The sequence below is a fragment of the Mangifera indica genome, chromosome 12 (assembly GCF_011075055.1).
Source record: "Mangifera indica cultivar Alphonso chromosome 12, CATAS_Mindica_2.1, whole genome shotgun sequence".
Taxonomy (NCBI): Eukaryota; Viridiplantae; Streptophyta; class Magnoliopsida; order Sapindales; family Anacardiaceae; genus Mangifera; species Mangifera indica.
This window is the reverse complement of record NC_058148.1, coordinates 4,299,124-4,443,302: the sequence shown is the minus strand read 5'-3', so window position 1 is coordinate 4,443,302 and position 144,179 is coordinate 4,299,124. Positions and strand designations below refer to the sequence as shown.

At 31.5% G+C, this 144,179-nt stretch overlaps 4 protein-coding genes and 1 long non-coding RNA gene across 17 annotated transcripts; 3 read left to right on the top strand and 2 right to left on the bottom strand.

Moving 5' to 3' along the window:
- Positions 1-12,882: 12,882 nt before the first annotated feature.
- On the bottom strand, positions 12,883-14,647 carry LOC123193641. The gene is made up of 2 exons (XR_006497114.1): positions 14,486-14,647; positions 12,883-13,584 (listed from the first exon to the last, which is right to left on the bottom strand). It is a non-coding gene; the product is annotated as an uncharacterized LOC123193641 (long non-coding RNA).
- A 32,013-nt stretch (positions 14,648-46,660) lies between these two features.
- LOC123193659 (non-specific lipid transfer protein GPI-anchored 31-like) lies at positions 46,661-48,507 on the top strand. The gene is made up of 3 exons (XM_044606721.1): positions 46,661-47,124; positions 47,540-47,566; positions 48,240-48,507. The coding sequence occupies exons 1-3, from the start codon at positions 46,785-46,787 to the stop codon at positions 48,398-48,400; spliced, it is 528 nt and encodes a 175-aa protein (XP_044462656.1). The 5' UTR covers positions 46,661-46,784; the 3' UTR covers positions 48,401-48,507.
- Positions 48,508-72,815: 24,308 nt separating this feature from the next.
- On the top strand, positions 72,816-81,632 carry LOC123193214. 8 transcript variants are annotated; one of them, XR_006497032.1, is made up of 3 exons: positions 72,816-74,294; positions 80,514-80,585; positions 81,320-81,632. XR_006497032.1 is itself a non-coding variant. In XM_044606050.1 (2 exons), the coding sequence occupies exon 1, from the start codon at positions 72,925-72,927 to the stop codon at positions 74,284-74,286; it is 1,362 nt and encodes a 453-aa protein (XP_044461985.1). In that variant the 5' UTR covers positions 72,816-72,924; the 3' UTR covers positions 74,287-74,294; positions 81,320-81,632. The 8 variants fall into 8 exon arrangements, 3 of the variants coding, with proteins under 3 accessions (XP_044461985.1, XP_044461984.1, XP_044461983.1); XR_006497031.1 differs by having other exon boundaries at positions 81,311-81,632; XR_006497030.1 differs by having other exon boundaries at positions 72,817-74,294; positions 80,514-80,952.
- An 11,097-nt stretch (positions 81,633-92,729) lies between these two features.
- On the bottom strand, positions 92,730-96,572 carry LOC123192487. The gene is made up of 2 exons (XM_044605066.1): positions 95,778-96,572; positions 92,730-93,169 (listed from the first exon to the last, which is right to left on the bottom strand). Exons 1-2 carry the CDS (start codon positions 96,396-96,398, stop codon positions 93,083-93,085), a joined length of 708 nt encoding a protein of 235 aa, XP_044461001.1. The 5' UTR covers positions 96,399-96,572; the 3' UTR covers positions 92,730-93,082.
- Positions 96,573-119,296: 22,724 nt separating this feature from the next.
- On the top strand, positions 119,297-130,906 carry LOC123193200 (ribonuclease P protein subunit p25-like). 6 transcript variants are annotated; one of them, XM_044606022.1, is made up of 10 exons: positions 119,297-119,464; positions 119,651-119,783; positions 119,869-119,949; positions 120,087-120,175; positions 120,248-120,322; positions 122,654-122,709; positions 122,779-122,832; positions 123,218-123,412; positions 129,598-129,706; positions 130,669-130,906. In XM_044606022.1, the coding sequence occupies exons 2-9, from the start codon at positions 119,661-119,663 to the stop codon at positions 129,690-129,692; spliced, it is 768 nt and encodes a 255-aa protein (XP_044461957.1). In that variant the 5' UTR covers positions 119,297-119,464; positions 119,651-119,660; the 3' UTR covers positions 129,693-129,706; positions 130,669-130,906. The 6 variants fall into 6 exon arrangements, with proteins under 6 accessions (XP_044461957.1, XP_044461953.1, XP_044461955.1 ...); XM_044606018.1 differs by having other exon boundaries at positions 122,773-122,832; XM_044606020.1 differs by having other exon boundaries at positions 122,773-122,832; positions 130,655-130,906.
- The last annotated feature ends 13,273 nt before the right edge of the window (positions 130,907-144,179 follow it).

Here is a 144,179-nt window from a genome sequence, read left to right as displayed (position 1 = left end):
TTTATGGCTCGTTTTCTTGAGCTACCAATTTTTTTAGGGCTTGCTAGAGAACTTGCAATGGGATGCCTATTGGCTCTCATTTAACCAAGCTTTCATGGTAGGCTTGATGGGCATTTAGGTGGTCATATATGTCATGTCTTTGGGGCTTTTAGCCAAGGTAGATTAGTTTTCCAAAGACATTTTTTGAGCCATCTCTTGGTGGTGTTAATGCTTATTTCCTTTTGACATGAGTTACCTACTATACCTTAAGGGTTGGTGTCTTTGTAGTGTGAATGATTGTTTTAGTGTTGTTAGATGACACCCTGGAAAAGTTTATCATGCTCCACATATTGTTGGTTAGTTCTATCGTGCTATCAACTTGTATGTCGCTTATCTAGGTCACCTCGACATAAGTTTTTTAAACAAGTTGGTGGTTATTATTACACAAATGTACAACATGTTCAACATAATGATAGTTATCCTTGTCAAGATCTTAGGTCATTGTCACATGAGTTTAATTTTACACGTGAAATATCAGTTTCAAGATGAGGCACAACAAGCCTATTAAATGAGTTATCCTCTGCACGTTGTATAAGGGAAAAACCCTTTGATTCACAACCTTCCTATTATAATACACTTAGGTACATTTTAGGAGCATTTATGTCTTTTGGCCTTACTTTGATACATTTCTAGTCTTAAATGTATATGTTCAAGTGTGTGTGTGTGTGTATAAAAGATAAGCAAAAAATGTATACATATATAAAAGGATAAAAGACAAAAAAAAAAAAAAGATTTTATGCAATTTTCATTTCCTTCTCCTGTCCCTTCCAAAAAGTTGGTGAGAAAGGCATGCTTCTTCTTTGTTTTTGAAGGAAAGTGAAAGATTTGAAGGGGTCTTGGAAGAAAAATTAAAGACAGAAAAAGAGAGAAAACAATTTAAAGGTCTTGATAATCAAAAGATCTCTTTCTTTTTCCTTTACTTATGTTTATATATTGGAGTATGTTATATGAACATGTTAGTGTGTTTTGGTAGTGATTTAAGGTGGTTCTTAGTGAGAAAATAAGTAAGGAAAAGAGGAAGGAGCAAGTTTCCAAGTGTTGGCTTTAAGCAAGATAAGTGGAATCATTCTTGGTCTCCCCTAAATTTGTTAAATAAACTCTATGTTTCATGTTTTATGCTTTTGGTTCCTTTGCTCTATATTATAAATGATGATTTTGTGTTATATGGATGCATTCATCATGGTTGGAAGCAAAAGAGAAAAGGTTATATATATAAATGATAAGGTCATGACAAGGGACATAATGATACATATATAGTTATGAATAGGCATATATACTTGATTGAGTTGTGTTAAATGACATGGTTAAGGAGTTTTAAAGTTGAGAGATGTTGTTTTGCCATTTGGGGTATCTATGTGTGTGATTTTGATTCATCGCAAAGAATTTAAAAATATTTATAGTTTTACCATTAATTGCATCCTACACTTCAACTGTTTTATTTGATGAATCATGAGTACTGTTATAACTCATTGGAAAGCTTTTTAAATCCTCATTTCAATGATATATAGTTTATATGATTTGGAGACCGTTTTACTGTTAAATTGCTTGAACAAAAAGACTGTTCTACCAAATAAACAGTAATTACATTTTTTGGAAAAAATGAGAGAAAGAAAACTCATTTTAACTATTTTATCTGATAAATCATGAGTGCTGCTATAGCTCATTGGAAAGCTCTTTAAATCCTCTTTCAGTGATATATGGTTTGTATGATTTGAAGACTGTTTGGACTGTTAAATTGCTTGAACAAAAAACTATCCTACTAAATGAAACAGTAATTACAGTTTCTAGAAAGAAAAAAAAGAAAGGGAAAAGAGAAAGAAAAGGAAGAAAATAAAGGAAAGAAAGAAAGGAAAGAAAATAAAAGAGGGAAAAAGAAAAGAAAGAAAGGAAATTTGGGTCTCAGGATTCATGGGTCATCTTAAACGTATAGTCTGGTAGATTATGGATACTCAATAGTATCTCACATGCCTAAAGAGAAAAAAATAGCCTGTGCACGAGTTTCAGTTTTAGATGGAAGCAAAATTAGTAAGAGATAATATAGGATTTTGACAAGAAAATTAGAATTTTTAGATCATGTTCACATCATATGTAACAATGGTAATATAAAACTTACATGTTGTTTCAAGAAATAAAACATAGAAACATGTAAACTACTTTGTACCTTGTAATTTAATTTGAAGTTATGAAGCTTGAATCATTAAAATAAGTGATCTCTTGACTTGCACCCTTCAAGGAAGAGAAATGGAACCTTTTCTCAGCAAAAGGAAGAAGAAGAAGAAAAAGCTATACTTTTCTATGTTTTTTCTCCCATTTATTACTTTTTAACTTGATATTTATCAAGTCAAATCATGTGTTTAATTCTCATTGATTGATAATTAAGAGTAAATCATAATTTGACACATATTGAATAATTTCTACCTAAAATTATTCATGCAACTTTCAAAACAATTTAAAAGGTGCAAAATGACAATTTCGCCCCTTTTTCCGAATCTTATTTGAAAAGTATAATTTTTATCCTCGAAACGTGCTAGCCAACCATGGATAAATATTTTCAGCTTCATAACACCATTTTCTTCCTTGAAATATGGGTGTGACCTTCAAGTTTTATAGTGACATAATCGTGTGTCCCATATCGGATGATACGTTTCATTATATCATTGTATAACCCAAAACTATCGTTAACCGATATACTTCATTTTCTACTATAAAACGAAGCTCCCACTGATCATGTGGTGTCATCTAGCAATGTCACATTACCCCTACATCACAATGAAGTACAAGCTTCACATAATGCCAAATGAAACTTTCTTGCTCACACTTACCATATAGTTTAATCCCTCCATCGTTATATCCCGATTAAACTTGGATTCATGAAATGTCAAAATCCAATATTTAATCTTTTCAAACATCAAATCATACCTCAGAAAGTGTCACATCGAAACTCTTTTTATGTGGACTTTTATCTACACTGGCTAGTGTCTTAAATTTTCATGTTTCTCGGTATTTGTATGGAAACTCGGGAGTGGTCGAGCTGACAGATCTCTGTATGATTATCACTTATCCTCTCATTTAAGCAACATATGATCAAAGCAACTTCTAAATGAGACACGATTAGCCTTGTGGCATACATCATATGAACCATACATTCCAGAATGAAACACAACCGTGATATCTCAAGTCAAAGGATCTATACACTAGTATGATTTACAATGTATCATTGACTACATATTAATGCCCATGTGATCATTGTTCAATGGTCACGTTTGATAAACAATATAATATAATAACTTTATATTAGTTCTTTAACCATCAAACGGTTCTATTATTTACCTATGTGTATATCTACCATATCTAATATCATCCACTAATATACTGTGATGATATAGCACACACCCACTATATAATACTATTGCCCAAACAGATCGCCTATGCAGGAAACAATTTGATGAGGTTTATTAAAACTCATTAGGCCCTTTCATATGTCATAAGCATGTAGCTAATATAGATGTAATATACAATTATAACATAGATATAAAAGTGATGCAAAAAACATGTGAAGTATGATAGAACTATTCTTTTATTAATAATATATATGCAAGATATATAACCCTTAAAACCAACAAAAAAATTGGTTTTTAAGGCATATTCTAATAGATAACACATGCATGCTACGAACTATGGAGAACACTTTACGCTACACCGTCCGTAGTAAGGCACATCTGCAATAAAATACGTCTGTAGGAGGACATAGACTCGCAGTAAGGTCTGCTCGCAGTAGAGCATGCTCATAGTAGAATATAGTTCAGATTTCGAGATGGTGTAGTGAGAAAAAGAAAGAGAGGTCGAGCCTAGGAAAGTGTCAAATCCTTGTAGTTAGCTTCTAAAAAATATCAGATAGACACCAAATGGGATAAAGTGTGACCCAAATAGTAAAAAATGAGCCAGATTATTCCCTCAATTCTCTAAGAAGGGTATTACGTGAGATTGAGTCCTGTGAGTGATTAAAAATAGGAAAAGGAGATAATTTACTTATTTCTTTCGCTTTTACTAAGTGTTTTTGTCCCTCACTTCTTTTCCTTTCACGATTACAAGTACAGGTGATTGGAGTCATTGCGAGTTAGGGTCGGGTTAGCGAGGATAGATTCAGGCTGGAGCAATGTATCTATATTTTATGTTACTTGCGTATGGTCGTATAATATTGTTAACTTTTGGCCTTTTTCAGATATAGTTTTTAGATAGTTGTACAGTTATATCTAGGGATATGTACATGATTACTTTATGTGCTCAAATGCTTTCAGATGAGTTTTTATATGTGATATATATATCTTTTGTTCACTTCCAGATTATCAATTTTCACAAAACAATTTTCAAACTCTTTTAGTGACGAGTTTATTTTAAATTTTTTTTTTATGCTCTTAGGTATTAATTAATAACATTTTTCCTTCAGAGGCCAGTACTTATAGAAAGAGATGTTACATCTATCATTATTTTTCAAGGAGAAATTACATAGACATACAAGAGGTACAAAGCTTGCACCAATTATTGGTACACAAGTTTAGCCCCATAATGCGTGGTGTCAAGACAACATCATTGAAAGAATTAATAATTAGATTATAAACTGAATAAAATTATTAACAAAATATTGTATAATTTATAGTATTAAAATGTAATTTGAAAAGGAATTCTAATCCTAAAAAATGGATAAAATAATATACATTAAATCAAAATAATATCGAATCATAATTAAATTAAATCAGAATTTCAATCAAAATTTGATCGAAAAGGAAAATAAATATTATTTAACAATCAAAAAGTAATTGAATAAATTAAAATAATATTAAATCAGAATCTTAATCAGAATCTGATCAAAAGGGAAAATAAATATTATTTAACACTTATAAAGTAATTGGATGAGTGCTCGAATTGTCATTGGATGAGCACTTGAATTGTGGCTGCCAATCTAGCAAATCTTGTTGCCACCTGTAGGCCATGGGTGGTTGCTACTTGCCTGAAATCTTTAGATTTATATATATATATATTTGTATGTATATATATATTATGCATGTGCTGGCTTTGGGTCAAAAATTGTTGGCTGGTAGGCTAATTATATAAAGATAGTGAAACCAGTAAGGCCAAATATTGTTGGCCAGTATGCTAATTATATAAAGTTTCTTCCTGTTGGCCAAATATTGTTGGCTAGTATGTTGATTTCTTAAGTTATTTTTTATTAATTTTAAAAATTTTATTCACCCATCTTCAGAGGATTAAACTTAATAATTTTAAAGATAAAATTATTATTTTATTTATAATTTTAAAAATAAATTTAAATTTGATTTAATATTCTCTTAAACCTTAAAAATTAACAATTTTTTTCAACTCAAATTTTTAAAATTAGCATTTTACCCCTAGGTTTTTAAATTTTTAGATTGAATTTTTTGACGACGATCGACAATCTTCAGGTAACGCCTTTTTCTCTTTGACATCTCCTCTTTTCGGTCATGCGGTGTCTCCTCCTCCTCGATGTCGTCTTTGACGAAGATGACTCGTATTTGTCAAGACGAAGACAAACTATCTTCGTCAACAGATGAAGATGACATCTTTGTTGACGACGAAAACTTTTCTTTGACAAAGACTCTTCGTTATCGATGGCAACATTGAGGAGGAAGAGATGTTACACAGTCAAAAGAAGAAGACATCAGAGAGGAAAAGATATCGCTTGGAGATAGTCGGTCGTTATTAAAAAATTTAATCTGAAAATTTACAAATCTTAAGAGAAAAATACTATTTTTTAAAAATTTAAATTAAAAAATTATTAATTTTTAGAGTCTATAATAAAAATAATATAACTAATAGACTCAATTAATTTTAATCACCTATTCATGGATAAATGAAAATTTTAAATTTTGCAGAAGAAAACTTAGAAAATCAGCGGACCTTTTTGGGGAATAAGCCCCTTGGCCAACCAATAACTCGCGAAGAATCGTGGCAATTGGTTCTTGTTTAATAGGTATGTTAATTGTCTTTGACGCTAAGAAAATCTTTTACGAAGGATCGGTTGTCGAGAATTGAAAGCTGTACAGCAATTATTTTTTGTAGCACGTTTATCAAGGGCCAAATGAACTTAATTATTTATTTATATATTTATTTTTCTGATAATCGAATACCCGCCTGTATTGATTTAAGTCCATTACTTTGACGATATGCATGATCTCGATCAATTATTTAAATTACCGAAAATTAAGAGGGTCCATTTGGGATCTTAGATGGCCCTAATTCCACATTTGGTAAAACGTTTAACTATTACTTTGCTGATGGTTCTTAATTGTTCGTTTAGTAATACGTTTTTCAGAGTCTTGGAATGTATTTGTTCAATAGATATTATGTATTAGAGATTATTGAAAATAGAGTAATATTTTATATATTTATTTTTAATATATAAATATATACATATATAAATATATTATTATATGATTAAATATTATTTTGTTATTAATTTAAAATTATTTAATTACATCATAATTATTTATAAGTATATATATTTATATACTAAAAATATATAAATATAGTTTTATTCATAATAATATTATAAAATAAAGATGGGTTTATTTAAAGCATTAGGACACCACGTTTAAAAGAACTTTATCATATATTACTCATTTAATTTCAATTGAATTTGCAAATGCCAATGTGCTATTACTTTTCTCCAGCCAGAGTATGTGAAAGGGTCCAAGTCCAACGCTCGTATTACTTTTTGAGTAATCTATATTAATTTGAAATGGTGTTATTCTTAGACTAATATAATAATAAGGCTATTATTATTATTATTATTATTGTTTGGTAAAACCTCTTCTTCATCAAACATACAAAAACCAATATTTGAGAAACAACTACATAATGATAAGCTACAAGGATGACCATATATGTTATTTACCCACAGTTCAAACCAAAATTTGGAGAGAAGTTTTATTATTTATAGTGAAAAGTATTACACTTGGTAGTTAATCTCATCATCATCTATGAGATTATCTTCCTATTTCTTTTTGTAACTACATGAAAAAGTGAATGCCTCTCATCAAATTGAAATTATATATCATGTTAGCCCTATACAATTAGAATATAAATAAATATCTAAGAATCATGTATGTATTAGAAATCCTCTATTACAAAATCTAATCTTCATTGTATAAATATAAATGACCAATACAAAGATAAAGGTGAGAAAAATAAAATAAAAAAGCAGTTCAAGAAAAATGTTAAAAACTAACTAGAGATCATAAACACACAATACATCTTCTATAATCATTATGAATGTTTTTTCAAAATACTTTCTTAGAGATAAATAATAAACATTAACATAAACTCTGAATAAGAAGTTAAACCATGTAAAAAAATTTTCTTGTATTTATTGTTTATTCATACAAAACCCTTACATAAATATCTCAAATATAATTAATCTCTCTATATATAGTGGATAACAAGATTATTTCACAATTCCGATTGTCATTAACATAGACTCTATTGTGCAAAGCTTGTATATTGCGTACTTCTAGTTGTTGATGAAAAATTGCATTAACAGTTTGACACTAGAAAAAGAGTCTTATTTCAAAATGTTCTTCTCCATTACACAACATAACACTCTTTAGTAAAATAACTTCCCAAATAGCCTACGAAAGATGATATTGAAGAGGCCTTAGTAATAGAAGTTCCGATGACTCTAGTTTTGGTCATATTGTCACTCTTCTAAGACTTTCCATAGTTAGTAACTCATGTCAAGCGTTACTAGCTTCTTTAATGGCCCAACTAGTTGCCATTGATACCTACAAAAGGGTTAATAAAGTCTGCAGATTATAGAAACTATGCAATAATGGAAATACATATAATTGGTGTTAGCGACTCACTTCAAAATAGTTGCAAGTAACTCATCAGTAATAAAGTTTCGAAATAAGAATTAACTCAACAAACAAATTGTGTTAAGACTTCTCAAATTGCAATGAGTGTTGAAAGTTTTAGAAAAGCCTAAGACCAAAAAGCAACCATCATCATAATTTTATAGGCAAATCAATACTAGGCAAGAATCAATTATAGCCATCCAAGTTAAACGTATGGTACGTGTCATCAATTCAATAATGCACATGAAACATGCTCATCATGATACTTTAGTGACAATGTTGGTGATTAGCACATAATGTGCGCATACAACGCATTAAATGTTAGGTACAAATGTTACCATTAGAAAACATTGCAAGCCTATCCCCAACTCTCCATTATGAATAGTTTATGTAAAAATGCAAAGAGCTTCTAAGGCCTATTTACACTCTAGAAACTAACAGACAATTATTATAGAGTAAAACTTCTCAACTAAACTTACAAGGATCAACACTTGAGATGCGGCTATCAAATGACAAGCCACAAGCACAATGGCTAGATGTGTCATTTATCCGTAGGATAAGTTAGAATTGGAGGTAGCAAAAGGCACTTCACTTGATAGAATCCATATCGAATATGGCGCAGTCAGTACATGTGAAAGATGAATAGACAAGGAAATCAATAAGCTTTAATAACAGAGAAATACACCTTGATTAAGAGCATGTGCTAGCACGATATGAAATTCCTCAATTTTATAAAAATAAATAAATACAAATACATATTCTATATACTGATCTACAAGTTTCTCAAAGGGCACTTGGACTTATTACTACCTAATCGATTTCCCAATTCCCGTAAGTTTTTCTATTCGTTTAAAGCGCGTTTCATTTAACTTTCTTGTTTGATATTTCTAACCAATTACGTCTCAGCTCTCACCTCCCTGTCAATCTTGGTCTTCGGTTTGGATCTTAATTTATTGTGATTAACATTAATCTAGCCAGTCTGTTCATATATCAAGTTGCTCTATTTAATCTTCCAATGCAATTATCGTTGACATGAAAAGTGATATGCATTCCACAACTTTTTTTGAGCCAAACTTCAAAATAGTTATTCTTGGGGAAGTCAATTGCGTAAGAGTTTTCCCTACAATCTCAGAGCCTCTAAATACGCAATTTCGTGAAAATTTACAAAAAGATTTCACCCATTTTGAAGAGCTTCAAACGCTTTCCGCTCAACGCTGTGTTTTATATTTATATTAAATGACGTGTTCATCTTGTGTGAATTCAGATTCGATTGTGTTTATTACAAGAAATGAAACCATTTTTTATTAGTTTATTTTACTTTATATTTAGTAATTTTTTCTTTTTACTTATACAATGCACCATTTCTATACTTAAGAATTGTTTAAGGTGTGCTTGTTTCTGTTCAACAACTTTATTAGTTTTCATTTCCTTTGTATAAGATATAGCCAAATATCTATACGTGGATGATTTCATTGTATTTGAAAGAGAGAAACATTAAATGGGAGAATGATAAAAAGTAAAATTAAGAATTAAAAAAAAAAGTGTAAACCCACCTAAATTATGTTGGAGATATTATGATTTCTCGTACTTGAGATAATGAGATCTAATCAGATCACATATGATATGATATGACTCGATCAAACTCATAACTAAATGGTGTGATTGAACCCAACCTATATTATCAAAACACAATTCCTACTAAATCATATCATTCTAAGTATAATTTCAATTAGATTATACCATCCCAAATGAGTTGATGCAATTCATTGCATGTTATATTTGAAACCTTAAATCTATATTTTAAGCTTTCTCCTCTTTCTCTTTGTTTTTTTTTTTTCTTTTCCCTCATTTCAATAGTGTATCAAGTACATAAAAAAACAGTAACTATATTTTACAATTGAAATATTATTTTTTTGTCAACTCTTCATAACTTGATTGGAGTAGCTCATGGGCAATTAAAAAAACAAGTCCAACATATTAGGGTCAAGCACATTCCCCATCTCTACACCAATGAGCCTAATATTTATATTTAAGCCCAAACAACAAGTTAAGTCCAATTCAAAAAGTATCTCTCGTCGCCCCTTATTGGCTTGACACCAAGTAGCTCATGGGTAATTCAAATAAAAAGGGTGTACACGATCTGATTGGATAAAATTTGAGAGATTTTTTAAATCAAACTAAAAGGACAGGTTGAAAAATTTTTAAACCAAAACAAATCAAATTGAAAAAATATGGTTTGGTTTAGTTTAGATTATGATTTAACTCATAATTATTAATATTTTATGATATGATACGATACAGATAGAAAATTATATATATTATAAAGTGTATTGAATTAATATGATATAGTAAACGTATCATATGATATAATATATATTATGCGATATGATACATATTTCTCATAGAATTGACACACTTTTTTAAAGAAAATGAATGCATTAGAAGTGTACATGAAAAATTTTAAAATATAAAAGGTGTTTGTGATTTTTTTGAATGATAACATCTTAATTATAATATTTTATCAGTAATTTATTATTCTAATTTTTAAAATGTGTATTATATAATATAATACATGATATGGTAAATTGAGTTTTTGATATATCATATGATACACAATTCAATTATTATGGTTTGAATATTTTAAAATTATATATATATATATATATATATATATATATATATATATTTTATAGTTTAATTTGATTTTATAATTTGAATTGAATTATATATACTCTTAGGTTAAATCCAACATATTTGCCTCAAGCACGTACCCCATCCTTATGGCAATGAGCCTAACATTTATACTTAGGCCCAAACAACATGTTAGGTTCAATTAAAAAATTATTTTTATCATCCCTTTCCGACTTGATATGGAGTAGCTCATGGGCAGTTCAAATAACAAATCCAGTCCAACAAATTGGGCTCAAGCCCATACACCATCCTTTGACCAATGAGCCTAACATATTCACTTAGGCCCAAACAATGTTGTAACATCCTCAATTGGGTTGAAGATTACCTAAATTAAGTAAATGAATCAAGCCCAATAAAATTCATATCATTTTATGTTTTAAGTTTATTTACATTTTGTCATTTTTTTAATGCAGATTATCTCATTTTGGGCAATGGAAAATCAACTTAAAAAAACCATTAATGGAAGAGACAAAACAAAGCGGCTTAGGAGAATTAATGGAGAAGACAAGAAGACAACTCAAGTGATCGCATTTTTTGCATAAATAAGGTTTCCATTTTGGTTGACTTTTTGTCTTTTCCCTTTTTTGGGAAGTTTATAATTCTATATTATGTTTTATCTTTATTTTGAATTTATAATTTGTAATATTTTATTGTTAATTGAGACTTATGTAAAGGATCATATTTTCATTTTAACACTTTAGACTTTACAAATGATGTTATATGTATTGTTTTCTTCTAAGAATTGATTCTCTCTTTGTCCTTTCTCTCTAAAGTCTTTACGTTTTTGGTCACATTACATTTTTCTAAGTATAGTTTATCTATTTTTACCGTATCAAAATTAATCACAAACACTTTATCCTTGCATTTATAAAATCCCAACTTACCTTAAATTGATTTCATTCCAACAGGGTTTCACATAACATTTTCATTTTAGTCAAAATTAAGGTATTAATCTATGCTTCGTGTTTTCATTTATATGGAAAATTTTTTATATTTTTAATATTCATTTTTTTTGTATGCGCCAACTAAAACAAATTTTTGCCTCCATTACAGTAGAGTACCATATGAGATTTGGCAAAGGAAAATGAGCAACATGGCTTATTTCTGTAACATAGAACAAGTTTATAATTAAAAAGTTCAATGCACCCAAAACTAGCACTCACTTCTCTTGAGTTACTATAAAAATGTTTGCATTGACAGGCCTAAAAAAAGTGGCAGAGAGCAAACAACAACACTTACAAAAGGGTTGCCCTTGTAGCCCAAACTATGCAAGTAAGGAAAAACTATGGCACAATTGTTGGAAACTAGGGTTGGATTCAATCCAAATTGAGTCAAGCTCAACTGAGCTTAAACTTGGCTTGGTTACTGTTGAAATGAGTCCGAGCCCGATCTTAACAAACCAAAAGATTCAATACTCGAACTTAGCTCGCTTACGAGTCGAGCTGCTCACGAGCTTAGCTCGAGTAGGCTTAACGAGTCGAGCTTAGTGAGCTTAAACGAGTTTGTTCAAAGCCTATATGCTTTTACTTTTTTTTTCAATAATCTAAAACTAAATTGAACTATAATAACTCATCTAACAGAATCGAATTACACAAATATTTTTTTTCAATCAAAATTTATTAAACAACAAAAAAAAAGGAACAACAAAAAATATGAAATTTCTCATCATTCAAAATATGAAATATATATTATTAAGTGCAAAAATACTTAATTCTATTATGAAAAGAATTCTTAGGAATTAAAAAATCAATATGTAACAAATTAACAACAACACTATATAAAGAACAAACTTTAATTCTATTAAATACAACAAACAAGGATGAATAATATTCTTTAAAAAGTACACAAATAACACTATATAAAAAGACAATACCTTCAATCCAAAGATTTAAAAATATTAATATATGTCTAATTTATCAAAATAAAAAAATAATTTTTTTTATACATTGTGATTGAATATTAATGTCCGTTCTTTGATCGATGCAATTGTAATTTTATCCTCTTTATAAATGGAGATGAATTTAGAGTTTTATAAAATATTAACTATTATAATAAATTTAATTATTTGACGAGAGTTTTGATTTGTCTATACTGTTAACCCACAACAAAGGTTATTAAAAAAAATTGTCCCACGACAAAGTTATTTGAAAAAAAATAGTACACTTTCTTCTGCTGACCTTATGTATTACTAAATTAATACGAAGTGACCTGTGTACTATCACCAAACTAAGCCGAGCACTAACGTCAAGCCACATAAACCCAATTTGAAATAAATTAACAGCTGAATAAATGATAAATATAAAGTCTCTAGAAACTCGTTTGCACACCAATCGTATTGAGTCCGGTTGGACTGAGAGTCCAACATAATGCTCTAGTCTGTGCTATATGTACTATAGACAGATTAAATTCACAAGTGGGACACAGAAACAAAGTCTCCAGTATAGTTTTCAGTTTTGGTTGAACACACTTGGCAGCAGGCCATCACAAATCACAATGGCAGGCATGGTATTGTGACAGCAAAATCCCCTAGCAGATGGAAAGTAACAACTAAAAGGAAGAGCGAAGAATCGCAACTTTTAAAATAATTCTGGGTATATACAAGAACGCAACTGTCAGATGTTTGTAACTGTTGACGTGAATCCGAAAATCCTCAAAATTCAGTCCCCCATGGGCAACCAGTCTTCTTTCAAAATGTCTAAGAACCTTGCTTCCATACTAGTAGAACGAAAAAAGGAAGATGAATCCAATGATAGACAACCTTGGCCAATTGCCCAGCAGAATTAGAGATTCAAAGTTTCCTAGAAGCCCTAAGATTGTATTCAAACTTCAGAAGATTTGCCCTCAGCAACATTGCCTTAGTATCTTGATCAAATTCATTGCCAGTCTGCAAAACCCGCTGGAAATTTGCATATCTTTGATCTGAATGTCTTGCAAACAGAATCTTGTTGTGTGAATCAATGTGAACCTGCAGAGATGTGATAGGCTTGATCAAGAAAAATAATACCAAACAATGAAACTCAAATTCTCCCAGAAGAACTTGATTCTAAGCTAGTATTCTCAAAAATTTGAGATTTATCTCTTTAACATGCAATTCATTGATATCGGAATCCACAACATATTGAAATTCTAAGAGAATTGCAAGAGTTGTTTGTCTCAGTATGATCCCCTGAAAGATAGCAAATCCACAACAGCAGCACTACTGTCTATTGGGTTACTGAAATTTTTCCACTACCGTCTACTGCCATAGATAATTAACAAAACTCATAAAGATGGTAACTTAGTTTACCATCTCTGCCCTCCTGCTTCTTTTAAGAGACTATTTAGCTCATATGGGATTTTCAATCTTCCAATCAGATTTTTGAATGCCCTTTTCTGTTTATAGTACCAAAACTCCCCTAACCTAAATCCCATCTCTGCCCTCCTGCTTCTTCTTTTAAAAAACTAGAAGGATAGCATCTCACCCAGCTTAAGAAATGAGAATTCGCGAGATGAGCCAAGTCGCTCGTCTCAAGGTTCAAGGTCGGGCTTGAACTCCTTTTTTTAAATATATAAAGCTCAAACTTGGGCTCAGGTTTGTTTATGTGTAACTCGTTTATGTGTGACTCGTTTTAAATTTGAATCAAATTTAATTCAAATTCAACCCTAATGAAAACAATAAAAAAAACAGTGAAGCCCATGTCGCGCACCATGCTTCCGAAAAGATGAATGAACAATAGAGGGCCACAAGCAGGAAGCTGAAGCCACGGAAACAGTCATCGGGCCCTCAAAATCAGAAGCTCAAAGGACACAAAGCAACAGGGAGAGACCAGAAAACAAAGGAAAGGAAAAACCAAAAAAGATGCAAATGAATATGAAGACTAAAGTACCAGATTTCTTGAGACTTTGAGCCGCCGGAGAGGAGAGGAGTTGAGACGTCGAAGTCGTAGACGGAGAGGAGTCAAGACGCTGGGACGGTGAGGAGTATGCTCAGGTAACTGAAAATCATTTTATTGCAGAGTAGAAAAAACATTTGATAACTCATCCAAATCTTATACACATGAAACGCGTTTCTGGAAAGAAATGCATTTCATAATTCTTTAAAATAATTAAAACTGCCCCAAAACTTTTTGTACCGGTTTCGGGCCGTTTTGGAACCCGAAACGTTTCAGCAATGCAAAAACGCACTCTTTAGTGCATTCTGTGCTTCCTTTGTCTTTTGGCGCAAAACTCGTGAACCAATTCTCTCTTCTTCTCTCAATTGCAATTCTCTGTAGTTCTTCTATTTTCTTCTAGAATTCTCTAGTTTGAAAAGCTACCACGTGCATCAATGGTATCAGAGCCTTGACCTGGCCATGGATGACGAAACTCGCACTCAAGAATTGCGACGTGAACTCACACAGATGATCACACAACTGGTGTAATCAGAGCATCGACAACAAGATCGTTTGCAGGAATCACAAACTCGACTGCAACAATCAATGGAGGTTCTGCAAAATTTGATACGTGGCCTGAGCCTCGAACAAATATAAGTAATTTCACAATCGGCGTGCATTAAGATGAAGGTACCTCCAAATCAGTTCAGGACTCTCGACATCCATGGGCAAGGGCAACATGGATAGATTTCCCTCACTTCAATGGTGATGAATTTCATAGTTGGATCTTCAGAGTGTAGTACTACTTTGAGGTAGATGAAATTCTCATCAATGATCGCATTAAAATAACTGCTCTACACTTGGAAGGTCGAGGAACGTAATAGCATCAAGGATTCATGTGAGCTAGGAATAAAGTTGTTCTGTCTCGGGAGGATATACGACAGCTATGAGAGCTAGATGTGGTAACTGTGTATACAACAATCCCTTGGCGGATTTGAAAAACCGTAAGCAGGTAAATTCATTGCAGCAGTACCTTGATAGATTTGGTGAATTATATCCACAGGTTGGTATTCAAGAGGACCAAGCCTTAAATTTTTTCTTGACTGGATTGGTGGATAAGCTGCAAATGCTGGTGAGGATGTTTAAGTCTCAAACACTCTCCGAAGCTTGTTCATTGGCCAAACTGCATGAGATTACAGTGGCAGCTCTTAAGGAGCAACCTAAGCCTATAACTAGAACACCACAAGTCACTTCTGCTAGCAAGTCTGTGTGCCAATGCCTGACTGCAAATATTCCTAGATTGCACCCACCAGCTCCTAAGAAGACAACCACTAGTAAGATGTTTGAGTAAAAAATGGCCAAAGGAATATGTTTCCGGTGTGATGAGGAGTTTGTTCCTAGTCACAAGTGTAGAAGGAAACAAGCTTTTATCATTCAACTATATGTTGAACCTGATGACGAGGAAGGAGGAGAAGTGGTGGAGCAAGAAGTCAGAGTGGAGGAACTTGGTTTGATGCAGCTTTCTCTCCAAGCTTGACATGGTTTAGTAGGCTTCCGAACGATGAGACTCATTAGCATGCATGGTCGACGAAGGCTCTTTATCCTCGTTGATTCAGGAAGCACTAATAACTTCTTGAGTAGGCATACTGCTCGGAGGTTGGGCTGTTTGATTAAGGAGGTGAAGGGAGTTCAGATGATAGTGGCCAATGGCTAAGAACTCCAATGTAAAGGCTTGTGTGAAGGTTTAGAAGTCAGGGTGCAGGGACAAATCTTTACATAGATTCCTATACTCTTCCCCTAGATAGTTAAGATTTGATTCTTGGGGCACAATGGCTGGTTGGACTTGGTGACATAGTTAGGAAATTTGAGGCATTGACAATGAACTTTTCAATTGGAGGACATCAATGTTTCTTGCAGGGTTATACAGAGAGGAAGGTTGTATTATACAGATAACCACTAACATTCATGTTTCACTTGTGGTAACTCAAACATGTCTTGTACAAAGTACGACAAGAATTACTGGCATGTGGTTATATAGTGGTGACATACCTAAGGTCCTTGATATTTTGAGACCACCTTCAGTGGCTTTAGGTGCCATGTCGAACAGTCAAGATAGTGATATTTCCCCCATATTTGATTTTCATTAAAAAACTAGAGATAACATATATATTAAGTTGTCTGGCCATGTGACAGAATTTTGAGTACAAAGTGTCTTGCTATTGCTCTCCCAATGGTCGATATGAAGTTGTACATGCAAATGGTGGATTCATGCAATGATGATTGTCCCAATCATCTATTAGAAATTTAAAAAAAAAAAAAATCATTCGAGGACACACTTGTGGTAGAGATCAACTGTTTTCAACTCATTGCCAATGCTTTTGGTATACTAATTATCTCACATATACTATCTTAGATTCAACAAGTTCATAGGAACTATGGTATGATTTAGAGATAAATAGTTTCAAATACTTGTGAAAATTAAGAGAATTGAAACCGATCGATTTTTAAAATTAAAAATTGAAACTTAGAACCTACAAAATAGATTCTAGATAAGAATCGATCTTACAGGTTTCAAATAAGTTCTGATTCTGACTAAACCCTGTACTATACTCTAAGTGGTGTAAAATACTTTAGTTCCTTTTGTATAGTTAAACACAATAACAACTTTTTGAAATTTAATCTCTTATTAAATATATGCAACATTAACCATGAAAGTCATTATGTACAAATTAATAGCAGTAAAAGCAAATTGATGTCCACAACAATATGTACAAAGGCGGAATAGTTTGAAAGAAAGAAAATTAATTACAACGATATATCCACAACAATTTCAGCTGAAGCTTGACTAAAAACTAGTCATCAAATCCGTCAATTGGATATACATTAGAAGACTTTTTCTGCATTATGTTTCCTTGTTAATAATTTAGAATTGAGAATATTTGTTCTCTATGATTATTTGTTAGTGATTCATAATTCATGCCTACATTCATGTTAAAGAGCAAGCATACAAACTAATAATATTACTAATTTAGAAGTCTTTTTTCGGATGATGTTCACTGAAATTAAGATAAAACTATTTGTAATAATTTACTATTTAAAAGGTTTCTTTTACATAATGTTTAAGTGTAAGTTTCGGTTTTGGTTTCGGTTCCGATTCTTTACAAGGTGGAATCAAAACTGGAATTGATCTGTTCCAAAAAAAGAGAATCGAAATCTATTAAAGTAAACCAGTTCTAGGTAGGAACCAAAACTGAAAGCTTTTGGAATCCACAGTTCTGATTTCAATTTAGTTTTTTTCTCACCTCTATTTATACCAGTTCTAGGGAGGAACCAAAATATTTAAGTGAAATAATATTTTAGTATTTTTTTATTACATTTAACTAAAAATAATATCTATTTATACCTATCAGTATTTGCTAAATATAATAATAATTTATGTCTAATAATTTTCAAAGTAATCTACTTTAATAAAAGATTCCCTGAACCAAACATATCCTGGAGGGAAATAATGTCAAATTATTTTGTGATAAATTTTTCAAAATGTGACTCTAAATTCCATTTAAGTTATTATTGGCAATGCGTATAAAATTCATGGTAGTCAAATCATGTATCCAAAATCTAATTTTATGTATTATGTATTGAGTATCATATCATATCATATAATACAGCTTTTAAGAAATAAAATAATAAAAAATATAATTGATACGATATCATTTTAAAAAATATTACAAGCACCTTTAAAAATTTAAAAATTTTCAAATACACCTCATTACATCATCATTTTCTCTAGAAAATATATCGATCCATATTGATAATATGTATCGTATTGTATGATATATTCATTGTATCATATTAATTGTGATATACTTCATAAAATGTATCATTTTTCATCTATATCATAGCGTATTATAAAATATATACCGTGTATCGTAGAATACTGATAATTATGATAAAATTTAAATCTAATTTACGATTTAAAATCTTTGTGGCGAAAATTTTAATCTCATTTGCAATTCAAGATCCTTATGGCGAAAATCTAAATCCTATTTGATTTAAGATCCCAGCAAGGAAAAGGTCTAAAATTTAAATCTCATTTGCAAATTAAAATTCTTATTGAGAATGGGTAGACCATTCAAGTAAATGTTAGATTAAATAAATCTCATTTTTAATTTAAATTCCTTATAAGAAATGGGTGCATTATTTAAATCTAATATAAATTTCAAAATTCCAATAGAATATGGGCAGAAGAATTAAATCACTTTTTCTTTAATAATCAAAGACTTGCCCGTATTGATTGAATGAATAAACTCAAAACTCGGTGATCAAACCCACAACCATTGCATCAGATAAGTCAAGGTTTTAACACAGACTTTTTCCTTGAACGTTCTACCAGAAGGTCAATTAAATAACATTTATTTTAAAATCCATACAAGGAATGGATAGAACATTCAAGCGAAATTAAAGTAATCAGCCTAAACATTAGGGGCCTAAGTGAAATTGCCCCTAAAGTTGAAGATTAAGAAAATAATGCCCTATTTATCTAAAATGACTAAAATACCCTTGAGATAAACCAAAAATTTTGCATATCCCTAACCATTTTTTTCCCCAAATTCACTATTAGAATTCAAAGAAAAACCCCAGGCTCTCATATTTTATTTAATTTCAAAATACCCGTACATTTATCTAACATTTCATTTAACACCCTTAAATATGTTGTCGAAATGCCCCTATATTTTATCAAAACGTCCCTATGTATTACTAACATTTCATTTAAAATATTCTTACATATCAAAGTACCTTACACACTTTTCTAACATTTTTTAACCCCTTATATCTATCTAACATTTCATTTAAAACCTTCATAAACTATTTAATATCAAAATACCTCCATTATTTTTCTAATATTTTTTTAACCTTCTGTAGTTATCTAATATTTTATTTAACTGTAACATCCATGGTCTAATAACTCGGCCCACTGTCAAGATATTGTCTACTTTAAACACAAAGTCCATCATGGTTTTGCTTTTGGGCTTTACAACCCAAAACGCGTTTTAACAGTTTAAGGAGCTTATAGATTATTTAACCAGTCAAATTCTCCCACCACTAATCGATGTGGGATATATAGACAGAGTACAGACAGACCCAGCATCTCTCCCGTGCTTTATAGATGTGGGATTTGTCTAAGGGTATCACATACACCCCCCCTTACAGGACTTAGTGTCCTCACTGAGATTTGCCCCACCATCATTTAAGAGGACATGCAGAGCCATTTTGATACCATTTGTAACATTTCTGGTCTAATAACCCAGTTCACTGTCAAGATATTGTCCACTTTGAACACACAGTCCATCATGGTTTTACTTTTTAGGCTTTGCAACCCAAAACGCGTCTTAACAGTTTAAAGAGCTCACAGACTATTTAACTAGTCAAATTCTCCCACCATTAACCGATGTGGGATACATAGACAAACCCAGTATCTCTTTCGTACTTTCTCGATGTGGGATTTGTCTGAAGGTATCACATTAACACCCTCATATATTATCTTGTATCGAAATATCGCTATATTTTTCTAACATTTCCTTTAAAACCTTCATATATTTTTTAATATTAAAATGTCTCCATATTTTTCTAATATTTCATTAAAACCTTTATACATTATTTAATAAGAAAATACCTCCATATTTTTTTAATATTTCATTTAACCTCCTATATTTATTTAACATTTCATTTAACACTTTCATATGTTGTTTTTTTATCAAAATGTTCCTATATTTTTCTAACATTTTATTTAAAACTTTTATATGTTGTTTAACATCAGAATGCTCTCATATTTTTTAATATTTTATTTAACTTCTAGATTTATCTAAAATTTCATTTAACACCTTCATATGTTGTCTTGTATCAAAATGTTCCTATATTTTTCTTACATTTCTTTTAAAACCTTTTTACTTTTTTTAATATCAAAATGCCTCTATATTTTTTAACATTTTATTTAACCCTATATTTATCTAATATTTCATTTAACACCCTCATATATTGTCTTGTATTGAAATGTTTCTATATTTTTCTAACATTTTATTTGACCCCCTAATATATCATCAAATATCTAATGCCCCCTTTGTATAACATACAAATTTAATTTAATAAATAAAATTAAGTTTTGAGTTAAAATTCATATAAATAACGAATTAATTTGTTTCGATTTGAATTCAAAAATACGAATTTTTTCTTTCGAACAAACCCATAATATCAAATATTTAGTAAAAATGAGAGTGAGAGTGAGAATTTGAATGATATGAGAAATGTATGAGAGTGAGGGTTTATATAGAAGTAGTGAAGAGTAGTTTTATTATTTTCAAAAGTTTTTGGGGCATTTTTGCTTGAGACTTTGAAAAATGTAACATTTTTGCTTAGAAAATGGAAAATGAGGCATTTACTTTAATTTCCCAACATTTAAATGTCATTTTAAATTCAATCCACTTTACGATATGGGTAGGAAAATTAAATCCCATAATCTAGATCTCTTAGATAATGGGATTCGAGGGGCTAATGTTAGATAAGATAGAAGATCTTTTGAATTAACAGGTCATGAACCTATAAGTGCAACACATAAAAGCCCAAAATGTAGCAGTCCAAGTAAAAAAACAAAGGAGCCAAGAGGGGAATTGTCTTTGCTCCTAGTTTGGAGTTTAGGCACTGTAAGCTAAATATCTTGCTCAAACAGTTGACGCTGGGAGGGCCTTAATTATTTACAAAGATAATTCATTCAAAAGTTCTCACTTTTATATAATTCACGACGAAGCAAAGCTTGAAATCGTGTGTAATACAAATTCAAGCTTAGTCTTCAAATCCATAAGGACAAGAGTCTATGGCAATGTTGAGAATTTGAGACAATGTTGAAGTTCCAACGAAATAGAAGAATCAAAGGGAATAAACGATGAATGATATTTTTCAACATAACAAGAAGCAGAGAGGAAATCAATCAGTCATCAAACAAAGTTAAGCTAAAAGAAGTTTGAAATGACCAGAATCATTGAGCGTTGCATATGCAAGAAGGTACAAATTTAAAAATCGCAAATTGCACAGAGAGCATGGCTATGATATTGTTGATTGTTGGGACTTAAAAGAACAAATAGAGGAATTGATCAAGAAGGACCAGTTTCCTAAGGATGCATATTCTGCCCATGAAGAAACAGGGTAAACAATTTCCCTCATAATATGGGATTAGTAATTTCTCCTTAATTGATAATCATGAAGTTGCATAGAATATTGATAAATAATGGTAGCTCAATAGATATAATTCCTATTAGTGTTTGAATGAACATGTTTAGATATGATTAAATGAACTCCAACTCAAACACCACTAATCCATTCATGGTAGTCAAATTATGTATCAAAAACTTAATTTTATTTATCGTATATCTAATATCATATCGTATCGTATGATACAACTTTTAAGAAATAAAATAATAAAAAATTAAAAAAATAATTAACATATCATTATTTTGGAAAATATCAAGAAAACTTTTGAAAATTTAAAATTTCTCATATATTCCCTCACTACATCATTATTTTCTTTAAAAAGTGTATCGATCCGTATTGGTAATATGTATTATATCGTATGATACATATCATATTATACGATACGTCCATTGTATCGTATTAATTATAATACTCTTCATGATACATATCATTTTTCATCTGTATTGCATCGTATCGTAAGATATTAATAATTATAAATCCATTTACTAGAAACATTTTTTAGAGTAGGCACTCTAATATCATGATTTTAACAATAAAGAAACGGCAATTATTCATATATTTCTATATGTCTGTATATGTGTCTATATATATATATGTGTGTGTGTGTGCATGATGAATACCTTTAATAGGTAAAACTGTGAAAAGAGAATCACCGTATAGCTTGATCATGAGAACCTTATGAGTACATAAGGTGGTCAATCTAGAAATGTTTATAGCCTTAGCATTATACTAAAAAAGTAATAGATCTCGTGTGTCAAGGTTGTTTGTGACAATCTGATGTAACACATGGCTGTAAATTAACTGCATGTTCACTACATTGATCTACCAAAAACTTTCGTATAAAGGGTAACTCTAGTGTTTGTACAACATATTTCTTAATAGATGATAGAGCATATGATCCATAGACTTGAGATCACCAGAGCATCTTGTACACTAATCAACATAATTTGACACTAGTCTAACATCACCTACCTTCTTGTTAAGGCTATCAATACAATAATCATTGGTTATATCGAGAAGTGTATCAAGGTTATGGTAGATCAACATAAAATTCATCATTTTTAGGTATAAAAGTAGATATCTCATACTGTTATTTGACAGATAATTACAAACAAATAAATTTGTGGCTACAATAGGATTGGGTTATTGCCCAAATCCAATATTATTTGATCGTTACTTTGAAAGTGAAAAATGAAAGTCTATGGAAGCTAAGGTAGATGTTATTTTGTGCCTTAAACTCGATGAGATATCAATATGATGAAAGAATTTGATTGCAGGGTTACCATACCATTGAAAGGTAAAGTCAATTTAACACTAAGTCTCTATTAATGAGATGATCATGATGTTTTATTAGAGGCAACTCATTGACAATTGCTTGTTAAACTTGTAGCAACCACAAATGCATATGGATTTATTCAGTATCACCGTGGGTATCTATGTTATTGTAAAAAATAATCAATATGTTTCTATCAAGAGTCACGACAAAAACACAATTGCAAAACCCACAAGTATGTCTCAAGGGCAAAATAGTCTTCATGCATGAGTTAATTGATGTATGAATGATTTGATGTGGATTTGAAAGTCAAAGTATGAAGTTTGGGTGACACACAACCATTTATGATGAGACCATGCTCATTTATCATTGTTACGTCAATCAAATAAGATGGATTCTGTGTAAAATTTAAATTGCATGACACACAGTCATGTTTAGGAGTTATACACTCGTGTGTGACGTTTCACAAAATTAGTTTTAAAAGGGCATGTTTGCTACATTTTATGGATTTTTATTCATATCCCTAAGCACATGAACTTTCCAAAAAGAAAGAGAGATTTCAAGGCTGATCATTCAACTTTCATGTGATAGCTTTAGTGGCATTCTTTGACAATCCAAGATGTGACAATCTTAGAGAGAAGAAAACCCATCCACTAAGTTAGTAGGATGACTTTCTATGCATGTTTAATTTTTGTATAACTTGGATTGAAGGTTTTGTCTTCTGATGGTGTTAGGTTAAACTGTGATGGGATTATGTATAGGTTGCATGATCGTCCATGTATAGATGTATTTGAGCGGAATTAATGTTAATTGGATTTGATGATTATAAGTTGGTAGATATTTTCATGAATTGTTTGTGGTGAAGCGATGTAGTTGTTGATCACTTTTATTTAATAATTTTATTGAATGTGAATAGGTATTAAAGGTGCCAATTGGGTATTGTTTCTGTGATTGAAAAATGGATGAAGTTGTAGTTAAGATAGTGGAAATGCATAGAAACTAGATTAAGGTGCAAAGCTAGATCTGATTCCTAGGTTCACCATACAATCATGTGATATGGGATATACATTCGTGTGTGTGACACCTAGAAATTTGGTTGAATTCTCTGACACTCTAATGACTATTGGACGCTATTGACTAATGAACAGTCAACTAGGACATATGGACTAGCCATGGATAGTTTTAGCACGATTGTGTGTATAGATAAAATGACTAAAATACCCTTACAAAGTGGTGCAATTGAGATGAGTCTTAGAAAGGAAATTATATTAAAAATTTGAAGGGGCACATGCCTGTGCGTATAAGGCATGCCTCCGTATGTATAGGAAAAATGCCACATGGGAAGAGGCCATAAGGAGGTTGGTTGTGTGTGAGTGATAGAAGGACATACCCTCATATGTCAAAAAGCACACACTCATGTGTTTAAGGTAAAACAAAGGAAAAAGAAGGGGAATTAGGCTAAGGATTCATGGGTCATCCCAAGACCTAATAAAGAAATCCCGCTACATACTAGTACTCAATATGCCTAAGAGATAAGATTTTAGCAATGCATGAGTTATGTGTAAGGTGAAAGCAAAAATGAGCCCAATTGACATCGTAGGATCATTACAAGGGGGCACTATAAGTACACAACCTTATACCTTCTGCAATAAGACACCATACCCATAATAGGGTTATCGCCTGCAATAGAGCCTAATTGAAAATGAGTTTAAGTGTAGTGGAACAGAAAGAGAACTCACATGGTGAAGGTATCAAATCCCTGTATTCGATCAAATCCAATTAGCCTAGTATACAGTTTAGTTATAGCTTCTAGATAATGATGCTTTCACCAAGTAAATTATGGTCATTCCAAATAGGAATTTGGGGAGTGGTTCTTCAGTGATCGAATGGGACATAGTTTAACCTAAAAGTTAAGATATATAGTTTAGACATTTCTTATAGTATCATTTTGGGGTTTAATGCTAAACTTAGATGGTAGAGATAGTTTGGCTTGAGACAAAGGTATTTTAGGAATTATGTAAAATTTAAAAATAAAGTCTCCTATTTAGTGAGTGTTTTATCACTCACTTATCTACTTTCATGTATGTAGATATAAGTGATCATGATGGTTGTAGAACAAGCAATGGTTAATAGGTGTAGAGCTATGAAGGTATTCTTGTCATTTCATTTTTTAGCATTTTTATTGTATCATCGTTTTTATTTATGTATTTAACTACACATTATGGTCTTCCACTTTATGTTCGAGGTTAAGACATCTTTTGTACACTTTAGACGTATATTTTTTTAATAAGGGTATTTTAATAATTTTTAGAAATTAATAAATAAAGTTTCATTCAAAGATTTTTATGAAATTTATTATATGTTTTAAAATAAATGCAAGCTCAAATAGTCAATCTAGTGACATTTTTCTTCAAAGGACAATTCTTTCGAAAAAAGGTGTTACAATAGTTCTCGCGCAATCATGACTTACCTTACCATACCTATGTCATTCTTGTGTACTAAGGTGGTCCACTTCTTTCCTAAGTGACCTTTTTACCATGATAAACCATCTCATGACATTGTCCGTTTAATGTATGCAGTACCTAGACTTTAAATGAAATAAAACTCTTGTCTCTCGAGGGTATATCACTAGCACACGGTGGGTAAATCAACTCCCACCACACTTCAAGTATTCATTTGAAATTCATAATTAAGCATTCATCTCTTTAGGTTAACCTAAATGATCGAATACTTTTACTATTTAATTTTGTATTTCATTTTTAAATTTCTTGAATTTCATCAAAGGATTCATATTTGTACATCTAGAGATTTACAAACCATATTCTTTGATATTATCAATGAACCAAATGAAAAATGAATAGTTAACTTTGGTAATAACTGTTATCAATTTTGACAATTCAAATGACCTAAAGAACAACTCTTGGTATTAGTAGAGCAGATATCACATATCACCAATGCATTGAGAAATGCATATAACTCTACTCTTGCCTCTAAACTCAATTTACATTCCCTATGGCAAACAAGTGTCATGGTTTGGTTAAAAAATTTACAATGTTTTTTTTTTTTGGTGAACAAAAATTTATAATGTTTCTATCATCAAGTTTGATAACTTTTTTCTTAAATACTTATAATGCGTTTGGTTCAGGTAATATTTTATTATAAAAAATAAAAAATTACCTTGAAAATGGATAAGCTAAAAGATTATTGAGTATAAATTATTACTATATTCAATAAAATTTAGAAAAATTTTGTAAGTATAAATAATTATTGTGTTTAATTAGAAGTAATAAAATAATATTAAGATATTATTATTTTTAAATATTTTTCTTGTTATGTGTTATATTAATTGAAAATCAAGTTATTTTTATCCTAAAAAATAAACAAGTAAATATATAATTATAATAAAATTAAGATTATTTGAGTAATTTTTTAATATCTAAGTTAGAGATAGTAGTAAGATTACTTTTTATATTATATATCGTATCACCATTAGTAATAGAAGAATACCGAAATTTTTTATTACTTACAAACCAAATAAGGCCAAAAGACTTATTCCCATCCAAGGTTTAGTCTATTTCCAAATACCTATCATAGGGTTTCAAAAACCTAAATGTCTTTGTTTGTAACGAGGGAGAGATGGAATGGAGTTCTTCACGAAGTTTGAGACAAAAAAATCAAAAAAAGTTTCTCTATGGCCTCCTCGTTTTGAGACATTATGGCTTTGAGGCTATCACCTAACTTCTATTAAATTTTTCAGTTAGATATAAAAATAAAACTATCATTTTATCGTTATTATCAAAATAAATAAAACTATATCTCATTCTCTTTTTTAGTTTAAAAAACTAACAATTTTCCCAATCCAAAAGTTTAAAAAGTTGCATTTTCCCCCTTGTCAGGGTTCACTTTCTTTCCTTTCCTTCTCCAACGATCGGACTCCAATCAAGACCATCTTCATCTCATCCTTCTCCCTTTATCATCGATGACAAACCTGATAACAGGCAAAGAAGCCCTGATTGATGATAAATCAAAGACAAAAAAGTTAATCGATGAAGCTTCCCAAATTTGTTGGTGTTTTGTATTGAATCAACTCCAAATGAAACTTCCATCATGTGATTCATCTCCGTTCAAGGCAGAATCAAACCCTAAACGAAGCTAATTTGCATTGTCTAGAGTTGATTCAAAAAGGACTCTTTGTTTTCGTGATTTGTCAATCTTTGCCGCATCAGGGCTTCATCGGGCATCATTGTTGGTGGCAGAGGAAGAAGGATGGGATGAAGACCAATCTCAACCAAAGTCCAACTGCTAGAGAAGGAAGGAGAAGAAAGTAAACCCTAATAGGGGAAAAAAAATAACTTTTCAAACTTTTGGGTGGGAAAAAATTGTAAGTTTTTTAAACTAAGAGAAAAAATGAGATATAATTTTATTTATTTTAATATTAATAATAAAATAATGGTTTTACCTTTACAATTAATTAGGAAATTTAAGCTAAGTTTGGTGATGGGTAGATATTTGAGTTTTTAAAATCTCGTCAGTGGATATTTGGAAACAGACAAAATCGTGGGCCAGATTAAGACTTTTACTCACTAAACAAAGTAATATGAGTAATAAAAGATAGATTACCAAGCTCATATTTCAATGTCTTCAACCAAACAACCCCCTTAAAAAGAAAATTCCAGCCCTCTCAAACAAAATTGTCTTAGATTGCACTACAGTACAAGACCATTATGTGAGTATCAAGTTACTGAATTTCTACTCAACAAATATTTAGAAATAATATCACACACACACACACACACACACACACACACATATATATATATATCACTTAAAAATTAAGGAGAAAAATAATACGAGCTTAGCCTAAGAGAGGGGCAGACGAACATGCATCCTAAAGCCAAAGTGTCCTACCCTTCTTGCGACTATTAACAGTAACGGTTTTCAAAGATTTTATACTCCAACATTCTAAAATGGTTTCTTTATATTTTATTTCTTTTAGGACAAAAATGCATGTTCCTTTTCCTTGTGTCTCGATGGTGGGCAATGATGTATATGCTTAGCATTCTTAAATTAATAATAAAAAAAGAGAAGATCTTAGTTGTGTGTTTAGATTGGCATGGTCCCTCCCCAATTGATGCTCCGCCATCACCATCATTTCAAAATAGAATCATGGTTTTATGATGGTGTGCCACATAACACAAACGAGCTGCTGCATCTTATTCTAAAGTAATTCACGTCTTTTTCAAAGAAGAGAAGAGAGAGAGAGAGAGAGAGAGAGAGAGAGAGAATTCAAAGTCCAATTAGAAGGTGACATAATAATGAGATTGATTTAGAGGCTTAAAACGATATTCCAGCGCCCAAAGGGGAGGACTTTTCAATTTGGAACAGAAAAGATCTACATTAATAACCGAAGGGTCCACATATTAGAAAGTAGAAACAGATTCACAAGCCTAAATCAATATGCCTTCCTTTCTTTACTACAAGCAATAATAGCAATACTCCATGCTTACAAAGAAGAAAGAAATTAATAATAAAGAACATAAGAGACGTGATGAATGAACATGACTTTGAGAGAATATTGCAAAGTCCAATAAAGGCTGGCATGCGCGGCTGCATGCAAAGATGGATTCCCCTTTAGCCACCGGAAACTATTTCCATTTCTAACCAACAGTTTTGTCGACCCTACTCACAAAAAATTAAATTATAAAGAGTTTTGGGTTAGATAAGCTTCATCCAATGAGAGTCTCATATAATCCAACAATTCTCTCAAGGATTCTCACTCTGAATTGAGTCCTTAGGACACTTATTTGTAATTTCTATACATGTACTCTATTTGAGCAATCTCTAAGAATTATTAATGTAATAATCATCTATGTAAGCTCCCAGGAAAGGCTAAACTATGTTAAGAACCACTTTGTCTCCAATTCTTTGTACGTATAATTATTTTACATCACAGTAGATATCAAGGATTAGTGACAAGTTCTCCATGCCACAATCATAGTTTATTTTATGTAAGACTCTAAATTGCATACATGAATTAATGACAAAAAATCTCATCAACAGTTTGACACTAAAAAGAGGGCATCTGCCAAACACACTAACATACTGTCAAACTCCAGCGTACAGCTCCTCCAAACACTTGCGAGAAGCTGAACAAGTTCCCCTACCCTGCCGACCTTAGGTACAATATCCCTTCTGAAATATTCCATAGAAGGACACCAAGGTGAACTTCATACAGCCACATTCTTGCACATATGCGCAAGTAGCCTTCAAAAGACATGCACTTTGAAGAAGCCAAAATTCATAACATGGGTGTCTCCCAAGGCTTGGATTTTAACCTGCCCGGTTTAAACAACATGCGCCACCGAAAGCATGTCGCTCTCTTCTCTTGTGCATCATTTACCAACATGAGCATACTCACATTGTAATGTTAACCAAGAATGGATAGCTCATGCCAAGAGTTGAGAATTATTAATATTAATTCTTAAATGCAGTTCACAGCACATTGCCAAAATGCCAAAAATGTCTTCCCGAAGGTGAGATTAGGAACCTCAATCCATCTAATTGTGTCAAAACATCGAGGTCTAGTTCTTTAAAAAAAAAAAAAAGCAATCATTTCTACCAGTGCAAGTAGTATGTCCTTGGGTCTCATTTGTAATATGATCATGAACACATTATTAGTCATCATGATCAATAACGGGTAATTGGATGTTATATCTCTCTTGCGTTTGAACAATATTATTTGTTCAATGCCCCCAGATAGGCAAATTAGGGTTGCCAAACACGTGGACCATAGTGGTGATTCACGGATGCCATCTCTAATGTAAAGAGGTAATCTCTTCCAGGATGACCTTGTCTACTCAAGCACCTATAACTAATAATTGAAGTAACTCTAGCTTGCAAACATCAAGGATCAGGTCTTATCACTTCAAAATGGTTTAATCTTCAACTATAATAGGCAAGGTGACTTAAGTTTTCAAGTCCAAAGTACAAAATAATAATCAATGGATAATGCATCTCGATGTATGGAGTAAGACTCTAATTGAAAGATAGCGTTTGCTCAATGCTCCAGGCATTGCTACTATAACTAGCTTTGAAAAGTAAGATGGCATTGGTTATCGAATTTGTAAGTTAGAGTTGCACAATCACCTACATGCCTATGAAACCTCTTTGAAGAAAATAGTTGAATGCAAACCTTTAGAACTTATATTAGGCATGTAGAGTACTACATGCATCAATGGAGGTCACGTCGTCTAGTGTAAAATGCATATTCCGCTCACAAGCAACATCTAAATAATATGCACTTCGCATCTAGTACATCAAGTCACCAAATTTCTTCGTTCAAGAGATAATCGACATTAATTAAATGTTGTATTTTGGCATGGCAAAAGTATAACTCATGATAGGAGTTAAGAATTAGCATTCAATGTACAAAAGGATGATCTCCCCCACAAGGATATCAACCTCTGACATTTAGACGTTGAGGGGGTGATACGACCCACTTACGAATCTGGAAATATAGGCTGGTCGTAAATTAAGCCACTCTTCGAGCGAGTGTCAGCTCCAATTAATAAGACTAAGAAGGAAAGAATTGAAGAGAAAAATTATTCTTTATTATTTTTTCCAAAATACAAAAACCAGATATATATATGTATAACTCCACTCATATGATAACTACTATGACAATCAGTCCTGATAAATATAAAAACAAGATATATATGACTTCACTAAACATGATAATATCAAACTAAATTAGATAAAACCTACTAATTCTATTTGCTCTCATCTATCCTAGATAAGTTTATTTCATCTAATAAAATCATTAAGCCACATGAGTGGCTTCCTAGTCCTTTTTGGATAATTGTTGGGTGGCACCCCTTCATGGACTTCACTATTGGGTTGTTCCTCATTATTTAGCTTTTGTTGTTCTTCCACCTGCCATTCATCTTCTGTATTCTACTGCTTCTATTCAACTTGCCTCAAGTGTATAAATTTGGTTGTATCAGGGGGTTACTCTATCATACATGACAATATAGTGTAAACTAACTCCAAGGATGATTCAATTTATATGTGTCAAGCATGTTTCACACAAAACTGGGGGTGGTCTAAACTTGTGATGTCTAACTCATGAAAATGGTATTCCAACCGTCACGTGTAGAACATTTTGAAGAAATATAACTCACATTAACCAAGAGTAGACTAATGTGCACTATCAACTTGGTGTGCTAGCCCTAACTCACACCACTCATTACCATCATAAAAAGAACTGATGTTAAAGTGATGGGCATTCAATGGAAGCGAGAAAAACTTTAATCTATTATGTAACTCGTAATAGCAATTAAGCTCCACTAGTTGCTCATACAAATCTAAACGCAAGTAACTTTACAAACACACTACCTAAATTGGGAAAATTATTAGCCTTGTTACCATCTCGATAGCCGTAGGATTTTTTTAAAACCTATCATCACCTCAATTATCTTATACTTCTATCAAGCCATATCACTACCCTAGCGACCACAAGCATTGTGACATATAATGAGAAGATTTCTATCTCAAAGAAATTAATAAATCTAAATAAAATGCATTGTAATCTAATGTTTAATTAGTCGAAGGCACCATAACCTTACTAAACTCATTGTATTGTCTTCTTGGACACTTAAGTCCCACATTTTGAATCACTTATTCACTTTTATCTTTGTCCGCTAGTTACAAAAAAATCTGTACGTTAAGATCCTTTTACAAATGTGGTGACAATAAATAAAGATTTAATTAGAAGTACTTAAAATAATGATTTCATTATTTTTATCAATTTACAATTATAAGATACAACACTCATACAAGAGTGGAATATGGCTGCAACTACACACGGTCAACCTACTATTAGAACTACAAATGAGTAGCTAGCTTCCTTGTGAAGATCTTGAATTCGAGCCTTAGCAAGTCTCAATTTGAGACTTGACGTAGTGGATAGCTTTTCAGTTATCAACCTTGCTTTTCTCGATATGGAGTTGGCTTTCTACTACAGTCTCATATGCACTACTTCTTCCTATGAGTAATCTTCTAGTCCAAGAATCAAAGCTCAGCAAGAAACAGATCAAGGATCTTGACTCTGATCTCCCTCATGCCTGTATGAACCATGAACAACTTGTCCTTGGGTTCCATATCCTCTTTTAGGAATCCCTTGAGGTGTGATTCCTAAATTTTCCTTACATTCCTTTGAGACTCGGGGTATCATTTCTCTCCAATAAACCATTTTATACACTGAATCCAAATTTTGACCTTAGAGTAGAAATCTTCATCATATAGTTCTACTCCTGGAAGAAAACTTCATCATTATAACCATCCTTGCTTCTCATTCAGTCTAGCGCTCCCTTGATTTCCTCATAGAAGAGTTGGATCCATTTTAAGGAGGAAATGGAGACATGCCTGAAAGTTGTAAAGTGAACAAACAAATTAGTCAGAGCTTTCGAAATATCATCAAACAGGTAACTACAAAGGTATAAACCTTTACCTCTATGTCATAGTCATCAAAGACCTCGGGCTTCACCAATGCGTCAAGACCTTGAGAAGCTATTGAAAGTCTCTTGTGAGTAACTCCACCTCGTCAAAGTTACCCTTGGTGCAAGGATCAAGATCATCCCTAACGCATGGTTATTCAATGAAAACTTGAGACAAGAAAAGATGAAGAACATGAACACGTGAACTCCCTACAATCAAATAAGCCCATGCGAGGTTACATGCGCATCTACATTAAAGAAGTCATTGCGGCATATGATACCTTCATGAACCCACACAAAGCATGTACTTTTATCCACCATAATGATAAAGGAACATACATTCCCTACCAACTGTCTTGGAAAACTGATAGGATGCCTATTCACTGTGTCATCTTCCTATGAATAGGAGCAAAACTCTGAAGTTCTCTCTTTCACATGGATAAACAAACGATATGCTAAATAAATTTTCAACTACAATAATAGGAAAATTAAGTTCACAAACAACTTAATGAAAGATTTTTGAAGTTGAGTAACTCGCTGTTTCACAAACCATTAAAAACAATCCGCCTATCAACTGATGAAAGTAAGCTGTCAAAAATATCAAAAGACTCAAAAACTCATAACATGTGATACTGAGGTAAGTCATTATCCTTATATAGCCAAATCAGGGCAAAGCAAAAACCGATCGTAATCATTCAAGTCATCCCTAAGATATGTGGTTTCCATCCAGTAATACAAATAAGGTATATCTAATCAGATTTTATAAAGCAGTAGAATGATTTGATCAGTGCATGGTGCAAAGAGTATAGAATAATAATTTTGCTAGCTAAAGAGTCCTTATCCCAAAGATCTTGCAAATTTGTGTGTGGCACTCATTTCAATTGATAGCCAAGGAAGTTTGCGAAGTCCTCCCCACACTTCACATACTGGGGGGCAATTGTTGTGACCATATATAGAAGTGACAACTCATGTCTTGACAACTAAATAGACATGCCTTGTCCAAAGAAAATAATTCATCAATTGACATTACTTTTGTGTCTTTTACCCATGATGGAAAGCAAATATTTCTTATCTTATCAACTTTGATTGTTATCTTATCCAATATAGATATTTACCAAGTTATTTTTGAATGGGACTTTAAATAAATACGATTACTACAAGTAAAAGGGGGAAAGAATCACACATTAGTATAAGAACACATACACTCAATGCTTAGAATTAGATAAGCTTCATTATAAGGTGAGAAGACTAATAAAATTAAGCAATTTTCTCTGACTCTCATCCTAAATCGTGTCATTGTCAGGAAACTTCTTTGTAATTTCTATATACATGTTTTGTTAGAACATTCTCTTAAAGTCATTAATATCATAACCGTAGATATAAGTTTACAAGTAAAATGTTTAAAAACCACTTATGTCCAATTTCTTTTATGCATTTACTCTAAACCGTAGTGGATATTAGTCTTTAGTTATAATTTGTTAACATCGTTATGAGAATCTATCTTATACAAAACTCTATATCATGTACACCAATTGGTGACGAAAAATTTCATTAACACCTTTATTTAGTATAATCCTAAAAAACTATTTATATGCCTCTTTCTATTAGGGATTTTGGTAAAATATATAGGCATACAATATGGAACTTGTCAGATCTAGCAATTCATGTCCTCAATCATGTTTGTATTGTCTTAGTTTAGGTTTCGGGTTAGAGATATTTAACTTTAACATGATTTGAATTAAAATTATATCAAAATTTTCAATCCTAACCCAACTCAATGTTTAGGTTGACCCGATAGAACCGATATTGACTCAAAATTTTCTATTATCTTCAGTCTTCTAAATGTTTTTAACATTTTAACTTTTTCATCAAATTATTCCAATATTTTTGCTGGTAAATGTCAAATTACCCCAACTTATTATTAACAAAATACACCATATAACATTTTGTCTTACTTACAAATTGTTAAAAATTATATATTAAAACTTTTAAAATATGTCAATAATCTTATTAATCAAATTGCATTCTCACTATCGAATACTAAAATAAATATTTAAATAAAAATCAAGAATAATATGAATAATTACAACTATATAATGATACAACTATATCCAATATATAAGAATTTCATCTATGGTATTTTTTTTTCCTAAATGATTTTAGCCATTATTTATATTGTCCTTCAACATTTCTATAATTTATCTCTAACAAATTCTACTAAAATAATATTTCTCTTTTTGTCAATTCTAACATTATTAAATTTAATTTCAAGCCCTGTCAAGTTGATTTGAAATGAATTTCATATAAAAAAATCAATCTTAACCCAATTTTTTCATGTTATGTTATCTCGGATTAATAAAACATGTTGAAAATTATTAGTTCCAGAATTAACAATAGAATTCAAGAATTTTTTAAATCATTTTATTACCTAACCCCAGAGATATCCCAAATTTTTCATTTGAAATGTTACTTGAAAAGCGTAATACTGCTAAATATAAATCTCCCAAATGTGAGGCAAGACTTTCTTCAAAAAGTTTGATGGAAATCAATTAAATATAAATGACTTGCAAAACATGATTTAACCTAATAACTGAAGGAACTAAATCCAAGATTATTATAGGAATTTGGTAATTTCATTGTGAAACTAATTACTATCAACGTTAATTAACATTTAAATTTAATCCAAAATCTTAAAAATACTAAATAAAGAAACTATAATATTAAAAAGTTTCGGACTTTGTATAGAAGAAAATATACAAATCGTTCATGATGCTGATTTGTCGCTAAGTAAAACGAAAAATGGTAATTTTAATTTATTTTTAAAAAAAGAATTACTTTAAATTTATGTAACTACTGTTTTGCACTTATACAAAGATAAATCTTGTTAACTGTTTATTATGGCTTAAGCCTTGATTGATGTATCCAAATCAAGAATATATTGTATTCTCTAAATTTAAGGAGGTTTCCTAATAAATTTGATGTCACAGTTGTGCAGTAATGATGTGTAAATAGGAAGTTGTCATAATAACAAAAATTAGGTAAAGAATTCTAGCGTGTACATGTTATTTTGAGGGTGTAGAATAAAGACAAAAAGATAAACTTGGTGGATGACACTGGTGGTCCTGTCCATTCTCTAGAATGCCCACTTCACAAATGGCTATTGTAACCGTGACATCACCACTACTCAAACATTTTCTAAACTTAGTCATGGTATGTCATCAATGAAAGGGAATAAGGTCATGTTATCACGGGGAATTGACAAACCATTTAAAGGGAATAAGGTCATGCTATGTCATCAATGGAAAGAATTCTTCTTCAAGCAATTTGGGTGATGCCAGAGAAAATGTTGTTGATAGAGGATATTTATTTGTGATACAACTTTTTAAAAGTCAATTCTTTTAAGCCATATATAGAGGCTTTTAGAGTTGAAGCAAAGAACGTTGGTCCTGGAGATCAATTACCGCAGGTTCAGGGGAGATTACGTGACGCAATTTTCGTTCCGATTTCAGGAAGAGATAATTTCCTTTATTGGAGGATTTTTCAGAAAGAGACGGTATCTGATTTTCAAATGATTAATTCCATTTATATATATTTATGTGTATGCATGTAAAGATGGGACAAATAGAAACAGTACTAAAAAAAACGCTATCTCCAAGCTAAGTCAGCCTTTATCTCAGGTTTGTCATTGAAAATACTAAAAAGAAAAAAGCAAAAACAGTGAAAAAAAAAAAAAAAAACAAACACACACACACACAAAGTAAGCTGTGAAATGGAGTTGTAAAATGTTCGTGAAATTTTCTCTTGATTGCATGTGTGTTGAGCCATACACTTGCGTGCCTTTATATACATTGTCCCTAGGAAAACTTTGTTGCAAAAATCTAAATAACAGTACTGTACATAAAAATGTCACCCAACCATAACTGTCCTGGAGGCTTTCTTTTAACTATCTCCTCTCTTTAGATGCCATTGGCTAGAATTCTGTAAATTCTGTAAACTGAAAAGTAAACCCAGATTTCTAATTCTGTACACGTTGTTGATTCAAATACACTCCGAGGGTCTGACGTGAGTCAATTTCCACAACCTTATCTATCCGAGTATTTCACTTCAATTAGGAGTCTTTGGTTTCCTGTGCTATGGTTTCTATGAGGAGAAGAAGAAAATCTTCTTTGTTAAAATGCATTATATTATTTATTTTGGAGTTACAGTTTTGGACATTTAAATAGGTATTCAACTGTTAATAACTTCCCCACCAACTGTCGTTTGGTAGTTAAGTAAACCGGATCGATCGACCTATCATGAGTGGACTCAAACCAAATATCTTTCACTCACATATGATGGAAGACCCAAACCAATACTTAGCTACAGAAATCTCATATAGCAATATATTTCATACTTGCAAATGTGAAGTGTAATCTCGCAAGCAACGTGTACTTGGGAGTTAAATACCATGCATCTATTAAGAATAACATAACCGTTTCAACCTAAATAAAATATAATAAAACGTTAGGCTCGCAATGCCCTAGACTTACTCAATAATACTAGCTCTCTTTAATCCTTTATTTATCATTGTGTTATTTTCCTATATATCTATAATCAAGTCCATTTTCACATATAAGTGACAAGATCGATCGACTAATAGACACACCAATATATAAGTCTTCCTATTCTACTTGAAATTCTCAATTTAAATTTAGTTGTTTTTCTAGTTATGTTTCATAAATCTAATAATATGTGGTCATAGGTGTCAAGCTAAGATAACTACACTAAGAGTAAACATCGAATAATAATAAAGAGTCCAAAGATACCAATATGAGGTAAACCTTATAAAGTCTCACAAAGTGAGGAAACAAAGATTCATCCTCTAACTACTTTAAATGGTCGTCTTACTTATACACACATTATATGAATCATATGCTACAGTGTGTATTCTCCATTAATGTCATTACTTCAACACTGTACAAATCTTAGTTTAATCATTACACCCAACGCCTAACTTGAGTTCTTAATCATCTTCACACTTGCAAGTATTTATTCGTATTAAGAACTCACATCTGACATTTACAAATTATTTAGATATGGGGAATCCAAATTTGTCATTTTCACATGTATATACTTATGACTTCATCTTGATTGATCATCAAGGTGACATTTTAACTTTGATAAATCTTTTCTCTAGAAATTTGTCTCACATTAGCATACTCTCTTAGTGCCATTTTTCTCAAGAATAGTGTTTTATCTTTGTTCTTTCTCTTAACGCCAAAGTTGACTATTCGTGTGAGTGAGTCAATCTCTAACTTGTATGATATTGTAATCTTTTTGAACAAAAAAAAAAACAATGTGTATACAATAAAAACCCATGAATTTCGAGATACAAGTTCAAAACAAAATGAACTTAAATTTACGGTTTTCAACGTTGTATCACCAGTACAATATATAAGCTCAACTAATTATCAATCACAGTTTACACAATCAAGAGATTTAACATGTGCAAGATATGCATTTCTGGGAATAATCTTGGTCAAAAGATCAGTGACCATTCGATGCATAGAAGTATATTTTACGTTCATTTCTTTCTTATAAATGATGTCTCTTTAAACATTGTGTTTAGTGTCTATATGTTTGGTTATATTATAAAACTCATAATCTATTGTGAAAGTTATCCCATCTTGATTATATCAACAGACAACTATTGTTCTAATAATATTGTTCTGTTTATCCAAATTCACAAAAAATCTTCTTAACCAAACAGTTTTTTGCATAATCATTGAATAGGCTATATGTTCGACCTCTACTATGAATAAAGCTATGCATGTTTGTTACAATCTTTCCAAGGTATGGGCTCATTTGAAGTAAGAAAATATAGCCATAAATTGATTTGCGTTGATCTAAATTACCTCCCCAACTTGTATCTAAAAAGCCAATGAAACGTAAATTCAATCCTTAATCACATAAACAATAATTCATCATGTTTTTTAGATATATCAATATCTTCTTGATAGAATTTTAGTGCTCTTTTCCAAGATTTGACCAATATCAACTAACTAGCCTGACAACAAAAACAAATGTTCGAACATATATGCATCATAGCATACATAATACATTTGATGGCATTTGAATATGTAACTGTTAACATTTCTCTGTTTTTAATCTTGAGTTTTGGGACATATCTCTTAGCTTAATAATTGACCATTCAACACAGAAGTATCAACAGGTTTACAGTTTATCATATTGAATCGTTATAGAATCTTTTGAATATAATACTATTGTGACAAATTAAAAGTTTCTTTGAACAATCTCTGTAGATTTGAATTCTCAATACTTAATCTGTCTCGCCCACATGCTTCAAGTCAAAAACATGAACGACCATCCTTTGATGATCATTATTTACTTTAAATCATTTTCAACTATCTATACATCGTCAGATACAAAGATAGAATTGCACATTCATCATCAAACTTCATCACATAGACATAGTGATCTTGTTTAATCATCATAAAGTCATAAGGCTTGGTAAGATAAGACTATGATTCAAATTTCTCATATGACTTGGGTATCAATATTAGTAGCTTGAAGCTTGACCAATATTATGTTATGTGCATTATTAGTAGTTGACATATGGGATGTTGTATGCTTTTCACATAACATCTAGGATACCAAGATAAGCTTAGACTTAGCCATCTAGGATGACACCACTTATGGATACAAGGTATAAACATATCATAGTTGTTGGGCATTTAGGATATTGGACAACATCTGTGAGTTAACCATATTTATGATATGTAGTTTAGTATCAAAAAACTAATTTAGTCTATTGAGTGCAAGGTGTTGAAAGGTCATCTACTTACTAAGTGTTATAATATTCATGTTATTTTTTGGTGGTTTTGCATGTAGGCGAAGTGAATAGTGAAGCATACAAAGGAGCCAATAATCCAACTCTTAGAGTTGCATAAGAGTAGAGGTATTTCTATCATTATTATATTTATATATTATCTATTTGTTATCAATGTAGTTTTTATGTATACAGATAAGTTATTGGGATTTGTTTGTATTCAAACATTATAAGATGGATGAGTTCAATTTGATTTTATGAGATTACAGTTGTTTGATGTTCATGATTATATACCTTTTCATATGCTTGAAAGGCTAAGTTATTTATCAGGCTTTAAATTCTATTATGATTAAATAGAAGTTTAAGAAAACACATCTCTTCAGGTCTATATTTCGTCTAGGCATATGTATTTGGAAAAGGATGTTATGCATTCGACTTTTTCTTCTTATTTGCTAAGAAAGCTTTGTACTATCATGTCCAATAGTCGGACTTGCCATAATAAAAGCAAAATACCTTCCCATCCTTCTTTCTAGTGCCACCAATAAGTTGAAGACCAAGTTGAATTTGTGCCTAAGGCTTGGACTTGAAATTGGACTTGGACTTAATCTTAGCCTGTCTTTGCCTTTGCCCTTGCCCTTACCCACTCTAATATCAACTAAAGTAGAAACACATATTTCTTAATATTATGTTCTATAGTCTTTAACATATTCAGAAGCTCAACCAAAGATTTTTTAGTCCTATTAATATTGAAATTCATAATGAATTAGAAGAAAGAATCAAGTAAGGATTACAAGACCAAGTCAATGGCAAGTTCATGGTTCATGTAAAAGCCTAAGGCTGCAAGCCTTTCAATCTACCCTTATTGGACACTTACCTTATCCACAATGGTATCAAGGGAACGTTTTTCCCCTACCAACTATTCCAAAGAATAGGTAAGATGAATGTCCAATGAACTGTCTCATTTGATAAAAGAATCTAACTCAAAACTTTCTTCTTCTACCATGGATAAATGAACAATGTGGAATGTCAAGTTTCCTTATATCAACACAAATTAAAAGACAATATATATTAGCAAATAGATTACAAGAATTCTATGTGTTGCCATCCAAAATAAGAGATGACAGAGATACATCAAGGCTAAATATCACACTATCTTTATAGTCAGTGTAGATTATACTCGATTGAAGGTTTGAAGAAGACTCTAGAGTTCAAAGACCGTCAAAGACTCACAAAGACTTTAAAGACTCAAGAACTTCTAAGATGTTAAAAATGGAAACTTAATGTTCTCATTTATAGTCGAAATGAGATAGAAAAAGAACTGATTATTTTCATGATCACCTAATTTAGCCTTAGGACACATGTCACCAATTATGTTATGCAAACAAAACATGTGCAGTTAGTTTTAAAGTGACATGGAACAATATGACAGGTGCACAACATGAAGTGTATGGGACATTAACTATACTAGCCAAAGCATTGTTATCACAAACTATCATTAAAGATCTTGAATTGCCAAAAGTCATCCATTCATATGAAAAGACAAAGAGTTTCTAAAATCTTGCAACCACTCTAAAAATTGTGGTGTATTTGTTATATAACAAAACTTCTCCTTGACCAAATTCATAGAGCAACATTTAGAAAAGTGACTAGTAGTCTATTATACTTATTTATGTCCCTCACACATAGGAAGCGACATGTCAATTTATATGTTATCCTTATCTTCAATCAATTTGGGAAAGCAATACCCAACCAAATCAAGATTAAATCATTGTCATACCTCCAATCGTTGTCATTCGAATATTAACTTGAGTGAAGGCAATATGACATAAAATGTCAAAGTATTCATTTTCTTTAATCCTTTTCATGCATTTATTATCATTATATTATAAACATCTTTTAGAGTTATAAAAATTATGAGAAATATAATCCACGTTTGTTTTAAATGACATGAATGGTTATGTATTATAATTTTTTTAAAGTTAAGATTTATTTTATAGCACTGGATCTAAAGTGGGGGAATAAATCAAAATGTAAATATAAAATACTATTGTACACCCCATGTGAAATCATTCCACATTCCATATTTGGGAGACAATACAATGTTGAAGGAAGAGAATTTTAAGTTTAATTTTTACATTTTCTCAAATTAATTTTATACGAGTTTTGACAAACTTTCGGGATAATTTTAGAAGGATTTATAAAATAAGTACAATTATATATTAATTTGTATATTGATAATAATATTATATGATTGGGTATCTTTTTATCCCAATTCAAAATTATATAATTAAATAATAATATATTATTATTATTAAAAAAATAAGTACTTATTATAATATTTATATAAATTTTATAATTTTTTTACATAGTTTTATGGTCATAATTTTTTTTTACAAAATTATGATAAAAATAATATTAAGTAATTATTTATTGAGCAATGCTATGTGTACCCATTTTTTGTACATAATTCATATACATAGTGATATGTCATCATATAATTAGATGATTTTAAAATATGTGTCATCATATGATAAAGAAACATTCAATCACATGATAACACCTTATCTGTGTACATAAATTGTGTATCAAAAATAGGTAAACATAATTTTATTGTAAATGAAATCATCCATAAATAACTATGATAAAAATAATTTTGTAAATTTTTTTACAAATTTATGATAAAATTATTTATTTATTTAGTTGGGGGTAATCTTTTAAAACTAAAGATAAATATTACTTCAAAAAAAAAATATGAAAGATTATGAGTATAAATTCTTTATATATTTGATAAATTTAGTATGTATAAATAATTATTATAGTCAATTTTAATAATAAAATACACTAAGATATTATTTTACTTAAATACCTTTGAAATATTATTGATATAAATTAATATTGTATTTCGATAAACTAACATTTCTTCTGTTAAAGTATTTTCTTTGCGTATTTTCTAAAATAATTTTTATATTAATAATATATTATGATTTTTTTATGTTGTGAAATTATGAAATTAATTAACTAAATTATTTTTTTCAACTTAGTATGTTATTAACAATATATTTATTTTAAAAATATTTCACTTGTTGTTTTTGTCATAAAAATTATTAAATTAGGTAAAAATTGTAATAAAATTAAGATTACATCGATAGTTTTTAATTTCCAAGGTAATGAGATTATAATAAAATTATATGCACATAGTTTTGAGTACATAATTTGGTATACAAATAATATATTATTATGTGATCAAGATACATAATTTATGTATTCAATTATATACTTAAAACTATATATTACTAACATTGCTAATCAGATTAACCCTATAGATTAAGGAAGTAGTTAATTATCCGAATAACAAAAGAAGAGAATTTAAAGTGTAATTATTAGATATCCTCAAATTAAATTTATATTAGTTTTGATAAACTTTGGGATAGTTTTAGAAAGGTTTATAAAATAAGTATAATTATATATTTCTTTGTGTATTATGATAATATTATATGAATGGATATTATTTTATATTAATTAAAAACTATCTAATTACATAATATTATATTATCATTAATACATAAATCAATATTTATGGTTTAATATATATATAGTTTTTGTTAGAATATGTCCTAAAAAACAATCGTTTTGTTGGTTTTAAGAGTTGTATATCTTGCATATACATTATTAATAAAAGAAGAGTTCTATCATACTTCACATGTTTTCTGCGTCATTTTTATATCTATGTTGTAGTTGTATATTACATCCATATTAGCTATATGTATATGACATGTGAAAGGTTCCGATGAGTTTTAATAAATATCATCAAATTGTTCCTTGCATAGACAATCTGTTTGGGCAATAGTATTGCATAGTGGGTGTGTGCTATATCACTATAGTATATCGGAGGATGATATTAGACATGGTGGATATACACATGGGTAAACAATAGAACCGTTTGATGGTTAGAAAACTGATCAAAGATTATTATATTATATTGTTTATCGAACGTGACCGTTGAACGATAATCATATGGGCATTAATATGTAGTCAATGATACATCGTAAATCATACTAGTGTATAGATCCTTTGACTTGAGATATCACAGTTGTGCTTTATTCCGGAACGTATGGTTCATACGGTGTATACCACGAGGCTAATCATGTCTCATTCAGAAGCCATTTTGATTATATGTTGCTTGAGCGAGATGACAAGTGATGATCATACAGGGATCCATCAGCTCGATTGCTCCCGAGTTTTCATACAAATATCGAGAAACATGAAAATCTAAAACACTGGTCAGTGTAGATAAAAGACCACATGAAGAGAGTTTCGATGTAGCACGTTATGATGTATTACTTGATATTCGAAAAGATTAAATATTGGATTTTGACATTCTATGAATCCAAGTTTAATCAAGATGTAACGACGAAATGATTAAACTATATGGTAAGTGTGAGTAAGAAAAGTTCATTTGACATTATGTGAAGCTTGTATTTCATTGTGATGTAGAGGTCATGAGACATTGCTAGATGATACCACATGATTAGTGGGAGCTTCGTTTTGTAGCGAAAAATGAAGTATATCGGTTAACGACAATTTTAGGTTATATAGTGATATAATTAAACGTATTGTCTGATATGGGACCCACGACTACGTCACTATGAACCTTGAAAGTCACACCCATATTTCAAGAAAGAAAATAGTGTTATGAAGCTGAAAATATTTATTCATGGTTAGCTAGCACTTTCCGAGGATAAAAATTGTGCTTTTCAAATAAGATTCGGAAAAAGGGCAAAATTATTATTTTGCACCTTTTAAATTGTTTAGAAAGTTGTATGAATAATTTTAGACACAAAAATATTCAACATGTGTCAAATTATGAGTTACTCTTAATTATCAACCAATGAGAATTAGACACATGATTTAACTTGATAAATATCAAGTTTTAATGTAATAAATGTGAGAAAAAATAAAGAAAAATATAGATTTTCTCTTCTTCTTCTTCTTTTGCCGGGAAAAGTACTATTTTTCTTCCATTTTTCTTTCTTGAAAGGTGTAAGTCAAGAGATCACTTATTTTAGTGATTTAAGCTTTCAAACTTCAAATCAACTTACAAGGTATAAGGTAGTTTATATGTTTTTATGTTTTATTTCTTAACACCACATGTAAATTTTATATTATCATTGTTACATATAATGTGAATATGATCTAAAAATTCTAATTTTCTTATCAAAATCCTTTAGTTTTATTGTTATAACTTTTTACAAAACTATGATAAAAATGATATTAAGTAAATATCTTTTGGTTGAGAAATTGTTGATGAATAAATTTTCTCAACCACTTTTATTTTAAAATTTTTAGCACTTTTTTAAAACAAAACACTCATAGGGTGCTAGTGGTTAGGGATAATATTTGATCACTAAAAATAAAAATTAGTCAAAATTTTATTTAAAATTATTTTAATAAATAATTACAATGTTTAATAAAAATTACATATGTAAATAATTATTGAATGTAATTTTAATAATTAAAATCTGCTTAAATATTATTTTACTTAAATCTGTTTAAAAGACTATTGGTTATAAATTAGCATTGAGTTTAGCTTAACTAAAATATATTATGTTAAAATGTTTGCTTTGTATATTTTTTAATATATTATAATTTTTTAATGTTGTGAAATGATGGAATTAATTAATTAATTAATTAATTAAATTATTTTTCAACTTATTAGTTGAGTGATTAATAATAATATAGCCAGTTTTTTGTTTCAAAAAAAGGAAAAATTGGTGATTTGTTTTTAGAAAAAATTCTGTTTCAAATAATTTTAGTTGACCTTGCAGTCAGAATTATAAAGAGTAATTCTATGTAAACAGTTGTTCAGTCTTATATGTTAGCTTAGCAGTAAGATATTACAAATTAATGACGTTTCACTTTGGTATAATTCTTAATTTATATTTTACAGAACAGCAGGAAAAAACAGACAACCGGTCAACTTGTTCTGAAAAAAGATTTGGAAGCTTTTGTGCTCTTGGAAAGACCAGAGGTCAAAGAGGCGATAGCAAATCCACAAGGGTCAGGGAAGAATGGAAGACGGTACTAGGAAATGGCCGTTGGAGTATTTATTTGCTTCTCAAGTTTTAGTTTATTTTCAAAAATATATTTATAAGATTTTACAAATCCAAACCCCCATTGTTCTATAAATTTATCTTAAATTTTTGGTTAAATTTAAAAATAAAATTATCATTTTATCTATAAACTCTAAACTTTATATTATTTTTTTCCTTAGTTTTGAAAACTAATAATTTTTTTCTAACTTAATTACTTTCCAAGTTTAAAAACAGACTTTTTTTATTCTCACAAATTTATTTCAACCTCAAATATTTTTTCAATTGCAACCACTCTCCAACCTTCAAAAAAATTCCAATTAAACTCGGCGTTTAGCTCAGCTTCTAAATCACCATCGGCGACCTTCTCCCTTAATTTTGACATCTTAGACTGAGTTATCGTGACATCTCCTTCATCTTATTCCCATTTCTCTCCAGTTTGAAAAAAAATCTGGTTGAAATAGCTATATCCTTCCCTTAGACATGGAAGACCGAAGAACAAACCAGGGAAGATTTACAACGTCCTTCTCCCTCCCGTTAACACAAATCTAATCAAAATCAAATAAAATCTCTCGCTTGATTTTGATAAGATTTTGTGTTAAACTGAAGAGAAATAGGAAGAAGATGAAAGGGATGTCACGATAGTTCGGTCTTAAATGCCCAAGGCAGAGGAAGAAGGTTGTCGGTGGCAATCTAGAAGTTGAGTTGAACCTTAGGTTTAACTAAAGTTTTTTAGAAAATTAGAGGATGACTATAAATAAGAAAAATATGAGAGGCTAAAACCCTAGATTTAGAGAAAAAAATCAGTTTTAAAATTTGAAAAATAATTAAGTTATAAAAAAAATTATTAGTTTTCAAAATTAAATGAGGAAAATAATATAAATTTTTAGAATTTTAAAGTTTATAAATAAAATAATAATTTTATTTTTAAATTTAATTAAAAATTTATAATATATTTTTGAAAATAAATTAAAATTTGGGTAGGAAAGAATCCTTTGACCGTAAGTAATAGAATGACAACAGTTGAAAATGTTAAAGAATGTTTCTGTATGGAAAGTATCATAAGCGCTGCTCATGTGCTGTCATATATATGTAACGTATTTAATATTAATTACTGGAAATCAAAATAACCGTAATTCGAAAAATCTAAAGCTGCTTTCTCTACCGTCCAAAATCAAGATGAAACTTAGCACACATGATGAAACACGTACCAGAAGCATCTTCATTGCACCGACTAGTGTGCCCACACGGCAACTTTTCTCTCTTTTTCTTTTTGAAAGGAGCAATCTCTCTCTCATTTATTTATTTCAGCTCTGGCAGTCACACCCATCCACATTCTCTCTCAAGTCAACAACAGCAGCAGAGCATGGCATCCAAACTTGCTTTCTTGTTGATTCTCTCAATCTACGCCGTTCATCTTGGTGATTGCGCCAATAACGCGGCTGCCCCAGCGCCGGCCGTCGACTGTTCGAGTCTGATAGTGAACATGGTGGATTGTCTCTCATTTGTTTCGGCGGGAAGTACGGAGACGAAACCGGCAGCGACATGCTGTTCGGGGCTTAAAAAAGTGTTAAAAACTGATGCTGAGTGCCTTTGTGAAGCCTTTAAGAGCAGTGCCTCTTTGGGTGTTACTTTGAATGTCACAAAGGCCCTCACTCTCCCTGATGCCTGCAAAGTCTCTACCCCCCCTGCCAGCAAGTGTAATCGTGAGTGCTCTTTCATCTTCTATTTTTTATAGTTACAATAATAGCCCCCATTAGTTAACTCTTAAACTACACAAATTCTGGGATTCATCCTTCTTCCTTATCGTTTTATCTTGGTGCTGTTACAGGTGAGTGGGGGCAATTGCCCCAACTGAACTTCTTAAAAAAGAAAACTTTATACTCTATGTTTTAACATCAACGCCCCCCTCTATTTTATTTTATCAAAATAGCCTGTCACGAAGCGTTGTCAGTATTGTCGTTTTACTTGTTCTTTTGAAATATCATATATTTTTTGTCTTTTTTCATAAAACTGTATACAAAATATCATAATTTATACTGACTTTGTATAGATATTTTTGTCATCTTTGTGAAGAATGCCCATCCTCTGACTCGAGAACTTTTTGTTTTTGTTTTGTAGTGTCTCTTTCTCCTGCTGGTGCACCTGGTATGTCCTGCGCTGTATTTTTTCTTATGATATTTATTTTTAATTTTAAGATAAGGCAGTGGATATATATTGGAGACAAGTCTATTCAGTGTTTTGTCTGATTTTGTTTGTTAATTTTGTAAATCATACCCTGGACATGAAAAAATTATTCTATTATTTTAAAATGGGTGAAGTTTGCGTTCATATGTGAGATTTGGGTGTTATTTTAATTATAATTGTTTTAATTATTGAGTAGGAATCTATATGTATACATATGGATATAGTTCTAGCTAATATATTTGTTTTTAATTAATTAATCAATCATATTCTAGGATTTGTTAGCACTAAGATATGTAACTTATGATGGTGATGAAATTTGGTTTCAAGTTGATTACTTGAGAGAAACTTGCCTAACATGAAACTTGGGACATTAAAAGTATGATGGGCTTCTCTTTCACTTATGTTTAGTGGTCCTAATATACCAAATCAGTCAAACTGTGCTACCCATTTGAGCACGCAAATGGGACTTGATGTATATTATGAAGTGATTCAATGATTTTGAATTAATGATAAAGAAACACCAAATCATATGATAACGCATTATTTGTTTACTCAAAAGTAAGTATGTATAGCATTGCATGGGAAAGTGTGTGATTTATGTGACATATTGTTGTTAATAATAATAATGTTGCAGGTGTGTCTCCAAGTGGTGCAGCAGCTCCTTCACCCACGAGTGGAGGAGAAAATGAGCAAGCCCAAGCACCAGCTCCAGCGTCCTCAGCTTCCTCAATGCTTTCCATTTCAGTTGGATCCTTGATCATAGCCTTAGCTTTTGCATTGTTTTGTAGTTTCTGAGGCTGAGGGAAGAGGGAGACATCCATCATGAGTATTGCTATTATCATTTTCATGTGACTGGACTGCACTATTATTATGACATGTAGTTGTGTTTCTATTGTCCTTAATTTCTTTGCTGTTATTTTTCTACTTTCTTTTTTCTTTTGTTGTGTGGCAAAAGTAGATATGAATCATTTTGTCATGCTCACCACTAAAATCGTGCTTATTGTATTTGAAAATGAACTAGCGAGTTTCAGTTTACACTAATCAATATCATAAACACTAATGGCGGTTCAAGAAGTACTTTAATAATTAGGCCATTAATTATGGAGACAAAAAAACTTAGCTGCCTACGTGCCAATGATACTTGCTTTTTGGCGCACCACTGGTGGGAACTAGGAATGGCAACATATAGTTTATGCGGTAGGTGTACTCAACCCATTGACTTTGGTTTGAGATGTGTAGGATATGTTTGGTGGTAGATTACCCATTGATTCATGAAGGCAAAGAAACGTGATTGAGTGAGAACACTAGGTTTACTCTCAGACGGATGAATAATGACATGAAATGTGTGCCAAGGTAGTTTGTGTTGAGTGTGGGCTGGTTGCCCATAGTGTGAGCTCTAGGTGTGGGCTGATGTTAGCGGTTTGTCAATGAGCTGACAAGTGAGAAGGAACAAAAAAAATGGGAAGCGCTTGGGTGGCTGGGTGTGGTGTCTATGACTTTGACAATTCGAGTATGTGTTTGCAGGGGTAAAGTTATGCTGCCTGTGCACGACAGTTGGCTTTGTCTTAGTTATAGGAATTATGCAGATAAAGATCCTAATTTTATGCATGAGCGATTATGGGTGTCAAATGCCGGGTTTTAATTTCAAACATTTTCGACTGTCAAACTATTTTGTGCATTTGCCTTGTCTCCTTTTATAGGTTGGTTGTTTGATATTGTAACATGCAAGAGTGCATGATTCCTTTGTAATAGTTGGAGTAAAGATTAATAAAAGATTAGGATTGCTCTTGTAATTTGATATACTAATATTTGTTTGATGTTTACGAGAACTACACAGAGTTTACTACATGATTGTGTTCTCTTAACCGTCACAAGAATCAGTAGAGTGTTGAATCAAGTCAAGGGATTTGAATGCATCTCAGGGTGTTGTTTTCATAAATTTTGGCTAGAAATATTTCTCTTGTGACAATTGGTAAAAGAGCCTTGTGAAAGGGTGAAGGTTGGTGGCAACAACAAACTAAACAAGCAGGTTTCAAAGTTGGAGTTTTTGTTGGGCTATCCAACCAAATTTTGGTGAGGGGGAGGAACCTCACAATGTGCTAGGACAAATTTCTCAATTAGAGGTTGATGTTGCCAAGATTCAGAATTCTCTCACGGAAAAGATGGACAAGATACCATGGGAGAATTGTGACTTCCACGAGGAGTTAGCAGTGTTGCAAAACGATGTTGATAGCATGAGAGGTGATCTAAGGGATGTCACTCTTTAAAAGTGCCAAACTTTAACTTTTACAATGGGATTAGGAGTGCCAAAGAGCTTAAGAATTTTGTTTGGGACATGGAGCAGTATTTCTTAGTCACGCGAATTCCAAATACGAAAAAAGGTGTCTATAGTATATATCTATTTAGAGGCATTAAGTTATGGTGGCGGACTCAAATGAGAGAAGATGATATTGTTAGGAGATTGAAGATTGATACTTAGGACATACTAAATAAGGAAATGAAAGATCAATTCATACCTTGTAATTTCTCTCATTATGTAAGGGATGTTGTACAAAGATCCAAGGATACGAGGACGATACATGACTATGTGAAAGACTTCAACTTGTTAATTTTGGATGTCTAAATCATGTCTCAAGAAGATAGACTATTCAACCTTATGTCAACATTTTAGAGTTAGACTTAGATAGAGTTAAGATGGTATGATGTGAAAGACTTGTTAAGTATGATCTATCAAATGGGCTAGTTGAATTCAAGGTGAGTAATGATAATGTTGTTGTGAAATCTAAAGGAAGCAAAGGAAGAGAAAAATATATTGAAGAAGGACAAATTTAAGAAGGGATACACAAGTGAAAATGAGAAAGGAAAGCAGAAATAGGATTGGATTCAAAGAGTAATTAAGGGTGCTTTTTATGCAATAGTCCTCAAAAGGTCATATATTGTACGAAGAAGGAAACGTTAGATGTTTTTTTGATTGACGAGTCCTCTAGTCACTTAACACCAAATATTGCTACATTGGTAAACCTTATGCAATTGCTAAATCACATGGCTTGGCTAATATGATAGACATTTTTGTTTCCATTCTTCATCGATGCATTTACTTATAAAGGTGAATGGATGACATCATGGCAATGGTAGACATGGTTGTTACTCATACCTTCATAGATTAACAAGTTATGAAAAAGTTTAATTAAAAAGTAAGTTAATGCTTCAACTTCTTTAAAATAGTGAAAGTTAAGGCATAGACGATTGTTAGAATGACGTATAATATGTGTGTTATTGTAAAAAGTTGGTCTACTAAAGTAATATTTTGGTGATTCCCTTGGATGACTTTGATATCATCCTTAGGATGGATTTCTATAGGAAAGGAAAATTGGCTCTCATGCCACACTTTAGAGGAGTGATGGTAATGCAAGATGCATATTCATCCTTTATCCATGTTGTCCTCACATGCAAAGGAATAAAATAGGAGCAATATTGGTCAGGTGTTTACTATGGTTATTGAAAAAGGTTTGAACACACATAAGATGGTGGAGTTACCAAATTTAGTGGCTGAAGTGTTGTGAAAGTTTTCAAATGTGAAGCTACTAAAGTTACCTAAGACACATATTTGGTTGTTGTGATTGAGTTGAAGGCACATAAGATGGTGGAGTTGCCAAATTTAGTGGCTGAAGTATTGTGAAAGTTTTCAAATATGATGCTACTAAAGTTACCTAAGACACTGCCACCAAGGAAAGCTATTAACCATGGACTCAAGTTGATGTCACAATCAACTTCTCTTACTCGTTTACCCTATCGAATGACTCCCTTCGAGTTGGTGGAATTAACAAAGTAGTTGAATAAACTACTTGAGCCAAGTTACATTCAACATTGAAAGGCTTCTTATACTACTTTGGACTTATTCCAAAAGAAGTTGAATAGTTTGTTGAGAATATCTATGAATTATCATGCATTGAACAAGATTATTGTGAAGAAAATGTATCTTTTTGGTTAATAAAGTTGAATTTGAGGAACGAATATTGACAAGTTAGGATTGTCAAAAGGGATGAGCTAAAGACTACATGTCTTATAAGATATGGCTTGTATGGGTTCCTTGCCATGCCATTCAACTTAACAAATGCCTTTACCATATTTTGTAATTTGATGAACAATATATCATTGTATTGTGTGAGTTCTTGGATGGTTTAGTGGTTGTAGCCATGTTCTTTGATGACATTGTCATTTACAATTGGTCATTGGATGACACTCAATGCATCTGAGGAAAGTGTTATTAAGGCTGTGGAAATTTCAACAATATGTGGAAATAGAGAAGGGAGATTTTGACAAAAAAAAGATTATTTTCCTTGGCCATTTAATTAGAAATCGACATGTGAGCATGGACTCTAAAAAAGTGCAAATAATTATAGATTGGTCAGTTCCAACTAAAAAGTATGAATTACAATCTTTTCTTGTACTAGCTAACTTCTATATTTATTGTTAAATACTACATAGGGCAACCTCATTAGCTGATTTATTGAAAAGAATAAGAAGTGGCTATAATATGGTGTTGTTTGATTAATGACTATGACCAATGAAATATATGGTTATAGTATGGATTAAGGTTGAAGTTCATATCCAATTAAACCCTGTCGTCATCTCGAAAGTCAAGTTGAGAAGTCAAGATAACTAAGGTGGACACTATTTTTACCCTCAATCTTGGTGAGATATCAATATGATGAATGATTCGATTGCATGAGAATCATACCATTGAAATGTTACATCAATTAACGTGACTTCTAGTATATTAAGTGGTTATAATGTCTTGTTATAGGTCACTCATGGTTTGTGAATAAAATATATAATTAATTGTAGATTAATTGTGAATTTTATTCATTGTCAGTATATTAGGGAACTTATGAATCCTACACATAAAGGGTTGTTCGTTATGACTTGAAATATTATTGTGTAAGGCACAAAGAGTAAATCACCTCGGGTTGGTGGATTTAGATTTATGAAATTATGTATGCAAATATTTAGAAATAAATATTTAAATCATGATTGAAAGTCTAATTAGTATGATTAAAGGTAGGCTGGACTCGAGGTGAGCCAGCTCGAGCTTGAGCTCGGTTTGAGCCCGAAACGAGCCAAGCTCGAGCTGGCTCGGATTGGCTCGGTAGATTTTTTTTTAAATTTTTTTATACAAAACGACGTCGTTTTGATCCATATATATACACAAAACGATGTCGTTTTGATATGAAAAATGAGCCGAGCCGAGCCATAAATGAGCCAAGCCGAACTCGAGCCGGCCATAAATAGACCGAGCCGAGCCCGAGCTGGCTGCGAGCCGAGCTGAGCTTGGCTCGGCTCGAATCCAGCCCTAATTAAAGGGCTAAGACTAATTACGCAAATAACCAATGACTTTGGGTAGAGTAAGTAAAGCAGTCATCAGGGTTATGGTATAAATTCATAACATTCCATAACCCTAGCCATCTTGTTGGTTCTTATATTTTTCATAAAATTTCTCTCTTTACCGTTACTCTCTCTCTCCTTAAGAAAATTTTCTTCGAAATTTATTCTCTAATCCTTCAATATACTCAACTAGTTTTCATAAGCTAGTACTCATGCATCCCTCTATTGTTGTACAACCCTTGTATGGACAAGTAGGGTCTTGTAGAGATTATTAAGGAAGCATTTTAAATCTAGGATAACTTCAAAGAGAAAGAACTATCAAACGTAAGTATGAAGGTTTTTATTCTTCTTTTTTATGTATAATTTGAGCCTTAATCCTAGGGATCATACTTTTCATGTGATTTTTTTATGTTTATTCCATTTTAATCTCTTTTTTTTTTTTATAATGCATGAAAAATTCCTTACAGTGGTTTCAGAGCTTAAAGGTATCTAATCATACATATAAATTCATTGTTTGATTGAATATGTATCAAATTTGTTTTATATTTTGATTTGATGCATTGCATGATCGCTACAACATGTATTTCATGTTATATTAATTTGATTTGACTGAAATTTTGTGTATATTTAATTGTTTAAAATTGTTGAATTCATATTGCTTGTTGGTAAAAGTCTATTCTTTAGATCTGGTGTTATCATAAGATTTTTCGCATAATAATTGATTGAGTGTATCTCTAAAGACATCCAAGATTCATGGGAAGATGTTTCATGCTTTTATGAATCCATTAAATCAAAATAGCCTAGCCAAATTATCAAAATACTAGTTTGCCAGAAATGTGGAAAGCAGCATAGAGGAGAGTGTTTGATAGGGTTTAGGTCCTCTCTGTTTCTTTCCACTTTTCCAATTCTTTTTCATGTCTTTGAACTAGAGAGGTCGTTTACCTTTCCTATCTCATTCTGGAGAAGGGTTTCTCTGTGTTGAAACTGAACCATTGCTCATCGAGGGAACTGGCATGGCAGCAAGAGGTGTAACTTTTTGCCTTGTGGTCTAATCGAACCTCCTCATAACAAAAATCTCTACCTTCAAAGCTCTATCGAAGGTCTCTGCATAAGTCTTAGGTGGTTGCACTCTCGTCATAACATCTCAGGCTATCTCCAAATCTAGCCCATACACGAACTTCTATATACACCATATTTCTGTACTAGTTATCTCAAAAGCATACTGTAATAACTGATTAAACTTTATAGAATATTCCTTTATTGAATTTGTCCCCTACACTAGATTAATAAACTCTTGGGCCCTAATACAAGTAATATCGACGTCTGAACTCTGACCAAGTCATCTTTGAGACATTGATCGTCTCTCTGACTAAGTTTCACCATATTCTAACCACTGACTTGAAAAGATAGGTGACATATCTCACTCTCCTGGTCAGTTATATCAAATAGGGTCATTGCACTCTCTACTGATTCCAGCCACTCTTCAGCTGCTATTGGGTCCTTTGCACTATCAAAATTTTGAGGTTGGTGTATACTAGGGAGGTTAAAAATAGGATGTAACTGAGTCCTCACTGGGGCTGCTGTAAATACTAAAGTAACCTCCATCATATCATGTCCCCAGGTCGACGGTGTATGTGTAGTCTCACTTCCCTGCATAGGAGCTCTTTTATGCTTTCTCATCATCTCCTCTGAAAATCTCTTGCACATCGTGTGCACTGAGTGCCCCCTAGGGTACCTAAGGGGCTGCTCCTTCACTCTGGCTCCTCTGAGAGGGATCTACTAGTGTTCGACTCATAGGTCTTAAAAATGAACACATCAGTCTCATAAAACTTAGCAGGTATAAGTGAAAACTTAACTTACAATAATCGGTTGTGAGGGTGGTCAACGTGGCTGAAAGGTATTTCATCTCTATGTTACTTGGATTACTCCATTTTGTTTTAGAAAACATCTTTTGGGTTCCCAAAATCATGCACTGATACCAACTTGTAACATCCCTCCCCAAAAATACGATCCACTGAAGGAGAAATGTTACAAATTAATATCCGAAGTGTCTATTTTAAAAAAAAAAAACTTTAAAATAAATGCATCACTAAAAGTATTTAGAAATTATTCTAAGAAAACTGAAAATCAGGAAGCGAACAAAAGATATATATATCACATATGAAAACTCATATGAAATATCTAAGATCATAGAGTAATCATATACATGCCCCTAGGTACAACTATACAACTATCTGAATAGGGCCAAAAATCAACAGTATCATATGTATGTAACAAAAACCATAGGTAACCAGCCCTAGCCTGGTCTATCTTCACTGACTTGACCTTGTCTCGCAGCTACCTCGGTCACCCGTACTTGTAATCATGAAAGAAAAGGAAGTGAAAGATAAGAACACTCAGTAAGGGGAAATAATTAAGTAAACCATCTCCTTTCCTGTTATAACTCATTCTCGGGACTCAACCTCACATCATAACCTCTATAAGAAATCGAGGGGATAATCTAGTTCATTCTTTATTATTTGGGTCATACTTTGTCCTATCTGATATCTATTTGATACTTTATGGATGCTAACTATAAGGATTTGACACTTTTCTAAGCTCGAACTCTTTTCATTTCTCTCATTACATCATTTTTTAATTTGAATTGTGCTCTACTACGAGCGGACCCTACTGTGGGTCTATGTCCTACTACGGATATGCCCTACTGCGGGTGGTGTAGCATAAAGTGCTCCATCATAGTTCATAGCATACATGCGTGTCTTATATCTTACTAATCTTGCTTCCATATAAAACTATTCATAACTAACTAGATCATACTCTTAAGACGACCCCTGAATCTTAAGCCCCAAATTCCTTTTCTTGCCCCAAATTCCTTTTCTTGTTTTCCTTTCTTTTCTTTTTTCTCTTCTTTCCTTCCTTTCCTTTCTTTCTTTCTTCCTTTCCTTTTTCTCCTCCTTTTCTTTCTTTCTTTCCAAAAACTGTAAACTACTATTCACGGGACTATTTATTTGGTAGGACAGTTTTTTTGTTCATACAATTTAACAATCCAAACGGTCTCTAATTAATATAATTTATATATCGTTGAAAAGAGAATTCAAAGAGCTTTCCAACAAGCTATAATAGCCCTCATGATTCATCCGATAAGACAGTCAAAACGTGGGATGAATTCAGTGGCAAAAACCTATATTTCCTGTTTATTTAGGTAAAACAGTTTTTTTTTGTTCATACAATATTTAATAGTCCAAAAAGTCTCTAATTCATACAAGCTATATATCGTTGAAAATAGGATTTAAATAGCTTTCTAACAAGCTATAATAGTACTCATGATTCATCAGATAAGATAGCCAAAACGTGGGACGAAATCAGTAGCAAAAACTGCATTTACTGTTTATTTGGTAAGGCAGTCTTTTTGTTCATACAATTTAACAATCCAAATGGTATCTAATTCATACAAGCTATATATCTTTGAAACTAGGATTCAAAGAGCTTTCGAAAAAGTTATAATAGTATTCATGATTCATCCGATAAGGTAGTCAAAACATAAGACGAAGTTAGTGGCAAAACGGTAAATATCACCCAATTCTCTGCCATGAACAAATTAACACACAGAGATACTTCAAATGGCAAAACAACATTTCTCAACTTCAAAATCATCATTTATAACATAGAGCCAATGAACTAAAAGCCTAAAACATGTAACATATCAAGGATAATACCCCTTACCTTATTTCAAGTCAATCTTTGTAAGTTGACTTTCTCCTCTTTGTCTTGCTTCCCTTATCACCAAAACCACCTTAAATCAACACTAAAACACACTAACATATTCATATAACATGCATCTAATATATATATAAACACAGGAAAAGGGAAAGGAATGAGATCTTTTGGTTACCAAGACTTCCAAAGTACTTCTTTGTTTTCTTTTCTTATTTTGTCTTCCAAAACCCTTTCATTTTCTTCACAAAACAAAAGAAAATAGCATGAAGAAGGCTGGCTGCTGGAATGGACGAGAGAAGATGATGGAAAAAGGATTGAAGTTTCCTTTTTTGTCTTTTTCTCTCTTTATATATATTTATACCTTTTAAGATATTTCTTTATCTTTTTGTCTCATTATTAATTATTTAGTTTTATTTATATATATATATATATATATATATATATAAACACACACACATGTAAACATATTTATTTAAAACTGAAAATATCTCAAAATAGGATCAAAAGACACAAATGCCCCTGAAACGTATCTGAGGGTATTACACCGCATGTCCAAGGAAGTGTCAATCTATTGCCGCCACATATTCAAGTCACATGCACTAAAATGGTCTTAGTTGAGACACTTGAAAAATGTCCCAGCCATGACATCTCTCTTCACAAATCGTTGTCAAACGTCACCTCCAAGCAATGCCTCATCACCATGTGTCCAAAGAAGCTATCAATCTATAGCTCATTGCCACATGTCCAATTTTTGGGACATTTGAAAAATGTCCAGCCATGACACTCTTTCTTCCTAGATTATTGCCACGTGTCATCTCCAAGCTATGTCTAATGCGTCCCTACCACGTGTCTAAGTAATTTGTGTCACTACCATGGTCCAAAGACTTATTGTCCTAGCCATGACACCTTGAAAATTATCCCAATCGTGACATAGAATTTAGTACAGGTGTGACGTGTAAAATTTGTCCCTCTAATGCAGTTTTTGAAAACCTCCCAATTGTGACACAAAATTCAATCAAATTGTGACACACATAAAATCTTCCTAGTGGTACAGTTTTTCAAAACTTCCCAGTCGTGTCTCTTTTAAAATCAAACCCGTACTTCAATTGTGTGCAAGTCAACATATACTTGTTCAAGCTTCTGGATTTTTTTTCTAAACATAAAAATAAAACAAGTTGCCAGTGACACGGATCTGCTACCTATGCTGAGTATATTTAAAACTATCTATTAAAGCTTTTAAAGCTATCCATTGTAACTCTAATCACAGTTCATTTTCTTTGTTGATTTTTTCAATTGATTCTCGATGACAAGTCAATCTAATGAAACACAACTAGCATTATAAATTGGTTTCAGATTGAAGAGCAAAAGGTTAGAAAATCTAAAAAGCCAAAAATAAAAAAATAAAAACAAAAATTACTCTAATTTCTCTCTATCACTCTTACTAAGCTTCCATTTTTATTAATTGAGAGTTCTATGCACTCAACTTGCATTTTACAGCCTTATAGAGGTATTAATACTTTCATCTTTTTTGTAATTAAATATTGTAAACACAATCTCATATCAACTAGTGTAATGAGCACAATCCCAAATATACTATGTATAGAAAATTCTTCAAGAGATAATGAAACTCCAAGACGGTTTTCTTGGAAAAGTTGACTTAAGAGGCTCGCAAGAGAAAACTCCAAACCACTCTAATTGAACATTTCTACAACTCAAACTTGTTAAATTTTGTCTGTTGTTGTTATTTATTACTGTTGTTATTTATTTCTATTGTAAATTTTATTACTGTTATACTTCTGTAAAATCGTAATCTGTTTGTTAATTTATTATTGTTGTTATTGTATGTTTAGTAAAGTTTGCTTTGGAATTTATTAAAGTGTATACTTTAATTTTTTTTATTAACAACCTATTCAACCACCCCCTCTCTAGGTTTATATTAGTCATTGCAAGAGTATTTAACAATTGGTATTAAAGTATGGACTCTAGTTTTATTAAAATTAAAGAAATGATCTTTTTTCTTAATGGCTAATACACTTACTTCTATTTTTGTTGAAGAGGAATCCACCACTAGGCCTCCCTTGTTTTGTGAAATGAATTATACCTAATGGAAAATTAGAATGAGGCTTCATGTTAGGTTTATTGACTTTAAATTATGGATAATTATTAAACACAGTGATTTAGTGCTAATAAACCCTAAGACTAATGAACTAAAAAATAAAATGAATTTTAATGATGAGCTTAAATGCTATAACTATTAAAATCTTGTTTTGTGCTCTTGATGATATAGAATTTAATAGGGTATTGGCTTGTGAATCTACTAAAGAAGTTTGGATCATACTCCAAACCACATATGAAACAACAAGCCAAGTTAAAAAATCAAAGATCGAGCTTCTCTTTTGGGAACACGAGTTATTCTAAATGAAGTCGGGAGAAAACATAACCAACATGTACAAGCGGTTCTCAAACTTAATGAATGATCTTAAAGGGCTCGGAAAAAGATTTGATACAATCGAATTGGTAAAGAAGATTTTAAGATTATTACCAGATTTGTGGACCATGAAGGTAACGGCTATTAAGGAGTTTAATGATCTTAGCAAGCTAGGAATGGATGAGCTTATGAGAAGTCGTCTTACCTATAAAATGAAGAATAAAACCAAAAGAAAGAAAAAGTTTAGGCTAAAAGAGATATAACATTGAAGGTTATGGTTAAAAAGGAAGAGGAAGTAAATTCTTCCACAGATATAGATGATGTGAATCTCTTAGCTAGAAAGTTTAGCAAATTTCTATCAAGATCAAAGAGGAACAAAGGCAAGGGGTTTATTAGAAAAAGAGGAACAAAGAAAAATGGCAAAAAAAGCAATAATGAGATAATATGTTATGAACGTAAAAAACCAGGCCATATTTGCCAAGATTATGCTTTGAGAAAGAAGAAGGATAAGGAAAAGAGATTCAAGAAGAAAGTGTTTGCTAAGCGATGGAAGTGAGTCAGAGTAAGAAAAGGCCAACCTATGTTTCATGGTCAAGAGTGTTTTTGGAGGATGAGGTAAATGATTCAAACTCATACACTTTGTATAAATTACAAGATACATTTGAAAACTTGATAAATGAGTATGAAAACATAGAAGCAAAATATAAATCATTAAAGAAACAATTAATTTGTATTAAAAAGGAACATGATATACTTTTACATGATCATGATGAGTTAACTAAGAAGTATGATGTTAATAGAAATAAAATGGATTCATACCTAAATGAATTAACATGCATGAAAGAGGAACATGAAAAATTAAATAAAAAGGTATCTGGTTTGAATGAATTATTTGAAAAATGTAAAATAGGCACTAAAAGGTTGGATGTGATGTTTGCATGAAAGGCAAACAAACAAGAATTTGCTTTAAGTCTAAAAATTGTGTTTCAACTTCAAGAGCCTTTCAACTTTTACATATAGATTTGTGTGGACCATTTAGAACTACAAGCCTAGGTGGAAAACATTATTGTTTTGTAATTGTTGATGATTTTTCAAGATTTACTTAGGTCTTGTTTTTTGCAAATAAAAGTGATGCATTTCATACATTTGTACCATTTGTTAGGTAATTGTAAAACCAAGTAGGTTATGCAATTGCATGTCTTAGAAGTGATCATGAAAAAAGTTTGAAGATTCAGATTTTGAAATAATTGTAATGAACATGGCATTGAACATAATTTTTGGCACCTATGACCCCTCAACAAAACGAAGTTGTTGAGAGAAGAAATAAAATATTTGTAGAAATGACTAGGACCATGTTGTGTGAAACTGATTTGTCTAAGTAATTTTAGGGTGAAGCCATTAATACTTCATCTTACATCATAAATAGGGCTATGATTAAGTCAATTCTCAAGAAAACTCTTTAAAAGGTATTTAAATGAAAAAAGCCTAATATCGCATATTTTCATCCTTTTGGGTGCAAATATTTTGTGTTAAATAATGGTAAAGATAACTTAGGAAAATTTGATGTCAAGTCGGATGAAGCAATCTTCCTAAGTTACTTTTCCTCATCCAAAACATATAGAGTCTTCAACAAAAGAACTTTCTTAGTTGAAAAATCTATTCATATGATATTTGAGGAATCTCTTAAGTGTATAGATAATAAAAATGAAGATAAAGTCATTAAACTCATAGATGATCTATAAATCAATGACTCATCTCAACCAAAAGAAGAGCAAGAAGATCATCAAGTTGAGGTTGAAGACCAAAATGATGAATTCATGTAACCTCAAGAATCACAAAGAGAAATCTCATATCTAATAGTGAAGGGTGAAATGAAAGAAGGAATGATTATTGGAGACCCTACCCAAGGAGTAAAAACTAGAGCTTCATTAAGGAACACATGCCAATTTGTGACACTTTTGTCACAAATGGAACTCAAGAAGATAGAGGAAACTCCTAAAGAAGAATGTTAAGTGCTTGCAATGCAAGAAGCATTGGACTAATTTAAAAGAAGCAATGTTTAGGAACTAGTTCCAAGGCCAATAGATTATCCCACCATTGACACAAAATGGTTATATCGAAACAAGGTAGATGAGTCTAACGTTATTATTCGAAACAAGGCAAGACTAGTTGCTCAAAGGTACTTTAGAGAGAAAGGTATTGATTTCGATGAAACTTATGCACTCATAGCTAGACTAGAAGCAATTATGATGTTACTTGCATATGCATGTCATTTTGATTTTCAAACTATTTCATATGAATGTTAAAAGTGGCTATTTAAATAGTTTTATTCAATAAGAGGTCTATGTTAAACAACCCTCAATTTTGAAAATCATGAACTTTCAAATCATGTGTTTAGATTAAAAAAAAGCTTTATATGGTTTAAAGTAAGCTCTTATAGCTTAGTATGAAAGATTAAGTCTTTTTTTAATTGAAAATGGTTTTTCAAAAGGAAAGACGGATACCACCTTATTTACAAAAAGATGTATGTAAGACATTTTGATTGTTCAAATTTATGTTGATAACATCATCTTCAATGTTACTAATAAGTCTCATTGTAGAGAGTTTTCTATGATGATGTAAGGTGAGTTTGAAGTGAACATGATGGGATAGTTTAATTACTTCCTAGGACTTCAAATCAAATGAACAAAGGAAAGGATTTTACTCAACGAAGCTAAATATGTCAAAGAACTTCTCAAAAGGTTTAACATGCAACATGCCAAAGAGCAACCCACTCTTATAAGCACTTCTCTAAAATTAGATATGGATAAGGGAGGTAAAAGTGTTGGAATCAAAGCATATAAAAGCATGATAGGTGCACTATTATATTTAACCATATCTAGGCCCGATATCATGTTTAGTATATGCATGTGTGCACGTTTTCAAGCAAATCCTAAGAAATCACATCTAAATGTTATGAAACGAATCTTAAGATACCTTAAGGAAACCTAAAATGTTAGTTTATGATACTCTAAGAGATCCTTATTCAAATTACAAGTATTTTTGGATGTCGATTTCAGAGGATGTCAAATAGATAGAAAAAGCACAAACGACACTTGTCATTTTTCAGGTAACATGTTTGTCTTTTGGTTTTAAAAGAAACAAAATTCAGTGGTAACATTTACTACAGAAGCCAAGTACATTTTCGTAGCTAGTTGTTGTGCGCAACTCTTATGGATGAAACAACAACTTATGGATTTTGGTTTTGAAATGAAAAACATTCCAATATTTTGTGACAATACAAGTGTAATTCAATTTTGTAAAAATCTTATCTTGCATTCTAAGATGAAGCACATAAACATTAGACATCACTTTTTGCATGATCATGTTAGGAAGGGTAATATTTAGATTAAATTTATTGATACTAACAATCAACTTGTTAAAAATTTTATAAGCCTCTTAAAAAGGGTCATTTTTGCTTTATTCAAAGAGAGCTTGGTATAATTAACACAAATCAAATAAGTGTTTAATGCTCTCATTGATATAAATTTTTTATTGTGTTAACTCTATTATAGTATTTTGTTTGATAACGATATTGATTATGTGATGTTTGTGCTTGATAAGATTAATGTGGATGATTTGTGATCATTTGAAAATGTATTTCTATTCATATAGCATAAATGCATAATGTGAATTCAAATCGAATCAATTCAAACCTGTATTCAAAGTTGATCGAATCTCGAAATCTCAAATTATATCAAATGTCCTTGATTCGATCAAAATATACAAATTTCATATTTTTTGAGATATTTTGATCAATACATCTTTCTACTGAATACAATCTATATTTTATTGTTTCTGTTGTGATTGTCTAGAAAACCTTAATCTAATTTTTTTTTTTTTGTTACTATTGTTTCTACTATGAGTGTCTGAAAATCTTGATCTAATTTTTTTTTTGTTTTTATTGTGTCGTTGTGACTATTTGAAAAACATATATTTAAATTTTTTTATTGTTTTTGATGTGATTGTCTGAAAAGGCTTTAAAATTTTTTTCTGCACTAACAAAAATCACTTATACTCATTTTTGGAAAATGCATCTAATAAAAGGGATTTTCAACACAACAAGCTAAATGTGATTTGGATACTCACAATATTACATGTATTCATTTTTACATATTTTATATTTTTTTAAATTTTGTTTGGGGTCACATGTGTCATAGTATGCATGCAAATCATGCCACCCATGACAATGTGTTCTTATAATAAAAAAAATTATATATATAATTTTTGTCATTTAGTGTTACATTTTTTTAATATTATTATTATTTTTTTAAACTTTTTTTTCTATTTATTTTCTTTGTCGACATATATTTTCTTCTTCTTTGTTTTTTTTTTTTTTGCCTCACTTTGCTCCAGTTTGCTCCATTTTCTTTCTTTCAAAATTTTCACAAGGACAACACTCATCACATACTCACATCATATTGCATTTCCTTACAGAAGATTCTTGTTGATAAGTTTTCACGGTTTGCTCTCAAATTTATCTTGATTCTCACAAATTTGTGTCTTCGGCAAATTCAAGTCCTTAATATTGTGATTCATCTTTATGTTTCCAAGAACTAAACAACCTAGGTTCGAGGATTCAGATAATTTTCAATTATATTATAATATCCTTGTTGGAAGAGATGAACAGAAGGTTTGTTTGACTGAAATTAGAAATAGAAAAGTTTTTGTGGGAAAGACTGTGTTCTTGTCTATTTTAGAGGAAACTGAAATTGTTGATCAGTTTATGGAGATAGTTATTGGATGAAAAAGGGGAATTTACTTTTTTATGAGACTTGATATATATAATAATCTGGTTTACTAGTTTTACAGTTCTTTGAAAGTAGGAATAGATGTCGAACATCACATTGTAAATTATACTATGAAATTCAAGTTGCATGAAAATGATTTGGCTGTTACTCTAGAAATGCTTATTGAATGATTAGAATGTGCCTAGATTGGAATAATAGGTTCTCCAAAAAACTCTAACCATTCTGTAGCTTAGATAAGTTAGAAGGTTGAGATGTTTATGATTTACATCTAAGTCTAGAAAGTTGGATAATCCAGTCTATACGGTACTTCATAAGTTAATTACCTATACTCTAAATGCCTAAAAAGACTCGAATGAATATGTTTCAATTCGTGACTTACAATTGATGTTTGCTAATCAGCATGGAATTTAAGTTGATACTATTTGCTGGTTGATCCATCAATTATGCCTTATTAAAACTGATAATCATGCAATTCAATTTAGTATAATCGTATCCTTCATTGCAATAAAACTTGGATTAAACCTAACAGCAAAAGATCCAGATTACCTCATAAAATTTAGAGATTCGAACCTTCTTTCAGCTCAATCCTTGATAAATATGGAATTGATTGAATGAACTGACCAAAGAGGCTACTAATTCAGAGCTTACTATCCAAGGCATCAAAGAATTATTAACAGTGAAGAATAACAAATTCCTCTTGAGTATCAAGTTCCTCCATACCTCGCAATATTCCAAGATCAAACTCTCGGACTAAAAAAAAACCTAGAATGGAAGGTCAAGAAATGATAAACACGTTCCAAATTCAATATGCTATTATAAAAAGTTTCATGAGCAAAGGGTTTTGGGTTCTACATCTGTGTCTGGATGGAATTCATGAAAGGCAAGATCACATCATACTTGAACAACAACGCTTAAGAGATGATTATAAGAGCTTTCAATAAGAAGTTCGTGAATGGATGCATTATTATCTATGATCATCCATTTCATCTTTTGCATTTCATAATCTTGGTTTCTTATTTTATTTTTGCTATGTTTTGATGTTAGCTCTCTTTTATCATATATTGATATTGAATGCGGAATTCTCTGCTAGATTTTTATTCTATACTAATTTTGTGTAACATTATTTGATATTAATGTTTGATTGCTGACAAAAAGGGAGAGAAATTAGTAAAAGAAATATTGTTTATTTTTTTAGGGTAAAAGTGAAGGGGAGTAAGTGTGATTCATATTTAAATTTCATATTTTGTATTATATTTTCTTTCTAAACTAAATTTGTCATCAATAAAAAAAGAAGAGGTTGTTGAATCTTAATGATTTGATGATAATAGAAATATAAGTTTAATATATTAATATGTCCAAAGAATGCATGAATGCATTAAAAGATAGACAATCTATGAAATATGTAGATAAATCTGAAGCAAGGAAATATTTTTCATACCTCTCCAATGACAAAACCATTTGTTAACCATTCAGTCTCTTAGAAACAAAATTATTTGAAAAGAGAAAAGTTCTAACCATAATGATTTAATTGTTCTAACCATGAGTTTCATGCCACATGTGAAGTATTCAATGTCTTGTTGGCACGTGTTCAAGGAAGTACCAATCCATTGTCGTCATGTGTTCAAGTCAAATGCACTAGAATGGTCCTAGCTAGGACACTTGAAAAATGTCCCAACCATGACATCTCTCTTCGCAAATTGCTGCCATGTTCACCTCTAAGCAATGGCTCGTCGCCATGTGTCCAATTGCATTGAATATCCTAACTAGGACACTTGAAGAATGTCCCAGTCATGACACTCTTTCTTCCTAGATTGCTATCACATCTCATTATTGCTACCATGTGTCCAAAGACTTATTGTCCCAACTATAACACTCTGAAAATTATCCCAACTGACACAAAATCTAGTTTAGGTATGACACAAGTAAAATTCATCCCTCTTAGGTAGCTTCTGAAAACCTCTTAATTATGACACAAAATTCAATCAAGTTGTGACACTTGTGAAATCTTCTCAATGGTGTAGTTTTCAAAACTTCTCAGTCGTACCCCTCTTAAAATCAAGCTTCTGGTTTTTTTTTCTAAAAATATAAATAAAGCAAGTCGCCTGTGACATAGATCTGTCACCCGTACTAAGTATATTTAAAACTATTTGTTAAAGAATTTAAAGCTATCCATTGCAACTCTAATCGAGGTATGTCTTCTTTGCTAAATTTTTTAGTTGATTCTTGATGAAAACTTAATCCAACAGAACACAACTAGTTCTATAAATTGGTTTTGGATTAAAGAGCAAAAGGTTAGAAAATCTAAAAAGCGAAAAAAAAAAAAACAAAAATTACTCTAATTTCTCTCTATCACTCTCACTAAGCTTCCATTTTTATTCATTGAGAGTTTTGTGCACTCAACTTGTATTTACAGCCTTATAGAGGCATTATCACTTTCATCTGTTTGTAATTAAACATTATGGGCACAATCCCGTATCAACTAGTGTAGTTGGACAATCCTGGATATACTATATGTAGAAACTTTTTTAAGAAATAATAAAACTTTAAGGCGGTTTGCTTTGAGAAAAAGACATAGGAGGCTTATAAAAGAAAGCTCTGAACCACTATAATTGAGCATTTCTACAACTTAAACTCTTTAAATTTTGTCTATTATTGTTGTTATTTATTATTGTTGTTGTTGATATTGTTATTTATTATTGCTACTGTTATTTATTTTTGTTGCAAAATTTATTACTGTTGTGCTTCTGTAAAAATCGTAATCTATTTATTAATTTATTATTGTTGTTGTTGTTGTGTGTTCAACAAAGTTTACTCTAGAATTTATTAAAATGTATACTTTAATTTTTTGTTAAGAATCTATTCACCCCCTCTCTGTAGGTTCATATTAGTCATTGCAAAAGTGTTTAACAAGAAATATAAGGTTATTTGGCGATAATCCAAAGACATTTGAATAGAGATGAAACTATGATTGGATTGAGCTTGTTCAATAGGATTAAATTAACTTAATTTGACTTTTTTCTTAATCATGAACGCCCATTCATGGTGGCATGGATTAGGATAAAATTTTGTCCAAGTATCATCCAAATTTGCATCTAAAATCTAAATAAATCACGAATCATATGGAAAAAGGATCAAGGATGAATAACTGTTCATTGTGTTTTATAAATATAGAACGGTTTTCATAGTTTCAAAACTTTTGCCCAAACACAAGGACAAACACCTATTTGACCGAGTGTCACTCTCCCCCCTCCACTCCCTCCCCTTCACCCCCCATGTTCATAGAGTCTTAACAACCTCAAGTGACTGGTTTTGACCTTCGTTTCATTTGTGCTTTGTATGAATACCAAGGTGTCACCTCGTAGTAGGTTGGATAACAATTTAATTGCCATGTAAAGACCAAAAGAGCATCCAAATGCAGGTATCGTGTTCTTAAAACACCTTATGGTTTGTTAATGTCATGTTTCATGAAAACATATTCCTGAAAGGTGGTCCAAGGGGATATTCAGGCTGATTGTTTAAATTTTAAATATTTATATGTATATATTCCACCACTACAAGCTCAGTTAAGCTTTAGTTTGTTTGAAAAGCATGTGGGTTAACATAGTAAAAGCCCTTGAAGGTAGGCCTTGGTATTCAATGGGCTAACATGACATGTAAGACCTGCATTTTAAGGGGTCTTGCCCTAACATGACCTGTAAGTTTGGTGGGTTGTATTAAACAAAGCACGACACGCCCCGACTAGACTTGTGGACACTTCTACACCAATTATTATCCAACTAATGTATTATAACACTTACGAAATTTGTTTTTTATTTGACAAACTAGATATCAAAAGTAAGCACCAGAGATATATTTTTGAAAAATTTCAAATTCTTTTTAAGTTTCAAACTTAATTTATTGAAAAGTTTCAAAATATCTTTTCTAGCTAAATTTCTAATAACATGCCTATATTATGGACAATAAAGGTATTAACCATTACAATGAAAAAAAATTTGATTAAAAAAATGGAAGAATATGTAGCAACAATGAATTTTGTTGTTTTATCTCATGCAAATTATGCATTATAATGTCATGTTGATGGAGTAGAAGCTTGCAGATTAAAATTAAGTACAATTTGAGTTTCCATACCTCTTGAACCCTGTTCGATGGATCTGACATATTTTTTTCTCTATGTCATCTTATCATAGACATCTCGTTCTCGACAACAATAAAGATACTATAAATTTTGCATATCTCATAAGTTTCGTCACTCTATCTAGTCTTTGAAGGTCATTTTGATTTAATCAAATGTCATCATACGTAAGAAATTTGTCTTTTTTTTCCCTTCCCACTCTTGTAAACTTGCTCTGCATTTGTGTACGGTTGGACGCAGTTCCAATCATGCTTCAAATTGTAGCGATTAGATTGTTAGGGTGAGAGAATGAAAATGGATCAAACATGTCCATTTCTTAGGTCGTTGTAGACCAGTAATCAGTACCAAATTAGAAAAAGGATGATCAACTATAAAAATTTTTTGATTCAAGTACCAATTTTTCTACTTTTGAAAATCGGTTAAGCAAACTTAAACGATTTAAAAAAATATAGAAATTGAATAAAACCCAGTTGACACTTTATCATATCTATTTATATGTTTATCCAACAAAAAGTACAATATCATGCCTAATATTCCCATGGAAACTAGGTCGGAAGAATATGACTTTAATGCAAACTTTTTTATCAACCAGGCTGAAAGAACATGACATTAATGCAAACTTCTCTTTGAACTAGGCTAGAAGAACATGACATTAATGCATACCTCTTTCACAACACACATGCACATGACTAAGTCATTGTCAGGGAACTTCTTTTTAATTTCTATATACATGTTTTGTTAGAGCATTATCTTAAAGTCATTAATGTCATAACCGTAGATGTAAGTTTAAAAGTAAAATGTTTAAAAACCACTTATGTCCAATTTTTTTTATGCATTTACTCTAAACCGTAGTGGATATTAGTCTTTAGTTTTAGTTTGTTAACATTGCTATGAGAATCTATCTTATACAAAACTCTACATCATGTACATCAATTGGTGACAAAAAATTTCATTAACACCTATATTTAGTATAATCCTAAAAAACTATTTATATGCCTCTTTCTATTAGGGATTTTGGTAAAATATATAGGCATACATTATGGAACTTGCTAGATCTAGCAATTCATGTCATCGATCATGTTTGTATTGTCTTAGCTTTGGTTTTGGGTTAGAGATCTTTAACTCTAACATGATTTGAATTAATATTATGTCAAAATTTTCAGTCCTAACCCAACTCAATGTTTAGGTTGACTCGACAGAACCTGTTGACTCAAAATTTTTTATTGTCTTCAGTCTTCTAAATGTTTTTAGCATTTTAACTTTTTCACCAAATTATTCCAACATTTTTGCTGGTAAATGTCAAATTACCCCAACTTATTATTAATAAAACACACCATATAATATTTTGTCTTACTTACAAATTATTAAAAATTATATATTAAAACCTTTAAAATACGTCAATAGTCTTATTAACCAAATCGCGTTCTCACTATCGAATACTATAATAAATATTTAAATAAAAATCAAGAATAATATGAATAATTATAACTATATAATGATACAACTATATACAATATATAATAATTTCATCTATGGTATTTTTTTTCCTAAGTGATTTTAACTATTATTGATATTGTCCTTTAACATTTCTATAATTTATCTCTAATAAATTCTATTAAAGTAACATTTATCTAAATATTCAAATTAGTTCATATTATTTTTTTGTCAATTCTAACATTATCCAATTTAATTTCAAGTCCTGTCAAGTTGATCTGAAATGAATTTCATAAAAAAAATCAATCCTAACCCAATTTTTTTCATGTTATGTTATCTCGGATTAATAAAACGTGTTGAAAATTATTAGTTCCAAAATTAACAATAGAATTCAAGAATTTTTTAAATCACAATATTACCTAACCCTAGAGATATCCCAAAATTTTCATTTGAAATATTACTTGAAAAGTGTAATACTACTTAATATAAATCTCCCAAATCTGAGGCAAGACTTTCTTCAAAAAGTTTGATGAAAATCAATTAAATATAAATAACATGCAAAACATGATTTAACCTAATAACTGAAGGAAGTAAATCCAAGAGTATTATAGGAATTTGGTAATTTCATTGTGAAACTAATTACTATCAACGTTAATTAACATTTAAATTTAATCCAAAATATTAAAAATACTAAATAAATAAAGAAGCACACGCATGCATGCATACACACACAAATTTAGTAACAATACAATAAGGAAGAAATGAAAAAATTATGAAGAGGAGAAGTCCACACACACACACTTAGTAAGAATACAATCAGAAAGAGAAGCAAAAATTATGAAGAAGAGGAGCCCACAATAAGGAAGAAAAGAAAAAATTATGAAGAAGAGTGCACACCCATACACATATGGTAACAATACAATAAGGAAGAGAAGCAAAAATTATGAAGAAGAGTGCACACGCACACACACACACAAATTTAGTAACAATATAATAAGGAAGAAAAGCAAAAATTATGAAGAAAGTGAGTCCACACACACCAAAATTATGAAGAAGAGAAGTCCAAACACACATACACACAAAGTAACAATGCAATATGCAAGAAAAGCAAAAATTATGAAGAAGAGTGCACATGCAAACACACACATTTAATAACAATATAATAAAGAAGAAAAGCAAAAATTATGAAGAAAAGGAGTCCACACACGTGCGCATGCACACACACAAAAAAATTATGAAGAAGAGAAGTTCAAACACACGCAAAAAATATGAAGGAGAGGAGTCCAAACATACACACACAAAAATTATGAAGGAGAGGAGTCCAAACACACACATACACAAAAAAGAATTATGAAGAAGAGGAGTCCAAACATATACACACTCACACATAGACATTTAGTAACAATATAATAAGGAAAAAAAGTAAAAATTATGAAGAAGAGGAGACCAAACACATGCACACACATTTAGTAACAATACAATAAGGAAAAAAAGTAAAAAAGACAAAGAGGAGGAGTCTAAAAATAAACAAAAAGAAAAGAAATCAATGCCTATACCAAAAACACATCTTGATTAGACACAAGCGCTCACACATTTAGTAACAACACAATAAGGAAAAAAACTAAAAATAACGAAAAGGAGGAGTCTAAAAATAAACAAAAAGAAAAGAAATCAATGCCTATACCAAAAACACATCTTGATCATAATGGTTTGAAAAAATAATACTATAAACTCAATCCAATTTCATATGTTATCTGACAACTGAAAGTTTTGTGAATAGAGTTGGATCCAAACCAAGTTTGCTCGGTTTGAAAGCCAACTCTGTTTAGTTTGGGTTGACTTGAAATTGTTTTGTTTAAATTTGGGTTAAAAAATTTAGTTTTTTTTTTTTTTAATTCAGTCAAACTTGAATTAAGAGGTATTTGGTTTGATCTGATTTGAATTCATAGTTCAAATTCATGATTTGAATTAGTAATTCAAATTCATGATTTGAATTAGTAATTCAAATTTGTGACTTATTTACAAAAGGTTTGGATAAAATGATATCATTTGTCAATGAGTCACGAGCTCAAACCATAATTTCAAACCATTAATTTAAGTCAAATTTGAATCAAATTGAGTCAAATATTTTTTTATTTGAATCAAACTTGAATCACTCTTAATTTGTTTTGATAAACTCAAATTAAATTATTTTTTATTTGAATCAAACTCAAAGCAAGAGATGTTTGAGCTTGATTTAATTTGTAACACAAAATCGGATGAGAGTTGCTTTGAATGAAGATGGCAATTCGCTATTGTTGATGCCTTGCCATAAAGAGAAATTAACATTCTATGAAACATTCTTCTTCATCGACATGTCTTTGAGAGTGCATTCTTTCTCAAGCTTCTTTGCAACATTGTCATGTGCGATGACACACCCTTGGTTCTATCCCTTTGGAACGTTAGTCACCATAACGCTTTCATATTAGAGTCATTATCACATTTGTGTCTTGATATCTATGCCTTTTTCTCAAAACTTTTGTTTAAGAAATTACAAACGATTCAAATATTTCATCTATAAATTAAATAACCAAAATTTGATTTGATTAATCAATATTTTCTATTTAATTTAATATTAATTAATCACTAAACTGATTTGGTTTTTGTTTACAATTTTTAAAACAATGTCCGGTAATTAGTTTGAACATTTCTAATTTTGGAATATTTATAATTGTAGAGTGTGAGGTGGATCCAACCAATGGTCAAGATAGCAATCAATTGTCTGTTATCCAATGGTCACCGACCCTTTTTAACCGCTGAAATAAGGCATTAATTTTAACAGTTGGGGAGCATTATAATAATAATAATAATAATAATTTATAATTACTTTTTTATAGTTGATTTAATCCCTATAACCAGACCCTATACTATTGTCCTCTAAGAGTAGGCCCTAGACTTGATCTTAAGGCCCATGCTCTCCTCCCTTGGCCTGACCAATTTTCCCCAGCTCTAGACTCAAGGCCCCTTTACGTAGAAATAATTGTTCCTTCGTAATAAAAACTCTTATTTAAGTTAAACTGTGATTTTAATACTGAATTAATTATGTTTAATAATAGAAATTACAAATCCAATAATCAATGCTATTATTATATTAAACAAATCAAAAATTTAATTTTAAAATATTATGAAAAAAATTAAATTTTTATTTTTATAATTAAAATCACTTTTTATTTATCATTCAAGCTATCAATTTGGAGTGACAACCAGAAATATTCAGCCAATTTTTATTTTTATTTGTTTTTATATATTTTTTTAAAAGTAATGTAAAATCATGTCCCACGCGGCAAGTTCCATGCGAAAATTCCCTTAAATAAAAAACAGCATTTCATCAATAAACATTGAAGATGCTTATAAAAAGGCAAAACCCTGAAATCTGCAAAGTCAATCGTAGAGAATGAAGAAGGGCTTTGAACAACATCAAGAATCCACCAACAAGAAGCCCAAGCCAAACTTGTCATCATCATTGCCAATATGTGAGAATAAGAAAACCAGAGACTTACCCAATTTGTCAGAATGCCAAGCCTGTGGATTTCGAATCGATGCTTGTTCCGGTAAGAACAAAATTCAAATTTTATACAGTGAATGGCGAATTGTTCTTCTATGCAAGAGGTGTCTTTCTCGCATCGAATCCTCCCAAATTTGCGCTTATTGCTTTAATGAAAATGCAAATGATTTTCTTTCTTGTTCTCAGTGTAAGCGTTGTGTTCATAGAACTTGTTTTGTAAAGTACAGAACTGTTTCTCCTTGGTCGTATTCTTGTTCTTCTTCCATGGAGTTTTCAGTTTGTGTTGACTGTTGGGTCCCTAAATCAATGATGAAGAGTAGAGGATTTGTTATTGATAGCAAACGTAATAGCCATTCTAGGGTTTTCAATGATGCCCAATCTTTGAAGGACCCCAATTTCACGTCAAAGAGGACAGTTGTGTTGGCTCTGATGGCTCCTCTTATGGCGGCTAAGAAGCCGACAGTGGTGACAACGAAGCTAATGGAGGTGGTGGCAAAGAAGCCAATGGAGGTGGTAAAGATGCCGATGGAATCAGAAAGTAATGCACTGACTTTGGAGGTGAAGAGGGAAGGTGAAGATTGTAATGATAAGAAAGTTGTTGATGATGCTGAGTTTGCGTTTAAGTTGCACAGGGAAATTAATAGCTCCCGTAGGATTTCAAAGAATTTATGTGTGAAATCAGGTTCTTCCAGTGTTCCCAAGGTACAAGAGTGTAATGATCATTTGGTTCTTAGAGGCTTTGATTCAGGGAATCCTAGTGTTTCTTGTGAGCTTGAGGTTTGTGCTGATGCTGATAAGAAGATGAGTGAGAATCTGGATAAAAGTGTTTTAAATCCTTTTCTATGTGTTAAAGATGAGGATGTTGGAGTGCAATTGAAGGAGGGAGAGGGGAGCTGTTCAAACAGATTGGTAAAGTCAAGTGGAGATGAAAATAGTACAAACTTTGAGTCTAGATCTTGTCATAATAATCAATATGAATCTACTGAATGTAAGGTTGAAACATCTGATGGAAAGCCTGATCGTTATTTGTTAAAGTATATAAAGAGGAAATCAAGCTCCAAAAGAGTTCCAAATGGTAGACCTAAGATTTTGTATGAAAGAACTTCCCATCAATGCGAGCGTCATGATGTTGGATTATCTGTAAATTGTTCAAGGGAATCGAGAACTTTCTCAGATGGTTCACTTCAGTCATGTGCTTTTCCTCTACAAGCATCTACATGTGCTAGTGGTTTGTCTCCAGATGATTCTTAGGGGAACAGGTACTGAGTTATTTATACTTCCTCTAGATAGTTTCTTTTGTTTGTAGTTCTGATTTTTGTTCCCTTGCCTCATGATTGATATACTTTTCTTAGTTTTGATAGATTATGTAGTCATATATCCTGGGATCAATGCGCTGCCGAGTTTAGTTCAAAATGTAGCTAACAGTTTTAAGGGATCAACGGATATTCATCAATACTTTCAGTTTATTCATTGCAAATCACCTGGATTTTTGCAACTCCAGTTTCCTTGTATGGGTTGCTTTCTTTTTTCATTGTGTATATTGCTATAGTGTGATGAAAATATATTAATTTCTTGCCAGTTCTAAGCCAACTTTTATATTTAAACTCATAGTTTTGGTAAAATGAATGAAAGTAGCCTTTATATACGAATCATCATATGGTGCACAGCTTACTTTAAAATGGTCAAAACGAGATGTGGGGCATGTTCCACTACAAACTTTTCTCCATAACTGTGAAGCCATTAGACAATGAAAAAACAATTGGTCAGAGCATTCTACATTATTTTTTCACCAAACACACAAATAGGGGGGTATGCCCATTTTTCCTGCCAATCTCCTTTTTATTCATGAAGGACCAATTAGAAGATAGGCATACCTGTTATGTACCTCTTTGACTTCCTTTGTAAAACAACCAATCAACCTCCACTGTAAACCAACACACCTTACTTGCAGAACCACACTCAACACATTTGCAAACCAACACAGTGTAAAAGCAAATCTGGAAAAGAAAGAGTTTGTGATAATATATATAGATATATTCGAAGATTTGCTGCCTCCCACAACCTCATTATAGAAAACCCTCCTGCTTTTATTTCATTACTTAACTCCTATACACATCCTCTTATTCCTTCTTTTTCCTTCCTCCACTGTTTTGTTGCCATGTTAATTCAAAACTGTTATCATCTTCAACCACTTCATCCTTGCCACATGCGAGTCCCTTTCCCGTCCTTCTCCTCATATATACCTTAAGTGGCCTAACATTACTTCCCCAGTTAGCTTCATCTCGTCCACAAATTGAAATTCTTAAAATCGCTCTTGGATGATGGTAAAATATTGCCAAAAGTTTCCAAATTTAGGAAGCCCCTCCCATTGGATTAAACTTGCATATTTGCTCTAGGTCTTCGGATAGACAAGGGGGCAATGGTTGAATGAAAAATTGCTTTACTTTTTTAGTTGGGAGATGTGAAAGATAGGGTGAATACGGGCATCCGTCTGGAGTGCCAACTTGTAAGCAACCTTGCCCACTCGTTCAAGCACTAAATAGGAGCAATAAAATTGGGGACTTAGTTTGTCATTGGGACATTTTGCTATGGATTGTAACTGATATGGTTGAAGTTTGATGAAAAGCCAATCACCAATAGTGAATTGAATTTCTCTTCACTTGGTGTCAACCAACTTCTTCATTCAATCTTGCGCTTTCAACAAATTATTTTTCAATTCATCTAAGATTGCATTATGATCCTCTATCTGGATATTGACAGCTTCATTCAAAGAGGGCTCATCAATGAGATGTAAAAGCGTAGGTGGATCATGACCATATAGTGCTTTAACGGGTGTCATGTTGTTGCCCTTTGGAAAGAGGTATTGAATCAACATTCAGCCCACACAAGCCATTTAAATCACTGTTTAGGTTGAGAACTGGTAAAGCACTGCAAATAAGTCTCCAGGTTTCGGTTAACGAAATTTATTTGCCTATATGTTTGTAGGTGGTAAGTGGAGGTATGCTTCAAAAGAGTTTGGGTAACCCAAAATAATTCAGACCATAACTGACTTAAGAAACCTCTGTCTTGATCTAAAACAATGGAATTTAGATAACCAGGTAGCCTACAATATGTTTTGCAAATAGTTTAGCAACTTCCTTAGCTATAAATGCGTGGCGTAAAGGAAGGAAATCCACGTATTTGGCCAGTTTGTCTACAGTAACCAGAACCATATCAAATCCATGTGATCATGGTAATTCCTTTACAAAATCCACTGAGACATTTGTCCAGTCCTACGACAAAATCAACAATGTTTGTAGTAACCCAATGGCTTGTAGCTTGATATTTATTTCGTTGGCAAACATTACAAGCAACAAGAAAGTCTTGTACTACCCTTTTTAGCCCTTCCTAGTACAATACTATAGGAATTCTCTAGTAGGTATGGAGAAATCTCGAATGTCTCCTAAAAGGTGAGAGATGGAATTTCAATAGTAATTGAGGAATTAAAGCTGAATTTTTTTTTCAATAACTAATTGTCCTTTGTAGAAAAGAAGTACCATTCCTCAATGTAAAACCAAGATGACCGTTCAGATCAAGCAACAATTCTCAGATAATACTCTGTAACTTCTTATTTTTTGATACGTTAACTTCAATGACTTCAATGCAAATTGGTTGTACGAAGGACAAGGCTAGTAACTCACCTGTTTCGTTGGTCTGTTGAGGTAAAACATTGGTAGCCTTGTTTTTGAATCCTGGGTGATATGCTAATCCAGAGTCAAATTCTAATAACTTAACCACCCATATTTATTTATCAACCCTTAAGACTTTCTAGCCCATTAGAAACCTTAAACTCCTCTGGTCTGTATGGATGATGAAATGGTGTCCCAACAAATAGCGACAACATTTTTGGATTGCAAGTAAGATGCTTGTGCTCATAAATTGATTTTAGGCGAGCTCACTTTGATCAAACCTTATTGAAATAGGCAATTTGCGTACCCTCTTGCATCAAAACTACCCCTAAACTGGCCCTTGAAGCATTTGTCTCAATAACAAAGATTTTGTTAAAATATGGAATTGTTATAACTGATGTTGATTATAGGCTTGCTTAAGAGCCTTGAAGGCCTTTTGTGCTTCCCCTATCCACTCGAAAGCATATTTTTTCAACAATCCTGTTATAGGCTTAGCAATTTTTTCATATCCCTTAACAAACCATATGTAGTAGCTTGTTAATCCCAAAAACCCTTAAAACTCTTAATATCCCTTGGACTAGGCCAATCTACCAAGCTTGCAAACTTGGTAGGATTTGCTACGACTCCTTGAGTTGAAATAATGTGCCCTAAATATTCAAGTTTTGATTGACCAAATATACATTTCTTTTTGTTGACAAAGGGACGAAGATCCCTTAACGCACTCAATGTGACTCTTATGTGTCCCATATGTGTCCAATTTTTGCTATACACTAAGATATCATTGAAGAATACAAAAATGAACATTTGATGGTGAGACAAAAAAATTATATTCATAAACAATTGGAATGTTTCTAGAGTGTTGATAGACCGAATGACATTACCAAAAACTCAAATTGTCCATTGTGAGTTTAAAAGGTTTTCTTCTCCATTTCCTCATCCCTCACCCAAATTTAATAGTAGTTCGACTTGAGGTCTAATTTGGAGAAAATTGTTGCTCCATCTAACTCATCTAACAATTCATCAATGGCAGGTATTGAAAATTTGTTTGGGATGGTAACTTATTTAAGGCCTTGTAGTTGACGCAAAACCTTCATCCTCCATCTTTCTTTCTAACCAACAGAATTGAACTCTTAAATGGGCTGCCACTAGGCTTGATAATCTTGGCTACCAACATCTCCTTTACAATCTTCTCTATTTCTGCCTTTTAAAAATGAGGGTATCAATATGACCTTAAGTTCGGTGGTTGAGCCCCATCAACTAACTGAATAATGTGGTCTTGCATTTTTTAGGTGGCAATTGAGTAAGGGCTTCAAATTATTCTAAAAATTCATTGAGTAGCTCAGTTAACTCCTTAGCTTCAGTGACTGGTTCGCCAGTTGATGATACTAAGGCAGTGGAGAGTTTGAGCCAGTGTTATTGGTCTGAATTTCAAGCTGCTCTCAGCAGACTCTTTGTTGAAATCTCCAATTTTGTCAATGCTAGGTCACCTTATAATGATATATGTAAATTGTTCATCATGAATTTGCCATAACTCATGTATGTCTCCCTATACTCTCCTTAGTCATGTATGTCTAACGTCTTCCATAAACGATCGTAGCCCCTCAATTGAATCCCTTACCTCGCCTAAATCTTTCTCTACCTTCTCCATTCTTGTATCCATCCTAGTATTTACCATAATTCTAGAACTTGCTCCTCATTCTGATATTACTGTTACATACCTTAGTGGCTTCCTCTGTAAAACAACCAATCAACCTCCACTGTAAACCAGCCAACACACCTTACCTGCAGAAACGCACTTCACACATACACAAGCCAACATAGTATAAAAGCAAATCTGAAAAGGAAAGAGTGTAATAATATATATTGATTGTGTTGATATAGGTGAACTTCTTACAAATCACCTAATTCTCCACTAAGTCAGTCTAAAGACAGCAACAGTAAAAATAACAATATCCCGACGTTTCTTGGAGTCGGTACCTCCCACCACTTCATTATAGGAAACCTTCTTGCCCTTCTTGCATTTCTTTACTCTTACATGCATCCTCTTATTCCTTCTTTTTCCTTTCTTCACATTCTTGCTGCCATGTTGATTCAAAAATGTTTCTGCCACTTCATCCCTGTCACATGTGAGTCCCTTTCCCTTCCTTCTCTTCGTATATACCTTGAGTGGCCTAACACTTGGGTCTTACTAATTTGAAGTAAGTCACTGATGTTATTTCCAAGCCAAAATCTTCACTTGGTAAGGGACGTCTATATACCAAATAAGCCTTGAGAGGAGTCAAAAAAAGTGTTAAAGTAGGATTTGCTTGAGAACAAACAAGAATTTTTTGTGGATCCAAGATCCCTTATCCTATTGCTCATTGGTGAGGGAACCTCTATCAAAAAATCCTAGGAGGCAAGCACATTATATAAAAAGTTTTTGAAATTTTGATGCTGCCTCTTAATTTGAGATCCCACCACCAATGGAAGAGAAGCAATTGTTGTATTAACATTAGAAGCATTATACCTTGCTATGGAAGATTTTTGTGAAATTATGAATTGAGGTTTTTTATGTTTTTGGTTTTGATGATCTAGATAGGAGATGTATTTTCATTGTTTCTAGTTTTTTAAGACTTGGGGTTCTTGGGACAACTATCCAATTTTTAAAAATTTTGAATAGAGGTTTATGATTTTTGGAATAGATGTGTTATCATCATGTTTTTTTTTTTGTGCCTTTGGCTTCTTGGGACAGCTTGTCCATTCCTTTTTTCTTTTTTTCATTCTAATGTAGTAGATTTGTTTCCTAGCACCTAAAAAGATAGAAGCATTATGCCTAGTTAAAAGTCAGTAAGCTCAAGGAAAAAGATCACAAAAGCTTTCTTTCCTTTATAGGCCCAAGGACGTCAAGAAGAACCTCTAATAACTTTTTTGAAACCTGAGCCATTCAAGTCCGTGTTTACTTTTGTTAACAAAGTGCTCAATGGGATTTGTCTCAAGATGAAATCTTTATTACCATTTTTCAGGCAAATTTTAATTTCTTTTGAAAAAAAGAATTAGATGATATAGAATCCAAATATAATCCCTTGTTTTTAAAAACTAGGAATAAAAAGAATCTTTAAAAAATGCATCTGGCTGAAATATTTTTGAACATTGTTTTCAGATACAACTCTAGAGTTCAATTTTAGAAAACTATAAAAATACGTTTTCTTAGTATAGTATCCAGATTGCATTCAAGAACTTAAAATCCTTGTAAATATATTGATATTCTTGGTCATTCTGGTATCAATGTGGACATGTTTAGCAAGTTTTGGATATACATTGTGGAATATTATATAAGTTTTCATATTTGTAAAAGTATGGCTCCCTTGTAAATATATTGATATCTTTTGTCATTCTGGTATCGATGCTACATGAATAGATTGGAAAATTAATTGAATTTTTAAGTTTGGTTATTCATTATCAATTGGTAGAGTGGTTGGTATTTTGTGGATTTTCATTATTATGTACATCTTGATAATTAAAGATTGAATCTAACTTGCATTATATAAATGTAATGGTTATTCATTATCATATACATTGTAAATTCGGCTTTATGTGTTACCTCTCAGGTTTTCATGACGCTGATTTTTTATTTGATGCATTTTCATTCATATGGTATACCTCCTTTGACTATTTACATATTGTGTTAATTGAATTATAATCTGTTTATTGAAAATTTTGTACACTTAATTGTATTCCAAGCGTTTTGGGCTAAATCTTTATGATATTTTAAGGGTACTTGACTAATGTTGTGTTGAGACTGATTATTTATGATTTCTTTTGAAATGGCAGATTATAATGATCATTTCACGGATGATCTTGGAAAGTAGGCTTTCTTTAGTTTCCGTAAACTTGAAGCTTCTGGTGAGTTCTGAGGGGGTATTCAAGCGTTTGGAGGATTGTGGGTGGGGAGATATGTTAGATGTATATTCTCTTTTTATTTTTCTTGAGGGCAACTTGGATTCTTCCCCCTAGTAGAGTTTTAAATTTTAGAGTTTCTTAGAAATTTGAATGACCAGGAAGCAGCTGATTTTTCTGTACTTTTGGTTGTATTATAGTGTATTTATTAATTGTATTTTAAGTGTTGGCCAATGGTTTAACCTATCCCATATTCTTCAAGCGAAGATGATTTGAAAAGCCAAACTTCCAAGCAAGATTTAAATTTCATCATGGGCTGTGGCTTGAGGAATAATAACACGTCTAAATAAAGGTTGACAAAGGTCTTTGTATGGTATGTGTACAATTGAAGAGGAGATCATCAATCATGGTCTTGACTATTCAATAGTTTTGAATTTGTGGCTTCTCATCTTTAAGGCAGCAGTGTTGATGTGGGTCATTTTAGAGTCTCCTTGTGCCTAGGAGGATGTTTTGGGTTTTGGGGGAATTATCAATTCCTAGCAAAATAAATGCATTTTATGTGGTGAGAACGAGGGAAGCTCATCTGGCATTCGACTATTTTCGTAGATTTGAAAATTTTGTGGTCTATCTTGATTTTAGCCTAGTATAATTGTTATGGTCATTGGCATGTTCTGATTTTCATGTTTTAAAATTTTGGAGGGGGGATTATGTTGACTGATTTCAACTTGTAGGAATTGCAGCTTGCTACAAGTGGGAGTGGGCACACTTCTAATTCGAAGCGGTGGTTTTTAATGGGAGTTTTCGTTGACTCAATTACTGTCGGTGGAAGCAGGTCTCTGTTGTGATTTACAGCAGGAAATTGAAAGTTGCGGTCCTTTTGTATTTTGGTTTAAAACACAGTTGTGTGAGCGGAAAGGGATTTACTTTCTCTCTTTTTTAACGGTTTCCCACTTGTTAGTCTCCCATCGTAGCTCTATTCTTAACACTGTAGTTTCTTATGCTGGTTGGCAACATTCTGAATGAGATCCTCTCAAATGCAACATCTATTTGTCCTTTTTTTTTTTTCCCCCATTTTTTTGTGTGCTGTTGAAGATGCTCATCAAAATGCAAGCAGAAAAGGGAAGAGTCCTTGTAGGCTAGACATGGAGAGTGATAATAAAGATCACATGAGATTAGATTATGGTAATAACATACATAATATTCTGAGAAGTATTAAATAGAAACCATCTAACATTGAGAGGCTTGAATGATTTGAGATAGTAAATGTCATGTGTCCTTTTTCTGCTATGATGCAAGACTAGATCAATGCCATCAACTCTATAAAATTTATTGCTTTATTGAATTTTGCCGTTATCATATTCCAATAATTATCAAGTTCAAGCTTATCGTTTGATAGAACACTTCTTTAAAGCCACAAACAACATTTATAGTAGAGAAATTGGCTGCAGCAAGCATTAATCAAGCTGAAGAACAAAGAATAATACTTAATACCAAAATTCATTTTTGATGTTGCTTGAAGGTCATGATGTGAAGTCTTTAAAAAGGCTGTCCTCTGCACTTTCATTTTTCTTTTTACTGTGCATAAGTCTTTAAAAATTTTTGTATAAGATGGTAACTGTTTTAAGCATATAACAAAGAAATATTGATCTTTACGTGTTTACAATTTCAGAAGTCTCATAATTAAGGTTTGTTTTCCTAGGAGTTAATGCTTGAGGGATTGGGGTGCAATTATGGGTTCGATCTTTTCTTTGCTAGGTGTAGGTTAAGCCCCTTCTTTACCCTTGTGAAATGGCTCATTATCCTTTTCACAAGATCCAGGGATGGGTTTTTCGACAACCTCATCATTACAAGGAGTGATGATTGATTTTACTTTATCTATCGGCTTCTTAGAGTATCTGCCTGTAAATAGTATTGGGCCTTAGGATTAAGTTGTTGTTTGAGAAGGAAATTTTCCTTTCTTGTTGATGTTGAGTATACATTAAATTTTTGCGGGAGTTTCTTTCAAAGCTTCCATGGTTTGGGTTGTTTGAGTATTGATGAACCTTTTCTTTTGGATGAATGAATGCAATATTTCCTCAACACCACTAGGAGGAATATATTCAAATAAAACTATATATTTATATTTTTTAATAAATAATTAAATATATAAATTATATATCATTCTGTAATTAAGAGATTTTAAATTAAAAGTAAAAGTAACTCTTAATCACATTTTGACACACTATATGTGATTTCAATTATGTCCTTAAAAGTTTGTATATATAAAATTGCTCGAATATAATACACATACCTTGAAATTTTTTGTGCTTAAAAAAAATAGTTGTGAAGATTGTGCCAAGATTATCATTTTTCCAACAAAAATTTGGATGATTTCTCCAACCAAAATTGTAAGTTTTTGTATATGGATTTGCCCTTTTGGAAGCGATAAAAAACATTGGCTTGTTTACAGAGATTGTACTTAAAGGAAAGTAAGGTTAGGAAATCTTTGATAGAATGATAATTGGCTTCAGAGATGTGAACCACAATTTCTTGAGCAAATTTTAATTTACCACTTATCCAAATCATATCTAAATGAGTATGAGATTCGAAAAAAATAATGAGAACTACTATGATTAGTTTATTAAAGGTTTAAATTAATAAGACATTAGCAAATTTAATTTTCTCAATAGTTTCTTGTTTAATTTGAGGTAATAAAAAATGGTCAACAACATTTTGTTACGCATTCTAAATAATAAAATTTTAACATGACCGAACTTTAAGGATTGACTTGTAAATTTGAGAATCACTTTCAATTTCAAAAAAACTGAATACATATTAGAAGTGCCCCTTCCTATTGACTTGGCTTTAGATGTCGCTATTCATGAGAAAGAAGTTCTCAAAACTAAGCAAAAGGATAATTTGAAAGCTTAAAGCTATATGTTAGCTTCAATAAATAAAGAGCTTTAAAGAAAACATAAGAATATGGAGAGCATGTATGATATCCTAAAAAAGTTGTATAGCGAGAATTCACGAGTTGTCGAGTATAAATTGTGTTCAACACTTTGTGAAATGAGATTAAGGAAAGGATTGTCAACAGATGATAATATCATAAAAATGATTAACATCCTAGGGCAATTAGATGTATATAAAGTGATTGTGTTTGAAAAACTCAAAATGAATTTGATTTTATAATCCCTTCCATGCAGTTATAAAATTGCAATAGTTAATATGATAACACATAGGTGACCCACTTACTAAGGTAATAACACATAAGCGGTTGGACTATCATCTTGAGAAGATGGATATTAGATTGTTAAGGTTGTGACTTAAAGTCAATCAGTTTGTACTTGTGTATAATGTAATTTATTTTTTTATTAATAAAAATATATTTATTATTTATTCATCTTAATGTGTACATAATATGTTCACAAGAATAATATACCCTTAAAATGGTAAAATTGTGATAAAAGATTAGGTAACTGATTGTGAAAACCCTATAAACACATTAGATGGTCATTCTAGAAACATCTATAATCTCGATATTACTCTAATTAAAGGCAGAAGTAATGGAGATGAGATTATCATAGTATTGAGCGACTCTATTGAAAAGTGGTGATAATTCTCACATGTCAAAGTTATTGATGGACAACTTGGTGAAACATATAGGTGTATATTGTAGACGTGCTCATCAAATTGACCCAACTTAAGGATTTAAATGTAGATGATTGTCTTAGTGTCTATGAAACAATCCTCTAACTCACGAGCACATGTGATCCTTAGATTTGAGGTCATCAGACTATCTCATATAAGAATCGATGTAGTTTGATACCACATAACGTGCTATTATAATTAGGGTACTTATAAAGATAGTGATTGACTATATCAAAATCTGTATAGAGGTTATAGTAGATCAATGGAGGATTCATCACTCCCAAGCATGGGAGAAGATATCTTAAATGAGAATACTAAAAGAAATCAATAACCATTCGAAACTATGACCATAATGGGATTGGGTTGAAGCCCAGTTTGGATCATAAAATTATTGATATGTCTTAATTTATATCAAGAAGTCACTGAGATAGATATATATCTATATGTCAACTTTAAGAGATATCGATTAACAAAGAGATCTTTTTATACGTAACCATAAAGTTGAGAAAGCTTTGAGTTGTTCACAGATGTTTTGTTTCACTAGGTGGTCATGATACTTTACTAGAAGCCAATTTTAGTTTGTATATAGATTTGATCCAAATATGAACATTATAGGTTCAATAGAGAGTTTATAGGTCACACACATATAAAAATTGATTTAGATTCTAGATGTATAGGGTTTTTTTGGTGATAATCCTAAGATGTTTGAGTGGAGATAAAATTATGAATGGACTAAACTTGCCTAATATGATTGATTTATCCTAGCGTGACTTTTTCTTTGACCATGAACACTTACTCATGAACAATGAACGCTTATTCATGAACCATGAATGGTTGTTCATGGTGAGTTAGATTAAAATAAAACTTTATCTAAATGCGTGTTTAAGGTTCGAATAAATCACAAATCATATGAGATAAGGATAAAAAATGAACAGTCATTCATGCCTCATAAATAGTCATACACGACACTCTATAAATAAGAATGAAATTTCATGATGGCCAAAGGACTATTTCCCACCCAAGGTATGATGATTTCCCAAAGTTTCCCCTATTAATTTTGAAAATCTCATTTATCTACTCATGACCAGTTAAAATTAACGGAACCCTATCCCCCTAAAAAATTTATCTCATTTTTCCCTCTAAAAGTTTAAAAACTAACATTTTCTTTCCTAAGCCAAGTTTGAAAAAATCACATTTCTCCTTTAGGGTTTAGTTGCAAAATTCGGTCACCTTCTCTGCTGCCATTGTCGGTCATCTCTCCCTCTTAACAGTTTCCCTTCCTCCGATGGCCTACCTTAACTCTACCTTAACCCCTCCGACATTCAGAGATGTCGTCTAGGAAGAGGAATCATTTTTTCAAATGACAAAGACGAAATCGATCGATCTCATTTTCATCGTCTGGGAAGACGATCATCTTCCTAGAAGAAGATGAGTTGTCTCGTCTATGTCTGGAAAGATGATGTCTTCTCAGACGATAAAAACAAGATCAATCGACAGAGGAAGAGAAACCGTCAAAGGGAAAGACGGTCAACGATGACATCGAAAAAGGTGATCAGATTTGAAAATAAACCCTAAAAGGGAAATGTTATTTTTTTCAAACTTGATTTAGGGAAGAAAAGTTATTTTTTAAATTTAGGGGGGAAATGAAATCATATTTAAGTTTATTTTTAATATTAAATATAAAATAATGATTTTGCCCTTAAAATTAATAGATTTAAACGTCTATCGATGGTTAAATAGGATTTTCAAAGTTAACAGGGGGAACTTGGGGAAATCAGCATACCTTGAGTGGGAAATAGTCCTTTGGCCTTTCATAATTTCAGAACCTTTTACAAAAATTCAAAAATGTACACCTATTCATCTAAACACTTTCCCTATTCACAAAGTCCTAGCAACCTCTTATAAGCATTTTTTAGCCTTTATCCATCCATGATTTATGTGGATACCAAGGCAAAACTTTATAATGGGTTGGATCATAACTTTCATTGCCACGTAAAGACTAAACGTGTCATCAATATAAGTATGGTGTTTCGAAAAACTATCTATGGTTGTTTTGTCATCGTTTATGAATAACTAATCCTAAAACATAATCTAGGGGGAATTTTGGGTTGTTTGTAAAAATTTTTTGTTTTTTCATTGCCTTCATCAAACTCTAATGACCCAAAATTTCCTTACATGCCACAACTATTAACCTTAGTGCAAGTGAGAGTGTTGTTAGTTTATATTCTAGAAACCAATCGAGTTGTCAGTTTTAAGGTATTTAATCTTGTAATAATACTTAATCATTGCATGCATGCAATTTGTTTTTGCTTTGTGCCCTTTAATTTTGTCATTTTGGTTTGTACAGCCTATTCGATTTAGCTTGTGCTTTTATTTTCTCTTGGTGGAGGTTTTCTCCTACCTATTTTTGGTGCTTCTTTTTTGCCTGTGTGCAGTGGTTTTGGAGATTTGGTAACACTTTATGCTAATTATTTATAAGGTTACTGCGTGTAACTTTTTAGCTATGGATAGCTTTGCTAGTGTAGGAAAGTTTACCTTGGTGTCTTTCTTGTCTTAGGGTGTTTTGGAATGTGATGCTAAAGAAAAGTCTTCATTTGAAGTGAAAGCCAAATCTAGTTTGGAAATCTCTCATCTATGGTTCTAGGGTTGAGAGCCATTTGAGGTTTTTCACTCATAGGAAAGGTTGCAATGGTGGTTGTGTCTTTATTGCCTCGTCGAAGGAGTTGGCAATGTTTGGTGCTAATCGTTGGAAGGGTTAGCTTGCAGGTTATTTTGTGGAGTCAAAATTGTCATTCTACTATGAGAAAAAATTTTGAGAAGCCAATTCGAAGAGGCTTGGTAAAGTTAAACTATTTATAAATGGAATTGGTTGTTTTCTTCTTAAGTTTGACAATGATTATATTTATGTAATAACTAAACAATGCATTGAGATATATGTTCTTATATCTGAAAGTGATGAATCATTTATTTATCTACCAAAACCTCATTATACTTCTCAACATAACCAACCACTATTATTTAGAGATAGTATTCCAAGAAAGACTATTAGGCTAAATTGGTGCACGAGATATTTTGGTGATGTCAAGCTTAAGGATCATATGCATTACTATCTATTAGAGGATTTGTTCCATAGACACTAAAATTAACATCTATATGGAATCATTTTGGTGATCAGTCCAATAAACATGTTATTGACATACACCTATATATTACACCAAATTAACACTAACAACCTCGACATATAAGATTTATTACTACCTTTTAGTGTAGTCATTTAACACTAATAATTTTATCGTATTATTTGTGCTCTTAGTTAGTATAATACTGAGATTACAAATGTTTTTAAATTAGTCACCATATATATTTATAGGGTCCTCATGATCAAGCTACTCATTGATCCCCTTATCATGGTTTTACCAACCTAAAGACACTTATCTAAGCATATATGTAAGTATATGCACTTACAGATAAATATTGTGTAAGACCCACAAGTATGTCTTAAGGGTAATTCAATCGTGTTATATTCAACAATGTGTTTGATTTGTTTATGGATATGTTGGGATGAAATTATATTAAGTTTATGAATTTGAAAAGAATGATGGTCATGCATAGGTATGAATGCATATGCATCACTTACCACATCAATCAAAATAGAGAAGTGTCATGTCAGAATAATTTAACTAATAAATGGTTGTGCATACGAAGATTGCATGTTGGTGCATGGTGTTATGTATAATCAATTTTAAAAGGCATGATTTCAACCGTTTTAGGATTATTATCCCAAAACCTAAATTGTTTTTATCTTAAGCACTTACAAAGAAACTAAGCAAGTTCTTTGGGTGTGTGCATAGTAGCTAATGGAATGATTCTCTTATATAGTTTCAATGAGTGTGTAGAGAAGAAAAGGAAGGAAAAGACACAGAAGTGAATTCTTCTAGCTTTTGGATTCTAGCAAGTAGGGATTGCTATGTTATATTTGATTACAATTACTGCAATTTGTATCTTAGATTAATAACATAGGATCGTTGCATGATATTATGAAGACTTCCATGTAAGTTTATTGTCATGATCATGTTTAATTTGTAGTGATTATTGAATTCTGGAGGTAGAATTTGATTGATTGCAATGATATGTATGAGATTAGAATGGTTGGATAATGATTTGATGCATAAATTATAAGAATGTGTAATTGTATATAATTGAGTTAAGATTTTATTAAGGTTGATATGTTGATAGTCACATATTTATGACATAAAGATGATCTACAGTGTAAACTTTATTTCTATGCACTCTATGATGTTAAAATATGTTGCAATAAAAGTGGAATTGTGAACTTTGAGTAGAGACTAAGTAGGGTGCAAAAAAAGACCATTTTAAGCCTTCAAGACGTCATGCACAACCATCCCTAGTGTAAAGACAATCTACCATGCCTAAAACATTTTAATTATTGATCATAAACAATTGTGCAACATAGGATGCATATATGTTCATATGAAACATAGTTTTCAGTAATAGATTTTCTAGCGATTTAGCAATGGTTGGATACTACCAACTAGTTATAGGGTAACTAAGGCACAAAGTTTGTCATCCATTACTTAAGAGCGATTGTTCATGAGGGAAAATGGCAAAAATACCCCTAAAAGGCATGAAGGTCAAAAAGTGACTAAGTGTTAAAGAGTTTAATTCTAAAATAGGGCATATACATGTTCACTTGATCGTGCATGCTCATGCATGCAAGCATGTATGTATGAAAGGGCACAATAAGTATAAATAAGGGAAGTGATTATGTGTAGAGAAAATGAGAAAGGATGCTCATAAGGACTAGTCGTGCATAGTGAAATAGAATACAAATGTTCATGCACCTGATAAAGGATATACATTCATAAGGATAAAAGTATAGAAAATCAAAATGAACCAAACAAGATGTTTATGAAGTTGTCATGAGAAATAATAGAAACTTCTCGAGCATGCAATAGTACCCAATGTGCCTAAGAGATGAGTTAATATTAAGGTACAAGTTATTTATAGAGTGAAAAACTAAGATGAGTTTGAGATGTTTATATCGCTCAAGATGCATGCATGCTAAACATATCTTAGGATTATAACGAAGGGGCATTGCAAGTATATACTTCCTACACTGTTTATAATAGGGCAAATCTGTAGTAGGACATTATACACGTAGTAGGGTATTTGTTCATAATAAAGCTCAATTATAGTTACAATTCGGTAGTTCATAGTGGTGTAGGTAAGTAAACTGCACAATGAATGCTCATATGACTAAGGTGTCAAATCATTGTATGGATCTAGTTCGATCGACCTAGCATATAATTACAGTTTATAATTATGATAGTGTTTTCATTGATAGATGATTTGGTTACACCAATTGAAGATCCACAGTTATTCATTAGTGACTGAGTGAGACACAATTACCTTTGAGAGTTACCTAGAGGTTTTCGTGTTTGTGGATGTAAGTTATAAGAACCATGTCATTCTAATGGGGTTTTAGAGATAGAGTCCAGATGAGTAAGTTATGATGGGTCGATCAAATGGTATTATAGGGATAATGTAAATATTAGTCAAGTCTCCTACTTACTAAGTAACTTATAACTCACTCTCTTTCTTTTCATGTGTTTAGGTATAAATGATCATGATGGTTATGAGACGAGCAATGATCAGCGAGCATGGTCAATATAAGGGCATACATGTTATTTCCCAGTTTATGTTGTTGTGGTGATATTATGGACTTGATAAGGTTATGTATATGTTATAAACATATATTTAGGTTTTGATGGATGATGTTTATGTTTGATGTTATGGACATTTTTTGATATGTTTTTGTTGCGTTTCATTAAAGGGTTAGTTTCATAATTTATTATATTTGATGAATGAATGAACTCAGATGGTGTAAGTTAGAGACATCTTCCTTTGAAGAGCAATACTTTTGAAGGGAGTGTTACAGAATGCCACTTGAATATTCAAAGATGAATTTTCATAAATTTATATCATCAAGAAGATTGGTTGTAGAGCACTTACTTCAACAGATAGTTTGGTCTACTAATGTATGGATTTTTATAAAAATCAACCACAATATATTCTTATCCATTTCATTCTTATATTTTCGCAAGAATAGAACAACACAAATATGTCATAATTGAGTCCTCTTAATCATACACCATTCAACTATCATTTGTGATTATCTTTCACATATAAATTCTTAAGACTAACATTATTTTATTCATTTTTGAAGACCTCATATCATATTGAATACTTAATACTTATTTTTCATATTCATTTAAACTCAACCTATAAATTAAATCAACTTACTTGGTATCCAATAAGAAGGGTTTGATGCTAATACCTCCCTTTCTCCTCATGGAAAAATGCTTTAACTAGTTGAAATCGTCTTTTATTAGGCATGATTATTAAATAGTTTATAAGTGCAATATTTCACTGGTGCTTAAGTATAGATGTTGTGTGGATAACCACCACTTATATAGAAATTCAAATTGTAGTCATTGAAATAGTTGTTCACTCAAAGTGAACAATCATTTATTTTTTTAAATATTTTTGTTATGACACATTGTCCATTTTATTCACCTAGCATGACATGAACAAGCATGCACCTTTCATGATGACTATTTAAAAGCTTAAATTCATAATTTCTAAGACTTAACCATTTTTCAATTTATCAAACATTAACACAAACTAAAATTAACATGAAAGGACAATAATGCCCTTGTTATGCACCTACGGGAAATACAAATCTATCGCCACCTTTTGATAGGTTCATTCAACACTATGATTGTTCTAATCATATTATCTATGCCCTTAGTCGAGATAATAGCATGACTATAGATGTTTCTAGAATAACCACCATATGTGAACATAAGGTTCTAATAATTAATTATCACATACTGATTCTCTCGTTAGGGTTATATCATCCTAAGGGGCATTTATCTTGATATACATATACACTTACAAATAAAGAGTGTCACTCAAAGTTGAATAAATATGACTAAATATGAATTTGTATTGTCATGAAGATTGGCTCTAAAGCACCAACTCCAATTATTTTTTATATAGAAAACCCTAGATACTACATTTTAAAATGCAATGACTTAAACACAAACCATCAAAGCAAAAAAAAAAAAAAAAAAACTTACCTTTAGAATAATTGGTGTGGAAAACTCTTCGGTATTATGTTTAGAAAGAATTAACGAATAAATCATACTAAGTTTTTAGAGATTTTAAAGGATGGCAAAAACTTTAGAGAGAACCAGATAAAGAAGCCTAAATGCACTTATTCAAATATTTTTATAGACAAATAGAGTGGTGAGAATCAATCTTAACCATTTGAGTTAAACCTAAAACATATGTTATCCATTTGATGATTCATATGAAACATGCTCATTAACATCTTGGTGACATGAATTACCATAATTGGCATATGGTGCAAGCATATGACATGTTAAATAGAGGATGCAAGCATCATCACAACACATTACAAGCCTACTTGGAGTCTTTGTGTGTCATTCCTCGATGTAGAAACGGAAAGAGTTTCCAAAGTTCTACTCATACTCTATAAATTAGGGGGTAATTGTTACATGATAAAACTCCTTTTTGACCAAACTCATTGACATAACACTCAAGAGGTAACTAGACAATAATAAGACATGCCATCTATCTTCAACTCAAAATGCAAGTAGAAATTTTGTAACTCAAAGACAACGAAAAGAACTTCACTTTGTAGTTAAACTCCATATTAGGATATATAAGATTGTCTTCATATTTCATCTTGTGCCTACAAAAGAAAACTATTATCTTATACGAAATCAATATCATATAATTTTCCTTTTTTTTTTTTTAAATTATAGTAGGAATAAATCTCTAGATTCATAATTGTATTAAGGACACTTCAAACCTAGGTGAGAAAGGACTCATATTACAATAATTATTATTGTAATAGGTTTTATGATAGAAAAATGACATAAATACTTTCAATGATCGAAATTAAAAAAGATAGGGAATAGATTAATTTGACATATTTTTTAAGGGTGATTTAGGTACACAATTATGTCTACACTCATATACATCATCTAATAATTAGATATTATTTTATTATTAATTTAAGATCATCTAATTATATAATAATATATATAAATATATATATTTATATATCTAAATTAAGTATACATAATTTTATTAATTTTTCAAAAGTTGAGTTATATTTTACACTAAGAGCGAAATTTCTAAGTTGTATGAAAAATCAGACCAAAGGAATAAAAAGTAAACAATTTTCAAATTGCGTGATTATTATTTATTAGACTGAGTGACGCGTGAAAACAATGCCAAATAAGGTTTTATGCGTGAACAATTATTTTCACAACGTGTCGGGGTTTTAGTCTATCATTGCTTTTCCCAATTACTGTTTCACTTTAATCTACTTTATTGCAACAACAACATATATACCTAACAAATATATATATATATATATCACTTCTGAAAGCTGACACAAGAAGATGAAGAGAGAGAGAGAGAGAGGACTGGGAAATAGTCAGACAAAATGAGATTCAGTTCACATGGGACTTTGCAGGTAGTTAGCATATTTTCCTTCCAACATAAGAAACCAATATAAAAAAAACGAGTTGGAAAATTCAATCGATGAGATTAGGTATCAAGAATCTTCTGAATCATCATCTTCACGACCTTTACTTTACTAATACTCCATGTGAGAAGAGCCCTTTTTGCTTTTTTTTTTTTTTTTTTATAACTTCTCACTCTCACTTTCGGAGAAACTTGGAAAATAATTTCTTTTTTTTTGAAATTATCAATTGTAAAAATAATAATAACAATAAAATGTCACTTCCCATCAACTACACTCTCAAACCATCAAACCCACACTGCTTGTAGGTGAGAGACTGCTTCCTCGGACTTATCACAATTGCACAATCCACGGATACCTGTTCATTCCCATTTGTTAATTCCAACATTCAACTTAAATAAATAAACACCCAAAGAGCAAATATTCAATTCTACTAATAATATTATACGCCAAATAACTATTTTTCACTCAAATTTTAATCTAATCTCAAAAGCACACTTATATTAATTAAAAAACTTAAACATCCATTTATAAACTAATTTATGTTAAAAAATTTTGTTGAAAAAATCATTATTTTTTCCTTAAAGTTTAAAACACTAAAAATTTATAACATTTCATTCCCCTCCATGTTTTAAAAAATTAACATTTCTCTCTTACAATTAAGTTTCGAAAAATAATATTTTTCCTCTTTTTAATTTTCAAGCAATTTTCCAATGAACGAAAGTGTTGTTCAAACGAAATCCAACCAGAGGGATAGGGCTTCAAATGAGGAGAAGACATCAAAGGGAGAGCCATCAGTGAGATGGAGAGAGCAATTCGCCAAGAAATTTAAAAGAAAAAAATGTCAATTCTCAAAACTTAATCCTAAAAATAAAAACGTTTATTTTTCAAACTAAGAAAAGAAAATTATATAAATTTATAAGATTTTAAGATTTAAAAAAATGATAATTTTATTCCTCTTTCTAATAAAAATTTTTATTAATTTATAAATAGATATTTAAATTTTTTATCTGTCATAAATATATTTTTAGGATTACTTCGAAACTTGGGGTGGAAAATAGTCCTTTGGCATAATATTATAACGTAATATAATTTAAATTATCATTGGGAACACACCATGACTTATTCTGTCTTTTTAGGAATTCAATAATGCTAAATAATTGTCCCCTCCATTTTCTTTTCTTTCCTACTAGAATGATGCATCTCATTCTCACTATCCACAAATTAGTAAAAGGTTGGGACTTTACAACCATGATATATATATATATATATATATACATTTATAACAATAAAATCACTTATCATATTATCCTACAAGTAATCTTAAAGGGTTAGAACCCAAAATTTAATGTCATCTAATATTGGTGTTGTTAAGATTTTGTATATTAATATTAATTATTCAATTGAATTTGGACCTCTTTTTACCCACTATTCCTTAAAATTTGAATAGGGATTTCACAAATCATTAAAAAATTCATTTCATAATATAAATATGTTATAAAAATTAATTTAGTCAGTAAGTTAATAAAATTTGTCATATATCTTACAAAATGAAAAATGACTACCACATCAAATGAAAATGAAGCTTATCTAAATAAATCAATACATAGAGTCAACACTAACGCTAAAGGAAATGACTAGAATTTCAACAAAACATGTTAAAGGCTCTTGAAAGGATTGAGAAATTGCTTCCACTATTTTAAATTATAAGGACCCACTAGTCACCCAAAATTGACATTGGTTGAAAAACCCAAATAGTTTTTTCCTCCAATTTTGTTTTTTTCCACTTTGAACCTATCACAAAAACTAATTCCTATAAATACTTTCATAATGCCTAACAATCCAATGCTACACCATCATTTTTCTAAATTTCTATATATTTCTGGGTAAATCAAGCAAAATTCAAGAAGATTGCTTATAAAAGAAAAAACAGAAAATAAAATTCTAATGCCATTCCTTGAAAATGCTAGTTTCAAAAGCAAAAAGAAAACAAACGCATTAAAAATGCCTTACATGGGTAGCATGAGTTTGGAAATATATTCCACATTTTAAAATGAGTCTTTAAACAGGATGTATAAATGACCATCAAATTTGTCACAAAAAAATACTACGATTAATTTGAAGGGTATTTGATAATATAAATGAATAGAAATAATTAATTAATTAATTAAAAATATCTTGCTCAACTTAAGATTAAGGCCATTGGTACTGGTGTGGTATAAAAACTGCGTGAAAATAAACCAATTACCAGCATCGTTATTGAAGTAACGAAAACCTTTAATTTGCCTTCTTTTCACTTGATGCTTTTTAGTTAAGACTAAAATGTCGGCATTAATGAGCATTACCAAAACCAAAATAATGCCAATACTAATGCCACCAAAATTTGTATAAAAACCCAAAGAAAACTACCCAAAGCTACCACTTTCTGGTGAGGAAACTTCTAAAAACCACCGCTCATCCCCATTAAGCAATTGCCATAGAATTGAGAGCAAATGAATGGCAACAAGTGAATATATTCATGCTTTGAATTTCATTGATAAGTTTTAAGCTAAATGGATTTAGTCGTGCAAAATAAGAAAGAGTGGCCATAGAAAGAACAAAGAAGAGGGCAGTGGGGCTGATGAAATAAAATAAAACTGGTGATAATGTTTGGAATTAGAATATTTTTATTAGTTTTGTTTTAAATAAGCGGTGTTAATGTTCCAAGGTAGAATGAGTTCAGTGGGGGCATGAACCCAAAGTATCCAAAGAAGAAAAAATGACCTTCTTCACTAAGTTTACCAAAACGCATTCTGAGAATGGGAACAATACTTAGTGGGTTCCTCTGCAAACTTTCAACTAAACCCAAAACACAAACAAAAATTAAAATTGAAATGGTAAAATAATAAATAAATAAAGCAACATAATCTTAATATAAACCACAAATTCTATCTTTCAAAAACTCCAGATTTGAAGCAACAAGTTACCTGAACGCCGGGAGAATCGAAGTTCATGACGCGGATCTTAGCGCCAACATCACCCAAAACCCTCAACTCAACGCGGTCATACAAAGAGGCGTCTCTGATTAAATTAGCACCATCTGCCTGCAACAAATTCGCTCGGTCAACGGCGATGGTGGCCTCTACGTTTCTCACACTGTGAGCCTCCTGGTAGAACCCCGGTACCGAAGCTTTACCCAAGGGAATCCCCTGGTACATTACCGTGAACTTGGACTCCCCGTACTTGATGCCCACTTTGTTTGGGTTAACGGCGGTAAAGAGCATGTGAATTGTGAGGGAAAGCGACGCCGTTTCAGTGGAGATAGAGTTGGCAGTGGTGGTGGTGGTGGTAGGGTCCAGGGAGGTGGGATTGGGTGCGGAGATGCCCATGTACTGCACGCCAACTTGCTGGAGATCAAACTGGGGCTTCTTCGGTTTGACGGCGAGGATTACTATAAGGACAATGGCTAGGATGAGGAGAGCAATAAAGGAGAAGAGGAGGAAGAGGCAGCAGCAACAGCCTTTTAAGGAGGCGGAAGAAGAGGAGGAAGAAGACGACGTTGTAGGGTAGTAAGAATGATGGCGGATTTGTTGTGGTTGTGTTGGCATTTTGAGAATGGGAGCTGAAGTTGAAGCAAGAACTCTCTCTCTTTGCTCTTTCGGCGAGCAGAATTTTCCTAGCAGATGAAAAAAAAAAAAGAAACAGATGTGTGAGGGAGAGAGACTTAGAGAAAGAGAGAGAGAGTGAGGTTGACAGAGTAGACTTTAAAAATTAAATAAAAATTAAATAAAAATAAGGCTTCTCGTTGCTCGCCTCCGTCTTTAATAAAAGCGGATTCCGACGGGGTTAAGCTTAAATATAATTTGATTTGAATTTAGTTTAAATAAGAAATAATTTAATTTAAATTTATTAAATCAAAATTAGGTTTAATTTATGTTTAATTTGAATAAAAAATAACTTAATTCGATTCAGTTTGAGTTTAATTTAATTTTATATTTCAAATCAATAATTTGAATTTGTAATTCGATTCAATTTAGATTAATTATTTAAATTAATTGTTCAAATATATGGCTCGAATTCATGGATCGAGTTCATAATTTATTGATAAAACAATATTGTTTTATCTAAATAATATTCAAAATTTTTCCGCGTATAAAAATTGTTTCAGTTCAATTTTTGGATTAAAATTAATGTTTATTTGTTGAATCTATGTTGTATGCATAATTTACACACATTTAGTTTCTAGTTTTTAGGTTTTTAGGTTGTACTTTAGTTAGAATATTATTAGTTTTATTTAAATTTAAGTTTATTTCATGGTATTTCTGTATTTTAGTTAGATTTTGTTAATTTTAAGGTTTTTTTGTGATATTTTCTTATTTTATATTTATTTTTATGATTTTAAGATATTTAGTAAAGTTAGGAGCAATCGAAACGAATATAGAACAAAATTGACAGCCTACACTTAATCAGCCAAGATTTCCTAAAATAGACCAGACTTTCCTAATACATGGAGCCAAAACAGGAAACTAATATGACTAAAACAAAAAACTAATATGAGCGTATTTAACAAAATCTCTAGAATTTTAGTATACACAAAATTCTTAGATACACACTAGTTGTCAACCTTAGGCTATTTACAGACATATTATCTCAACACAAGTTATTTTGAGCATATTTTGGATTATTATCGCATAGATGTGTAACATATCCTACATGCTAAAAGTTATCCCTATTATGATGTGACTTATTATAATTGGCACGTCATGGGTGAACACGTTGTCCTATGATTTCATGTATGGACATAGAACATTGGTGTCTTAGTAGGGTAAAACAAAATCGTTACGTGAATTTTCTGTTACACATCAAATAGAGGACTAACCCATCACCTTTGGGGTTATTTATCATTATGCCTCAAAGGGATTTAGATAACTCATATGTAAGGCATAGAACATCACATTGACTATTGGTAGGGCCTAACGCCCTTTTAGGCTTTGTCAAGGCAGCATTGTTGCTCCTCAATAATGGGATTATCTATTAGAGGTAAAGAGATGTGATTAGGATTACCTTCACTTGTGCAATTGGTAGCAGTCCCAAACTTGATAACTCTTAATTCATGGGATGTCATCAGAGAAGGGTTCAATTGGATTTGAGAAAAAAACATTGCTAATGGAAAATAAAAGAGCTTGTGATGGGTAATCTTTCTAATGCCAAATTGTTGGTGTAAAAATTTGTACTAATGAGAAGTATATAAAGTCCAAAGGCATTTGAATTCAAGAATATGAAAAGACATAGTAAATAAAGTACAAAGTCATTTTTAATGTAGTTCTACTAAAAAATCCAAGAGTTTACATCCACAATATTGAAATAATGAGAGATTACAAAGAGGTGATATAGAGACAATGTGAAACTATAGCTATGTGTGTCTTAGCTTAACGCCCTTCCTTTTTCCCATTGTTAACAATTTATCGTGGTGCAAGTTAGGGTTACATGCATAATTGCATTACGTAGCGTGATTGTAAGTGGTTTGATTAGTGTCATCATGATCTTGATATGGTGGAGGAGTAATTGCACTTCAATTACGATTTCCAAAATTGAGGAGAGAAATTCCTTGATAATATGAAATAATTATTTAATGTTTGATGGATTATAAAGGTCATGGCAGATTTGGTTTTTGTTTATTGATATTAGCTTTTACAAGAAATTATATTGTAATCGAGTCTTCTTTTGTAAACTATGAGCTAGAGCAATACTTATCTGTTAATTGTTGGTCACCCCTGAGAGTCACATCTATAAATTATTCAAAGAGAAATCTTGACTGCACAACATTTTATCATAAAAAATTTCTATTACCTTTCTTTTTTTCACAACACCAATTTTAGTACAGATTTGGCTTTAGATCAAAATATAATGAAAATTTCTTTTGCAAAAAGTTTATATTAAAATCCTTTGGATATGAACGTTGCATTTCTCGTAGTATAGAATTCAATCAAGATTATATTGTGCTCAATTTTGTTTGATGGTGAAAGTGCTACTAGTTTTACCATGCAAGATCGAATCATATAGATAACTAGTTTCACAAAATTCAAATTAGGTTAACGTAGGTGCTTTTTCCATCCCAAGATTTGATAAAATAATGATTCTGACACTTTAAATTTGAAAAAGTAATTTTCACATCCATTTGTCAAAATCAATTGTTACTCTTAACAGTCAAATAAAATTTATGTAATATTGTCTAAATATTATAATGAGGATGTAATTAATTATCATTTTGTCTCCAAAATTTAAAATATTATAATTACACCTTTCTTAGATTGGACTACAAAGAGCATTGTGAGAATGTAAATGTGAATTTTTAAAACTTACTAAGGGCAGATGAATATTCTCTTTATATTATACGTTTACCCCATACTAGAGTATGCATAATTCATTTCAAATCGTAAAACTAGATTAAACTGCTTAAAAATTAAAGTTTTGTTTAATTTGATTTGTAAAATGGTTTGGTTTGAGTTGATAAATTTTTAAAAAACAATTTTAAGTTTTGGGTGTGGTTTGAGTGATTTTTAAACTGAACCAAAATATACACCATATTTTCTTTTAATATATATTGATAATTATATTTGACAAAATTTTTCATTAAGCAATTAAATATACCATTTATTTGTTTTTATATTTATTTTGTCATTTTTTTACATGTATATTGTATATATATTTCATATTTATTTTACATGTTTATATTATGTTCTAAAATACTATAATTCAATTAAATTTATTAAATAATATATATTTAGAAGTCAATAATTTTAATATATTAAAACTGTAATTCAAACCAGAATGAACTGTATTTTTTTAATTTGATTTGGTTTGGTGTAAAACTTAAAATAGTTTGGTTTCTTTTGAAAAATTTTTTAACAATTTTTTCAGTTTGATTTGAAAAAACTTTTAAAGTGCACCAAACTGGACTATACACACCTTTAACTCCAAATTTTTTAAAAATATAATTATAGCCTCAATAATTTATAATATGAAATTTATACTCTTAATTTGTTACGCTTTATTTAATTCTTCGAGGTTTAACTGTCATTTTTGAAACTATTGAGAGATATATTAAAATTTTAAAATTTTTGAAAACACCCTAAACTTTTTTTAAATTTTCAAAAATCCCCTAAAATCTTTTTAACACCCATAATATTTTAAAATTTATAGCTCATCTCAAACCTACAATTAAATGTTATTGATACTCATATCAATAGTTTAAATTTTTTTATTATTTTTAATTAAAATTAATATAAATTAAAGGCACAAACCAGGGTTGTCGTTTTAGATTAAATGAATAGTAAACAAAGTTTTGACTTTGTTTATTTATATATGAAATCTCATTCGTGCGTCTCTCTCATAGTCTTCAGTTTCTAAACTTTAGCCCTACCCTTAATCTTCAGTTTTGGCTTCTTTTTTTCGTCAACAATGTCGATTCCAATAGACTCCATCTAACTTTCGAGTTTAAATAATTCATCAATTCAAGTCTAGTCACGTAGCAATAGAAGATTTTAGTGTTGGAATACTTCTAGCTTCTATTTGTCCAGCAAGCGGGAATTTGATGGCAACAAGTTTGGCAACCGCGACAATGACAACGACATAAGGACATTTCAGGTTTGTGTTTTTCCATTTTTTTACTTTGAGTTTGTTAATTTTTTACTTGAATTTATTGAACCCTAACTTTGGAATCAAGGTTTCTAAATTGGGGGTTTTATCATACTTGGTTTTTTATATTGTTGGCTTACTATTGTGTTGTTATTGTGCTAATTAGGGTTGATTTGTTATTGTGCTTATTTAAATGGATGATTAACTGTATTCTTGATTCTTTAACATCCTTTGTTTTGAAATTTTAAATAGATGTTTTTTGTTGCAGTATCATCTACGCATTATTGAAACAGAGGCAAGGAGTCTTGATTTGTGGCTTAAATGGATTAAATTAATAGATGCCAGTGGGTCTTTCTACAGATGTAGCTTATCTAGTTGGGTCAATTTATGATGTATTGTTCAAACTTCTACTAAAAGATTTAAGGATTCTGTCTTTGCTCTTGGTATATGTTTTTGTTACATAATTTATATTCCTTAGCTAATCATTTGTTTTGAACCTCTAAAATGGTAGTTTGTGTAATATTAGATGTATAAATCTTTTAATGAGAGCAGGATAGATATATTTATAATATGAAATGGCAACTAAATTGATGTAAAGTGATAATATGGTCTCTTTTTGTGTTATATATATTTTGATATTATTGTCAAGTTAGTTTATTCAAGATTAGATTAAATTTCATTTAAGAAGGAATGAGTATCTACTGGCTTCTTGTAAAATGGCTTTGAATAGAATTTGTTAGTTGTTATAATCTCTTTCATATATCCCAAATGAGTCTTTGATTATTATCTTGCTTTTGATGCTTAAAGCAATTGAGGGTATTTGGTACTTGAACTTCTATTATGTAATGTTTTAATACTTAGTTTCAAATTTTCCAGTGCATTGCAAGGGATAGAAATTTAGCTGGTATGATGTAAAAGTTTTACCCTTTTCTAATAGATTGAGTGTAATTCTTTCGTTTATTATTTATGACATAACCACATTGGATTTACTAAATTCTTATATATGGAACTTTGGTAGGTTGATATGGACAATGAAGGAATGCTGAAATATCATGAATTCATTGTTGCTACCTTGCACTTAAATAAGATAGAGAGAGAAGAGAATTTAATTGCAGCCTTCATCTATTTTGACAAAGATGATAGTGGTTACATAACCATTGATGAACTTCAACAGGTTTGCCAACAGTTTGGTCCTGGTGATGCTCAACTGGATGAAATAATCAAAGAAATTCATCAAGACAACGTAAGTATTTTATCTGCACAGTAGCCTTCAATGAGAATAGTCTACTACTATCATTTAGTTTAGGAATGTTTAACTGGGAGATATCTTTTCTTTATTAGAGTTTTGTGACTATAATTTAATCAATTTGGTTCTTGAGATTCTTTTATGTGGGCAATATCTTTTGTTTGTAGTTGTAAGTCTTCATAAAATAGCTCTATATTCTATGATGGGTGGTTTATCAATAGTGATATGTCAAGAAAAGAAAATTCTTATCAAGATGTCCTTTTACTATCCATTTTCTATTCTATTGGTTTTATATGCTTCAATTGTGTGTTATGAATATTGGAAGTTCTAAAATCATTATTTTAGTTTCTGATTTTGAAGAAAATGTTGAATAAAATTAAAGTTTGTAGTAAAATGGCTATATTTTGTTTCATTGTTATCGTATCTACAACCACACTTTTATGTATAATTTCTTTTGGATTTGATTGTGCTGATTTTGTTTACACTTGTTTATTATTAGCAACTTCAATGCATACTGAAGGGATGATGTCATTTTAATTGACTTTTTACAATTTCGGGTTCATATTGTGCAAGTGATTCTTCCCTTGATTTGTAGCAATTTCAATTCTTCAATTTGTTTCCATTACTCCATACATATCCTAGCAATCCATAAAATATATTTGTTATTGTTTTAAGCTAACCTTATTGCAGTTTTGTAGAAACTGAGGAGTTCTGTAAGTGTTCCTTGGATGGAAACAATACTATGAAGTAATACATTGGACAATCAATTAATGTTAGTCTTTCTTTGGCCTACCAATTAACTTTTCCTTTCTAACTTTGAAGGGTTAGTTTGAGTGGTTAAGAAATTTGATTTAAACGAGAGGCTAGAGATTCAACTCTCACTGAGGACCACCTACTAATGATATTATATCACAATTTTCAAACTACCAAAGTTGTAAGGTCTAGTTGTAGTCCTTATTTTGGAACTTATGAATATATAAGGAAAGATGATGGATTTTGGTTTTTTTAGCTAGTATGAAGGAAAAAAACACATATATTTTGAATAGGATACCTGCAACTCGTCAAGCTCAGCTTGGGCTCGTTAAGCCTATTCAAGTCGAGCTCGTAAACAACTTACTAGCTAGTAAGCTTCAGTTCGAGCTGTCTTTAGCTCAGACTCACATGAACAGTGACCAAGTTGAGCTCAAGCTAATCGAATCCACCCTTAGTGCAAACAATGATTTAATAAAATTTTTGTGTAAAGTGTTATTTAACTTAAAGATTTTTTTGTCTTTTCAACAACTATAACACCCCCTTTTATAAGAACTACCTTCTAAAGGAAGATGTCACTAATTTGACTACTGAACATACATACATTTTAAAACATTTAAATGCTTATGAATCAATTACATAGATTTTATTATAATTTCATAATTACTAAAATACCCTTTATTGTCAATAAGTGGAAACATGTTAAAAGATATCCAATTGTAAATAAATAATAATTAAATAACATAGGGTGTGTAGCTAGTACATCAAAATAAAGTGTGAACAACATAAATTGATATATTATTAAACATGACATAAATGCCCGTAGCTTCTATATGCTCATTGACCATCACTTGTCTTGTAGCTATCATGATCATTTGTATCCGCATACATAAAAAGAGGAGAATAAGTGATAAAACACTTAATAAGAAAAAGATTTTACTTGGTTGACGCACAAATACATGCGGCATCGTTTGACTATTTTGACTTGATTTTGAATGGTTTTTGCATCAAAGAACCATTGAAGAGGGAGAGAGAGTATTGATGGTAGGGTTAATGATACGTTGAAGTGAATTATTAGGAAAATGGTTACCGAAAAAAGAGAAAGCTTTTTTTGGAGGTGTAAGTGCAATATTTTAAACTTTGAAAGGGGATTTGTAAACCCTAAAATATGGAGACTTCAGATAATGGAGGTGAAAAAATAACTTTTTATAACTAAGGTAAGAGAAATTTGTTAGTTTTCAAAACTAAAGTAAGAAAATGGATTAAATTTTTCTTTCTTTAAATAAAATATTAAATATCTTTTTACCCCTAACACTAACAATCAAATTTAATTGATAAATTAGTATTTAGGTTTTCAAAATTTAACAAGTGAAAGTTTGAGAATGAATTAAACCTTGAGTGAGAATAAGTCTTTTGGCCTAATAAAATAAGAGACTTTAATACTATGTAAAAAGTCCTTTTTACCCTCATATCTAACAATAGAGCTGGATTTGAAGGGAGCTTGTTCAGGCTTTAAATGAGTCTTGTTCAAACAAGCCCAAGTTAAGCTTGCCATAAAGAACGTGAGCACGAATGTGAGCCTAAGTTTTAAAAGAAAAAAATTTAAGCAGGTTGCATATGATACAGATCATTGTATATTTGAATAATCCAGAATTTGAAATGAGCCTAAAATATGAGCTCGAAGCTGAAATGAATATCTTATGCGAACCCGATCTAATGCAAGCCAATCACAAACAGTAAAATTACCAAGCTAGCTAAATACGAACACGTGATTGAGTGAGCTTGATGAGCTCATGCCTCAGCTAGTTCAAAACAAGCTGAAAACGAGTCAAGCCCTATTTGGGCTCAGCTCTACTCAACTTGTTGCCAACCCTAACTAATACTATAGACTAGTGGTAACAATTGATGGATGAATGTTTTAAAATTTCAAAATTAATAGCCATGAATTTGTTTATACACTAAACCTTAGGTTGGGTAAGAATTAATTTTTGCTTTGGGATGAGTTTTTGTAAAAACTAATGTTCTTTTGTATTTGTGTTATGTATTTTGGTGTTGATAATGAAATGCAATAGTTTTTTAGATATTAAATATATGCCTAACGACCATTTCAACTGTTCAACAGCTTTTAACTTCCATTCAACTACCATGGGTAGTTACTACAATATAGGTCAGGTCAACTCGTCATGGAAAACACTCACATATAATGAGAGATCCTAACAAATTACTTAAACACAAAAATCACATACAACAATACATCTCATACAATAGTACATTTCATACTTGCAAATATGTCGTGTAATCTTATGAGCAATATACACTGGAGAGTTTATTACTATGCATCTGTTTAGAATAATATAGTCGCTTCAACCCAAAACAAATGATAATCTATTGTTAGTCTCATTGTACCTTAGACTTACTTGATAACACTAATCTTTCTAATCCCTCAAAATAATTATGTTATCTCCTTATGAATCTATGATCAAGTCTTATCTCATATGTGATTGACAAGATCGATTGACTAATGGATGCATGTAATAAATAAGTCTTCCTTTTCAACTCAAAATTCTTAATTTAAACTTAGTTGTTTTTCTAATTATGTTTTATAGACCAAATCATACATACTCATAAGTAACAAGCTAAGATAATGAAAAACTAAGAATAAATATTAAATAATAGTAAAAAGTGTAAGAGTACCAATATGAGATAAACCTCAGAAAGTCTCACATAGTGAGGAAGTAGGGATTCATTAACTCACTAGCTTTATTGCTAAACTATGCACACGTGATATGGAACATGTGCTACAATGTGTATTCTTCATAAATGTCATACATAAACACTATACAAATATAAGTTTAGTTGTTATATCAAGTGACTAAGTTCAGTTCTTAAATATCTTCAAACTTGTAGGTATCAATTGAGAACTCACATCTGACATTTACTAAGTTCAGTTCTTAAATATCTTCAAACTTGTAGGTATCAATTAAGAACTCACATCTGACATTTACAAGTTATTTGGATGTGAAAAATTCAAAGTGATCATTTGTAAAAACTGTCCATCCATGACCTCATCTTGACTAATTATCAAGGCAACATTTTGACATTAATAATTCTTTTCTCAAGAAATATGTTTTATCTTTGCTCACTTTCCTAGCGCCAAAGGTGATTGTTTATATGAGAAAGTCAATTTATAACTTATGTAACATTTTTAATCTTGTTGAGCATAAAAAAAATGATGTGTATAATGAAACACCAAGAATTCTATTTGAATTCATGGTTTTTGATGTTATGTCATAAGTATAATATATAAGCCCAACCACATATCAGTTATAGTCTATGCAATCCAAGAGATTTAGTATGTGTAAGATATACATCTCTTGGAATAGGTATGGTCAAAGGATCAACAACCATATGATGTGTAGAAATATATATTGTACACTCACTTACCTCTTGGAAATGACATCTTTTACAAAATTATATCAAGTGTCAATAAGTTTGGTTCTATTATGAAATTTGGGATCTTTTATAAAAACTATTATAGCGTGATTATCACAATGGATGACTATTAGTCTTGTATACCCAAACACATAAAGAATCTTTTTAACGAAATAGCTTCTTACACAGCCATTGAACATGCCATAAACTTGACTTCCATTGTGGATAAGACTATACATATCTATTTCTTGTTACTTCAATATATGACGCCCTTTTGAAGTAAGATTGCATAACCATAAGTAGATTTGCATTGGTTTAAATCACCTCCCCAATCGGCATCTGAATAGCCAACTAAATGCAAATCTAATCTTTGATAACATAAACAATAATCTATAATGTCTTTTAGATATCTCAATATCCTTTTAATAAATGTCTAGACATTTACACATTATAACATACATAAGACTTTTAATTACATTTGAATAGGGTACTTTAGACCATTTTCTTCTTTCATCTGGAATTTTTGGACACATTTCTTGGTTCAACAATTTGCCTTTTGACACAAAGTATCAATGGGTTTGTAGTTTGCCATATTGAACCATTTTAGAATCTTTCAAATATAATGCTTTTGTGATAGAGCTAAAAGTTTCTTTGAATGTCCATTTTGCATTTAATTCCTAATATGTAATCTACCTCACTCATATCTTTCATGTCAAAATTCATAGATAACCAAATCTTCATCATAGACTACAAATCATTTTCAACTATTAAAATATCTACATACAAAGATAAAATTGTAAACTTGTCATTAGAATTTTTCACATAAATGCAATGATTTTGGTAAATCATTTTAAAATCATAAAAACATTATAGCTTTATGAAACTTTAGAAACCATTATCCAAATGACTATTTTAGACCATTTGTTGATCTTTGAAGCTTGCATATTTTATGCTTCTGACCTTTAACAATAAAACTTATAGGTTGTTTCATGTAAATTTCTTTGTCAAGCTCTCCATTAAAGAAAGTTATTTTCACATCCATATGATACAACTCTAAATCTAAATATGCTACAATAGCTAGAATTAAATAAACTAAAGTAAACCTTACAACTAGCTAAAAAGTTTCTTTATAATCTATACTTTTTTGCTAGGTATAGCCTTCAAGCTTTGTTTCTATCTACTAAGTCATCTAATTTATGTTTTGATTTTGATAACTCATTTGTTCCCAATGGGTTTTCATCTAGGTAGGAAGTCAACCAAACTCCAAACTTAATTTGTTTTCATGGATTTTATCTCTTCTTCCAATATATCATGACATTTTTCCTTATTAAGAGATGAGAAAGTTTATTTTATGGTTTTAGGTTCTTTATCATCTTGAGAAGTGATAATGAAAATCTCATTTAAAATTTTAAAATGTCACTTAGGTACTTTTTGATTACCACCCTATGCAATTAAAGATCATCGCCCCTATTATTTAAAATAGATTGGAATTCTATCTATAACAAACAAAGGTATTACCTTATGGGACTTAATTATTGATTATTGAAATATGTCTATTTCTCATTTGTCTTTCATCTCATATAAATGATGACTTTTGTCAATATCACCCTATTCGAAAAAACATCTTCTATGAATGTAACATTTCTTAATTCAATTTTAGTTAATTGTAACACCCACGAGCACGTCTCAAGGGTAAGATAGTCTTTTTACATGAGTTAACATGATTTGAAAGTCCAAATATGGGTTCTCGATGACACACAATCATGTATAGCAAGACATACCCCATGTGTCATTGTCATACCAGCCGAATAAAATGAATTCACATGAAATTCAAATTTTAGTGACACATGCTCGTGTGCCTTGACACATGTCCATGTGTATGGAACACATTTTCAATTAATATAAGGCACATCACTACATTTTTGGGAGGATTATTTAAGAATCCCTAAATGCATGAAATTCTTAGAAATTGAATGTGTGATAGAGCTTGGTCATCTGACTTTCATTTGATAGCTCTGGCGATGCTTCTTAGCAACCCCATCAATCGTAATTCTAGAGAGAATAGAGCATGTTTGTACACTATTTTTTGTAGAGTTAAGGTAAGTAGGACCTGCTATTATGTTTATGATTCATATTGAGACTGTGGGATTTTAAATGTTATCAAATTCAAGCACCATATTATGTTTGGATTGATGATATTGATAATTGATGTGATTGGACATGATTTCTATTAAGATTTTATGATGAATGAATATGTTAAATATAAAATGTCATTCCATGTTACTATGATTAGTTTTAATTAGCATGTGTGAGGCTTTAGATGATCATAAATATGTGTTTTAGTGATGAGAGAATGATGATGAACGATTGCGTTAATAATGTTAATCTTATGTCATTGTTTTTATGTTAATATATGTACTTGAGTTATAGAAAAGTTTGAGTGATATATAGATGATCTATTAGGCATAGAATCAGGTATGTGATATGCTAACATTACTAGTTGAAAGAGGTGTTTGTAAGGATCAAATTAGGGTTCGAAACTGAGCATTTTTTGCATTATAGACTCGACCAGTCGTGTGGTATTGGACACAAAGAATTTGATTGATGTTTTTCAATGCTCTGACAATCGTTGGATGTTGTTGACTAGTTAGTGGTTAATTATAACACGCGGACTTCCTATGTGTAGCAATAACACTATTATGTATGGCATAAAGTTGCCAGAATAACCTTAAGAAATAGTGCGATCAAGAAGAAAATAAGAAGGGAAAATGATTTAAATATATGAAGAATACACGTCTGTGAATGTCAACATACACGCCTGTGTATTTATAAATAGCAGCACACAAAGAGAAGCCATGGAGAAGTGGTCATGTGTGAGAAAAGTGAGTATACACACCCCCCGTGTATTAAAATATACACACTTGTGTGTATAAGGCAGAAGAAAGAAAAGAGCAAGAGAGCTAGGTTAAAGAATTAAAGGTCGTCTCAAGTGATAGTATAGACATTCTAGGTACATAGTAGTACTTTTTTTATAGGTGAAAGATATAGAATGACACGAATACATTTTTAGGTAAAAACGAGAGTAAGTAAGAGTTAGTTAGGGCTCAAGATACATACATGCTAGACATCATAGGATTATTATAAAAGGGTATTATGAGTACACATTCTCTATGCCACTTGTAGTAGGGCATGTTTGCATAAAGAAACTAGACCCACAGTAAGACACTTGCTTGTAGTAGAGCCCAAATAAGATATAGATGGTGTCATGGAATAGAGAGATTACTTATATGGCCAAGGTGTTAAATCCCTGTGTTAGATTAAAACTGATTGACCTAGTATATAGTTTTAGTTACAGTTTTCAAATTTAGATGTTCCATTAAATCGATTAAGGTCACACCTAAGGATAGATTCAAAGCAAACTTATTCAAGCTTGAAATAAGTTTTACTTGAAACAGCCTAAACCGAGCCTACCCTAAACAAACATGAGCATGAACGTGAGCTTAGGTTTTAAGCAAAAAACGAACATGAGTCAAGACTCAAACATGAGTTAACCAAACCGAGCTTAATTCACAAGCCAATCATGACTCACTTAAATGGTTAATTTTTTTTTTAATTTTGGAAGAAACGACACTGTACACAGGTTGCCTATGCGTTTTCTTTTCTTCCACTTTCAAAGATTTCTCTTGATAACATTTATAGAAAAAAAAAAACCCTAAGACAAAACCTAAAGTTAACTAAACCTAAGTGCCTCTGTTTGCCACTACACAATCCATCCAAACCAAATGATTGTTCATAGTCACTCATCAACAATTGATAGTGTCTTTGTTTAGCTGTCGCGACTTCAATGTTTTCTATTGCATTTTTGCTTGTTCATAGCTTCATCTCACTTTTGGCATTTCTCTTGTGTTTGTTCCAGTGGTTCTCTAACAAACTTTTACTGTTTGACAATGTCAACAAAGTATGCATTCGATGGTTTAGTATCTTGTATGGTTTATATACTATTCTACATCTTGTATGACTTATATACATTGTATTATTCTATGTATTAAGTTCCATTTCTTATGCATATTTGGTTCAGTTTTTTTTTTTTTTTTTTTTTTTTTTTTTTTTTTTTTTGCATATTTGGATTGAATTCAACCAACCCTAATTTAAAGTCATAGAAAGGTTACAATTCATATATAAGTCCCTTTCTTTTTGGATTAATTTCATGGCTGGGGTGATGAGGTATGAGTTGTGATGATCCCACATTTTGTATATTGTAATGAGTCCTCTCCATATTTAGAGCATTGAGAGTTTTGAAAAGCATTTGATAAAGGGAATTTTAGTACAAAGCCTTGAAGATACAAGTTATTCAAACAAAGATTGTTCAAAAATCCATATGCCTTTATCCACATTTAGCCACAAAAAATATATAATTCAACTTCAGAATATTACTTCTGTTGTACTTCTTTCGATTGCAGAAGTTTTAGTTTAAAATATTCAAATAAATATTTCTATAAGTACATTCTCTAATATTCATCAACTATTGAAATATCTCATATTAAGTGGGTTTATATACTTCAATATCATTGAGTCATTGATATAATTTATTTGTTAAAAAATAAATAAACTTAGCTACCAATTTCAAATAGATGACAATGGTCTGAAATGATGTTAGAATTGCTTTACTGAGTTTAAAGTTCCAACAAAAGATATATATATATATATATATACATATACACATATACATATCATATTAAGTGAGTTTATATACTTCAATATTATTGAGTCATGGATATTGTTTATTTGTTAAAAAATAAATGAACTTAACTACCAATTTCAAGTGGATGACAATGGCCTAAAATGATGTTTGAATTGTTTTACTGAGTTTGAAGTTCCAACATATATATATATATAAAGTAATGTATCTTACAATACTGATTTTATTGTGTTTAATTTTTTGGTGTTAAGTTCTTTAAATATGTTTCTCTAAATAAGTAGGTTGCATATGAATATGACATAAAAGAAGTTTCTAATTCTCTAAATGATTAGGTTGCATATGATATGGATCATTGTACAATTAAAAATAATCCAAAATTTGAAACGAGCCTGGAATACGAGCTCAATAACTGAGTCAAGTAGAATATCTTGTGCAAACTCGAGCGAGTGTACACGGTCCCTAGCTAATGCCAATTGATCACGAATAATAAAATTACCAAATGAGTCAAACATGAACAAGTGATTAAGTTAGCTCGGCGAGTTTAAGTCTTGGCCAAACCAAAACAAGCCAAAAATGAGTCAAGCCTTGTTCGGGCTTGGCTCAACTCATTTCTAACAATAATCACATCAGATAAGAATCTACGGGAGTGGTTCCTTAGTGATCAAGTGAAATATCATTCAATCCGAGAGTTAAGATATACACCCTAGGTAGTCCCTAAAGTACAATATAAGTACATAAACAATATACAGGACCCATCATTATCTATAAGGGAGCTTAATGCTGACTTCGAATGACAAAGATAGTAAGGGTTGAGACCAAATGCATTTTAGGGATTTTAGTAAAAGTTATTAGTAGAGTCTCCTGCTTACCGATTGTTCTTATCACTTATTCATATATTTTCTTGTGTGTAGGTACATGTGATCGTGATGGTATAGGACAAGCAGTGGTCAGAAGATGTAGGATTTTGTAGGCATTTTTGTCATTCAATTTTCTCAGAGTTTCATATGACAACTTTACTTCAGATTATTTACGTATTTGACTACACCTAGTATGTTTTTAGTTTATGTTATCTTATGGATATTTTTTTATACGCTTCCAAGATAGTTTTAATAAAGGGCATTTTAGTCATTTTATAAAGTTTAATAAATGAAGTTTTATTCAAATGCTTTGAGTTTAAATTAAATGCATGCTCAAAGTAGGCAATTTAGTGACTTTTTATTTCAGAGGGCAGTACTTCTAGAAAGGGTGTTACATTAGTCTTCCATCAGAATCTTCTTTAATGAATACATATCCTTTGGAGTGTTTAGAGTATCTTATAAAGATACATATCTTTCTTGTTGGTCCCAATTTTCCAAATTTATAGGAAGAGTCAAGAATAAATGTAATTAATCCCCAAGGTTGCAATTGATTTAAATCACGTTTTCCACTTGTCCATAACTGATAAAGAGTGGAAGTAATTGATTTAAAAGACATTTGGTTAAGTATATAGGTAGCAGTTAATAATACTTCAACCCAAAATTATATTGGAAGATTTGCTTGCACCATCATTAACCTAACCATTTCCCATAGAGTTTTATTTGTTCTTTCCATACACTATTATGTTGTAGAATTTTTGAAATTATTAGTTAACTTATTATTCTTTTTTCATTATATAGTTCCCTGAACTCTTCAGATAAATATTTATGACCTCGATCAATTTTTAGAACTTTTAATTTTTTTTATCTAATTGATTCTCAACCTCATTTATATAACATCTAAAACAACCTATTGTTTCTAACTTATAGGAGATCAAGTAGACATTACCAAATCAAGTATAGTCATCTATTAAAGTAATGAAATATAAGACACCATGTTTTGCCTTAACATTCATAAGATTACAAATTTCTAAGTGTAGAAGTTGCAAAGGAAGTCTAACTTTCATAGCTTTGTTAATTTATTTTCTGGTAATTTTTCTAGCAAGACAATGCTTACATGTAGGTAGTTCAAGCTTTGTGATAAGTCCTAATAAACCTTCACGGACTAATCTATTCATTCTTTCTTGGTCATTGTGTCATAATCTAGCATATTATGTATTTGTATCTACATACATACTTTTAGGAGTAACAAATAAACAAAAACTAAAGAGTGTAATAAAGGGTGTTTACCACTAGGGGTGTTCAAAAATTTCCAATAACCGAACCAATATTCGAACCGAAAAATAAGTTACCCATAAAACTGGTTCAGTTACTAGGTCAAAATATTAAGAAAACCGAAAATTCGATTCGGTTTTCGGTTTACTCAAATTAAAAAATCTGTTAATCGATAACCGGTTCAATTTTCAAATTTAAAAAATAATAAAAAATGTATCCTAAAAATTGACACTTACCCTTTTTTATTAATATAAAAAGTCAAAAGTTTATTTACAGAAAAAAGGTTTTTATCTTCCGTCCTTTACTGCAATTTTTCCTTCTTTGTACATCTCCAGCCACCTAGCCAGCTAGTGTGCAGAATTGTTGCAGTTGCAGAGCTGTCCAAGAAGCAAGCAACCAAGGATAACACGTCTCATCTTCTTTTCTCTTCTTTTTCATTTTCTCTTCTTCATTCTTGCTTGCAACAATCTTCACTGCCATATTATTTTCTCTTCTCTATTCTTCCAGCAGATTTTTATCATTGATTTTGGGCTTGCAAAAAGATATTGAAACCCACCACAAACCGCCACATCTCTTATAGGTGAGTATTCAATTCTAAAGTTCTTATTAAAAGCATGAAAATTTGGTTTTCTTAGATTATTGCCTATATGTTTATGTAGATTTATATCTACTGGGATAAGATTTGTTAGTGACTGGCTTATGACTCATAAGAGTATCTACTGGGTATGTGATTTGTTAGTGACTGAAAATTTATTGATTATGGTTCTTGTGTATGTTTTGTTTTCTTTTATTTTTTTATTTTGTGTGTTGTTCATTTAGTTACATACTTATTGTTTAAAAAATTTATTGACTATATGTTCAACGTATTGGTATGTGAAATGAATGATATTGAATTTATATTTAGGTGTAATAAAGTTTTCTAATGCTATTTTTTTTTAACTTACTTTCTTGATTCATTAATTATCTACAGGTTGAAGATATTGACGTAAAATGCGAAAAGAATATGTTACCGATCTATACTTCTTCAATTTCCTAATTTGTATTCATTTTGTAAATTAATTTAATACTCAATTGAATCATATTTGTATGCATTTCTATTAAATATGGAATCATTTAAAATTTACTTAACTTTAGTGTTTAGTGAAAGCTAAAATTAGAAAAGAAAATAATTCATATTAAAAACTTAATTGAAAAATTAATTGTTAAAATTCGGTTCAAAATTGGGTAACCAAAAATTCGGATCGGTTATCCAATAATTTCGGTTCGGTTATAAATCGGTTAATGTATAAAACGGTTCGGTTTTGATTCGTAATTTTTATAAAACCGAAAATTCGGTTTGGTTTGCAAAACCGGTTAACCGGTTTTGTTCACCCCTATTTAGCACCATAAAACCATTCAACAAAATATCAAATCCATAGAAGTCAGTACCATTATAAATTTTAGCATAGTTCTTAGAGAAATTGAACTTATATCTTAAATTAGGCCAAACTACTATTTCCCACCCAAGGTTTGATGTTTTCTCAAGTTTCCACCCTTTAACTATGGAAACACCAAACACCCACCCATGACCGGTTAGATTTAACAAAATCCTAACGGTGGTAAGGGTAAAATCGTCATTTTTGCTATAATATTAAAAATAAACTAAAATATAATCTAATTTTGCCCCCCTAAACTTTAAAAACTAAAATTTTCCTCCAGCCTAAGTTTTAAAAAATGACAGTTTCACCCTAGAGTTTGATTTTGAAATCTCTAGCGACCGTTCCGGCTCCATTACCGACGGCCTCTCCCTCCCGAACTAGCTTCTTTTTTCAATGAATGTTTTCCTCCCATTTGGTTGCTCAATCGGCTTCGTCTTCGCCTTGGGAGACAAAGTTCTTCATCTCCCCAGACAAAGATGAAGCCATCGTCTTCGTTTGGGAAGACGATCATCTTTCCAGAGGTCTTCTTTTGGAAGACAATCGTCTTCCTAGACGAAAAACTTCGTCAACTTCGTCTTCGTCTGGGAAGACGGTCATCTTCCTAAAGGTCTTCTTATGGAAGACGATCGTCTTCCCAGACGAAGATGATGGCTTCGTCTTCGTCCAGGGAGACGAAGAACTTCATCTTTCCTGATGAAGTTCTTCGTCTCTCAAGGCGTCTCTGACGTCGATCGAGCCTCCAAATGGGAGGAAAGCATTCACCGAAAGGAGAGACTACTTCGGGAGGGAGAGGTCGTCGGCAATGGAGCCAGAACAGTCGTCGAAGATTTCAAAACCAAACCCTAGGGTGAAATTGCCATTTTTTAAAACTTAGGTTGAGAGAAAATTTTAGTTTTTAAAGTTTAAGGGGGCAAAAAGAGATAAAATTTTCAAGCGTTAGGGTTTTGTTAAATCTAACCGGCCATGGGTGGGTATTTAGTGTTTCCATAGTTAAATGGGGGACTTTTGAGAAAACATCAAACCTTGGGTGGGAAATAGTCATTTGGCCCTTAAATTAAGCAAAACAATAACTAAGACCAAATTTCACCGAATATCTGAAACATATAGAACTTTATGCAAGCATAGGATTTGACCACTTTGCAAAAACTAATTTGCATATATCTATCCTTTTTACTTCAATTTTCATCTTGTTGTCTACATAAATTAATTTTGTTTCCTCCATAATTCAACGAAAGCTCCTCTGTCATGAGCTATATGGTCTGTGGCTTTGAGTCTTTTTCAACTCTATGCATTCATAAGCAAAATTACCCTTGTTGCCACAATTGTAACAAGTCATCTTGGTTTTGTTCTTCTTTCCAACACATTTACCTTTCTTTTGTCTGAATTGTCTATTCTTATTCTTAGGGCCTTATACAATCTCCTTCCTCTTTTCAGACTTGTGCTACTTACATTTGAAGCCAAAAAACCTCTTGAAACTAAACAATGCAACATATGCATAAGCATTTGGTCCAACTACATCAAGGCACTGGTTATGATACTTAGAAAAATCTCACATCGACAAAGCACCAGGGAGATATTAGGTTTGTTTGTACTCTATCTGTGTATCCCACATTAGTTAAAAGTAAGAGGATTTGACTAGTTAAATATCTGTGAGCTCCTTAAACTGTTAAGATGCGTTTCAGGTTGCAAAGCTTAAATGCAAAACCATATTGGATTGTGTATTCAGAGTGGACAATATCTTAATAATGAACTGGGCTATTGGATCAGGGATGCTACAAATAGTATTAGAGTGGCTCTGTATGTTCTCTTGAATGGTGGTAAGACAAACCTCAGCGAAGACACCAAGTCTTTAAAGAAGGGGTGTATATGATATCTTTAGGCAAATCTCACATTAAGAAAGTATGAGAGAAATGTTGGGTATATTTGTACTTTATTTGTATATCCCACATTAGTTAGAGATAGTAGATTTAAATGGTTAAATAGTTTGTAAGCTTCTTAAACTGTTAAGACACTTTTTGGGTTAAAAGGCCCAAAAACAAAACCATTATGGACTTTGTATCCAAAGTGAACAATATCTTGATAGTAGGTCAGACTATTAGACTAGTGTTGTTACACTCATCCTCTAACTTAATGTGAAGAGCAATGTCAGAAAAGGTCATTATGTTCTCATTGTGAATCATAACTAAGGCCTTTCCATAACCTAATTTGTGACCTACAAGGCCTCTTACTCATTTAGGATAAAATGCATCTTTAGATGTCATATATTATAGTTACCCTCATTTAGTTTTTTGCCTTTATTCAAATCAACTATGATATTCTTGGATGTCATGGTTAATCAGATCGTAAAGATATATCAAACACAACATTAACTATTGTAATTATATACACATAAATTATCACAATTGTGTATTGAAAATTTCAAAAATCTCACGTAAGGCATATATACGATAGTTCACTATGTTCTCAATCATCCTTTATAATTCAAATGTTTGATATTTGAAAATTTAATCCAATTGCTCTAATATTAATTTTGGATGAAAATTAATATTTATTGATATCTTAAAATTTTTTGTACAATTACTTCTAGGCTTATAGTTATTGAAACAGGGAATTCTATATGTCAACTATTTTTCATATTTATTATTTGTTCTCTATTCGGTATTAAGAAAGACTATTTCATCATAGCATACAATTCTTCAAGTCACTTTTTCCGTGATAAAGTCTTTATGTTGTTTGTGATAACTCACATGTCTTGCACTTCGTTGATTTGGAAATAAAGATAAAACATTGAATTTTCTTACATCCATTACAATGCGTTGCTTTTTAGCAAATTGTAATTCATTCATACAATCCCAAAAACTCTTTATATTCTTATCTCAAACAAGATCATTTATCATAGAGTCATATGACTTACTTATATCCATGTCAGGCCATTAAAAGTATACGATTTGCTTTTAAGTCTTATCTTATAAGGGAAAAAAATATCTATGACATACAACCCTAACATGCACTATTAAATTGTCAAATGATTTTATCTTATACTTCAAGTAATGGTTCTTAGTCAACATATTTATTTTTATATGGAAAAAAAGAAATAGACAAAAGTAAATAATATATGCATAACAACACAAACACAACAAGACAATATGTAATCATCCATTACATGTTTACAAGAGCTAGAATAAGGTCTCACACGTTTTCAGTTGTCATAAGACCCATTAGACTTGCGTCCATGCGTCGATCTCAACATTTGTATGTTGTCATGGACCAACAGGAGGGTCTACGCGCTCTCACACATTGAAACAATAACCATGCATCAAAACAATGTTCCATATGCCTTCATGCATTTGAATGGTGTCTCACGTGCCTTCTTGTGTTGAAACAGTGTCTCACACACTAGAACAATGTCTCAAGAGCTCAAATAGTGTCTCACACTCTATCACACACTGTAGCACATTAGAATAATGTCCCACGCGTCGTCACACACTAGAAAGTGTACATTAGGTTTGTCTAAGCCGTTTACCCTATTAGATCATTAGTTGTTGATCATTGATCATTGATCATTGATTGGTTAACCAACTCATAAGGTTGACTGGTTTGGGTTGCCTATTTAATCAAATGAGTCGACCTGTTGACCCTCAGGTATGGATTACCCTTTAACCAAATAGGTTAGATAATTAGGTTTTTCTATCAAGATTTCAATCCACGATTTGTCAAAGAACCCTAATTCAATCGATGTTCAATTTATGAATTTCGACCATCAATTAGGTCAAAAACCATGGGGCTTTTGATTAGTGCACGTGGCAGTTCACCTCAATGCAATTTACAACATCAAAATCATCAAGAGCTGATGAAATTAGGACGAAACCCATCAAGGTTTCAATCCACTCTTCTTTTTTTTAATTCCAACCAAAATATGATTTGATTTCATGATCAAATCATGCAACACTAATCCATGCATCATCCTAACATGCTTCCAAGTCCCAATTTCATGTAACTTTGCTCAAATCAATTCGAACCCAAAATTTGAATTTCAACAATTATTAACACAAAAACAAAGAATTCCATATTATTAATCTTACAAAATTGTATGCATAATAATCTGGCACTAACTTGATTCTGATACCAATATTGGAAAATCCCAGTAATTTTGTATATTAAATCAGAATTATAGTAAACACGTACCCGAAATATGTCAAATTCTTTGTTGGATAATCCAAAACGTAATTATTATTTTTCACAACACAATTTGCTTTTGTACCTTGTTATGGATTCTGTGAAAGAAGAAGAATTTGCTTTAAGAGAGGTTCTTGTAAAAACTAATGTTCTTTTGTATTTTGGGACATTAAATATGTGCCTAATTACCACGTCAATTGTCTAACTACTTTTAACTTTCATTCAACTATCATAAACAATATTGTAATATGGGTCAAGCTGACCTGCCATGAGTGGATTCAAGTCTAACTAGTTTAAGGTGCAAGCTCCATTTTAAATGCTAAGTATTTTTAATTCTAAATTAGTTTAATTTTGGCAATTAAACATATTGATTTTGCACTTTCGGACACAAGCTTATACCCACTAAAAAGAATAAAAGGAGATATTATCTTGACAAGGAGATAAAGGGCGTTGATCAATAAGAAAGATAAAGCCATGAAAAATAATAGAGAATCAAGTAACTATGATCTTCTAGGCTTGTTGTTATAAATCAAAGAAAAACCTAAGAATGATTTTACAAGGTTTTTAATTTGTTTTACAGGGTCAGTTATGGATTCTTCGACTCTTTGTGCGGTGGAATCAGAATCAAAACTAAAATCATAATCGAAACTAGAATTGACTTGTGCCCACAAAAATGAGAATCGAAACCTATCCAAAATAGGTTGATTCTGAGTAGCAACTGGAGTTGAAAACTGGATACCCAATTTTACTTCCTTCCAAATATTTTACTCATCCCTATTTATGATATGGACATTCATGCAACTCTCTCTAACAAAACATGGGTTGGAACAACTTCTACCGGTAAAACGTTTAAAAAAAAATGCTTTTACCGGTAAAACATAGGATTATTTTTTTAGCTTGATGTTTGTAGTATAGGAAATCAGGGGTAAAAACGTAGTTTCGCTGAACCTTGTGTGAGAAAGTAATTTACTCATTAAAAAATAATTAAAGAAAAGTAACGGCCAAAACCGGAATCTCCAATCATAAGGATTAAGGGGGATCACAACTCCGGGACCCAGAATTGTAAACCCTAAGCCCCCCAGTATAAATACGCTTTAATAGGCGCCTTCATTTTCCAAATTCAGTATCATTGTGGCTCGAAAAGCGCCAGCGAAACTCAATTTAGACGACGCCGTTTCGATTCACGGTTTCCTTCACAACTCCATATTCTCTTCCATCCAGCTTATTTTGAAAATCTTCATTCAGAAAATTATGCATGCAACATTTTTTTCGTTGATTAATTAATTAATTCGTGAATTTTTTTTTTTAAATTTTCGTTTGTTTACTGAGAATAAAAAAGAAAAGAAGATTTAATTGGAATGTGTTTGATTAGTGAGACGAAAATGGATCGGTACCAGAAAGTGGAGAAGCCGAGGACGGAGACAGCTATAAGTGAGAATGAGCTGAGGATAACTGCTCAAGGCAGACTCAGGAATTACATTTCATATGCTATTTCTCTTCTTCAGGTATTTCTGTTCAAATATTAGTACTCTTTGGTTATTTAATGATTAATTTATTAATTAATTGAATCTATGAGATGTTCCTTATCAGGACAAAGGCGCCAATGAGATTATCCTCAAAGCCACTGGTAGAGCTATTAACAAGACTGTGATGATTGCTGAGTTGCTTAAGGTGCCTGTTTTTAACCTTATTTATGCCATGTCCCCAAAATTAGTGCATTTTTTTTGTAATGTTGATTATTTTAAAAATCTAAGTCTGCGGCTTAGGGTGTCAATGTATATTTATATTGAATTTTTTTCCTATTTCAGAGAAGGATTGTTGGTCTCCACCAAAATACTTCAACTGGGTCTATTGATATCACTGACATGTGGGAGCCTCTAGAAGAAGGGCTTCTTCCGTAAGAAAGAAATCTCTTGGTGTTAATTAAGGTGATGATATTATTTGACTGATACATGATTTATTTGTGCAGATTAGAGACTACCCGTCAAGTTTCTGTTATCACAATTACTTTGTCTAAGAAGGAGTTGGATTCATCTTCTCTAGGGTAAATACTACTAAAATGTAGATATTATAAGATTTTGGTGCTTATGGTATGCTAGTCTTACTTTAAGTTATCATGTATACTTATTAATTCTATTCTTTTGCAGTTTCTTAGTAGTTGTTGATTTGTGGAAATAATTTGTGAAAAATCATGTGGGGGTCAAACTTAATTTCAATTTGGAACAATTTGAATAAGGAAGGACTTATTTAATAATTGGATAAAGTAGAGTGGTTAGAGTTCCAGTTTGATGTCAGCAATAGTTTAGTGTTTTTGAGTTTTTTTTTATGTGCTGGTTCCCGAAGCATCATGTGACTTTTAGCAAGTATGGTGGATTTTTGAAAGAAGTTTGTGGGCTCAAGTGAAGCATTGGCTTTTTAGGTTTTAATAGATGCTGTACATTAGATGAGTCATGATTAGACAGTTGTAGATATTCATATTTTATCGAATACTTTTGAATCACAAGGATGGTTTAGAGTGATCGTTGACTAGTCAGGGAAGCACAGAAACGCTCCAAGGGGTGCGTTTTGGTGTTTCCAAAACATTTCCGTTTTTTAAAATCTCCGAAACTAGTATGAAACGATTTGGGGCCATTCCAGGAATTTTAGAAAGATGCAAAACACATTTTCAGTACCTAAAACGCATTTCTTTGTATAAACCTGTTGCATTTCCACTTTTGTAAACGTTTCAAACCACACCTCTCATACTTGTTTTGTCTTCTCAATGTTTCGACATCTAAACAACCTCTCCTCTCCAACGAAACTCATCTCTCCTGCTTCATTTTGTCTTTCTTCCCACTAGTTGTTGCCTCCTTCCAACTATTTGTTTTGTCCTTCCAATTATCAGTTCCCTTCCTGCTATCTGTTTAGCAATTCTTCTCACTATTGATTCCCTCTTTCTCATTTTTTATTCGTTGTCTGCTGAAATGGATTTAAAGCCTGAGAAACATTAAACACCTTTACAGCATCTGATTATGTGTCCTATTAATAAGTTGCATCCTCTAAATCCGTTCACCTATGTTTTAAGAGTGAATTAAAAAGAGAGAAGTAAATAACATGGTTATTAATTGTTGGGTTTTGGGGAGTTTTCTTTTTTTTTTCCTTTTTTGATCGAAGGCATGGGTTATAATTTATATTTGCCAGCTTTAAGGTTTACAAGGGTAGAAACAACTTCATTAAGCTTTAGTGTATACTTTATATGGAGACTTTAGTTTAGATAGGTCCAAGTAGTTCATATTTACAGGCTTATTGCAGTAAAAGTTTAGTTTCACTGGGCATTTCTTTATGCACATTTTCAAATAATTTAAAAGATAAAAAGTTTGCACACTAAATAAAATGGAAAAAATAATAAAGGTAATATTATGTGAAAAATTTTGTACACTTTTAAAGGTTCCTTTTTAAAACCTTTTAAATAAAATTTTGGTATTTATAATAAAATCCTTATATTTTTCATATTTACACGTTTCCTATATTTTTTAATAAAGGCGTTTCATCGTTTATGTTTTAACATTTCACCGTTTCTGTGCTACTTAGCATCTAGTTACTGAGTAGGATTGTTTTCTCATAAATGAGAAAACATGAACATAAATCCTTTGGAGAATTGGCAATGTCCAGTCAACAATTTTTTAACGCCTCTGTAATTTGCATCGTATACTGTATTTGAAAAAGATAGTTTACCAACTGTATATAATACTTTGTTCTGTTTATTGTGGTGAAACTGAAATAGTTTACGATATTTTATTTTTAATGTAGATCTCTTTATTTGATGAAAGCTGTGGAAATTACATCCATATGGTGTTTTGTAAGAAAATATTCTTTGAGATACAGCATGTTCTAGTAAAGAATTTAAAACAGGTTCAGTTTCCCTACTGTAGGCATTGTTTTGGTTTGTCCAATGATGTTATCAGCTAAATTTTCTTGTTTAATATAGTGGTAATCAGGTAAAGTATTTTCTTGGAGTTTCATAGGACTTAAAACAAATAAAAACAAAGCAATCGTAGGGAGGCAAGCCATAGGTTTGGTTCACTTGAAAGCATGAGTTTATCGTTCACAAGTATTCACTTCTTTTCTGTAATGCAAAATTTTCCCATTATGATGCTTAATCAATCATTTAGATTGTTCTCCATTCTTTGTCTGTTTGCTTATCTTTGTATCTTCACTTTTGATGACACTGCTTGTCATTTTATGAGTACTTTAAAGAAATGACCGCTGGTTACCTTGACAAATACAATTTTAATTTAATTACAAAACTTTTAATTGTTCAACTAATTGTGCAGGTATTCTATTGAAAACTTTGATGCATATTAATTTTATTTGACGTTTGTTTGCATAATGATAGATACCAACCACCAATCCCGACTGATCAAGTAAAGCCATTAATTGAATATAATGGAGGTGAGCAATTGTTTTTATTCTGTCTAATTTTTTTTAGCACAAGTTAATATACATGTGATATAGACGCAGTGCCTGGCATGCGAGGTAGTGTTCGTCGTGATCAACATCAAGGAAAGAACGGAGGTAAGGGCAATTCCATGGGTAGAGTAATTTTTTAACTGTTCCCATTGACCTGTTATAAGTGCATAATCCTTTTTAATGCTACAATGCTATTGTGATCAACGATAGGTTATTCAAGGGGGCAATATGAAATACTAAGTTTTGAATTATGATCAATCAAAAGGCTGGTATATCTCAGCTATAACTGACAGAGAGAAAGATATTACTTGCCAAATGTCTAGTTGTTAGGTTTACCATGGAGAATTGTTTAAGTGGTTCTTGGCATCACAATGTTGAAATTATCGAATTTGTTTTATAGATGATGTAAGATTGGTCTCATGTTTTTGTTACTTATATACTAAGTTAGCTAGATAAAGTTGCTATACTTCTGGTATTCTTGTTTATGCAGCTACTGGCAATGGTGTAGTGGAGTATAGCGATGGATATTGGGATGGTGGACGTGGATATGGAGGTAGAGGTGGAGGTGATGCAAGAGGACGTAGTCTTCGTGGGCGTGGAAGGTGGTATGGTGGTGGAAACATGCGGCTAGGGTCAGGATATGAAAATGGTTATGGCAGATCAGCTGACTTCCCTCAAGGACGAGGTAATTTCTATCTTTATTCACGCAGCTTTCTCTTGTCCCTTTAGTGTACTCTACATCTTTAAAAGAACATTGGCATGGTGTGCCAACATGAATTCATTTTTTGTTGAAATCTTCTGTGCGGTTCATTTTTAGTCCATGGTAGTTGAATCGTGTATCATATTGTATGTCAAAAACATAATTTTACGTATCGTGTATCGAGTATCGTATCATATGATACAACTTTTAAGAAATAAAATAATAAAAAAATATAATTGACACGTCATTATTTTAAAAAATATCATAAGTTCCTTTGAAAATTAAAAAACTTTTCACATATACTCTTATTATATCATTATTTTCTCTAAAAAGTATATCGATTTATATCGATAATATGTATCGTTTTGTATAATACGTTCATTGTATCATATTAATTGTAATACACCTCATAATATATATTGTTTGACATTTGTATCATATCATATTGTAAGATATGTATCGTATATCATAAGATACTGATAACAATGTTTCAGTCTATTTTTGTTTATGCAAATCCAATTCATGGTATGTTTTGTTGAAGAAGATAGTTGACCAGATCTCATGCTTTTAGGAAAAGATATGACAGAAATTTACTTGCTATTTTAGTTCTTTCCATAATAGAATAGATTAGCATAAATTGTGTAATTAGCCTTTTATACACCTAGAAGTTAGGCATCTAGTTTTCTATTTAAACCATATTGTAAAATGTAAACATAGAGAATACAATTTTACTTTACCTTTCTCCAAGTTAACATGGTATCAGAGCTAGGTTCTCAACTCTGAGATCTAGGCTGTTTTTTCTTTTATTTTTTAAGACCCCACAATGACAACCAACCCAAAAAACCAGTCAAAGCAAACCGATCAACATACTGTCCGAATCTCCAATTTAAAACTTAATGGAGACAATTTTCATCGCTGGTCACTATCTGTCCGCTTGTATATTCGCGGAAGGGGAAAGATTGGGTATTTGACTAGTGAAAAGAAGGAACCAGACAGGAAGGATGCAGAATATGCAACTTGGGAGGCAGAAAACTCAATGGTTATGGCTTGGCTTACCAACTCTATGGAGGAAGATATAAGCGCAACCTACTTAGGATATTCAACAGCCAAAGAGTTGTGGGATAACTTGACAGAAATGTACTCAGATCTGGGAAATCAATCTCAGATCTATGAGTTGCAGTTGAAACTTGGAGAATTAAAGCAAGGAAATGAGACTGTGACAAAGTATTTCTCAGCAATGAAGAGGTTATGGCAGGAGCTGGATATTTTTAAAGACTATACTTGGAAGGATCCTTCTGATGCAGCTCATTATCAGAAGGAAGTGGATAATTCTAGAGTATATTCCTTTTTGGCAGGTTTGAATGTAGAGTTTGATGAAGTTAGGAGTCGCATTATAGGCAGACGTCCCTTATCTTCTCTAAATGAGGTGTTTGCAGAAGTTAGAAGGGAAGAGAGTAGACGGTCTGTTATATTAGGGAAAAAAGAGCTAGTACCTGCTTCTATTGAAACTTCAGCCCTGGTTTCACAAGAAAATACGGCTCTTAAAGCTGTTGCTCGCAAACCAGAAGATAAGAAGAAAGTCTGGTGTGACTACTGTCACCGCCCTCGCCATACAAGAGAGACATGCTGGAAATTAAACGGCAAACCAAAAAATTGGAAGGCGAGGGAGAGGAGTTTCCCTAATGCAAATTCAACAGAACAAGTGTCTCTCACAAAGGAACAGATAGATCAGCTCCTGAAACTAGTAAACCATTCATCAACTCCTAACTGCTCTCTTATCCACACAGGTAATTTATCTACCAGTTTTTTGAGTCTCACCGATCACACACCTTGGATCATTGATTCAGGTGCTTCCGATCACATGACAAGCATGTCTTCTCTATTCCACACATACATTCCATGTCCTGGTAACAAAAAGGTCAGACTTGCTGATGGTAGCTTCACTCTTATAGCAGGGAAAGGATCTGTTAAAATCTCTAACGCTCTCACCTTAGAATCTGTCTTGCATGTTCCTAATCTGTCTTGTAATTTACTGTCAGTCAGCAAGCTATCAAGAAACTCCAATTGTTTAGTCATTTTCTCACCTCAAAAATGTGTTTTTCAGGACAGGAACTTGGGGAAGGAGATTAGCAGTGCTAGAGAAGATGGTGGGCTCTATTATTTTGGAGGAAAAGATCAAGCAGTAGGGTTATCTTGTGATGTAAACTCTCTCTCAATTAGAGAGCAAATAATGACTTGGCATTATAGGTTAGGTCACCTTAGTTTTCCTTATTTAAAGCATTTATTTCCGGTTTTGTTCCAAAAATTAAAAAATCAGTACTTGCATTGTGATATATGTTCATTCTCTAAGAGTACCCGACAGTTATACAACTCAAAACCATATAGGGCTTCAAAACCTTTCTATTTGATTCATAGTGATGTTTGGGGGCCTTGTAACATCACTTCTTTATCTGGCAAAAGGTGGTTTGTGACTTTTATTGATGACCACACTAGACTATGTTGGGTGTATCTAATGAAACAAAAATCAGAAGTTCAATAATTGTTCAAAATATTTTATAATATGGTTGAAACACAATTTCAAACCAAAATTAGTATTCTAAGAACCGATAATGGTAAAGAATACTTCAATCAAATTTTAGGACAATTTTTACTTGAAAAAGGCATTCAACATCAATCTTCATGTGGTCATACACCTCAACAGAATGGGGTTGCAGAAAGAAAAAACAGACACCTTCTTGAGGTTAGTAGGGCCCTCATGCTAGCTATGAATGTTCCACATTATTTATGGGGAGATGCAGTTCTAACAGCTGCATATTTGATTAATAGAGTTCCCTCTAGAGTCCTAAATCATAGAACTCCCTTGAGTTGTTTAAAGGAATTCTTTCTAGACAATAGATTGCACTCAAATTTACCTCTCAAAGTTTTTGGTTGTACAGTGTTCGTGCATATTACAGATGTGGGTAGATCAAAACTTGCTCCTAAGGCTGAAAAATGTGTTTTCATAGGCTATGCAACTAACCAAAAAGGGTACAAAGTGTTTAATCCTAAAACTAAGAAAATACAGGTTAGTATGGATGTTGTATTTCTTGAACAACAACCATTTTTTGAAAATCATCTTCAGGGGGAGAAGTATAACAGGGTGTTTGAAGATGAAGCTGCACTGACTGGAACAGGTACTGGAAAAAGTTTCGAGGATCAGACCAGTACTGGTGCTAGCTCACCTGTGCCTTATCTTCCTTATCTCCCTAGTGTTTTGGATAAACCCATAGAAATAAACCCTGCAGATCAGACCATTTCTCTGAGTCAAAATTTGCCAACTACAGGGGGAGATACAACATCACAGGTACTAAACGAGGACCCTACAATCGAGATACAGGTTTACACCAGAAGGAGACATCAAAATAATAGAGACCATCCTTCAACTCAAGGCCAAAGTCAATCAGCTAACCCCATGGAACCTGGTCTGGAGCTACACAACACAGGTAATCCCTCTATTACTATTGAACCAAATTTTTCCTCTCAAACTAATTCTGGTCCAACAGTTACAGAGTCAAATACAGAGCACAATACCAGAGTTTTTGACACAGATCTGGACATTCCAATTGCTATTAGGAAAGGTGTTAGATCATGTACTAATCATCCTATAGCCAAATACATGTCATACCACAAACTGTCTAGTGAACATAAAGCATTTACCTCTAAAATTTCTTATCTTTCTATTCCTAGAAACATACAAGAGGCGTTAGAGTGTCCTAAGTGGAAAGAGGCAGTCATGGAGGAAATGAATGCACTAGTGAAGAATAACACATGGGAAAGTGTTGTATTGCCCAGAGAAAAAAAGGCAGTGGGATGCAAGTGGGTATTCACTGTCAAATGTAAAGCTGACGGGTCCATAGAGAGATATAAAGCACGTTTGGTAGCTAAAGGATTTACACAAACACATGGTCTTGATTATCAAGAGACTTTTGCACCTGTGGCTAAGGTAAACTCAATTTGAATCCTATTTTCTTTAGCTGCAAATTTTGGATGGTCATTGCATCAACTAGATGTAAAAAATGCCTTTCTAAATGGTTATCTAGATGAAGAGGTTTTTATGGAACCACCACCAGGTTTTGAGCATTTAGTTGGCAGGGGGAGAGTATGTAAACTAATCAAGTCCATATATGGACTAAAACAATCACCAAGGGCTTGGTTTGAGAGATTTGGAGAAGTAGTAAGAAAACTAGGGTATAGACAAAGTCAGGGAGATCATACCCTATTTGTTAAACACTCTAGTGAGGGAAAACGAGCTATCTTGATTGTGTATGTTGACGATATTATCCTAACAGGGGATGATGACAGTGAAATAGACAGACTTAAGAAGTTGCTGGCAAAGGAATTTGAAGTTAAAGACTTAGGAGAGGCGAAGTACTTCCTTGGCATGGAAATTACCAGATCAGAACATGGGATTTCAGTATGCCAAAGGAAATATGTACTGGATCTTTTGGGTGAAACAGGAATGCTTGGTTGTAGGGCTGCTGAAACTCCTATGGAACCTAATCTGAAAGTGGAAGCATCTACACCTGAGGAACTAGTTGATAAGGAGCAATATCAAAAGTTGGTAGGGAAACTCATATACCTAGCTCATACACGACCTGACATTACCTTTGCTGTTGGAGTGGTAAGTCAGTTCATGCATTCACCAGGTCAGAAACACCATGAGGCAGTAGTGAGAATTTTGAGATACCTAAAGGGGACATCTGGTAAGGGTCTATTCTTTGCTAACAATGGACATTTTCAGGTTGACATCTACACAGATGCAGATTGGGCAGGAGACATAACAGATAGGAGATCAACATCTGGGTATTGCACCTTTGTGTGTGGGAATTTAGTTACATGGAGAAGCAAAAAACAGAATGTGGTGGCTAGGAGCAGTGCTGAAGCAGAATATAGAGCAGTAGCCCTAGGCATTTGTGAAGGTCTTTGGATGAGGCAGATACTAGAAGACCTAAATATCAAGTTAACTTCTCCAATTAAGCTATACTGCGACAACAAGTCTATCATCGCTATAGCTCACAATCCAGTCCTGCATGACAGGACCAAACATGTGGAGATTGACAAGCACTTTATCAAGGAAAAAATTGACAAAGGACAGATATGCATGACTTATTTGCCTACTGCACAACAAGTAGCAGACATTCTTACAAAAAGCCTTCCAAGAAGACAATTTGATGAGTTGGTGTCCAAGCTGGAAATGAGAGATATTTTCAAACCAGCTTGAGGGGGAGTGTTGAAGAAGATAGTTGACCAGATCTCATGTTTTTAGGAAAAGATATGACAGAAATTTACTTGCTATTTTAGTTCTTTCCATAATAGAATAGATTAGCATAAATTGTGTAATTAGCCTTTTATACACCTAGAAGTTAGGCATCTAGTTTTCTATTTAAACCAGATTGTAAAATGTAAACATAGAGAATACAATTTTACTTTACCTTTCTCCAAGTTAACATGTTTTAACCTTTTTTAGTGATTTTGGGTGGTCATTAGTTTGTAATTTTGATGCTATTATTGTTAAAATTTTTCACTCTTTAGTTCGGTCAAATATACACTTAGGAAAAGTTTTCCCACTTACATTTTATGTATACCCTCGCCTAACTACATACACATAGTGGACTCATGATTACTGACATTTTGGTTTCCAAATCAAAACTTTGATTATCTAATGGTTTGCCTGCATAGAAAATTCTTTATTAAGGAAATGACTAAATCAACTTCTACAAATTAAATATATACTTTGAAAGTGTCGTTAAAGCTTCATAATTTGTTCTTTGAAATTTCTCTCAAAACCTAAGCTGGTTTAAAAATATATGCTTTAGACACTGGTAAAAGTTTGTATATTGAATGCCTAACGGTGTTAAACAGTGATTATCTGTTTGCCAAGTACAAAATCAGAACCATGTTGGCAAACTGTTTCCTAGTGTGACTTGTTTGCTATAAAATAGAAGGAAATTTGCCTATCTCTTTGGGTTTGCTAACTTTGCTCTTGCACTCTATATTTGTTTATACAACAAATATATTATATTGCCTTCCCTTTTATTTGTGATTTTTTTTGGCATGATGAATTCTGCTGCAAATATTTTGCCAATTACACCTGTCACTTCACTCAAATATTTCTTGATGTATTGTTGCAGGGCATGGGCGTGGTCGTGTAAGGGGAAGCGGTGGTCGTGGCCGTGGGCAAGGCTTTACATCTGATGGGCGAGTCCAAGTCCAAGCAACTGCTTGAACTAAATTTTGGAGGTACTACTTTGGTTTCTAGTTGAATAGTATGGGATGCTTGTTCAACACTTGATATTCCAAAGTTAAATGACGTTAGACCTTCATTATTTGTGGCTCATATTAATTAATGATTTGCAATAGAGTTGGGAAATTTGATCTTCTGTGGGTTGCAATTTTGTAGTAAGTAGTAGATAGGACGTGACGTTATTACTAGTCCTTAATGTTGTATAATTTATGCAGTTTTTCTTTTTTAAATGTCAAAAACTCTTTCCTACAAATAATAGAGCAGTGCATTCTTCCATGGTTTCATTATAATTATTATGATTATAGCCTGCTAGTTATCCAGAATTAATTGAAGTCCTGTTAAGGATAGCCTCATTGAAGTTTGTTGAAATGTGAGAGTTAAAAAGGCAACGACCCCATTGAGGTTTTAAAATAATAATTTTTTTTTAAAGTAATTCACAAATAATAAAAAAAATAAAAAAAGTTCTCATGTAGATAATAAACCATTAGTTTCATAAACCTCAGGGAGATTTCTGTGCTTAATCAAATCACAAAGATGATTAGCATCATTAACTCAATATATAAGTGTGATTAATAAATAATTATGCAAATACTTTATTCAGGTTTATCTGATTATGATTTGATTAAGTCTTTGATATTTGGATTATAAATCAAACATTATTATATATGTATGAAGCCATTGTTGGTAGTTCATGTTAGCTGGTCATATTTCTTTCATGCCTTTTTGTGTTTTGGATAGAAGTTATTCAATCTAAACACAATTTAAATTAGAATTGTGTTGAAAAATTCAACCAGAACATGATCCATTTTATAAAAAAGTTGATACACCATGACTTGTTTAACCTGTTATACAAACTGGTAGTGTTTTGTTATATACCAATTTGTTTCAACTAGTTTTACTTGTTTTGCTACTAAATGACATGTTTTATATGTTTCCACTCTTAACACGAAAAAAACAGAGACTTGAACATTACACAACACTTAGATATGGATCGTGTTTGAGCAAACGGGCTGACACAACCAGGACTTGTTTATTTTGTGTAAAAAATACTCAATGTGAACTTGTTTTTTTTTTTTTTTGGTCATTTTGTATCAAATTAATAGGTTGTGTCATAAATTGTAACTTTATAACTTTCATTTGTATACTCAAAGTCTATATAACTTTATAAGTAATATTATATGCATTTATAAAAAGTATTGATATGAGTATTAATAATAATGTATTATCATGTAATTGGATATTACTTTATCTTTGATTTAAAATCATTCAATCAAATTACATTATCATTGATACCCAAATCCAAATTAATAATCTTTGTGAGTGCACATAGTTTATGTCAACTAATTTTGGATACTTGCATACACAAGTATTAAACAAACAAGCATTTTGCCTCCAGAACTTGGCTATTAGTCTTAAAATATCTTTTTCAACTAATTTCTTGCTAGCCCATGCTATTTTCAGTTATGATCTTATTTAAAGAGAGTTTTATCTCTGGATATATGAGCAAATCGATTCATTGGGATCTTTTCAAATAGAGGTATAATTAAATTGATTCACAAAATACCTTTTTGGATATTCCTTAATGATCTATATGTTCACAAAATAAGAATCCAAAGGAATTAATAAAATTAGTCATTTTAAGAGGTGGATACAAAAATAATCAATAACCCTAGTGTTAGACCTATATAACCATCAAATTAGGGTTGGATGATAGAAGTCCCACATATAAAGTGAATTTTCACTCATTTTCTCCAATTTCTAAAAATTCATCTAAAACTCCTCTTCATCATGTTTCTTGAAATCTTGAAGTGATGTTCAGTAAAAATAGTTGGTTGTAATTGTTTCTCATCTTCAGCGTAAAAATTACATAATAAGTGTCTACTCTAATCGAGATTATGTGTGAGTTTAAGGTTTTTGTTTTTGATAAAGTTGTTGTTTTAGGGTTTAATGTTGAATTTAATGTATTTGATTGTTGTGTTGGTGATTAATATCTGAATCCAATTGGTAATGAGGAGGGTAGGAATAGAGGTGTCAACGGGTTGGGCTGGATCAGCCTCAGTTTGATCTGTCGTGTTAGAGGGTTCACAACAAGTCCAACAATGTAGTGAGATGTATCATGTCAGACCTTAATCAAGTTGACCCGCAGGCTTGTGGCATGTTGAAGCTTTCTTTTAACAATTTATATTTGTATTTTAATTAAAGAAAACTGTAAAATTTTACTTAAAAAATCTCACTTCCTCATTACACCAAACTTTCTTCAATCTCTCAATCTCAAACTCTTTCAATTAAATTTTAATTATGTCTAACAACTTGATTTTTATTTTGTTTTTACAATTTTGTTAATTATTTTTTTCTTTTGAATACTTTAATAATGAAATGACTTAATATGTTCATGAAAAAAGTGTTCAAACGATTGAAATGAATTCATTTTTGTAGACTAAAATGAGAAGAAATTTGTACAATATAAACTTATAAGAGAGATCTTGTAAGAACAAGTAAAAGTAAAATTTGACCTCTTAATCACATACATCATTATAAAGGTGTTATAATTTGAGAAATTCAAGTAGAGTAATAAATAAAGCAAAAGAAAATAGTGTCACTTCTCACTTTTATTTTATCTACTACTTAACTTGGATTTATCAAACCAGAACACTTTTATAATGATATATGTGAATAAGAGGTCTAATTTCACTCGTATTTGTTCTTATGAGGTCTCTTCTATAGTATTTACATTTAAATTATTCCTTCTCATTTGAGCCTACAAAAATAAATTCGTCTCAGTCGTTTGAATATCTTTTTTATTTTGAATAAATTAAATTTATCAATTTATTCAAAAAATACAAAATTGTAAAACAAGGAGAAATTAAATTATTAGACAGAATTAAAAATTAATTAAGAGAGTATGATATTAAAATATTGAAGAAAGTGTAGAGAGATAGACATGGGAAAATTATGTTTCAAGAAGGGCGAGGGGGCGGGGGGACAGTTTATTTATAAAAAAATACTTGTCTAAGCAGCTACGGGCCAAATTTTTCTTTGTTTTTTAACATAAAGTCCCCTTTCCCAAACCATAATTCCCCAATGTTTGTCCCTCTACACTTTTTTCAATTTTTTAATCTCAAACTCTCTTAATCAAATTTTTAATTCTGTTTAACAAATTAGCTTTAGTTTATTTTACAATTTTGTATTTTTTTCAATTATTTTTTTTAAATACTTTGATAATGAAAAAACTTGATATGTTTTAAACCAAAAAGACATTCAAAGAATTGGAACGGATTCATTTTTATAAGATCAAATACCATGTCTAGATAGAAACATAAAACTGAATTAATTATAAAATGAACTTGGCAACATTTTTTAATCTTTGAGTGGTTTTTGATAGTATGCATATGTTACATATATTGGGTAACATACCTGTAGTGTGGAGCTAGAGGTTTATTTTAAACTTACCATGCCCAATGGTGCATTTATTGAAATTTTAGTATACGTATTAGGAGGTTTAATGTAATATCATTACACATAGTAGAGGCTAGTAAAATTTTACTAAGTAAAAGGGGTTGATCATAGTTTTCACCATGTGTAAATGGGGATTTTACTATTTGTGATGAGTTTTCACTGTGCATGTTGGGGTTTTATTGAATATCATCATGTATAGTGGTGGTAATAGAAATTTTTTCAATGTGTACTAGGATTGCGAATATTGTAGTGCTTAGCGAGGGAAAATTAAAATTTCCACTGCACATTTTATACATAGTACATTTATAATCTTGGGTGTACTCAAAATATTCAATATTCACCCAACATTTGCTTTTTTTTTTTTTTATACATGTTTCATTTTATTCAATTTTAATGACTAAACAAACTTTTGGTTGTTTTATGAAAATATAACATTGGACCAACAGAGGGAAAAAAAACTAGGGTTGACTAGGTCTACATGATCAAATGGTTGAAAAATTCTTAGTTTTTCACCACTATAAGAGCCAAGTATATTCAAAAAGACACACGGATCCAATGGCCCAAATTCAAGCAAGGCTTAATGACTAACAAAAGATATCTTTTGAGAGACATGTTTTGGGCCCTTTTAAGCTTGGAGGAGTCGAGATTCAACCATGTATAGCAAGAGATCAATAGGAAAACCCTATCAAAGAGTTTTGATTCCATTTGAACAAAGTGGAAATGCAATTTAGCCAATTCGAGTTTGCATTGGTAATATGTATGAGGTCTAGTCATTGCATTGAGGTTTCTATATATGTTCTATTGTCAATAACACAGAGAATTTGTGAGATGTATTTTTCAAATAAGTCGTTGGTAACATATGCTGACATAGTATCCATGTTTGATTTTATGACATGGGGGGATAGTGACCAATATGCAATTAAGTTCACATTTTCATTGTTTGTATCTTGGTCTATTGGATAGAAACAATCAAAAAGTGATCAAGATAGATGTATTATATCTTGTAGATTTCCTTCCTTGATTTAACAAATAACCTTGGGTTGTTCAAATTTGGGATTTGCCTACTAATTCAATGAGAAATGCATTACCTCATTTGTATGAGGAAGTTGTGCATACACACCCAAACACACTCCCTTGTAGTTTCTAATAAGTTGAAACAAGAGATGTCTATCAAATCTAGATCATCAACATCTACATAATTATTATTACCATATTTTTTGTTTTATCGAGGAGATTTATTACCCTTTTTTACATCATTCTGACAAGAATTAACTTCAATATCAATCGTAAGGGAAATTGATATTGTCTCTCATACACTTTATTAGAAGATGATTGATCTTATGTGTTGGTTTGCTACCTTAGTTACTATCACCTCTTAAATTTTGTGCATTGACTAATGAGTTCCTTGATACTCTATGTCAACAAGTGGTGCTCTAATCACATGCTTAAGTGTCATGTGAAATGTAACTATACTTGAATGTTGAGAAAATATGTTGTTTACACCCTTATTAACATTCATTGTTTCATTTGTTATAGTTTTCTTGATTGAAACATCATATATTTCATCACTATGATCAAAACACCCCTAGGTTGACACATTTTCCTTCCGTTCATGAAACCACTCATTTGTAGTTTCCAATATGTCTAAACCAAGGACAATTGCACAGTATGGATCATAAACATATACATGATCATCACCCTCTTGGCGGTCATCTCAAGGAGATTTATTGCCTTTTTTTACATCATTCTAATGAGATTTAACTTCAATATAGATCATAGTGGAAAGTCAATATTGTCTCCAATACATTGGATAAGAAGGTTCATCAGTTATATTGTTGGGTTGCGACTTGTGTTACCATCACCTCCTAAATTTTTTGCTCTAAAACTAAGAACTGGAAATTATCTTGTAAAATTTGGAGTAACTATCGCATATAGATGAACAAATGAATTGATTTGTTTTGACAAGAAACAATATAACAACCAATATCATTATCATCCTCAATGTTAAAATACATCCCATGGATTCTATATTTGTGTATCATTCTTATTTGGATAGTATTTCGTTCACAATCAATATGTAAATGATGACTTAATAATTTAACAATTCATCGATCGAATGTTGTGTTAGGTTGGATTTTAATCTTTATTGCTTTTTATTTTAGCATAAGGCATTGGGTTACCCTCCATCATTGTACACTATACACCATACCCAACCACGATGACCACATATGTCATTTTGATCAAATTTATAATAGTAATAGTTAATAAGTCATGTTATATATACACTTATAATTAATACCAATTTATATACTTATAATGATGTGTAACCATGTGATTGTGTTACTTTTTCTTTAATTTAAAATCATTTAAGTATATAATAACACATTATTATTGGTACTCATCATAAGTTTATATAATGATATGTCACCACTACTAATAGGACTTATCTATCCTATGATTTTGGAATACTCTTAACAAAATACAGGGTTATATAAGTAAAGACCTTATTAGGAATAGGTAGAGGTTGTAACAAGCGTAGATATGCTATTAAATATTTGACAAGTAGAGCACCGTCCGATATAATTTCGCACATCTCGCTACATTCCCTTCCAATAAACAATTGAGTTAGTTTCTTTGTTTTAGTGCTCATTCCAGAGTAACTGCTAATAGTTGAATTATAGGTCATTTCAGAGCTTAGTGTTCCTTCTCACATCATATTTTCCCTATTTTTGTAGCCTCCCATAGTGCCAAGAGTAGCTCTCATAGTTATTGGAGTCCTACTGCTTTGCTTAAATAATGGGCTAAAGATGTTTATCTTTAGTACATGAATCTTCCACTCTTTTATCTCTGAAGGTAGCAAGTTAGAAGTTTGGTTGTTATTATGTAACGTGGATAGAGCATCTACAACAAGATTCTCCTTCCCTTTCTTGTAAACAATATCATAGTCAAATCGCATGGGTTTTGCTATCCATGTTTGCTATGAGGGTTACTCTCTATGCCAACAGATTTTTAAGACTTTGATGGTTTGTCTTAGTAATAAAGTGCCGATTAACCAAATAAGGTTCCCATTTGTTTTGTAGCAAATAGGATTGCAAACATTTCTTTTTTATAGATTGAAAAGAGCTTATTTTTATAAAGGCTAAGACTTTACTGATGTATGCAATGGGGTGTCCTTCCTACATCAACACAACCCCAACGTCATCCCTATAAGCATCTGTTTCTATCATAATTTTTTTATTTTTTAATTCAATACGGCCAGCAGTAGAGTGGTGATCATGACCTCTTTGAGTCTTTCAAATGATTATTGAGTTGCATTGCTCCAATGGAAAGCATTGGCCTTTAATAATTCCAACATGGTCAAGCTATGTGTCCATACCCCCTCACAACTTTTCTATAATACCTAGTCAAACCGAGGAAACCCATTAATTGCTTCATTGTGTTGGGCACAAGCCACTCTTCCACTGCCTTAATTTTATCAGGATATATCTTTACACTTTGAGCTGAGATGATGTGTCCTAGATAGGAAATTTAAGCACACTCAAAGGAGAACTTACTCCTTCTGACAACCAGTTTGTTATCTCTCAACAAAGTTAGTATTGACTCCAAATGTTGAAGATGCTCAGCCTTGCTTTTTCTGTAAATAAGTATGTCATAAAAATAAAATAGTAAGACAAACCTCCTTAGGTATACTTTAAAGACAGAATTAATTGAGTCTTGGAATGTAAAGGGTGCATTAGTAAGCTCAAAGGGCATGAAAACAAACTCATAGTGCCCCTTATAAATTTTAAATATTGTAATGGGCTCTGGATGCATTCTTATTTTCCAACAGCCCGACTTCAAATCGATTTTAGAAAATACCTTGACCCCTCCTAATTCATCTAGTAGCTCTTCCACAGCAAGAATATGATATTTGTTTTTATTTGTAGATTTGTTCAAGCTTCTATAATTTATGCATAACCTCCAAGAACCATTTTTTTTCCAGAATCACTGGACTGGAGTAGGGGTTGCTGCTTAGTCTAATGACTCCTGATTTCAACATCTCTTTCACCATCATTTTGCAGACTATTGTGTCTATATGGCCTTAATGTTTGAAGAAAATCTGGTGATCTTGATATCTTGGAGGATCGAGGCGGTTGCACTTGCTCATTAAAAACATCCTGAAATTGTTGCATAAGCAACTCCAATTTCTGCCATTCTCCTTTATTCACCTTACCAGGAGTATGGAAGATAGATAACACCATTCCCTCTTGTTGCATGTCAATTAGTCATTATACTAGTATGGAATTGATTTCTTCATCTCTCATTTTTTTCTCTTTGGTTCTTCATTATCGGGGGTGGGGTTCTTTGTTGTTTTTTTCTCATTTTATATAATATGAATTAAATTGCATAGACTGACAATTGGTCTAGCATACAATTTTTCAGTTTGAATTCCTAAATATGGCAATGGCGGAAGGCTAGTTACCATGCTTTATATTTGATAAAATTGGTAACAGTTTTGCTTCAACTACAATAACAAAGGTAAGAGTGCTTCCTAAAAATTACATTAATCATTGGCTTTGTTCAACAACTTGTATCATCTTTTTGCTTCGCCTTCCACCACCACTGGCTTTGTTAATTTATAAAGAGAATCAATTGATCGAAACCTCGTTTTCTTTGTTTTAAAACATCCATCTTCATCTTCCTCCCGCTCTCTTTTCTTCTTCCTCAAAACATTATTCTTGTACTTGCAGAGCTTTACGAGTTGGCGCGCTGCTTCAATTTCCATTTTTGAGAAACTCATCCAGGTTTCTTTTTTGCGTAAAGGTAAAGGCGAAAACTCAACCATGATTTCGATTTTGATTTTCTGATTAGGAATATTGAATTGAAGATACAAAGTAAGGACATAAGATGAGCCCTTTTATACAAAATTTTGCATGAAAGCTCTCGCTTAAGTCGGTTAAAAATCTTATTCCTTTTCCATTTAGGAAACGGTGTCGTTTTTATATATATTTTTTTTATGTTGAATTTTTAAATCTATAATTATTAATTAACTTTTTGATTAATGTTGACTTTCCCAATTCGATAACTTAATGGTTTCCTAAAATACATAGCAAGGATTACCTTCTGCCCCACACGTTTGCTACAAACATTGCCTTATTTCTATTAAAAAGTTAATTTAAATAATATGTATTTAAAAGGCGGACAAACTTCTTCCCACCCAAAGTTACAAAGTTTTATTTGTTAATATTTAAAAATTCAAATATTTATCATTAAACTATATCAAGAATAAAAGTAAAATAAACTATTTATACCATAATCAAAATCTTAACTTTTAGGCCAATGGACTTATCCCCATCCAAAGATTGTTCATTTTTTAAGTTTTCATCTTTTTAACTATGAAGAAAACTTTTTTCCCACTTCTAAGTTGGTTAAAGATAAAATTGTTATTTTATTTATAATATTAAAAATAAACTAAAATTTTATCTTATTTTCTCCTCAATCTTAAAAAATATCAATTTTCCCCTAGACTAAGTTTAAAAAACGATATTTTGCTCCTTCAACACCATCTCTAGTGGTTTCTCTCTCTCCTTCATTTGGTGATTCAAACCCAAAAGACAAGAGATCATGTCTTTGTGTAGGAAAGTAAAGAGCTTCGTCTTTCTAGCTTAAATCACTAGCAAGAAGAGAAAGATATGAAGAGGGAGAGACCACCGAAAAGATAGAATACGTCTAAAGGGAGAGACATCAAAGATGGCACTAGAGAAACAATTGAAAATTGAAGAGTAAATTCTAAAAAGAAAAATATTATTTTTTTTAAAACCTTGGTCTGAGGGGAGGGGGGAGGGGAAATTTTTACTTTTTAAGGTCTAAAAAAAAATAGAGATAAAATTTTAAAACTAACGAATTCTATTAATTTTAAATATTAATACCTAGGTAAAAGGATTTTTCAAATTTAAGAAGTACTAACATGAAAGGAAAGCAATCTTTGTGTGGGACTATGTTATTTGGCTAACTTTTTAAATATATTATTATAAGACATTCCTCTCAACATTTTAAAATTTAAATTTTTAATTTACTATTTTTTATATCCAATCAAAAACAAATCCCTGCCAACTTGTTTTACCAAATCCAACGTACTTCCAAATTCCCTTTCAAATCAAAATCAAATCCGCTGGCCCTCTCCTATCCGCAGACTTTCTCCTCCTCTTCCGTTGTTAGTTCTTACGTGAACAAACGTGAAACAGAGCTTATGTCAACAGAGTTGGCTTTATCTTCTGAGATTTCTTCTTCTACTCCAATGATTGTTTCTTGGTTGGGACATGGGCTATGAAAAATAGAAATTTATGCAGAAAATCAACTCTCTCAATTGAAATCCCGTAAACGTGATGAATTGAAGATAGCAATGAAGGAGAAAAAAGCCCTTGCTGAAAGATTGAAGAGTTTTGAAGCTGCAAGAAAAAGATTTGATGATGAACTGAAACGATATGCCTCAGAGAATGTGACACGTTGAAGAAATTGGTCAGTCTCTTGAGGATGAAGTTCGAGGGTAGGTTGACCCAAACAGTCCGGCAAACTGCAGGAGAAAAGAGGGAGAAGAAAGAGCAGGTTGCTCGATGTGAAGCATATATTGATGGCATGGAATCTTAATTGCAGACATGCATGCCAGCAATATATTCAAAGCCTCGAGGCTCAGATTCAAGAAGAAATGTCACGGCATGACTGGTTTGGAAACTCTATCAATGCAGGAGTTGGATTGGAGACACTAGCACACGTATTCATGAAGAAGGGCTTAGGCAAATCCGCATTCTCCAACAATGTAAAGGGAGTCCAGCCGTCAGTCCTCTCATCTCCTATCAAACTTCTTCCAAACTTCCATCCCCATTGCACCATCTTTTAGTCATTATATTATATTATTAACTGTAAATGAGTAATAATTTAATTAAATTAATTAATAAAAGTGTTTTGGTAATTATATTAAAAAATGGTAAATCAGTCATTTAAACACTAAATTAACAGAAAAACATTAACAACTGAATTAGATAGTAAGGGACATTTTAAGTTTTCAAAACTTCACAGATGAAATTATGTCAATGCATCAAACCTTCATGGGAATAAGTCTTTTGACCTATCTAAATGCGAAAATGTGTTAATTGAAAATATTACTTAGCATAATAGAATATATTGTATAATTTTACAAATGAGTTTAAAAGATAGATGATTTCAATTGAGTGTTAAAAGAAGAAGAAGAATTTGGTTCAGTTAGGAGGAGCTTTGATTCTACCCTCCTCCCTCAGTTTGTCTTCTACAACAAGAGAAGAAGAAGAAGCTGTTTAAAACTTGCCAAAGAAATATAAAATACAACACCATGTAAATTCCAAGATAATCAGAAGAAAATAATTAATTAATGCAGTTTTTATCTGAGGAAACTTAAATAACACCGCTCAAATAATAAATTACTTTCATAATAAATTACAATATTAATTAATTAATTCTATAATAAAAACATATTTATCTCTTCCTTTTCTTCGCATTATAATTGGAAACAACCGCCAAAGGCTTTGTAATTCTATAGATAGAATCAATGGATCGAAACCTCCTTTTCTTTGTCTTCAAACATTCTTCTTCTTCTTCTTCTTCTTCAATCATCGTAGCCAATACTCGTTTTCTTTGATCTTCTTCCTCCTGCTCTTGTTTCCTCATCATCATATCCCTTACAACATTTTTATTAACATTATTGTTTTTGTATTTCCAGAGCTTGACGAGTTGTCGAACTGCCTCTATTTCCATCGCTGAAAAACTCATCTCAGTGCTTCTTGTGCATACAGGTGAAATCGCAACCATTGTTTGGGTTTTCGATATTTATACGCAATATATTTTTTGGTATGTCTTTTCTAGACAATTTTTCCTAATTCAAGTCGGTTTAAAACCCGTCTTTACATAGAAAAAAACAAGTTTGAAAACGGCATCGTCTCGGTGTTTAGACCATTCAAAGATACCATAAAACATTTTAACGTTGTATTCTAGTATTTTTCTTGTTTGATAAGTATGTTTCCCTAATATAACCAGGAATTCCACAAAAGCAAGCTACCTAGCTCGTCCTTTTCACGCATTTGTAGACATTGACTAAAATGCCCTTATTCATTCGTTGACCTTTACTTGCACTGCAAACATTCATAAACTCCTTATGAGATCAGGAAGGTAAAATATTGACATGTAAATGTCGCCATGCAGACATGTACAGGGCCGGGCCGGCTAGCTGCATGACTCAGGCCCCTTACTGTAACCAATATTTTGAAAACCAAAATGAATCAGATCCGGTCAGTCAGTTTAACTGGTTTAACCGGTTTTAATCTAACCCAATTAAAATTAAAAAGTGGTTTATTTGTTTACTTGATCAAACCAAGTTATAATTGATGAATTTGATGAACCAATTAAAACTAACAAAACTAGATTTGACCAAATTTTAGGATATTTTAGAAAATTTAATTATTTTTTAATAATTTGATTATTTTATATTAAATTGGATAAATTTTTAAAATTTATAAAGAAAATATAAGTTCAAAAATAAAATTAAAAAGAAAAAAATATCTCATATCCATTATAATATTTTTTATAAACAATTATTTATAGAATTATATTTTTTTTTTGTATCATGACATAGAAATAGCTTTTTATGGAATTATTTCATTAAAATCGGTTGAATAATTGTTACTTCTTAGAAATGATATGTTCTAATTATCATAGATTTGGGTTCTTAATTGATTTTATTTTTTACAAATTTTTAAATAAAATTTGTTGATTTATATGATATTATTTAAAAAATTTATTATAATTTGATAATAAGTTAAATTAATCGATTTTCGATCAAACTATAAACTAGTAAGACAACTGATTCAATCATTAATTTAATTTTAAAAACATTGACTATAACAAACTATACCAAGATCTCTGAAATAAGACCCATGGACCATCATCATGTCTATTGTCATGTAAGTCCGTATCAACTGCTCGAATAATTTTTTAAGGTATTTATAATAAGTAAATAAATAATTTCTAATTTCTTATGCACTTATTTAACTAAGCTAATAGCATTGATAATATACATAAATTTTACCTATTTATTTATACAAATTATTATGATAATATGTGTTAGTAAAACAATCCATTTTTGTTTTTTGATTTTACCATAGTGATAACTGGAAGTTTACGTTCAGATGGGAGTAATAAAAATTAAATTGGTAATATATCTTATATTATTTACGATACCTTGTTTGTCTTGTCAAATAATAAAATATTACGGTAATTATTTATTACTAATAATAATGTAATAAGATATTGAAAAATTACCAAAGTAATTTTGATTTTATTATAATTTGGTATTTACTTATAAATTGTTTAGAATTAAAATACCCTACTTTCAATTAATATAATAAGAAATATGAAAAATATTTTAAAATAATTATATTTAAAGATATTTAAATAAAATAATATTTTCAGATTCTTTTATTACTTTTAACTAAATATAATAATCATTTATATTTTTTATTTTTTATTAATATTTATCAAATATATTGATAATTTATTCATAATAATATTTAATATAATCTGTTTTTATGGTTTTTTTATAATAAAAGATTACGCAAATCAAAAACAACTGAAAAAAAATTTTTTTTTTTTTTTTTGTTTTCTCTTCCTCACCTAGACATCTCTGTCTCACCCCTGCACCACCCAAGCCCAGTCTCATCAAATTCCCCACCCGTAATCTCGATTGTGACAATTGTCACACCCGCTGAACCACACAACCGTTGCCCCTCCAACTCTCTGTTTGGTGGTGGCGTTACATAAATGCCACCCCAGCCCCACACTTCTTAAATTTCATGTATAAAATTATCGACTTAACCCCTTATAAATTTGATTCTTCTTGGCCACAAAAGGTTTTGAAAGTAACACTTTGGACCCTATACATGTAAGTTCTCTTGTGTCCCCTTCAATCATCGAAGATTACATTTGAATCCTCATATAATATTTTTAGCTTCACCCTTGTAATCGTTGAACCCATTTTCTAACCCACCACTCTTATCGAGCTTAACTCGTTGCATGAACCTATTTGAATTATGTAACCTTATTACACAAACACAATATCAAATACTAATTCAATCTATAAAAACCCACAACTTAACGTAAACTCAAAAAATGTGAAAAACAAAGTATGAGACAAAGGTCTATTGTATTTCTCTCAAATGAATACATGCATTGGAATGAATAAATTAACTAAAACTAATCATTTTTACAATAAGATTTGATGATCTAGATTCATACATATTTGTCTAGATGGACAATTAGAATTTTTCTTATAAAAGTAGAAATTCTAGTATAACTTTATCTATATTTCTTGATTTATTTTTCTCTTTTGATAATAGAGTATTCTAGATAAATTTTTTAACATATTCTTTGATACTTTTAGGTCAAATGTAAGACTCATCTTCAAAGGAAAATTTGGAAAGTTCACATTTGCAAAATTTGTAAATAATAATAATATTCCTTGTATAATAAATTGAAAATTTTAAAAATATTTTCTTCCATAATAAAATTAATTAAATGAATATTAGAATGAACAATGAAATTAAAACCCTAATTTATATAAACCAATTATAATAAGTTTCAAAATTTTATTACAAAGAAGCGAGTATTAATCACGTAATAAGTATAAAATCATCTTAAGGTAACTTCAAAAGTTCAGTTCCCACATTTAACATGACATACAATAATCTATTAAAATGACTAATATCGTTTAAGTAAATAACAAAATTAATTTTATATTCAAATCATAGGAGTTACAAACATAACATTGAAAAGAATTCAAACTTTCAAATATCATATTTCATAAACGATATCCCACATATCATCCGTACATATTTTAGATATCATTAAAAATTTATATTTGACAACATGTCATTTAATTTCATTTTACATGTATGATTTACTCAATGATCTACATTACCTCCACTTAAACTATGCCTAAATTACCCATAC

Bases quoted from the DNA above. Each gene is read 5' to 3' on its own strand.
- LOC123192487 (XM_044605066.1), bottom strand. From the start codon at position 96,398: ATGCCAACACAACCACAACAAATCCGCCATCATTCTTACTACCCTACA. The intron at 93,170-95,777 runs GTAACTTGTTGC...GGGAATGAACAG, and splicing joins TCGATTCTCCCGGCGTTCAG to GTATCCGTGGATTGTGCAAT.
- LOC123193214 (XM_044606050.1), top strand. From the start codon at position 72,925: ATGAAGAAGGGCTTTGAACAACATCAAGAATCCACCAACAAGAAGCCC.
- LOC123193200 (XM_044606018.1), top strand. From the start codon at position 119,661: ATGGATCGGTACCAGAAAGTGGAGAAGCCGAGGACGGAGACAGCTATA. The intron at 120,176-120,247 runs GTAAGAAAGAAA...TTATTTGTGCAG, and splicing joins CTAGAAGAAGGGCTTCTTCC to ATTAGAGACTACCCGTCAAG. The intron at 120,323-122,653 runs GTAAATACTACT...GCATAATGATAG, and splicing joins TTGGATTCATCTTCTCTAGG to ATACCAACCACCAATCCCGA.
- LOC123193659 (XM_044606721.1), top strand. From the start codon at position 46,785: ATGGCATCCAAACTTGCTTTCTTGTTGATTCTCTCAATCTACGCCGTT. The intron at 47,125-47,539 runs GTGAGTGCTCTT...TTTGTTTTGTAG, and splicing joins CCCTGCCAGCAAGTGTAATC to TGTCTCTTTCTCCTGCTGGT. The intron at 47,567-48,239 runs GTATGTCCTGCG...ATAATGTTGCAG, and splicing joins TTCTCCTGCTGGTGCACCTG to GTGTGTCTCCAAGTGGTGCA.